General features: G+C 43.5%; 3 protein-coding genes and 1 long non-coding RNA gene across 4 annotated transcripts; 3 read left to right on the top strand and 1 right to left on the bottom strand.

The window, feature by feature from the left end:
- Positions 1 to 3,233: 3,233 nt before the first annotated feature.
- Positions 3,234 to 9,551, top strand: LOC306787324 (apoptosis regulator BAX-like; the record flags this gene model as incomplete). Its single annotated transcript, XM_079282442.1, has 5 exons — positions 3,234 to 3,261; positions 5,256 to 5,286; positions 6,580 to 6,718; positions 7,456 to 7,560; positions 9,408 to 9,551. 5 exons carry the CDS (start codon positions 3,234 to 3,236, stop codon positions 9,549 to 9,551), a joined length of 447 nt encoding a protein of 148 aa, XP_079138568.1.
- Positions 9,552 to 18,910: 9,359 nt separating this feature from the next.
- Positions 18,911 to 21,935, top strand: LOC306787117. Its single transcript, XR_013772527.1, has 4 exons — positions 18,911 to 19,023; positions 19,358 to 19,442; positions 19,733 to 19,792; positions 20,612 to 21,935. It is a non-coding gene; the product is annotated as an uncharacterized lncRNA (long non-coding RNA).
- A 3,160-nt stretch (positions 21,936 to 25,095) lies between these two features.
- Positions 25,096 to 50,693, bottom strand: LOC306787323 (uncharacterized protein; the record flags this gene model as incomplete). The annotated part of the gene is made up of 16 exons (XM_079282441.1): positions 50,561 to 50,693; positions 50,022 to 50,105; positions 47,146 to 47,244; positions 46,478 to 46,576; positions 45,012 to 45,197; positions 37,976 to 38,074; positions 36,779 to 36,877; positions 36,569 to 36,667; positions 36,264 to 36,282; positions 35,777 to 35,973; positions 28,068 to 28,166; positions 27,842 to 27,940; positions 27,626 to 27,724; positions 27,293 to 27,517; positions 25,646 to 25,747; positions 25,096 to 25,110 (listed from the first exon to the last, which is right to left on the bottom strand). Exons 1-16 carry the CDS (start codon positions 50,636 to 50,638, stop codon positions 25,096 to 25,098), a joined length of 1,698 nt encoding a protein of 565 aa, XP_079138567.1. The 5' UTR covers positions 50,639 to 50,693.
- A 2,659-nt stretch (positions 50,694 to 53,352) lies between these two features.
- Positions 53,353 to 115,754, top strand: LOC306787322 (uncharacterized protein; the record flags this gene model as incomplete). Its single annotated transcript, XM_079282440.1, has 6 exons — positions 53,353 to 53,440; positions 54,453 to 54,512; positions 65,976 to 66,108; positions 112,841 to 112,979; positions 113,671 to 113,775; positions 115,611 to 115,754. 6 exons carry the CDS (start codon positions 53,353 to 53,355, stop codon positions 115,752 to 115,754), a joined length of 669 nt encoding a protein of 222 aa, XP_079138566.1.
- Positions 115,755 to 144,179: the final 28,425 nt, after the last annotated feature.

Here is a 144,179-nt window from a genome sequence, read left to right as displayed (position 1 = left end):
GTCCCCGTGTCCACAAACAATTAAACAAACCTATCCAGACAGCATGTCTAAGGGGCTAACATTAACCACACAAAACATCAAATAATCGCACCCCAAATTTGATGCTAATGCTAGCTGTTGTGGCTAGCCCTGTTCTGCGACCGACATATAACGTATGGTCTCTCTCAAGCCATATATTTTCCTTTATTTGGTTGTCGAGGCAGTCGTTACAGTATTTGTTGTTTAATATTTGCTTTTGAGAAATCAAATTGATCAAATATTCCCCCATTTTGTCAGCAGGCTAACTGCGACCCAAGATACTGAACCGTCTGGTCAATCCACCGATATCAAAGTCTGTTCAAATATACTCCCCCCCGCACAAATGCTCTGCAGGGGCATTCAAGCATTCACAAGAGTCCACAAAATCAGGTTTTATAGATTTTGAATGAAAATCCTTGAAAGGAATTTTGATCTGTTTTTACTGTGAATGGTCTACATGGCTTTGATGGAGGATTAAATCCTTTCTCCGTGTATTACAAACTGCTGTGCAGTGTTTATGATCCGACAAGCCTTTAAACTTGTGGATCTGTTACTCAAACCTAACTGAATAGTATTTCATCTTCTGACAGGTACTTTACCTGACACGCAATAAAATAATATAAGTTAAATGCTGAGCAGCAAATCATTTCAACGCAGGTGTGACATATGATCCATTAATGTGGGTGTGACTGGGTATCTGACAGTACTTTGTTTCAAGCAGCAGTGTGTAGCAGGTTTAAATTGCATTTCGATCGGTTATGGAAACTGGGCTTGTATATGGTTGTGTGTGTGTGTGTGTGTGTGTGTGTGAGAAAGATGCCAGTGATCTTTTTCCGTCTTTCTGTCTGTCTCTGTTCATTCATTATTAATCCCTCAACAGTGTCCCGCCCTACTCCCTGCTCATTTATTATGGCTGCGCAGTAGAAACGCACTGGTAGGGGCATCCTGTGCTAGGTGCACGTCTCAGGTGATGTAACATGCACTCTGGCGGCCATCTTGTAGATCCACAGCTCTCGACGACATCGGCTGTGAACAACTTAACAGTCTCAGCATGAAATCCACAAGAAAGGAATGGAAAAGATAAGAAATAACTGATATTGTGTAGCTTTAATTGACAATGTTATGCAATACCTGACAGCGAACACAAGAGGGAGCTCCTCTGCACCGCACACATATGAGCTGGACACAGCAGCATATTACTGCCACCAATATCAAGTTATTTTCATAATAACAAGAACATTTTCTTGTATTAACGTACGCCTTTTCTCATTATGATAAATACGTTAACACTGTGAAACACCATACAGGAATTCACTGACATTAACTTATATCAGACCAAACGCCACAAAACTGCCCCAGGAGGAGAGCCGAGATGGAAGCTAAGCTAACCCAGCTAGGACCAGAGGCCGTTCCACTACCCAGCCTACTGCTGGCTGTCTGATGTTCGGTCGCAGAACAATAAGATGGATGAAAGCAGCGGGAGATCAGTGACTGTTGAGCCCACATCTTCACAGGGACCTGGATCCATCGTCCATCCCGGATCAAGCTGCACTCAGGTGGACATCAGGACAGAGCTCAGGACTCCGGTGGGACGAGAGGAGGTGGGCTCTGTGTTTACACCATCATGCTTGGTGCTCACACAGTCAAAGTTGAGGGACAATGTTTTCCTCAGGTTGGATTTTTAATGTTAAGATGTCGGTCATATTAGACTTGTTTTTGTTGCTGCTGTTCACAGGAATGTACAGCTACGTCCGTTTTGTTTGTCATGTGTTTGTCACATGGCATCAGTCGATTTGAGAACTTAGGAGTTCTTCTGATGTGAATCTTTTGCCTTCGAATGACACGCTGTGTTTTCACTTTACTCATGAAATGATGTTCCAAGAGAAACATCAGCATGTCAGCATATCTCCCCGCAGGGTTCACACACCAAATCCAACGCGGTCGAACCCTGAATGAATGCTCCCCAGTGGCCGCCCTCCATCTGCCGGTTACTGTGATAACTTTCTGTAATTTCATCACTGAAAAGAATCATTACTGCAAGGTCACTGGAGCAGCCTCGTGCTGTCTTTCTACCAGCTTTGGTGCATAGGGGCCTCCAGCTGCAGGTCCAGGTTCACCTCATTTACTTTACATTTTCAAGGCAGAAGGGGAATTTAACAATTTTATGTTTTACCTTCTTAAAATGTTTTATAGTGTGATAACATACTCATTTCTTTTTTTTATATATTTCTCATTATTTCAACACATCACTTAATACAAGTACTACTTATTAATACAATTAAAAGAAGTTCCAGTCAATGCTTTAACATGTAGCCTGCCATGGCCTGATAGATGGACAATGACCTGGATGTGTTGGTTCAACACCTGGATGTGTTGGTTCAACAGCTGGATGTGTTGGTTCCTGTTCCTATATGGAGCCTGTTAGAGCGGCAGTTTATAAAAAATAACTTTTTGTCATCATTGCTCAAACTGTCACTCTATCCTGGCAGTAGAGACAGATAACCTGTGGAACAATCTGCTTCCTCTGCCTCTTTTCAGTGCCACTAATGACATAACAAGATCCCGACGTTGGTTGGTTAGTTTTGGCTGCCGGGTCACAGACGTTCTCACTGCCTGAAGTTTAAATATAATCCAGTATCTCCTCAATCCCTGTTTGACTCTGCAGCATGTGTGAGACTGATGGAGAGCCGAGGATATGCTGCTGGGTTATTTTATGTACTGCCAAAATAAATAAATAAATAAAAGAAGGAAGAAATGTCGTCATTATGCAAATAAGTTGTGTTCTGGGTTGGTGGGCTTGGGTTTGAGTTTGTGGTGAGCAGGCTGACACAAGGGGAAGTGGGCCTGACGCCATTCAGACACACAGCATTGAATTATGGATGATTCTGTCGAAGAGAAATGCGTGTTTACTCTGTTAGTATTATAATTATGTATTGTGCTTACATGTAGCTTAGCAAAGGGCCCCCTTGGTTACTGTTGCTATGCCTATCAAACGTTAGGTTTGGACAGTTGGCTCGCTCCGCGCATATCACTCAGAGGTTCACTTTCTATGTGTGTTTGTTGTAATTAGAAACGCATCATATGAGTCGTGTTTAATCAGTTTTAATACAGTTTTTAAAGGAGCCTTTATCCGACAGTGAAGGAAAGGAGGCGGAGTTTCTGAGGGACGAAGAATTCACTTCAGTTAACTTTAGAAGTGTTTCTAGTTGGTTGCCATGGCGTGTGAAGGGAGCGGCATGTCAGGTAAGCTCAACGCACACTTAAAGACGTCCATTCGAGTTAAAGTGCATATTCCTATTTATCATGGCTGTATTTGTGTACATCGCCTGGCTGTATCCCGCACAGTGACACCATTGTGAACATGTAGGTGGAGGCAGGGCCGGACTGGCGGAAAAAAGTGGCCCGGGAGTTACTGTCAGACCGGCCCACTCAATACACCCACTCAATGCATCGCACGTATCGACCAGTCAGTGGCCTACTTGGAAAAATAACATACACTTAACATTATTTTGGATGATTACAAAGAAATTACATCATACATGTTTTTTTTTATAACATTTGGATCCACCAATTTGCCCGGATTATTATTATATATATATATTATATTATTATTAATTATATATATAATTAATATATATATATAATAATTTATATAATATATATAATAAATAATATATATATATAATAATTTAATATATATATATATATATATATATATTATATTATTATATATATAATATTATATTATTATTAATTATAATATTATATAATATAATATATTATATATAATTATATAATATATATAATATATATATAGTATATATAACATATATATACTATACTACTATACTATACACATTGTACTATACACTGTACTACACATTCTGTACATTCTGTACTAGCTGTACACCAGACAGGTTTGGCTAGCTGGATGACGTCATGTTAATAACGTATTTAGCTTTTTAAAACAACGGGGACGGATCCAGCACGGACAGTTACGGGAGTGAGGGATGAGGAGGTAAGGAAACATGAGAACACCAGGGTAGGGAGTGAGGGATGAGGAGGTAAGGAAACATGAGAACACCAGGACACACATGGAGAACTCTGTCAAGCTACATGTTAGACAAAGTGAACATCTTTTCTTCTACATAGTTGTCCTCAGTCTCATCTGCTTAACTTGGTCATGGAGGCATCAACATGTAATAGAGATGTTAAATTAACAGTGACAACTCATCATAGCTTAATTTAACATCAGTATTCATAATTACACTTCATGTTTACTTCTCCTGATCTTTACCTCCTATAACAAGGTCCATAGGGGCATCTCAATGAATGAACATGTTATATTATATTATATAAGTGTTATTTACTGATTGTTTTCGTACATGTTAAATATTTAACTGCCAAGTAATAATGCGTGTTTGATACTTACATTTTTTTTGCATTAAATCATACTGGGATGTTTGCTGAAATTGATAGGATGGCCCAACCTAGAACATGTTCCAACAGCCGCCACTGCAGGAAACGATACAATCTAACAATATTCAGGTTACCTTTAATTACACAAGTTGGAAAAATGAAATGAAAGAAAACCCCTCGTTGCTGGCAGGATGTCGCCTGAAGCATGGAAGTCCAAACTCTTAGTCCGCTTCACTCAAGAGAGCAATAAGATAAAAGTGTGGTACCTTAGTTAATGCTGCTGAATCGGTATTACATTACTTATCCCCTCCCCCCAAAATAAAGGTGCCACACCAGAATGCCGGCTCCGGCGCTGAATCTATTTGAGGATGCTGATTGGCTAAATTGTATTTCACTCATTTATATCTTTAATCAGCATTAAAGCATCATTGGCTAAACTGCTTCATAGACCCGCCTCTTTGGGGCAGATTGCATGCTGGGTGTGTGTAGGGGTGCTGCCGGCTCACAGATGGAAACCACGAGTGTGAATACAGATCGCGAGGAGTAGTATAAATATCAGTCAGAGATTATGATCTTTAAGTATTAGAGTAAATTTAACGTGTTCTGTGAAGCATAGAATACAGTCGGGGTCGGCGATCTCAGAGCGAGGGCCGGTTGATGATGGAGGTGGTCCGGTATTGGACCGGCCCAAACCCCGTCGGCCTACCGGGGATACCGGGGGATCCCCGATGGCCAGTCCACCCCTGGATGGAGGTTGTAACGCTGCCTTGTGTCATTTAACGCGAGTAACCCACTGATGCTGTTCTGTTCCTCCACAGACGCGAGGATCGGAGAGGCCGTGGTCAAAGGGTGAGTCTCCTTTCTGTCAGTTGGCTGAAGTACGTTCTTCAGCTGCTTTACCTCACGTCAGTCCTTTGTGGAACTAAAGTCGTTATATCGCTCTCTTTAAAGCCACAACAATAGTATTGTTGTCATAGTGGAGCTCTACGCTGCTGTAAAAATCACATAAAGTCAAATAAAAGGAGGCATCACTTTGTCTGGAGCTTAATTTGATTCGTGTCGCATACACTCATCAATGCAGTTAAGAAGTTACCTTCCACAGCTTCAAACGGAGCCTCTGCACAGTATCGGGTTTGTGAAAGTGTTTCATCGTCCTGTTGTCCTGCAGGCTCATAGAGGAGGAGCTGAGGGACATGTCCTCGGAGGACGTCCCAGCACTCACTCTCCACTCGGCTGTGGAGCATACTGAGCAGGAGCAGAAGATAGTGACCCGGCTGATCAACCGTATCCACAGCATCTGCGACACTATCCGAGCCAACGAGGAGTTACAAGAGTGAGTCTCTCGCCCGCTGTGTCTCAGCGCTTGTGATGCAATACGGAAAATAGAACCGGGGTAGATGTGTAATACGCGCTCCGCAGTTTCTTAACATTGTGAAGTTTTAGCCTGCTTCACAAAGAGGAGGCCGGAAGCACGTGTGTCCAGCTGCTTCCTACAGTTCACACGCTGCAATAATAAATCTACCAAAACTGGTTTACAATTAAAAGGATTTGAATCCCACCGATGCAAGTATGATTACAGTTAAACAATGGAGTACATACTCCTATGAAATATTACAATATTACCCCACTTTGGAAAAAACTCGTCCGGGACGGGACGGCTGTGTCTCATGGGACCATGAGACACAGCCGTCCCGTGGCACCACACGCTAAAGAGAACGAGAAAAACGCTTTTCTATTCCCGCCCTCATATCGGTTCGCAACTCCTCCCCTTCCGTTTATCCCAATTCCTATTGGCTAACTTCCAGGAGTGTATTCGCCTGTCTGGCTTTCTGTCCCTGCGTTTACTAACACATTCAATGTCGGTCAGTTATTGCTTAATCCCTTCTATGATAAACATTCCATATAATAGATAAGACTTTGCAACTTTGGCATAAGCTTCATGTCTCAAATTCTACTGTTAGCTACTAATCCTAAAACACTTTATGCTTATCTTAATTATGCATTTCCAAAACACTTATGATGACTAATTATGAATTCTTAAATATGAATTATTAAACACTTTTATTATATCTACTAAACACACAGTTCTACGCTCAAATTTCGTACAACATCTACTTAAACTGCATCCTGTCTCTCTTTCAGAGCAATTGACGGAGTGGCTTGTTCCTCCAGCTCGAAGTGGGACCACATTAAGCACGTGGCGGCCAGAGTGATTGAGGAGGGGATCACCTGGGAGAGGATCGCTCTGTTCTTTTACGTTGCCGCCAAGCTAGCCGTCAAGGTGGGTTAGCTTCTTTTCTTCTCAGAGCTTGCCTGTCCATCAGAAGGTCTGGCAGTGCTGTGACCTGCCTCGATGAGGAGGGTTGTGTTCCAGCTGGAGAGGCGATCAGCGCTGATGCTCACTACCAGAATGATTCTTGTTCCTTGGAATGCATCTGTCTTTGCATGACCTACTGCAGCTGCTAGTGATTTATCAGGCGTCCATCGGATCGCTCAGCCAACTTTTGGCGCGTTTCACTTTGTATTTTACATTCAAAGCTTTACTCATCACCTCAAAAGTGTATTGTTTTAATTTGAAATGTCTTCATTTGGGGGCTTTTCCAAACAAATATTGATAAAAAGTGATTGTTTGCGCTTCTGTGTGTATGTCACATATACATACATATATATATATATATATATATATATATATATATATATATATATATATATATATATATATATATATATATATGAATATATATATATATATGTATATATATATATGAATATATATATATATATATATATATATATATATATATATATATATATATGAATATATATATATATATATATATATGAATATATATATATGAATATATATATATCTATATATGAATATATATGAATATATATATGAACATATATATCTCATATCAGACAACAGTCTGATGTTCACTGATCCAGCCATGTTATTGAATTTGGCAGCATCGTCTCTTTGTGTATGGACCTCTTTGTGTTTCTGCTGTCCATCAGATGGTGGAGGCTCGCCTCCCTCAGTTAGTGATGGACATCCTGAAGTGGACCGTGGAGTTTTTCACGAACAATCTGCTGGGCTGGATTGTGGATCATGGAGGATGGGTATGTTGGGCCTTCATTTCTTCCATGTGCTTACTCTCAGAGCACTTTCCTCTCTACCATGTTGGTTCTGTGGTTCTGCGGAACGCAGCGACTCTGCGACCTTTGTTCAGTTAGCCTCTCTGTATGAGATGATACAGCTGTATAGATGAAGCTCTCTGCGTTTCCTTCTTGGTGGGACTGCAACAAGGCGGGGCCAGCCCTATAAATGCCAACGTCTGGCCCTGATGTACGGAGTATAGTTTTGGAGTTTCCCCGTTGGCCGTTGCTCTTTTAAAATAAATAGGGGGGGACCCTCCTCCATAGAGTGCCGCAGGGATGACGTCATTTTGTAGAGCAAAGTTAGCTTAGCAGTGGTTCTCTTGACCAAAGACAGCCTACATGATTTTCCCATCCACGTTTAGTCTCATTTACCCACATGTTAGCAACCGGCTTAAGACACCTAAAAGCCTCAAAATTCACGAGAAGGGTATCTGCTGATGTATTTTATATTGTAGAACAAAGCGTAAACTATCATAAGCTTGTGTTAACCACAGACCTTATTTCAGGCATCCTACCAAAAACACATCAAAACAACCATTGACTTTGAGACGACTGAACAGGAAGTGCAAAAATGCTGACTCATTTCTGTGTTTTAGTCCCGCCCGTTTGCTCAGTGCTCCAATCAATTTCCCCATTTCCTGTTGTACTTCGATATGCTACGTCTGCTCAAAGGTAGCATTACTATGGAACTGAAGTTTTATTATACGCGCTCACTGTGTATGTAGACACATCTTAAGTTGGCTAATGTTAGCGAAATGCTAGCTAACTAGCTAATGTAGGGCTAAAGCTAAGTTGATCTGTTAATGTGAGATTCAGACATGTTAGCTTCCTCTGATCTCTGTGGTAACGTGAGAGAGATTATTAAGATGAATTATCGTTAGCCAGAAAAGATCACGCTAACGTTCCTTTGCTAATATTATCTACCTGCCGTGCCAACGTAACTTTAGTATTTGTCATTTATTTGGATATACACAAAGTCTGACACCCCAGCAGAAGTTACCTGTGTGTGTGTGTGTGTGTGTGTGTGTGTGTGTGTGTGCGTGTGTCCCTCAATCACATACTGTAGTCCTAACTGTTGTCTTATTGATGCTACATTCTGATACACAGAAATTGAATGCACCCGACTAAACGACATTGACTAGCATCACCAGGCACAATTGAAAATGTAAATTAGTTCCACGTGTAGCTAGTACGTTGTACTGGAAGGTGGATTTACAACACTGCAGACCAGCCAATGAGAGAGAACCTTCACCACCTCGACACGGCACTTCCTGCACAAACCTGCTGTTTTTAAATAGCCAAGCATCAACAGCGACCGCAATATGTTTTGTATTCACTGGACCCAGATCTTGGGGGTGGGTGCGCAGTGGAAAACGAATAGAGAAGAGCTGAGAACAGAGCTGTACCGTGGAGACGCGGCATTAGTCTGATACGGGATTGACAAACGATGGTAGTGTTCACACATGAGACAACACACTGGCTGCGCAGTACGTTAGGGGTTAAGTTCCGGTGGTGGAAAAGTTTTCAAAGGAGTTTGAGGGGCTGAACATCGCTGACCCAGCTGCTGCTTCAGCTTGTGAAGCTTTATTCACAGTTCTGCTCACCGTGAAGTGCACAGCAGCATAGCAAGGCGGATGGATATTTCTCATGTTTGTTGTCACTTCCTGCACCGACAATAAAACATTCCGGAGCCACATGGACGACAGATAGTCAATCACATTTGTAAAAAAGTAATCGGCATTTAGTGGCATGAATGTTTTCCAGATGCATGTTTTCCACACCAGGTGATCGGAGCCGTCTCTCCACAGATCAACAGTTTTTCGGAGCTGGAGGTGGCGTCCGTGCAGAGTGTGTCGTCGCTGAGCTCCCACAGCTACGGCCTCATCGTCATCTTTATCACCGGCCTGGCTCTAGGGAGCTTCATCACCTGGAGACTGACCAGATGGCACTGAGGCTCGCAGGAAGAGACACACACAGACATGAAAGGGCGAGGAGATGAAAAGGGGAGGAAAATACAGCTACGCATGCTGACGGGCGGCCTCATCTTGTTGAGTCACAGTTTCTGAAAGAACTGTTTGTATAACAGTGCATTTTTAAAAGAATTTTGAATAATTGTGCAAGAAAAAAAACTGTATTTTTAGCATGCCATCTTTGATTATAAATATAACTTCAAAACTGCATCATATTTCACGTCCTCATTGAATTATGAGTACAGTGCATAATGCTAATGGTAATTGCGGACCAAGTGTGTGTGTGCGTGTGTGTGTGTGTGTGTGTATGTGTGGCAGAGAATTTTTCTGATGCCATGACTAGACTAAAACTACAGAAAAAAACACGAAGACAATCATAGAGTCAATGATGTGTGTGAATGAAAGGTTATGCATCAAACCCCAACTGTAAAAAGCGATTTGAAGACCCTTATCTGTGTGTGTATTTACAGTGTGTGCGTGTGTGTGTGTGTGTGTGTGTGTGTGTGTGTGTGTGTGTGTGTGTGTGTGTGTGTGTTTGTCTTTGTATCCCGGTGGGGACTTTGACCTGACTGCACACAGACCCATGGGGACTCGTGTCACCGTGGGGACAAAAACTGAGGTCCCCACCGGCAAACCCCTCCTACAAGCTTCAGAACAGTGTCTAGACATGCCCCATGTAGTTTTCTCAGAAGTCCCCTGGAAACCATTTTCAAGAAAAAAATGTGTGTGTGTGTGTATGAATGCTCCCCTAGTGTATACACACTAGTACTGCAGTCCCCATGAGGTAGGCTGTTCTTGAAGTGTGTATCGCTGTTTGTCCACTCTCTATTGCCCCCTATTGGTCAAAGGTAGTATTACAGTTTGGGAATACACTTTAAATGTGTCTTTTTGACCAAAGATAAGCATGAATGAAATGCTACATTTGATAAAAAAGAAATATATGTATAAATACACAAATACTTAATATTAATATTGATATTATTTATATTGCTATAGTTTTTTTAAAAATTTGCATAAAAACAACGATAACCATAATGTATATTGTCTATATATTTCTCATGTAAAATGCCTGTTTTAAGTTTCTTCCATACAATTGTAATGATATTTTACCACAATTCATTATCTCATCATTGATATTATTGACAATAACAACAACAATTATAATAATAGTCTATATTTGATTTATTTTGCCATGTCAGAGGTGTAAGATCAATAAGGTCTTGTTTTGTTGCACTGCTTTTTTAAAGCTAACTTTTAAACAGTGCTCACTGTTCAATGACAATGATATTGATGATAACAGACAAATGCAGGTTTAGAGTTGTATCCATAAACATAAAATAGGAGTAGAAAATACATTTTCCTTTAAATCAATACAGCAGGATGGTTTGAGGGGCGGCCATTTTCATGTGTACACTTACTATTGCAATCGTTATATTAGGCTAATCTCCGTGTAAACTACATATGGCAAGTTGCGGACTCACTGAGGAGAGGTTTTGCAGTAATGACTGAAAAGACAAGGGGAGTAGTAACATCACAAAGCATAGAGAGTCGCAACTTAATGCTTCATCCACACACTCTTGTACAGCGTGGGAAAGCACATTGATATAGCCAGATGCCGTTCTTGAAGTCGGAGAAAAATAAGTCCCATTACTCCCATTATTCATTCACTTGTTGGCGTGTGTGTGGGCTGGTGTCAGCAATGTCTTGCTCCTTATGTATTTATGTTTTATGATTTTGGACTCTACAAAATTAATTGAATTATTTATTTATTATATCTTTAAGCATGTTATAGCATTCTGTGTCAGTTTTTGATTTGATTGTTCTATTATTATACTATTCAAATGCTATGCATCTTCTATAGTAGGTCTATAATACGCCAACTGAAACAGTATAGGGTTACGGTGGTGTGCTTGTATATTTACCCATAGTGTTAATACTTAAAGTGCTTTCCTGTTATTTGTAGCCTATAGTATCACTCTAAAACATATTTTACTGTACGATGCCTTCAGCCTGAAATCAACAGGGTGTGAGCTATTTATTCAGGTTTTAGGAGCAGCATATCAGACAGGATATATTACGCAGCAGGATAAAGAGTCGTGAATTTCTACATTGAATAAAATATACTAGGATAGTTTGGGTTTGGTTGTCCTCCAAGGATATTTGAATATTTTTGACTTAAAGTATGCAATTTGACATCATTTTGGACCACTATTACGACCATAGATAACGCTGCAAAAGCTAAAAAATAAACTTTCTGTATAGGGCGTTAGGGCGAGGGACTGTTAGACCCAGCGATGCTGCTGGCCACCAGCCCGCTGTTGTGACCATCTTCTGTAACTAGTGAAGCATTTAAGCATAGTGGAATTAGCAAGCTAGCTAACTAGCCAGTTGTCTAGTTTGCTAGCCAGCTTGCTAATTTAACAATGCTTGAATGCTTCTCTATTTACAGAAAATTAGCCACCCAAGTTGCTACTCATCTGGCTGGTGCTGAAAGTGGGCCCTTCTACATTTCACTCTTTGGTGTACCATGATTTATTTTTCGCACCAGCAGTTCTCACAAGCAGCTGCGAGCTCATAATGCTTTTCTGACCTCTTCATATCAGTTTCTCTGGATGAATCATGATGGCAATTCATAACAGTGCAGTGCCAGTGTTTTTGCACCGTGCTTAAGTATGCTTAGTATGATTTTACAGGGCAAACATTTCCAGAAGAAACAAAAGGTCAGACAAAGCCTGTGATACATGTAAATAATGGAATAACTCCCTGCCTGCTCAGGAGAAAGATAAGCTACCTAGCTCAGTAGCTAGCCATCTGTCTCTGGAGCTAAGTCTGCTCTCTTCCAAGCTGCAACAACACTTAGCCACACAGACGTGCGTTGTCATTATAACAACTAACTCTTCAATAGACCACGGAAAACCGTAAAATGTATTTCTATGGTGGCACCCCTTGTAGCTAGCAAAGCTCATTGTAAGTTGTTTTGTAACAACTAGCTATATGGTGGCTACAGGCCTCATTTTTTAACTCTTACTTTGAATATTCCCGTGGTGACCTTCTGATCTAATGCATGGAATCTGAGGATAAAACTCTCTTGCGCACAACACTATATATATACTATAGGAAGAACTTGGAGCAACATTGCATTGGGGTAAGGATAAAAACCCTGACTTTTTGTCCCGCCCTTTCGGACTGCCGAGTTACGATTTTCCAAAGTTCTGTACAGTTTCCCGTAGTGATTTATGGCATTTTGCAATCATTTGGCTTAAATAGACGTTCAGTTAATACCTAGAAAGCAATGGGCTAGCATGCTGACAATTTCACAGTAATTAAATCTTTCCACATAGATTGAGTGGTATGAAAATCAATGGGAAATTCCGTACACCTTTCCTGTAGTAATTTATGGCATTTTGACTTTATCTTGACTTTATTTGGCCTAATTTCCCCAGAAAAGAATGGGCTAGGAGGCTGACATTTTCACAGAAATTCAAGCTTTGCCCATTCATTAAATGGTATGAAAATCAAGTGGAAATTCCATACACTTTCTCCATAGTGAACTATGGATTTTTGACTTAAGTCGGCCTAAATTTGCATAGAGAACAACGGGCTAGGACCCTGAAATTTTCACAGCCAGTCGACCTTTGCCCAAAGACCACGTGGTATGAAAATCAAGTGGAAATTCCATACACTTTCTCCATAGTGAACTATGGATTTTTGACCTAAGTCGGCCTAAATTTGCATAGAGAACAACGGGCTAGGACCCTGAAATTTTCACAGCCAGTCGACCTTTGGCCAAAGACCACATGGTATGAAAATCAAGTGGAAATTCCATACACTTTCTCCATAGTGAACTATGGATTTTTGACCTAAGTCGGCCTAAATTTGCATAGAGAACAACGGGCTAGGACCCTGAAATTTTCACAGCCAGTCGACCTTTGGCCAAAGACCACGTGGTATGAAAATCAAGTGGAAATTCCAAACACTTTCTCCACAGTGAACTAAGGATTTTTGACATAAATCGGCCTAAATTCGCATAGAGCACAACGGGCTAGGACCCTGACATTTTCACAGCCAGTCGACCTTTGCCCACAGATTAAATAGTGCGAATATCAATTGGAAATGGACTGTGTTTATTTCACCCAACAGAAAGGATTCGAACCAAATGACAATTATCTTCCCAAGTGGCCGAAAGCCAGTTTACACCAGTCTTTTCTCTAACTTTTTATACTTTAAAACGGGGTAGAGTTTTGAATCCTTTTCTCCTTCAAAGAGGGGCTCGTCACCATTACATACCTATAATCTGGACGTCGTAACTGCAAGTTAAGGTCCCCAAAAACAGCCACAAAGGGCTTAATTGGGGCCTTAATCCCTTATATTAGTGGATTTTTTGACATATGCAAGAATGGCCATAACTTCTCAAATATGGATCCCAGAACCCACATATTGTGGACACACATTGTGGACTAGGCCTACAATAGGATCACCTGAATAAAATCCCTCTAGATTATCTAGAAAAGATTTTTGCCTGTATCAAACTCCGACTTCAGCATGGGGTACACGTCCCTAAACTGTACACCCTGTCGCACTCTTGGTGAGATTAGACCAACTTTTACTTCTGAAGATGTCAGAGCCCTGCTTTTTTAATATGTTGTAGACAAGCCCCAATGAGGCACATTCAAGTTGGATGGGACTCCCTAGCACTTAGCATGCCTGCGCGGGAAGAGGGGCAGTTGGCCTACATTTGAATGGGGCATTTTGAACGATAAAATGAATGGAAAGTGATTACCCAAACGGCCCATCCTTCAACTAGTCATAACTTCTCACAACATGGTTGAATTTGATGGGATATTATGAACTGGGTAAACTGGGTGAGATGGGTGAACTGGGTGAGATGGGTGAACTGGGTGAACTGGGTGAACTGGATGAGATGGGTGAACTATGGATTTGTCACCGAACTCGGCCCAAATTCCCATAGAAAGCAATGGGCTAGGACCCTGAAAATTGAACGGTCAGTCGACCTTTGGCCGATGACCATGTGGTATGAAAATCAAGGGGAAATCCCAAACACTTTTCCCATAGTGAATTATGGATTTCTCACCGAACTCGGCCCAAATTCCCATAGAAAGCAATGGGCTAGGACCCTGAAAATTGAACGGTCAGTTGACCTTTGGCCAATGACCATGTGGTATGAAAATCAAGGGGAAATTCCAAACACTTTTCCCATAGTGAATTATGGATTTCTCACCGAACTCTGCCCAAATTCCCATAGAAAGCAATGGGCTAGGACCCTGAAAGTTTAACAGTCAGTCGACCTTTGGCCAAAGACCATGTGGTATGAAAATCAAGGGGAAATTCCATACACTTTCTGCGATGGTACACTTTCTGCTATGGTAAACTCCGTACACGTAGAAATTACGGCCTTTTGACTCAATTCTGCCTAAAGACACCTAGAAAACAATGGGCTAGGAGGCTGAAATTTTCACATTAAGTCAACCTCTGCCCCAAGATGAAATGGTCTGAATATCAACGGGAAATTCTGTACAGTTTTCCCATAGTGATTCATGGCATTTAGCATTTATTTGGCTTAAATAGACGTTCAGTTAATACCCCTAGAAAGCAATGGGCTAGCACGCTGAAAATTTCACAGTCAGTCGGCCCTTGGCCACAAACCACGTGGTATGAAAATCAATAGGAAATTCGGTACACTTTTCCCGTAGTAATATATGGCATTTTTCTTCATTTTAAAGTTATTTGGCCTAATTACCCCATAAAACAATGGGCTAGGACCGTGAAATTTTCACAGTCATTCCATCTTTGCCCCATCGTTAAATGGTATAAAACTCAATGGGACATTCCAAACACTTTTCCCATAGTGAACTATGGATGTCTCTACCCAGATGACACTTATGTTCCGACATGGCCTTCAACAGTCTTTTCTCTCAAAATGTCCACTTTAATTTAAAGTAGAGATTTGATTCATTTTCTCCTTCAAAGAGGGGCTCGTCACCATTACACACCTATAATCTGGGCCTCGTAGCTGCAAGTTAAGGTCCCCAAAAACAGCCCCAAAAGTCAAAATTGAGGCATATGACCTCATCTTTCGGCCTGTTTTGGCAAGTGAGAAACGGGCCATTAAATCATAGTGAAAGGTTGGAACTGCCTGATTTTTGCATAAATCAGTCGCCTGTGATAAGGTGATGCAGGATCTAAAGCGAGATATCTGTAGAACCTTGGGAAAGCTAACTTCCGGTAGCAGCATGCTAACGACTTGAATCCAATTGAACCTTGAAGAGGGTCCTGTTTTGTCCATCATATGTGAATTTCATCAAAGAAGGCCATTGACAAGTGTTTTAAAATTGATCAATATTAAAAAGTGGTCACAATCCAGATTTTACCAGTCTTTTCTCAAACTTTTTATACTTTAAAAAGGGGTAGGGTTTTAAATCCCTTTCTGCCTCAAAGAGGGGCTCGTCACCATTACACACCTATAATCTGGGCCTCATAGCTGCAAGTTAAGGTCCCCAAAAACAGCCACAAAGGGCTTAATTGGGCTCAATTGGGGCCTTATTCACTTATATTTTGGCATATGCAAGAATGGCCATAATTTCTCAAATATGGGTCCTAGAACCCCCAGATTGTGCACATACATTGTGGACAAGGCCTACAATAGGACCACCTGGAAAAAAATCCCTCTAGATTATCCAGAACTGATTTTTGCCTGTATCAAACTCAGACTTCAGCATGGGGTACATGTCCCTAAGCTGTACACCCTGTCGTACTCTTGATGAGATCAGACCATCTTTTACTTCGGAAGATGTCAGAGCCCTGTTTTTTTAATATGTTGTAGACAGGCCCCAATGAGGCACATTCAAGTTGGATGGTACTCCCTAGCACTTAGCATGCCTGCGCGGGAGGAGGGAATTGGCCTACATTTGAATGGGGGATTTTGCCAGGATAAAATTTATGGAAAGTGATGACCAACTGGCCCATCCTTCAAATAATCATAACTTCTCACAACATGGTTGAATTTGATGGGAAATTGCTTGGCAACATTCCCCTTGATGACTTGAATAGGAAAATATTGCGGAAAAATCTGCAGACCCTCTGGAATGCTATCTCCTGTTAGCAGCATGCTAATGACTTGAATCTAATTGTACCTTGAAGAGGGTCCTCTTGTGTCCATCATATGTGAACTTTAGCATAAAAAGCCATTTACAAGTGTTTTTATTGCACCCAACAGAAACAGCAACATGTACACATCATTAACAGTCTTTTCATAATATGTTAGTTAAATACACATATAAATACTTCTGTTGAATACAATGGCTTGTAAATAGTTGTAGTTTCTATTTTATGAATATCAATGGTTGTATAATTTTTTAACAGTTCAAAAATGCTTCTATTACTTAACTTCATTAGAAATGCTTGTTTCATTTCAATGTCCTTTTTTAATTGAATTTTTTTTTTACATACTTTATACTAAATTCTAGTTGAGCAATAAAGTCTCAACTTAAGCAGGTATTTTATGTAATCCTTCCGTTTTAGTAATTACTATTACCTGTCTAAGTTATTAACAACGGCTGCAGACCAGGCCGAGCCTCAGAGCTCCCTCATGCTGATCGTGACCGAAGGAGTGGGGGATGGGTGAGGTTACGGTGGGGACAGTCAATGTCATGTTCTGTGTAAAGTACCTTAAGTTTCATTGCTGACATTACACAAAACCTGACGTTTACCATCATCATGGGGACCATGGCGTGGCCCCTCCCCCATCAGTGCATGCGCCCGTGGAGAGGTGACTCACTGCCTCAGACTGTCGAGCGGCTCCACACACATGTAACTTGACGGGCTAGCTGTGGAACCTGGATGGAAATGGTAAGTTTTTAATTATTGTCCTTGCTCCTAATGTTGGTACATGTACTGCCATATAAAAAGAGCTGTTGCAATGTGCTGGAAGTTAACCGAGATGGACAGCTAATATTAGCTAACACTAAGCTAACATGTGCAGCTAGCATGTGCAGCTAACAGAGCTGTGAGTGGAGCTGGGTCTGGATAAAGGTGGAGGTGGGTCTGGATAAAGGTGGAGGTCTGAACAGACGTGAGTGCAGCTTCCTGCTGTCACAGTGTTTTAACACATTGATATTCAGGCTAAATGTAGCCTCTGCTCCAAGGAGATGAACTACAGCAACAAGGGCTCACATGTCCTCTCATCACACTGTTCACTGTTTCGGGCTTGTCACCTTTTTCACTCATGAGTTTGCAGGTATGCGATCTGAGACCAGCCTACCGTTAACGGAAGGCTGGACAACTAATTACAGTTAACTACAAATGGATAATTTACACATCGTGGGGCTTTTTTAGTCACAAAATGATATTTAGATATTGTTTAGAATTTATATTTTATCATCATTATCTTTTCCCACAGAACGTGAATATTATGCTCAACAAAGAGACATATTTGACATATTGAGTCAAGGTTAACTTTAAAAAAAGTATTTCTTCACATGTAAGCAGATATTGTAATTCAAATAACCATGGGTATTGAAGTAGAATATTTAGCCTCATACTTTCAGAAATAAGTAGATCACCTTACTATAATGCAGCCTATAAGACCAGAACAAATTACTTTTAATTTCAGTCAAAATGTAATAATAGCAGCTCAGGCAACAATTTTAATTACACAAAATTCTACCACTGCAGCTTGAAATACTGAGAAAGTCTTTTGTAATAGTGTAGAATATTATACTGAATACTTCAGGGAGTCTATTGGTTTCAATCCCAAACTGATCATACTCTCAGGGTTTAAATCATATAACTATTTAAAAATAGTCTAGACGCAAATGAAACACATTTTGACCCATCAAAGATGATGTTGAAGTTATTAGTTCATCGTAAACCATATTAACATTTCTATCCTCTAATATATTTGCAGGCGCTGATGTGACAGATGGCTTTAACCCTGAACAGACCAACGAGGTAGGATATGTCATCTTCTTTGGGTTCTTAATTGACAGTTAACCTGCTCGACTGTGAATGTCGAACAGAAATCAAAACAATGCTAGAGTAATTAATTTCTTACAGACTACAGCTAGTTAATCACACATATTAGACTTCCATTATTACGACAGTGTTTCCCACAAGGATAAATTAAATAGTTTGCACTGCAGCCACTTATTCATAATGTCTGATGAAATATAAGTTGTAGTATTTGTTGTTTGGTTGTGTATTATTTTATTTATGTAAAACAGTGTAGACTGGTAGGTAGGTAGGTAGACTGGTAGGTCGACTGATAGGTAGGCAGACTGGTAGGTTGGGAGCCTGTCTAAACATTACAAAAAAATGATTTGTTTTTCAGGAAGAACACCAGCGGTCCAGTGACAATACCGATATTCTTGACCCCACTCCAGCTGATGTCGATGAGGACACAAGTGTTCCAGAGCTCATGAGAACCGACAGTGGAGTTGTAAGTTTATTTGCAAAACTTCACATTCTAACATGAAAAGGGCCATGACATCTGTCAGTTTACAGGAATCAGGGTAATATTTTCAGAGGCTGTGATGATTATTGAAAGCGGTAATGTGAAGTGCCACTACGAGACAAAGCACAAGTCTTTTGAGCTAACGTCTCGCATCTCAAATAAAGGCACAGGAAAATAAACCTAAGAGCCCAGCACTCAATTTCTTTTCTAAACATGTTGCCTAGTTTTAGTCTATTGTTTTGTCTTGACATTTATTATTGTTAAATGCTTGTGATTTTACAATGAAGAATATCCAAGTCTAATCCTTTCTTTTTTTAAGCTCAACAGACAAATGCTCAGAGACAAAAGAGAACCTCTATCAAGTTCTGAGTACAGTGATGAGGATGATCCACATCCAGCCAAAGGTAATATTTCGAGTAAATGTGAGGATTGTGAAAATTTCTGATAAAATATTTCTCTTGGAAAGAAAGCACACACTGTCCAGGTACATTGCTAGCCTTAATCATTTGCATGCCTTTTACCTTGCCTGTATTATTTATTGATTTATTTCCAATCACTTTCCCTAATACAGTTTCCTTAAAATACCACATGAGTGTTTATTCTGTGGGCACCAACAGATTGTAGACACTATTTGATTGGATGTATGAAATTAATTGAAAGTCTGTTATTCTCAGTTTTGCTTGTGTTTTAATAGGTAGTTTGGATGAAAAGATGCTGGTTGGAGAGGCCTCTGGTCAATCACACACAAAAAAAGGTAATCTTTTCAAAGTTTTTCAGTTTCTCACCTAGGATCAAGTTATTTAGTGAGTCCACTGACATGAGAATACATTTTATAGATTCCCTATCCAAAATAGAAATAAACTAATAAACTATCATGTATCGTTATGTAGTATGTAACTTAGTTAATACGTGTATTAAGTAGTTCAAATGAGCTCCACCTTTACCAGCTGCAACATTAAAGTGATACATTCATTAATGCATCGATAATTATTATCCAATGATTTCAGCCTACTATAAATATATTATTTTGTCCATTCTGCATAGTGAGTATACTTTAACTTTCAATATTACTCTGTGCGTTTCTATCACGCACCTGGTTTTTGTGTGCCCAGGTTTTGAGGCTAATGAAACACCATATTAAAGTAACTGGCATCATTACGTAAGGAAATATAATTTCACATCATCCAGTATATTGAATTCAGAATCATCTATGTAAAGGACTCATTTGTTCAGGTCAGTAGATCTCATCTAGTCCTAAATCACATAATGTCCTCTGGACTAAATGGACAATGACCAGTTGTTTTAAATGAAGTACTCCACTTGTGTCATGTAATACTGAAGCTAGTGTTAGTAAACCGTGTCTTTGTTCATACTTCTGCAACTACCGTCTATATTTCTGCTGCGAGTTCTATTTTTGTATTAGACACTGTTGCTCCAAATACTTATGTTACTGCAACTACAGGTTGTTCTACTCGTATTTTGTGTACTGCTACAGTCAAGATCGATACAACATTATAGCCTCAGTACTTGCTGGTTTTTGAATAACATTAAATTACTGTCTCATTTTATTCAGGGTCATCACAAACAAAAAAACAGAAGTGGACCAACGACGAAATCCAGGCTGTGGAAAAAACACTCATGGACCACATCAGATCTTGGAAGGTTCCTGGAATGCATTCAGACGTCACCACTAGCTCTCAAAGGAAGGAGGTGGGAGGCAGTGAAATTTTACACAAAAAACCGAATTGATGCACTAAAGCGAAAGTCTTTGCAAGAAAGGTAAGCTTTTACATTTGTGCACTATTGTGTTCAGATGGAAGACTACAGGTACAATCTTTGCTGGACATTTATGCACTTCTGTTGCTGGACGTTGTTCAATATTGTCAAATGGAAGGTTTAACAGGTTTTTTGTTTTTTTTGAAGAATTCATAATCGTGCCTGTTCTCTTTGACATTCCTCGTTTTCTTTGTTAAATATTTGAATATTTCTATTTGCGTTACGGCATTAAAGTTGTACGAATCTATTTTGTGATACACAAACATATTTTCGTTGTATTTTTTGTTATTTAAAACCATTTCACTACACTTAAAAAGTGTACATTGCAGTGCAGTTGTAATAGAAGTTGTACACAACAGTTGTGAGGCATTGAAAGGTTTTGAAACAGTAAGTGTTGAAATAATGTTTACAGAATTACAATTTAAGTATTGTAGTAGTCAAGTTCAGTATTTGTTTTGCAAGTGAAATACTACTTTGAAATATTATGCTGAGAGCATTGCAGTTGTGATACTGTGATATTCAGCTCCATCATTTGTAGGTTTTTTTTTCAACTGAAATACAAAGCACTGAATATCACAGTATCAAAACTGTAATGCTTTCAACTGTAATATTCAGTGTACTATATCTGAAAAATGCACAGAACTTTGAAATAAAGCTGTGAAGTTTGAACATTTCTGATTCTGATCTGACATTTACATTGAGTGGAGTTCAATATACACAGATGAGTCATTATACAATTACAACATTTAATGGTGAATCCACAAATGCAATATTAAATGAATTAACAAAATATAATACAGAAACAACTCTTTTTTTTAAATAAAGCTCTAGTTTCTATAAACTTACCCTCCATTGAATACCTTATATAGGCTTGAATACCTTATATAGGCTTGAATTCCGTATATAGGCTTGAAAGACACATTTTTAACAGTGTCCCCTGGTGGTGGTTTGTATTATGACATGATAGGAGCGTCCCCGCTGGGATAGAAACACCAGACAAAAATTCAGTTTTTTAAATTTGAGAAGTTTTGATACTTGAGTTGATATTTTGGTTCCCAGGACCAAAACAAAATTTATGTGATGAAAAGTATGCCGTTATTCCATTCAGAAAATGAGGTCCCCACGCGTAACCTCTACACAGGCGTCCCCACCATGTAGCAAAAACGTGTATGTGTGTGTGTGTGTGTGTGTGTGTGTGTTTGTGGGTATACGAGCTGAGAAACCTTTACCTTTGTTTGTGGGTTGACATCAGCCCCGTGGTTGAGAAGGACTTCTGCCACATTAACCTTGTCCTCCTGGGCTGCCAAGTGTAGTGGTGTAAGTCCGCTCTGGGTATGAGGATAGAAACACGTGTGAATACACAAAATAATGTGTTATGGTGGAAGCACATGAGACACTTGGCAGCGATGTGGAGCGGCGTGTAGCCATTCTGAGGCAGGTCAAAGAGATGCAGGGGTTAGGAGGCTGGACTGAGCTCTTCTCCCACTTTAATGGATTATTGTTGGAATGCTGTTAAGCATTCCAACTATTCTTCGAATCTTTATTCAACTTCTTCTATTTCTTCCGTCGCACCGCTTCTCCTCCTTCATTTTTTAAGCTACAGAAGCCGTTCAACTATTAAAATGTTCAGCTCTTTCACGAGAGGTCTGCTATGACTTTTCATAGTTCTAACCTTTAAACTTTTTGAAGTATTAAGCTTTTTATTTTCAATGGGATCTCTATGGAGAATATTTTCAAATGGCTTCAGGCACACAGGTGTTCACGATTGAGCCAATTAGTGATGTTGATAAACACACAAACTCACAGACACACGCGCACGTACACTCCTCTCCCTCTCTCTCTCTCTGTGTCTCTCTCATACAGTCATTCAGGTCTTAGGGATCTTTAGAGGTCTTTCCCCCCTCCTCCACCCCCCCCCCCCACACACACACACACACCCCATTTTAAAATAAAAGCCGCACACACATGATTTGTTGCAGCTGTTACGTGTTGCATCTCGGCCAATCAGACATGAGTATTCTGATAAGTTTCCTGATTCGAGTGACATTTACACACACCGCCCACACAAGAGGGAGAGGTGAGGAAAGACATGGCAGAGCAGGACAACAGTCATGTAAGCTGTAATCTCCAAATGAGAAAGTTTGCCAGAGATATCAGAGCCTCTCTTGCGCTCTCTCTCTCTGCCTCTCTCTGCCTCTCTCTCTCTCTCTCTCTCTCTCACAAATTCTTTATTGTCTCTCTCTCACAAATACTTTCTTCTCTCTCTCTCACAAATTCTTTCTTCTCTCTCTCTCTCTCACTAATTCTTTCTTCTCTCCCTGTCTATGTCTCTCTCTCATACAGTCATTCAGGTCTTAGAGACTTTTAGAGGACCCCCCCCCCCCCCCCACACACACACACCCCATTTCAAAATAAAAGCCCCAAAGAGTGAATTCTAACTGAACTGCTTGTGATGAAGCCTGTCATTTAATAACCTCTGTTTATGTGTGTCAGACATTATGATTATGTCTCCTCTCCCCCACCCAGCACCACCCTTTCAAAATAAAAGCCCCATGGATTAACTGTATGTAAACATTAAGCTCAAAATTAGGCTTTTTTGTTGAAATAATGAATGCTCTTACAAATACTGCAACAACTACTACTACTGCTAATATTTCTAGTATTACTACTACTACAGCTGCTACTACTTCTACTACAACTTTTGCTGTTGCTACTATTACTAGTGCTATTACTGCTACAATCAATATTATTACGACCACTACTGCTATTACTGCCACTACTACTATTACTTATATTACAACTGCTATTCATGCAACTACCAGTACTAATACTACTACAGCTATTAGTACGACTGCTACTAGTACTACTACTACTGCTACTTCAAATACTGCCATTACTTTTACTACCACTACTACTACTACCACTACTGTTATATTAAATACTACGACCACTACTACAGCTATTACTACTACTACTGATACTAGGCTACTACTTCTTCTAAATACTAATACTTCTTCTAAATACTAATACTTCTACTACTAATGATACTTCTACTACAACTACAACTTCTACTACTACTATTACAAATATCACTACTGCTACTACTACTACTTATTCTAATGCTACAAATACTTCTACGACTAATAATACTTCTACTTCAACTACAACTTCTACTACTATTACTACAAATATCACTACTTCTGAAATTTGTTTAAGCTACAGATATTGTTCAAATATCAAAATGTTCAGCTCTTTCAGGAGAGGGGTGCTTTGACTTTTCATATTTGTAATCTTTAAACTTTTTGAATTTAGCGTTTTGCAATTTTCTTTTGAATGGGATCTCTATGGAGAAAATCTTCAAATCCTGTTATACTTCTTCAACTTTCAAAGCCTTCTTCTTCCTCATACTTTCAGCTACAGACACCATAGTTAGACATTTCAATGAGAAGGTTTTTCTGACTTTACAATTAATTTCAGCTTTCAGCATTCCAACGCATTTTCAGCAGGAAATGCATTTTCTAGTTGTATCTATTATATTGTAATAGAAATTGGCTTGTTATGCTCAGTGTTTTTGTAATTTCACAATGTCAGATCATTCTATCTTTAGTACAGAGATGCGATGCATGCACCATGCTGCTGCTACAAGTCTGTGATCGTGCACTCCTCGCATCTGAGTGTGTGGACACTTCTAGACAATTCCTAAGGATTGATCCCTTTCCAAAAGCCCTCAAATTAGACCAAGCACACCAACTTTTGCACAAAGCCGAATTACACACAATTTATAGAGGGAGAAACTAATGACTAAGAGTGTGGGAGGGACGAAGGAATAAAAAGAGACAGATACAGAGCGAGAGAGAGAGAGCGAGAGAGAGAGAGCGAGAGAGAGCGAGAGAGAGAGAGAGAGAGAGAGAGAGAGAGAGCTAGCAGGAGACAGTGACAAAAAGAGAAGACAGAAAGCAAGGATAAACTAGCTTAACAAGCTTTTGTCTCCTCTTGCAGTTGACAGTCCAGCCAAAAATCAGGCACTTCCTGCCATAATTTGGTTGGCAGTTCTGCCATTCTGCTCATACTTTAGACAGACTGCCAAAGCCGGAGACACGTCACAACCTGACCATATGTCACAGAGCATGTGTGTTTGTTTCCGTCAGACGTTTCAACAAGAGCAGTAACTTTTTTCTTTTTTCCTCTATTTATTGGTAACACCAAATAAATAAGTAAGTTCTGGCTCGTTGAGTGATTTCAAAGACTTTGCAGAGCTCAAATAAAAAGCCGCACATTCACTCACAACGTCAAAGACTAGACCGGACGGAATGGGAGAAGATGGGTGAGCATTAGATCTTCATACATTACATACAGAACATTGTTAATGGTCTGAGATGGAGCTGAGGGCACAAGCCAGATGAATTCATTGCAGTACATGTGTTGATGTGTGTTTGTGTGGCTACCTTGGCGGCAGCGTGTGGGGAAGCTCCCTGATCCATCAGCAGCAGTGCCACTCTCTGATTATCGTAGTGAGCGGCTACATGCAGTGGAGTTAGCCCACTCTAAAACACCCACACCCACGCACACGCACACACACACACACACACACACACACACACATGCAACACATCACCAGGTTAGAAGTTGAACACACGTAAGCACAAACACGCCTATAAGTAAAATGAAAGCATCAAACCAACAGAATGTAAAGACATGAAGGGAGATGGACATCAAACTGATGAAAGATAGTTAGTGCAGCAGACAGTTCAGAGGAAAAACTTCATGCTGTAATCTGGAAGCAGCAGCTAGAGGAAGCACTAAGCCTCTCCTCTCTTTAAAGACATCTCACCTTTCCAGCAGCATCAGGCGGAGCTCTCTTCTGTAGGAGGAGACTGGCCACCTCCATCTTGTCGTACTTTGCTGCCACATGCAGGGGACTGAACCCTTTCTGCTGAACACAGAATGAAATACATCAACAAAATGAAAGACAGTGGAAAGACGGAGAGGAGGAGCAGAGACATATAATATATATATATATATAGATATATAAACAGGAAGTGAATATTTACTTTGTTTTGGGTCAGCCTTTGCTGGCCCGGGTGAAGCTCTTCCTCATAACAACATAGTTTCTCACATAGTTGTAAATAGCTCATCTGGATGGTTAAGTTCAGTGTCCACTTTGTTTTTTCTTTGGATGAAATTAGACCCCTGATATTATCCTTCAAAGGCATTGTTGTCCTGCAATATTCGTTGCTATGATCTATAAATGACTGTTATCTGTGCATTACTGAGTTAGTTTTAACAATAAGGTGTGTGATACCCTGAGAAACTAAGGCAAAGGCCCCTATTTCCTTGTGTATTCCAGATCTATAAATGTCTGTTGAATAATGTGATCATGTTAATCCTGGCTTCCTTCCTGTGTGTGCGTGACAATATTTTAAGACATTAGGTCATATTTTCCTGAGGAATGTGACTCCCACAGATTCCCATTCCACGCTCTGAAACACATGACCTCATTTGTGTGATTGGTTAATATTCTTACAGCTCATACGGTAAAGGGTCATTTTAGAAAAGACTAGTTTTAAATGTTTTCAAATGCGGGCACTTTTGTTTCATAAGCATCACAAATGGATCAATTCATGGTTTCCATCCCACAACACCTCTTTTCCAAGATTCGTGTGACGAACAACTGTCGAACAGCTGATACAAGTGAATTCCCAAAAGATGTGTGTGTGTGTGTGTTCGAGAACGCTGGCACCATGGGGTTTAACGTTCATTAATCTGTTCCACTGACGGAGGTCACCTTCAAAGACAGCCCACAGCAACATACATGCACACACATGCACAAACCAATTCCATGAAGTCTACTCTAAATCTCTTTTTGACCTCGATCCGTGCAATTAGTCACATGTGCAACCAGCACCACCAAAAACTGACATCATCCGTCCATGTTGGGCTGCACCTATATGCACTTAAACACTTAAGTGCTGTCTCACATTAGTAGGTCAACACTAATACTGCCACTGACCTGAATGTGAGCACTAAAAAAATCAAGTGACTCCTCTGTGTGACTTAACTTCAATCAGGAGAGACTTGTTTCATAAGTTTAACAATGATTTATTATACAAGCGTCAAATATGAAAAAGTGCAAAGTCTTTGGCGATTGGACTCCATCCTGAAGTACTATCACCGAGGGTAGGGATACTGAGGTCCAACAGGCCTAATCCCCCCTTGGAGTCCAGACACTGGTGGTGGTGATGACAGGAGTCGCTGCTATCTGATGATGCATCAGGAGCACGACTGTGATGCTGACTGGAGGCGACTGGGGTGGAGGAGGGTTGCATCTGCGTCGCTGAAATGACACCTGACAGCAGCAGAGAGGAGAACACTATTTAAAGATTGACAGCACCGATATGATTGGCTTGAGGACCCGGTGTGCCGAATCTGGCTGGTTACTTAAACGTGCACGCCCCCAATCAGCTGATAGAGTTCTTACAAGGAGAGGAAAGACAGCGATTACTAGTGAGTGTCTTCCTGATTGAACTTGCGCTTGAGCTACATATGTTTGAGCCTTGTATATACGCTGGTTTTTGGCAGCCAGGTGAAGGAGGGTGTAGCCTGAGGTGGTGGCGGCGTTGGCAGAGGCGCCGCACCGTAGCAGCTGCTGGACAATGTCGACCTTCCCCAGCCGACTGGAGATGTGCAACGCTGTCTGGTCGTCCTGCGGAGAAGAAGAAAGTGACATTTGGCCTAGTATTTTATCCTGGTTTTGTTTCATTTTGTTTCTCTCCCCGACACAGTGATTGATAACGAGGCTCAATGTTCTCACCTTGGACTTGGTCTCCACCTTGGCGCCGTTCTTCAGCAGGTATCGGACCACGTCTGCCTGACCTGCCCTGGCTGCCATGTGGAGAGATGTCTCTCCTCGCTGGAAGAAACACGGAAAACGGTTTTCAGTGGGAGCTCTTCACATGCGATGATGTGGGACTTAACAGAAACATGTACTTTTAACATGTAACAGTGCATTATGAATTCATCCACTCACTACATTGGTCGTGTTCGGTGAGGCTCCATGGTGTGTCAGTGCATGGACAATGTTCTCATGGCCCATGAAGGCTGCCACATGGATGGGTGTTAGACCAGACTGTAGACAAAACAAGTCCAAACAAAGACAAGCTCTATTAAAGCAAGTCACAATGTATAAAATAGTGCAGCGCAGTTTGAAGAAACCACTTCACAGGTAGAGTCAAGCAGAAAATAGTGCTCAGTACCTCAGTGACAGCCTGGATAGAGGCTCCATGTTTAAGCAACAGCTCCATCACTTTCACTCGGTTCTTCTTGCAGGCGATGTGAAGCGGAGTGAAAGCGTTCTGCACACAGAAAGACAGAGGAAAGGCTTGGTGTGAAGCTCACACTCACACAAGGGATGATCTCTCCACAGTCACAAGATATCGATGACTGACTGCTTTTATTTGCTAGAAAGTAAATGGGTGGTAAAGAGAATGTTATTTGCAAACCACAAAGGTCACAAAGAAACCGTTTCTCTCTTAATTATTATACTTCTCAAATTATGAATGAATCCCTTCTTGAATTTGAAATCATTTTTTTTTTTTAGAAAACTTTGTACCCCTTAGTTAGTGTCTCATTCTCCTTTCAAACCATCACAGACAGTAAGTGCAGCAGTAAAGCCTGATGGCTGGCTCATTCTGCTATAACACAAAACTGCATAATGCAATTGTAAAATAGCATTCAAATATTTGTTTCAATTGAATTCATTATTCTTCATGAAAGATAATTCCCTTTTTTTTGCCAAGCAAAAACATTTAGTAGGACACACTGAATGTTTAGTAGTTTTAATAGAGTGGTCTCACCGACGTCACGATCTCCTTAGTTACGAGGTCTATCCGCCATGTTGGAGTACATACAGATCCTACATGGCGGCGAGTAAACAAGGAAGTGCGGCGAAAATACCATACTTTGAATCACTGGATAGTGCATCAAAGGTTCGCTACCTGGCCAAATTGAAGGTTATTGGTAACTTGGATCCCTATACGATGAGTGCAGATGGTTTCAGTGCCGATCCTACTTATCTTCCATCGGTAAACTACGCCAACATCTACGCGTATCTCGTGAACACCCCCAGTCCTCACACAAAAGACGAGCTGGAGTGCTACAAAGGGCTCGACGCTTATAATCAGTTTGTCAGTGGATGGGTCCGAGACGTCAAAGCAACGGTCGTCGACAATTCTCATCTCGTCATTGGAAGAGTAAATATATACAGATCTGGTCAGATATTTAGCAATATTCAATGTTTACTCAGTGCAAACAGACACGTGTGTTTGTTTACATTGCACATGCACGTCATTGTGTGCGTGTGTGTAGGAATTAACTTTAAACTAACCCCTAACTTCATCCCCCCCACACACACATATATATATATATATATATGATCTGACGTTAAACTCATATCAAGCAATGCTGAGGCTGCATCTCTGTGTTTCGCCTGTTGTACACGCTCGACACATCTCTGGTACAGACTGCTGTCACGGGCCGATGAAGCTTCGGTAATGTTGAGAATAAATCTCATGTTGAGGAGAAAACTCAGGTGAACAGACTTAGGTCGAGGCATTTAGCTCAATTCAAGCAATAAGGTTTATTTGTGACAGAAGTATTATGTCCAGCAGTTAAACGTGCACGGACCTAAAAAGTTCACTCTGTAGGAGCGAATGAAAAGCTAAAAGGCGCTTAGACAGAGTGCGCATGCGTTCATATATTAGGTCCTCCTTTTGGAGCCTATTGGTCAAAGCAATAGTAGGAGGCGGATTTGTTTCTAGCATTCAAATGGCCCGATGGAGCACTGAGCATCTCCGCCCACACTGGCTCACGTCCGGGATCCGCCTTCTCTGGAACATCAGTGTGAGATGTTGATTCAGCAGCATATTGTTATGTTCGGCCAACTAGATAAGCTAGGCGCTAGATATGGAAGGGCGCCTCTTTCTATCTCTAAGATGGAGCAGGCAGTTGAGACTGGTTCTCTGTAAGACTATGTGACATTTAACTGGGGCAAAAGCTATCCTTCAGAGTTCTAGTAATTTCCACTTTGTTCAGGCGAGTGCGAGAGTGCCCCACCTGGCGTTTTTGACCTTCTTGTACTAGAACTCACATATCCGCGTATAAGCTGTGTTTAACATTGAATGAATGTATATTTTTATTTACAAATCCCCCTTTTCACACCTGCTAGGTGTGAACTTCTATGTTTTGGAACTACTCATTCAATGGCTGTAACTCTATGTTTAGGTCCCTATCATCTGAATCGTCTGGATCGGAAACTGGTGGGGTGCTATGTCTAGTTCGGGTGTGGTGAGGGAGGAGGGGCAGTTGAATGAGATGGGTGCTGGTGTGTCTGATACTTGGTTTCTAATCCCCAGATCAGTAAGGCAACTAGTATGCCCATTCCCACCCCCATTATAGTTTTCTTCCCACATCCCACCCCTTCCCAGGTGAAGTGCTGCCGACCTCGGTCGGCGGGGTTTGCATAAGATTGCATAATCTAAGTTCCTGATGCATTTTCCAAATTAGTGCGAATTTCTCCTAGTGTTCTGGTTGGTACCGGTGCTGGGACACAATGTGTCAGGTGGTGCCAAGGGGCGCCTGATTTGCCCTTGACCTGGACCGAGTGTGAAGTAACCTCCTTCACCTCGTACGGCCCAGTCCACCTGGGGTCAGTCCACTTGCGCTTGTGAACCTTGACCCTGACCCAATCACCTACTTGTATCTGCTTTCCAGCTGCCGCTGCTTCAGGTACTGCTCGAGTCCTCTCGATCTGCTTGGAGAGAGCTTCAGCAAGAGAAGTTAGGGCACTCATATAGTCAGACATTTCAATCTGCTGTACATCCAGAGGTGGCATATGACCTCCATCTCTGGGTGGACCTGGCATCGGCCGGCCAGTCATGATCTCGTGTGGGGAGAGATGTGTTTCTCCCCCTTTTCCGGACCTCATGGCCATAAGGGCCAGGGGCAGGGCCTCAACCCATGTTAATTTGGAGCCCGCGCAAACTTTGGCAATTTTGGCCTTAAGGGTCTGATTCGCTCGTTCCACCAGGCCCTGAGATTGCGGGTGATAGACTGACCCGAATCGGTGTGTGATTCCCAGAAATTGCTCTACCTGTGCGAGCATGGTGTTGCTAAAGTGTGATCCGTTATCAGAGCGGATGCATCTCGGCACTCCGTAACGGGGAATCAGTTCTGTCTGCAGCCACCTTACAACTGTCTGCGCGTCTTCTCTCTTGGTGGGAATTGCTTCCACCCATCTTGAAAATCTGTCTACCATTACCAAGATGTACCTCTTTCCCTGCACTCTGTTCTCTGGTCATATCTGTATAATCTATGCTGATGTCTTGGAAACAGGCAGAGGGCACGGGATAGGATCCCATCGGTGTCTTGAATGGTTTTCTTGGGTTGTGATTTCCACAAATTTGACATTCATCGCAGAAGAGGAAAGATATCGCTTCCATGTGCGGATGCCACCATAGTTGTTTTAAATTGTCCAATGTCCGTTTCTTTCCCTCGTGTGTAGGTCCGTGGGCCCCTGGTAGGAGTGCTGCACACAGTTCTGCTGAGGCAACCACTCTGCCGTCGTGGGCTCTCCACAGACCTTCTTTGTCTTTTGAGGCTCCTTTTCGTGTCCATTCGGACCATTCCTAAGGTCCTGCTTTCTTTTGATGTTCTTTGATGTGCTCGATTGTGAGCTCAGGTGGGCCGGAAATGGTTTTGAAGAATGATACATCAGTACCTGTCTCTCACCCCCCTTTTTCTGGAAGAGTACAGCATTGAGTAGGCTGTCTCTTTCGGAAACATCAAGGTGGAACGGTAGGGAGTAGTCTGGGGACATGAGTGCAGTGGACGTGGTCCAGGGGAGTTCTGTATGGGAAAAGCTGAGTGATTTTTTGGTTTGAGAATGTTGAACCAATATTGGATGGCAGGGGTCTGGGGGCCAGTTTGAAGACAGCGTAGCCAGAAAAGTTCTTCGTCTGTGGGGGACACTGTCTCTGTAATGGGAGCAAGGGAGAGAATGCGTACTGGCATGGACAACGTACTAGTTGGTGGGTTGGACGAGACATGGACACCGTCTTGGTTCATCCAGATGATCAGATTGAGGCGAGTCATCAGATCGCGTCCTGTGTGGCATGGGCCCCGCCTTGGAGACCATGTCCCTTGTCCCAAGGAGCCTGATGGGCCCCTTGCTGTGGTCTTTGTCCGTCATAGCCATGTCCGCCTCCTCCTCTGGAGTATTGTCCTCTTCCTCTCTGTGTTTGCTGCCGTGCTGACCTGCAGTCTCTTGCGAAGTGTCCCGGTTCCCCACAGTTGTAGCAGAAATAGGATGATCCCCTTTTTCCAGGTGCTCCTCTTTTTCTGGCTTTGGGGGGCGGGCCATGGGACCGAAGGTGATACTGGGGGGGAGGAACCAGAGGAAGTGCTGGAGACAGGCCAGTTGAGGGCGGGGGAGGGGCCGAGGCCAGAGATGCCTGGCCCGGTTCCTGTGCAGTCTTTTCCAGACCTACCGGGGCTTGAGTGGTAGGGGTGATGTCGAGGGGGGTAATGTCAAGGGGGGTGATGTCGAGTGACTGATGGGGCCTGGTTTGTTCTTTTCCGGTCGGCATGTCCACCTGTATCCGATCCGTCATGGCCGTTCCTAGTGCCATCATTGCCACTCGCTGTTCCTCTTCTCTGTCTTTGCGGGCTTGCTTCAGTGGGTTAGCGAACCCCCATCGCTTGGTTTGATTTGTCGTTTGATTTCTCTCTGCAGTCTGTGCTTGAGCCACTCGTTTTGTCAAATCGTTGGTAACGAGCAGGAGGTTGTTGGCTGATGGAGGTAGTGGACTGGCCGCCCACCACCAGCCCTCCTTTGTCCATCGTTTCATGCAGTTATCCCAATGAATCTTGTCTCTCTTCCATGCAGTCTTGCCTCTTGTGTCTGTTACAGCTTCTTTCAGTTTTGCACGCAGTGCTCCTGAGTAGCCACCAGATGGAGCCACAGCTCCAGCCATGTCTTCTTGTGTTGTTCTTTTCTTTTTCAGTTCAAGTTTTTTTTTTTCTTTTCTTTCAATCAATCTTTTTCAATTCCAATCCTCTTTTCCAGTTCCAATCCTCTTTTTCTTTTCAAAATGTTTTTTTTTTTTTCCCAATTCCAATCCTTTTTTCAATTCAAAATGTTTTAGGTGCTGTACTCCCGAATGTCCAACAGAGGGAGCCAAAGCTCCTGTGAAATGTTCTTGTGCCCTCTGTACGTTGTTATCTCTCCCTGCTTTGGCTGCAGCTGTCTTTCTTATCTAAGATGTTCACTCCCTTGCCTCTGTGCCTTTGCCTGCTGTGTCTTCGCTCCTAACTCTGTTCACGGTTCCTATGGAACACAATTTCCAATAAATCTTTGTAATCTTTGTAACTCTACCAGTAAAACTAACACGTATATTAACCCTCAGCTTTCCTCTTCTATTCTAGTGTTTTGTGGTTCTGTGTTTGAGTGCAAAGTTTGTGTCTTATGCGTGTGCTCTGCTCCACTGACCGTCAATCTCTGAGAAGCACACCAACCTGGTGAAAAACACTACAACTTTACAACTACACATGTACTCTCTAACACCTGTACGCTTCACACAGTCACTCACATCCATACCAGATTGACACCATACACTGCCGTCACTGAAATACGCACAAATCACATATAGATCTGCTCTTATAGCGTTTTCACGAGCACGGTCCCGAAGGAGATGGATACCTAATAGGCATTACTCAACACTCAATCGACCATACACTGCCGTGATTCCACAAATAATCGCACACAGACCTCGTCAGGAAAGGTCTATTGACCTTATTGTTTACAGTGTACGCCTTGTGCGAACCCGGTCCCTAAGGAAATGGCGAATTCTTGTGCATTCTCTGAATTCCGACCTGTGTCTCCCTGAGACATTACCCAGCACTCAATCGACCACACACAGCCGTGATTCCACAAATAATCGCACACAGACCTCGTCAGGAAAGGTCTATTGACCTTTTTGTTTACAGTGTACGCCTTGTGCGAGCACGGTTCCTAAGAAAGTGGCGATATCTTGTGCTACAATTGAATCGATGTCTCCCTGAGATCATCTATGCTGCATGCAAACCCATACACTGCCACTTCTGCAATACTGGTACACAAACCTCATCAATTACCTCAATTTGACCTCATCAATTTATTTTTCTCAATTAAAATTCTCTGGATGGATCTTCGTTTTACAGTGTACAACATTGCATGAACCTGGTCCCTTTAGGAAATGGCGTTTTGCAGTCTCCAGACACACTACAGTCACATCAGCGTATTCCAACAACATTTCTATATACTTGATCCAAATCTCAGCTTGCAACTTCGCATAAATCAACAGTGTGGCCCGGAATTCAGTCTTTCAGACCGTCATTGGTCAGTGAACCGAAGCTTTCGCCACGGCTGTGTAACCTCCGAACAGTTATCAAAACTTACACGGTGAACACGATGCCAGTTTATAGAACTTACAATCCTTAATTTCTGTTAGATCCACTCACACACATGTACATTCTATGCTAAAAAACCCCCCACTGCTGTCATAACAATCCTGTCACAATGCTTCGTCAATTTATCTTTAAAAATTTAGTCAAAGCAATTCATACTCACACCCGGTACTTCTGATCAATTCAATTTGGTTTTTCCTACATACAATTCTGCAGATTTCATTTAAATAGGCTCTGCTCACCTTTTGATTCAGCGCTGTTTGATCAGTTCCCCGAGGTGATAAGAATCGTTCCGGCAGGCCTCCGGAATCCCCAGCCTCTCGGGAAAACACCTGTTGTTTTGTCTGTGGACAGAAGAAAAAGTCCGTCACGAGATGTCTCTCCTACTGATCGTTAAGAACCATCGCTGCTACCATGTTGAGAATAAATCTCATGTTGAGGAGAAAACTCAGGTGAACAGACTTAGGTCGAGGCATTTAGCTCAATTCAAGCAATAAGGTTTATTTGTGACAGAAGTATTATGTCCAGCAGTTAAACGTGCACGGACCTAAAAAGTTCACTCTGTAGGAGCGAATGAAAAGCTAAAAGGCGCTTAGACAGAGTGCGCATGCGTTCATATATTAGGTCCTCCTTTTGGAGCCTATTGGTCAAAGCAATAGTAGGAGGCGGATTTGTTTCTAGCATTCAAATGGCCCGATGGAGCACTGAGCATCTCCGCCCACACTGGCTCACGTCCGGGATCCGCCTTCTCTGGAACATCAGTGTGAGATGTTGATTCAGCAGCATATTGTTATGTTCGGCCAACTAGATAAGCTAGGCGCTAGATATGGAAGGGCGCCTCTTTCTATCTCTAAGATGGAGCAGGCAGTTGAGACTGGTTCTCTGTAAGACTATGTGACATTTAACTGGGGCAAAAGCTATCCTTCAGAGTTCTAGTAATTTCCACTTTGTTCAGGCGAGTGCGAGAGTGCCCCACCTGGCGTTTTTGACCTTCTTGTACTAGAACTCACATATCCGCGTATAAGCTGTGTTTAACATTGAATGAATGTATATTTTTATTTACAGTAACCTTCTCATGTCCAAGTTTAATTCATATTTCCTTTATTAAATACTGTTCACAAACGAATTAGTAAATGACCACTTATAAAGTGATCCGCACATACTCTAGTGTACGCCAAATTCCATTCCTTTATATCTCGAGAGATGCGTGACAGCCATTTCTGGCGACGTCGCTTGGATAGTTCCTTCGTGTCATTTCCTTGATGTGTAATGACCGCTGGCAAACGAAAGAATGATTTCTTGTCTCTATCAGCTCTGCTGCCACAACCAAAGACAGCACAAAAGTTCACCATGATCGATAGGTGATGCGACTCAGCCGTGCATGCCAGTGGCTTTGTGTGTACTCCAACATGGCCGACAGCTAAACTGTGACGTCACACGAGACCACTCTATAGACCCCTACCAGAGCCTTGGCGTTCGGGTTGGCCTTCTTGTCCACGATGAGCTTGGCCACCTTGTAGTGACCACAGTGGGCGGCAACGTGCAGCGCCGTCAGGTAGTCGTTGGTGACGTCATCCACCGGCACGTCGTGCTGGAGCAGTAGCTGGACGCAGTTGAGGTGGTCCCCTGAGTGGCCATGTGGAGCGGTGATAGCCCGTTCTATAGTGGGGGGGGGAGAGGTAAAGACAGAGAGGAGGGGGGAGAGAAAGAGAGAGGCAGACAGAGAAAGAGACAAACAGAGAGACAGCGACAAACACACACGCAGACGGACACGTGGACAAATGGACAGACAGACACAGTAAGTTAGGACGTGGCCGGCCAAGCGCTGCACAGACAGACTGTGAAGGAAGTTGTTGAGAAGGTTACAGAAGCATTGTTATAACGAGGCCATTACAACAATGTCTATTTTGTTACACTGGTCGTCCCGCGCGGTCAAACTGTGGGGCTACGCAGCGGAGACAGGCTGCTCTGGAGAGGTCGCACAGACCTTATGGAGACAATGCGACAACACTACAGCAACAACAGACCTGCTATCTGATTGGTTAGATGTCAAATAGCTCTGTGTGCTGAGGAAAGCTAGTCTATACAAACATCTGTATTACATAGTTATTAGCGATGTGTACCCTGTTTCAAGTGAAGTGTGATCTATTCTGTTTGATAACAGTCAGAGAAAAACAAACATGTGACATGAATTTCTTCCCTTTCCTATTCTGAGGTAAGCAGCGCCTCCTAAATTGATCGTCCCAGTAGCTACCTTGGTCTTGGAGAGGAAAGGAGCTCCTCGGTCGAGTAGGATCTCTACCACTTGCTCGTGCCCGCTCCTCGCCCCACAGTGAAGAGGTGTCAGACCATCCTGGAAGAGGAGAAAGACAGCTCAGGTGTAAATAAATCACAGAAGAGTAAAAAAAATCAGCCTCATGGGCTTCTGAATGTCTTTGAGCTTTCTGAGGAGAATTGGTCTCACCTTGGTCTTTGCATCAATTTTGGACCCTCTGTCCAGCAACAACTTGACCATGTTGCTGTTGCCCCTTTTTGAAGCCACATGAAGCGGTGTGATGTCATTCTAAACAACAAAGAGACCGATGTTATGATTCAGCCGTCAACTTAAATGTAATGGTTTATTGTCTGCACAAAATCATGCACTGGCATTTAAAAGTCTACAATTAAATTGAATGTATCCATTAGATATATAACATGTAATCTTTCATTTTAAGTTGTAATACAAACCCTACGCTCTGCTTATTAAGGGTACATAGGCTTTTATTATAAAGCCAACAGCTGTAAAACAGCGTGATTGTTTAATTTATCTCCACTGCTGTAGAATGACTCTTTAGACCTGAACCTGTAATCAGTGTCAAAAAGCAGCACAAACACAAACACTCCTTCACACACTAGCTCATATAATTACGGGCCACTGTTGACTCTGCTTAGCTAATGTCTAATAATGTGGAAACAAACACATTTTGAACGGCACCCTTTCTTGCATTACAATGTAAATAGCACAGTAAATAAAAAGTAATCCTACTCTGCCTATGATAAAAAGCTTAATTATTTAAGCAAGCGTGAAGCACATATTATGACCACAGTGTGTAACTTTGAGAATGCACACACAGCAAGGTGCCGACGTGAGTGAGCACCTCAAAGTCCATCAAAATCAAAACACTTTGCACACCCTGTCATTTTTTATCCACAAAAAAAATCAGTCTGATCGTGTGACTCGTAGAGCACCATAGACAGTAAGTATACAAAACAGCTTTACCATCATCTCCATTTTTTTATACAAAGCGGCAAATTCTGAACCTAATCTTTCAACAACACATCACACTCAAATCCCTTCCATGTCTTTATATTCATGAATATCTTGAACTCATTTTAAAGTCAATCTCAGGTGGATTTGCCATCCTTTAACAACATTTCCAAAATCCAAATTTTATCCAGAATAATCAACCTCATCATTGAACCCTCTCGGGCAACATAAGATACCAAACAGCTGCCCTCTGAAGGAGCATTGAGGGACTGCTCAATAACAAACTAAACCACTGTTCCACATCTGTACAGGATCACTGTGTTCCGCATATGCAGCCTATCTCCACCTTCACACCTGTTTACCTTGTATGCTGGTTGTACCCCTCCCAAACAGCAGAGGGCAGAACAAACTCACCCGAGCCATGAAGTCCACAGCAGCTCCTCTGTTCAGCAGAAGCGTGGCCACGGTAATGCTGCCAAAATGAGCCACGCTGTGGAGGGGGGTGAAACCACTCTGGAGGATCGGAGAAAGGCGAACAACACACACGTGCAAACAGACAGGCACACACATTACGTTACAAACGATGAAACCACCACACATGTGCTGTACAGACCTGGAGCTTTACAGCAGCCTACACAGGCCAGACACACACAGCTATACACTGTTACACTAACACCTGACTTTCCCCACAGTGGCAGAGAAAGTCGTTTAATCGAAGCATCGAACATGGAGCCAATGGTCTACTGACCACGAGATGGGTTTACATTCAGTATACCATATGGGCTTCTATGCGCTTTCATGCTCACACTGGGCAAAGTCAAGTAAAACTACATAGGCGCATGTGTTAAATACGACTCCAGTTATTTACCGGGAATCTAGATCATCTCCTTTACAACATCCTGATACTTTTAGAGTGTAAAAATCTGTCCTGCAGATGAACCTAATGTCCATTCGTTACCATCTTATATGAAGGCAATGTCCCCAGGCAAAACCCCTGGCTTAGTGGGCAACAGCTGTGAAAGCAACAGAAGGACACTGCAAACAATCTGTCCAATAAGTAAATGAATCTCACATTAAGTTATCCAATCATTGGCATACCAATTTTAACTAACCAACAATCCCGAGGAGAGCAGGTGTCTCAGACATGTGTATCCACTCTGCTGATATCTGGTGTCTTAGCAACCCTAACCAAAAACACTATGACTTTAAATAATCTCAAAATATATTCTTACACTCAAAAAAATCCTATTAAAAAAGTAAGTCAACCAAAAATTAAAAGGACCCACAAAAATCCATCTTTTTATCGTCAGTCAGTGACTTTTTTCCATCTCCCATCAGAGTGCTATGTAAATATTTTCACCACGATGCAGGAGCCTCAGATCACGAAGCCATTTCTGGATGAATCACATCAGATAACTTTCCAGTCTGCCGAAGCCAGACACAATGCCAACCAAAACAGGCACACACAGAGGGTGGCCACCTGGCTTTGGTGTGACGGAGGGGGCCTTGTTACCATACAAGCAGTGTCGAGGTAGCTTGTTGCTTTGGTCCCATGCAAAATGCTTTAGATGCAAGAGGTTGAGGATTAGATTCGACGATCTAAAATCAATCGAGCGTAGTGAACTAATTCGACTAACTGTCTGTTGCTAGAAGGCTGGGTTCCTTTACGGCTTAATGGGGGTTTGGGTTGCCATGCAGGTTATGTACAAACCGCTGCTTTTCAATGAATGATAACCACTTTTCATGCTAACACTGGGTATCATGTTAATCGGTTTCATGGAAGGACTGTGTCAGGACACATTAGGACAACATTTTGTCAACAGTCACAATGAATTTTGGAAAAATAACAGCCGAAGCTTTGGACACCATGAAACCATTAGAATCAGCTTGATACCCAAGCCTCCAGCCTCAGGACTTACTGAATCAGTATTCGTAAAACATGCGCTTTTACTCTGACTTTCTCAATGACTAGAGGTATCCACTACATGAATGAATGAATGAATGAATGAATGAATGAATGAATGAATGAATGAATGAATGCATTTTATTTATATAGCGCTTTTCACAGACAGTACTATCACAAAGTGCTTAACAGAGCAGACATTTAAAAGCATAAAAAACACAATGTGACCCTAGGGTCAATAAATTATCTACACAGAGTGAATAAAAAATGTTAAAGAATAAAATTAAAATAAAATTAAAATAAAATAAAAATGTAAAACATATTTTAAGAGCAGGTCTAGGACATGGGTTTACTTTTACACAAACGCCAGCCTAAACAGGTGGGTTTTTAGCTGGCTTTTAAAAGTATCCACAGTATCTGCGAGGCGTAGAGTTGCAGGCAGAGCATTCCAGAGCCTCGGGGCCACTGCCTCAAAGGCTTGGTCACCACGGGTCTTAAATCGTGTGCGTGGGACTGACAGAAGACCTAGAGCGTTTGACCTGAGAGTGCGGGCGGGTGAATAGGGGCGAAGTAGATCAGCTACATAAGCCGGAGCCTGACCGTGAAGTGCTCTGTAAGTGATGGTGAGAATTTTGAAGTGTATCCGAGATGCTACAGGAAGCCAGTGGAGAGATCGGAGTACGGGGGTGATGTGAGACCGTCTGTTTGTCCTGGTGAGTAATCTGGCGGCAGCATTTTGGATGACCTGCAGACGGTTAAGAGCAGATACACTGAGTGATGTGAAAAGTGAGTTGCAGTAGTCAATGCGAGAGGAGATAAATGTGTGTATGATCATTTCTAATTCAGGCGTTGATAATACAGATCTCAGTTTACTGATATTTCTTAGATGGAAGAAACATGACCTGGACAGCTGCTTAACATGAGGGTCAAATGACATGGAGCGATCAAAGAAAATCCCAAGATTGCGCAGGTTGCAATGGGAAGCAGAGGAGAGTGGACTAATAATCTGCCTGATCATGGGGACAAACTCCTCTGGAGCAATAACTAGGACCTCCGTCTTAGAGTCGTTGAGTTGCAGGCAGTTTTCTGCCGTCCAGTCTCTGATGGCATTGACACAGTCCAGGAGCCGAGTTAATGTGAATGCCTCGCTGGGTTTGAATGACAGATGAAGTTGGATGTCGTCTGCATATAAGTGATAGGACACATTATAGCTTTTTATGATCGGTCCCAAAGGTAACAGATAAAGGGAAAATAACAGAGGCCCCAGAACCGAGCCCTGCGGTACACCACAAGACAGTGGAGAGGTAACAGACACAAAATCACCCACAGAGACATTGAAACTTCTGTCACTGAGGTAAGATGTAAACCAGTCTAACGCTATGCCAGTTATGCCCACCCAATCACGTAGACTCTTAATCAGGATGTCATGGTCTACAGTGTCAAATGCAGAACTGAGATCCAGAAGAACTAACACAGAGCAGTCACCTGCATCAGCACACATGAGAATGTCATTTGAAACCCTCAGGAGAGCGGTTTCAGTAGAGTGTTGCTTACGAAACCCAGACTGGAACTTGTCGTACATGTTGTGCCTCTCCAGTGCAGCAGTAAGTTGTTTGGCCACCACTTTCTCTAACATTTTGGACAAGAAAGGCAGTTTTGATATGGGCCTGTAGTTCATGGGCAAAGCTGGATCTAAGTTAGGTTTCTTTAATGTGGGCTGGATAGTGGCATGTTTGAAATAGGAAGGGACAATTCCTGTAGACAATGAGGAATTGACAATACATGTTACTGCAGGACCAATAGTGAGCAGAACTTTCTTAAATAGAGAGGATGGAATTATATCCAGAGGGCAAGTTGATGGCTTTGTTTTGTTAATTAAGTCCATCAGGTCTTGAAGGCTGATAGGCTGGAAAGAGCCCATAACAGCAGGAGATTGCGAGGAGCTACAAGTAGATGAACAGATCCCAGGCTGAATGCCAGACCTAATACCTGTTACCTTATCATTAAAATAGATCAGGAATTTGTTGCAATCGTCAACAGAATAGCATGGTACAGTGGAGACAGGTGGTGAAACAATTCCTCTAATTGTGTCAAACAGAATCTTGGGATTTTTCTTTGAAGAAGAGATTAGGTTGGCAAAATAAGCAGTTCTAGCTTCCTTTACTGTGGTATTAAAAGAAACTCTGAGGTCTTTGAGATATAAACGATGCACTTCTAGCCCAGTAGCTTTCCAGAGCCGCTCTGTCCTGCGACACTTCTGTCTCACGCTGCACACAGCTTCTGTCATCCACGGAGTAGTGTTATAGGCAGCCCTGGTCCTTTCCTTAAGAGGTGCCACTTTATCCAGCAAAGTGGTGCAATGTTCATTAAATGACTGTATCAAGTGTTCAACATCATTGAGATTTGTGTAAAAGTCACAGCAGAAGTGCATAGAGAACTGATCAGCTGTACTCTGAGTAATAATGCGTGAGTGGAATGTTTGTTTCAGACACAAGGGGTCAGCATTGACAGAAAGATCAAAGAAAATACATTCATGGTCACTGATCAATAGGTCCTCACAACGGGTATTATCAATATCAAGACCCAGAGAAAACACAAGGTCCAAGGTGTGACCACCCCTGTGAGTGGCGCCAGAAACATGTTGCGTGAAATTAAAAGATTCAGTAATATTGAGAAACTCAGTAGCTATACAGTCTGTGGTATCATTGACATGCAGATTAAAATCACCAACCAGAAGCACTTTGTCTAGCTTGATAATAGAGGTCAGAAAGTCTGTGAATTCTGATAAAAACTGACCTGCAGGACCTGGAGGTCGGTAAATTAAAAAACAGTAAAACGGCTTTTGCCGGCCCACTTTAGTCAGCTGTAGTTCAAAAGTAGCATAGGATTCTGTGCTCCCCAAGTGGCAGGAAAACTGATTCTTCCAGACCACGGCGAGGCCTCCACCGCGGCCTGTCAGACGCGGTGTCCCAACATAAGAACAGTCCACAGGGCAGAGTTCATTGAAATGGATGCATTCCATATTCCGTTGCCAGGTCTCGGTCAGAAATAAAAAAGCCAAATTATGACTTGTGAACAAGTCATTTAAAATGTGAGCCTTGTTTGTTATAGAGCGTGCATTAATCAGACACATTTTGATGGGGGAAGACACTGTGTCGTCATCAGCACAGGAAGCTTTGGGGGTATGTGCAACATGACGGATCACTCGTGCAGCACCTCGAAACCGACCATAACTAGGGCGTGAGCGCGAGTCTGTGATTCTCACGGGAATGCTCATGGGTTGTGGAGTGGAAGTTACGTTAGAGGCTGGAGATCCTCCATGCCGCCAGGGGGAGCTGGTGTTGCTTGTAGGGGATGAATGCGGCTGATGAATGATCATAGAGGAAGAGTGACAGCGGACAGGGGATCCAGGTGTAAACAGTCAATCATGTGAATGGGAGTGAACAGCATGCTGTAAATTAGCCGCGAGCAGGCGGCTACCCAGCTTGTTAAAATGAATACCATCCTTCTTAAAAGCGGAAGAGCGGCCCCAAAACAGATTAAAATTGTCAATGAAGCTCACGTTGTTGGTCCTGCAGGCAGCCTGGAGCCAGGTGTGGAGGCTGAGGACTCTGCTGAACCGCTGTGATCCACGGCCGAGTGTTGGACTTGGACCACTGATAAAAACAGACAGTCCACAGCTGTTTAAAAAGCTTAAAAGATTTGTAAAATCCATCTTGGTCAACTCGGACTGGTGGAGGGCTGTATCGTTGATTCCCACATGAACGATAATTCGCCGAATGGAAGACGGGAGGGCGCGCATCAGGCCAGGCAGTGTCAGCAGGATGTCTGGAGCCGTTGCTCCGGGGAAACAGTGTGTCTCCGCGTTGAAGAAACGGGTGTTCCTGATTATTGAGTCCCTGACTATCAGCGTCGTCGGGGCGAAGAGGGGACGAGGCGGCAACACTGCGCGTGCAATACGCGTGGATGGAGGCGAGGATTCAACCAGTGGTGGCGGAGCAGACAAGCAAGGACTGAGAGAACGGGCGACCGAAGCTCGCCGCGGTGCTGGTGTAAAGCACGGTATGGAGCGGCGTGTCCTGGGGCGAGAGGAGGGCTCAGGAATGACTGGCGTAGGGATGTCGGTGGGCCCGGGGCTGTGGGTCCCCCGAGGCGGCAGCTGGGATGATGTAGGAAGCTGGGAGTCCGTAGTCAGAGGAGGGAACTCGTGCAGGGCAAGGGCGTCAAATCCATTCTTCCGCTGGACATCGAAGCCATGGGGTGTAGGGGATGTGCGTCTCCCTCTCCGGCTGCCGCGAGCACAGACCAGGGACCAGGGCTCGTGATGTGATGGAGTAGAGCTGACCAGGGCTTTGGGCTTAGCTCCGAGCCGTAGCCAGGAGGCCTCAGGAGCTGCGACCGGAGGAGGGGCCGCGGCAGCAGGACTGGAAGCGATGGACTCATGCACGCGGTCGCTGGCTGTGTCAGTCTGTGATGGACCGAAAATGATGGTGTCCATGAGGCTCTCGGCATACTGGATCCTGTAGAGCGTGGATATTCTTCCCTCCAACTCTGTGATTTTATCCACCAGGCGGGCGCAGCTGACACAGTCGGATGGAGGGGTGAGTGAAGCCATAGCAGATCAATGCAAAAACAGTTCTAGTTATAAAAAAGTTCTAAAAAACTTCTAGTACGTGTTGGCTGACATCGTACTATTAGTAGATCAATTAAAACTAGAAAAAAAGAGGGTGAAACAGACACTACGCACAAGTGAACTGGATCAGGTGACAGGCAAATTGGAGGGAAAACAGCAGCACAGCGTCAGCAACTCGTCACTTCCTGTTTGTGGGTGCAATCTTGTGTGAATGAACAGATGGAGAGGAAGATGAGACTGAGGGGACGACGACAAAGGGCTGCAGAAACACTACTGCATCAAGTCAGGGGCGCTGAAGTGTTTGTTTGGTTTTTCAGAGTTTTTCATGAGCTGCAATGGAGAGACTAGGTAATGTACAGAGTAGAGGTGTACCTCTGTTGTTCTATTCACCATCATCTACAGAGTCAGCCAAGGAGAGGAGAGAATGGGCAGTTAGTGAGCAAAAGAACAGAAAAGGTCCTCCACTGACATGAAGTGGAGGAGCACAGAGAGGGGAGGAGATCAGTACAAAACAATTTATGGCAAAAAAGTATTGATGTTATCTATGATTTTAAATTTGAGAAAGACATTCTCAAACCAGAGTCCTTTTCCAGCACGATCATGAAGTACATTCACAAATCCCTGTTTCTGTCATCTGACACTTTTTATATACATTGACTGTTATTCTGATCAACAATGTGATTTAATAAATACAAACAAAGAAATGTACTTCTGCATCTCTCCCCTTTCTGCCAAAAAGATATTCAAAAGCAAATTTAACCAAGAACGAAGAAGAGAAAAAGGCAGCAAGGAAATAAAAACTGGCTTTGTAAACCAAAGATTTAAACAACAATTAAATAATCAGAGGTGAAAAAAAAGAAAAGAAACAATCAACTTAAGATCCACCACCTGGCTGCACCAGCGCCGTCACTCACCTTGGACTCAACATCTGCGTTGTGGTCGTTCTGCAGGAGCAGGGCCGCGGCCTTGGTGTCATCCTTGCGGGCAGCGATGTGCAGGGCAGGTAGGCGTACCTTGCCCTTTGTATCGTTCTCCAGCAGCAAGGAGACCACCTGGTCATGGCCCTGCTGGAGGGCCACCGCTAGAGGAGTGAAGCCATCCTGCGTGTGAGGAGAGAGAGAGAGAGGAGTCACTGGGGCTGGAGGGGCGCCGCAATGCATTACCGGTGACGGGGCGGATACGAGATGGTTAGTGTGACTGCATGGACGGACTGAATTATCATTTTGCTGCAGGCAGAGGGGACAGCAAAGCAAGACCCCTGAGTCCTATAGACATTTAAAAGGTTATTAATGGTCCAATCAACTCCAGCACGTTATCTTTTGTTTTAGAACATCTTCTTTGTAGTGTACAAATGGTACTTTAGTCTGAGAACTATGTAGAACTTCATTTTTGTTACGCAAAAATGTCAAGAAAAAGCGATGGGAAACATGAGCGCAACGGTAAAATGTTTCCTAATTCTCCATCAAATCAAACTGCAAACATTTTGTATTTGTGTGATCATTTTATTCAGAAACGATCCAGAGATTACTTTACGATTGTACCTGGAGGTTACATTTTCTATATTTATGTTGCCAGAATCAAATATCTTCTCTCTGAGGAAAAAGAATCATCTGGATAGAAAGTTTAACCTTTAGACAGTCTGATCTTCCTGGAACATGTAGGATAGTAAATCATAACATAATAGCCCATTTGTCAAACAGATGTAGAGATTACTGTACACTTTCTGTGTATTCTCAAGCCTTCTCACCATGTAGGACACTGATGTAAGTTACATAATGAGATGCTGGGGTGGAAAAGGCTCACATCTATCTCCTACACACATTACTCTCATGATGCATAATTCAGCTGGAGGCTCCCTGCCACAGCAGTGTGTTTCTACACACTTCAATGTGTGTGTGTGTGTGTGTGTGAGTGTGTGTGCAGTAAGTATTTGTGTAGTGTGCCTGAATATATATCATGTTCATATCAAGGTATGACGCTCTGCCTAGTCCCTCATGAGGAGATGAGGAGGGAGGGAGGGAGGGAGGGAGGGAGGAGGGGAAGAGGAGAAGGAGCAGGCAGAGGAGGATGGTGGAAAGACAGTGAGGTAGACAGAGTGGGAATGTGAGACAGAAAGGACACCGAGACGAAGGAAGAGTGTAAACAGACGGAGACAAAGGCAGATGCAGAGTGAGTGGGGTCGGGATAATAAAAGGAGGAAGGGGAGGAAAGAGAGGAGATGAAGGTGGTTCGTACAACAGATATAAAGACCACACATGACCGAGGCAGAGAAAACGCATGGAGACTTACTGTAACGGTATAGAGAGGTGGACACAGGACTGGCACACGTGCACACACGGTAACAAACGCACACACATACACACAAGCCCGCGTACAGTACCTCAGTGGCCATACTCTGGCTAGCGCTGTGCTCCAGAAGGAACCGTACCACCTCCAGGTGATTCTCCTGGGCGGCCATGTACAGAGGAGTGAAGCCATTCTGGACCCAACATAGACCAGAACACACATGCACGTTTACATACAGGCTTAGAACATACTCTGCTGCCACTCAAAGAGATGAATGTGTCCTTTCTGGTTGATCTTTTCTTTGTGACATTACACTGAAAGCAATGCAAAATGTCTCAATATGCCTTAGATGAGGACACTTGTAATATCAAATTAAATGTAATTAAAAATGATACAAACCCAGACACAAAACAAAATGTTCAGGTAAAGTCTGAAAGATGTTTGCGTTGCTGTTACATCTCTATTGGGTTTGATCAGAGCAGAGAGAAAGAAGGTGCTTGTAATCTTTCTTCTCACCTTGATCTGATAGTTTAATTTAAAAAGCAAGGACATCAGTTTCCTGGAGAGGCAGAGGCCCAGTTGGCGTGATGCCAGATTGTGTCAGCGAGGATCTTTCCACTGAGTGATTCCCCACAGTGTCATTGACTTCACGATGCCATATCACACAAGTTAAGTTGTTTCAGGTCCTAAATGTAGACCAACGGGACCTCACTGTCATTTTGACATTGTTGCGTGTGTACGTGTGTGTTGAGTGTGTCCCACCTGTGATTGTGAGTTGACATTGCCTCCATTTGTGACTAGCTCTCTGACGACTTCCGTTTGGCCAGCCAGCGAAGCTATGTGCAGAGCAGTGTTTCCTTTCTGGATAGCATGGAACAGCCAAAGGAATGTGTGTTAAGCTCTGCACCACCTGTCCAATGTGTGTGTGTGTGTGTGTGTGTGTGTGTGTGTGTGTGTGTGTATGTGTGTCTGTATATATCCATGTCAGTCTCCATGTGCACCCCCCCCCCAACCCATGCCAACCACACTTTTGTACTGCTGTCATTCCAGCTCTGGCATCCCCATACCTGCTCTGCCAACAATGTGTCACTTCCGATGCTCCACGTCCCACACATAAACGAGCTCCCCTTGATAACACTTAAATAACATAAATAACACTACAGGAGGCGTTCTATGAACCGGTACGGGTCCTTGTGAAGGCAGATTCGACCCCCAGCCTTTCTCCTGGCCGCGTGATACTGGGCTCTGTTATTCGACAAGTGCTGTTACGCAATAGTGACCATCTGTCACATGTACTGTATACTGTAGCAAGGAAATCAGATAGTTGGGAAAATGAATAAAGAGACTGAGAGGCTGGTTGGTATATAATGTAGCTGAAGACAAGAGTGTGTGTGCTATACTGAGTCTAAAGGCGTTTCTGGAATACAAAACAGTAAAAGCAATTGTTCGATTAGCTTATGATCTGAACTATACATTTAAATTGTGTTACTATGTTATGTTTGAGCTCACTGATTATGTTTTATTATAGATGCTTGATCTAGATTTGTAAAATGTAAATGCCTCTTCTACACGTTGGACACAATGTCATCATCCTAAGTGTAAAAAATGCAATATAATGCAATAACTTGCAACTTGATCGCAGACAGTTTGCTCAGAGATTCAGGTTTGCTATGCTAGTAGCAGCTAACGTAGCCGTGAGCCGTTAGCCTTAAGCAGAGATGAGGAGCGGGCTACAGAGATCACTTCTTTCTCACTCACACAGCCCCATTTTTTCTCATTTTTTCTCATTTTCAAACTTGTAGTATTCAGCAAAAACTGATGCTGCCTCAAGTGACAGACATTTATAACATTTTCAGTCCAGTAAATGTCCAGCCCCAGAAATGGTAAATACAGTTAAGTCAGCATCTCTCTTACAGTCTCAACATTGTAAGCTTCTCAAGAAAAGCATTTGTTATCGAGCTGCTAAGGGGCTAATGAACCGAGGACACGGCCTATTGTTTTACTCTCCCGCAACAAGAGCAGCACAACATAAGCGGGGCGGATACACAATTAACTTTAGCATTAAACACCCACAGAGCCTAAATGCTAAAACACTTTGTGTTCCTAAATCTAGGTATCCTAGATAGCACTGCCTTCCAAATTAATGTGAATGCCTCGCTGGGTTTGAATGACAAATGGAGTTGGATGAATACATGGAGCTCCTCCGGACTATGTTATGAACCAAGACATGACGGCGTTTAGTTTCCCGTGATATCTGGGACTTCCACAATACGTACTAAGCAGAAACATTTTTTCCATGGTTGATGGCGGCTTTCAGGGCGATAAGCCACGCCCCCTCTCAGGCTCGTCCAGCGCGAATCATGCGAATGAACACAAATAGTCCCCGGCGAGACCGGCGGCGCGAATGACGCGATTAGGTGTGAACACGGCATAAGAAACAATGTGGTGCTAGCAGCGAGCGAATGAAAGGGCAACGACGTGTTCTGTGGACCTGAGAGTTCCTCCAGGGGCAGCGAGGTGCAAGTCCTCCGAATATTTCCTGATTAAGTTTGCCTCTTTAATATGCATTTAAAGGTTCCTTGACAGTCTACATCAGGGGTGCCCAATACGTCGATCGTGGAGGTAGTGCGGGTAGATCGCATGCCATTCAAAAAAAATTAGATGTCCGCATGGCATTTGCCACTTGATTTTCTAACACACGGGTCACCACGTATGCGCGGTCAACCGCGCGAGATACTGCAAAACTCCGGCGAGCTAATTAGTTAGCCTTCTAATTTATTTGTACTAAAGAAGCTAAAGCTGTAGCGCCACGATTTGGGAAACCTTCCAAAACCTCGTATCAGAACTGGAGACTCAACGGAAGGTGTGTGCGTAACTTGACAGAGCAGATTGACAATTGTCTGTCAGAGTTTGACAAACGCTTTCGAGACTTTGCTTTACTCGAGCCAGTTGCTACACTTATGTGCTCCACATTTCGGGAAGATATTGAAGTTGATTCACTCGCATCAAAAATGTCAACGCTGTTTCACCTGAACTCGTCTGGAGTGGAGGATGAGATTCTGACACTGCAAGCTGACATTCAGCTGAAGTCCAGGGCTCATGGACAGTTTTCTCACAGAGGAAAAGTCCCCAAACATGAGGACATGTGATGCCTTTCTGACTGCATTATTCGGCTCTACTCATTTATGTGAGTCAGCCTTTTCCCACATGAAGAACATTACGTCCAAACACCGTTCCACCATGACTGATGATAATTTGAAGTCTGCTTGAGGCGGCTACCAGCAGCTACTGTCCGGACTATGCAACTCTGGCCAATTCCATTCAGTGCAAGTCATCAGAGTAAGGTAATGACCAAAAATGTACAGAATTGTATTGTGCCATAAGGGTTCATGCAGTTATGCAAGGGATGCCAACATATATTGTAAATATAAAGTATACTCAGTATATATATATGGCCGAAAAAGTGTGGGCACCCCTGGTCTACATAGCCCTTAAGGTAAAACAGGAAAAAGGTTGTGTAATCCGTGTCATTCTATTTTGTTGTTTGTGCTCCTTTTGCTTTGTTTTACCAGGACAATGGAGATGCAGAACATCCATTAATGAGCACTCGTATTGTATATGTTTTTGAAAAATGTTACCTCTTCAAATTTCTGTTGAAAACTCTCAATCGCAGAGAATCCTCCACCGATATCCAAGAGTCTCATCTGGAATCCCAGCAAATTCTGAAAAAGTTTCTAATCAATCAGTCATATAATTCAAAATGTTATACTGTACTTACTGTAGTGCTATTGCTTGTAACACATAATAATAATAATAAATAATAACGAATTAATATCCAAGTATAATGGTTATCAATAACTTAATTATGGATCATAAACCCATGAATTAGTATAAAAAGTCATGGCACATTTATGGCTTCAGCCATAAAACACAATGAGTTAAAGTAAAATAATTTAAAGAAAATAACTTGCATATAATTTAGGACAATACTCAATTTTGGAAACAGGAAAAGCTTCAAGTCTCAATCTCTGGGCTGCTATGGAGTTATTATCACAGTGTACAGTGACTTATTATTTCATATACACACAAATCAAATGATCAAGCTTTCATGAATGAAATATTTATTGGACTAACGACATAACTAAATTTGTGTTCTATTGCTGTGACGATGACTTACCCCCATGTCAAAGACACGTCGGGCATCTGCGATGGCCTGCTGGAACGGAAAAACTTCCAGTGCACCCGCTGCCCACATGAAAGCTGACCCCAATGACCTCCAAGCCAAGCTCTCCAGCACATGCCAGCAGCTTACCAACTGACTCCAGTCTGGCGCCAAACTTTGAACTGAGTCTTATCTTGGATGCAGAGTCATCCACTGCGAGGCGGAGTACCAATCTGGAAAAAGTGATTCAAAAGTATTAATCGGTAATTTAACAATCAACTAAACAAAGGAGCAGAAAATATCAGTAGTTGTTCACTCACTTGGCTTTGGCGTGACTAAGAGATATTTTTAGGAGTTCTTCCTCACTATCAAAAGTCATCATATCGACTCCATGAGTACAGGCATACTTGATGTGCGACAGTGGTTTGGTTGTGTGTGCGTAAATGATTTTGTCAGGTGTCACCCCGAGGGACAGCATCTGCTGGATCTCGACCTGTGATCGATCAAAGCGCGTTTCAAATGAGCAAACTGCTTCTCCACAACAAAGAAAACACAGAGCTGGATTCTCTTTCAAATGCTTCATCGGTACCTTGCTAGCACAGTCGAAACCTGTGTCCAGAGCACTCATCATCCTCAAAACTGATACATCGTTGTTGCACTTCACTGCATAGAAAGGCGTGACTCGAGGTAAGTTAGTACGCCACCTGAGGTGCCTTTCAAATATACTATCCAGACTTGCCACATAGAATGGCTCTTCATTGTCCTGAACAAATAGAGCAAAGTCAACATTTAGTTCACATCTCAAGAAAGCTCAACTATCACACGATACATGGAGGCAATTACACAGAGATTCATTGTTAGGAACGCTTAGGTGACATGATGTCTCTGATACTCACTGCTGAACCACGCTCTTTTATTTTACTGTCTAGGAAGTCTCTGATGGTCCTTCCATTGTCTAGAATGTCAATGCCACAGTTCTCAGGGGACAAACCATGCACAAATGATCCCTTCGTAGTTACTGGTGCTGGGATAACTAGCAGGAAAAATAATTAATAAATATTGTTAAGATACGGCTGGATCACAATAGAAAGCAGCTTTGTCTACATTGTGCCACACGAATACAGTAGTCAAAAGCCCAAACTGTAAGCACATATGAATATTAACATCACAGATTACATTAAACATCTTACCATGGCCGATATGCTCCTCCATTTCTTGCAAGTCGGAAAATCTCAAGTTTCAGATGAGAGTTAGTGTGATCGCAGTATTTCTATGAAACATACCTGGAATTAAGTCTGACAGTAAGTACTGACACACATCTGATTTATACTCACAAGAACCTGCTTGGACGGATGCTTGTTCCGTCCCTCCTCACTTTACCCCTCCCACGGTTTCTATGCCAATAAGAAAACATTTCTCTACAATAGTTAATCTCCACTCATTATACTACGACACACAGTTCAGATGTTCAGCAATATGCCAGAGTGGAACAAAAGCTGTTTATTCTGGTTGTTAATCATTTGAGGTGTTATGGGGAGAGCAGTCAGGGAGTGTGTGGAAGTTCAACGATTTTCGTCACATATTCTGACATTCTTTATATCACATGGTGGTGAGTTGGATCAGATGGCAGGGAGAGAGGCTGCTGGACAGACCTGGTAAAACCAAAAGTGTATTCAGGGTGAACTGGGAATGTCCAGCTGAGGCCCCTGTCCATGAGGTCCTCAACTCCCAGGCCTCTTGGTCATATTGTCTTCAGAAGTTTTCTTGGCATTCCTGACTGGTGAGAGGCCTCAGGGTAGACCCAGAACACGCTGGTGAGATTATATATCTCGTCTGGCCTGGGAATGCTTCTAACCCTAACCCTTCTGATTCTGATTATTTTGGCCTTTTTTGATTGAAAACTCTTATAGGTCTAGTGAGAGGGATTTGTCGACATCTAATAATAATAATAAAAATACATTTTATTTGTATAGTGCTTTAAAAGGTACTCAAAGACGCTTTACATGGTAAAAACAGAAACAATAGAAGCAATTACAATATAAACTAAATATATCACATAACAGTAAGGAACAGCACAAAGACATACATAACTAACTTTACAGCTTAAAAGCAGATTTAAATAGGTGACTTTTAATGAAGTGACTGAGGATGTCTGAGGGGCTGGGGGAGGGAGTTCCAGAGGGAAGGGGCAGCGATGGAGAAGGCTCTGTTCCCCCAGGTCTGATGCTTGGACAGAGTAGGGGGGGATAAGGAGGTTGGCATCGGCGGATCTGAGGTTTCGGTTGGGAACGTGTCATTGCAGGAGATCTAAAGGTATGAAGGGCGAGGTTATGAAAGGCTTTGTATGTAAATAAGTAAGTAAGTAAGAACAATTTATTTGTCGGGCGACAAAAGTCACAAAACTGCTTTAAGCAAAGTTGGAGGCGGATCTGTTTCTAGCTTTCAGACAGCCTGTTGGAGCTCTGGGCATCTTCACCCACACTGGCTCACTTCCGGATCCCGCTTTCTCTGGAACGTCAGTGTGTGTGATATGTTGTTAACATTTAAGGTGCCGGAAAGGGTGCAGTTCTAAACTATTTCGAAGTCTCTGTGTGAATAGATAAAGAGAACTCTACTCCTACTCTAAGATGGCAGTTTCCACCCTAATCTGGTGGTTTAAGCAAGTGTTTCTTTCAGGGCCACTGTATCTGTTTCTATCGTGCGAACAGGCGACGGAATGCCCTGCTCGGAGTTTTTGACCTACTTACAGTGACCTCACAACTCCGCAATATAAGCTTACAAGTATAGCTCATATTATTTAACATTGAATGAATATATTTTTTATTTACACCCGCTACAACCGGAGGAACAACCCGGACTTGGAGAAACGGCGGATCCACCACTGTGATTACCCAGGTGAGAACAACTGTTTATGCACGCTGATTCTTGTCGCTGTTGGGTGTTTTATTTTTACGCTGCGGTCAGGTGAATTATCTGGTCACTCACAAAACCGGCTTTATTTTAAGATGCCCGTGCATTTAAAAAAACCCAAAAATGACATGTGTATAGAATGACTTTCCCAGGCACGTGAGTCACACAATGTACCACAGCCATGGCCGAGCTCCTGCTGCACTGGAATTAAATCACTTAACTTAAATCACCGCCTGTCAACTAACCACCTACCGTAGTTTATAAACTACTTTGCATTTATTGGCTCACCTCAAACGTCCCGTGCCGCTCTCCGCCGTGCGCTCTCACTCATTGTTGTGGCTTCAAAGCAATCACTGGTATATGTTTGTGGAATGAACCTGTGTGTGTGTTCATTAAATGGATGTTCCCCCCCCAACACATCATTTGCATACAGTCACGCTTTAAATCTTGTGCTCAGATTGCAGTTGTACAATGTGCAGCTACTTGTAGGGCATGTAATGTCAACTAGCCTGTGGCACCGTGTATAATAGGCTTAAGCGGAGCCTCCTGCAGCATGTTTCCACATGTCTAACTTCTATTCCATCATATCCACACAAGGACGCATCCACACTTTACCCAAGAGTGTATTAGTCACACTGCTGCTGCTGCTGCTCACGGTTTAAATCTTTGCAATACATGAACTTCTATCATTTCCTTATATAAAGTCTGAATAAACCTGAAGAATTACAGTGCATAACATCAAGTGCAAAAGGTTTTGTAATCCTGAACTTAACATGTCTTGAATGAATAGTTGAATGAATTTGATTGGAAACTGTTTAAATACCAAATAAGACTGAAAGTCAGCTGCAAAAACACAAGTTTACTGTATCTCATTTCAAACAACTTCTGTTCCTCATTAGTTCACACAGCTCAGTTTATTAAATACATATGTGACACGTGAATGATTTGCATTTGGATTAAGCCTTCTGTTTGTGTTTATCACCCCGTCTGTCGTCAGGCTGCAAGAAAGTCTACACCAAGTCGTCCCATCTGAAAGCCCACCTCAGGACTCACACGGGTAAGACATTCCTCTAGTTCAGGGATTCCCAAAGTGGGGTGCGCGCACATCGGCCCATCGCGGAGTCAAGGTGAAAAAGAGGAAACGAGAGTGAGCATCAGACTGGGAAAAAAAGAGGAAATATGATGAAAAGTATCTGTGTCTGGGCTTCACTTGGATTGGCAACGCAGATTCCCCAAAGCCACAGTGCATGGTGTGCAGTGAGGTTCTGGCTAACAGTCTGAAGCTCTTATTTACGTCGCCACCTGAACACCAAGTATGCCAGTGCAAGTCAAAAGCCCCTTACATTCTTTATATCCAAATTGGAGGAATTACAAAACAGCCAAAAACAACTGGAGTCTCATTCATGTGTTGGGTCTATAAATGACGCACTACGGGCTTCATATCTGGTTACAGAAGAGCGAGAAAGGGGCTACCGCACACAATCGCCGAAGACGTGAGCTTGCCAGCTGCCAGAGAGATGGTGGAATGTATGATTGGGGAGAAAGAAGCAAAAAAGTTGTGCATGATCCCGGTGTCCAACAACACTGTGTCGCGCCGCATCGATGCTTTGTCCGAAGACATCCTGGCTGCATTAGTCGCTCATTAATTGTAAATTAAATGTGATAATCTCCCTCTGAGCCTGTGCGTGTGTGCTCGCATCCGTATTGCTCTTTAAAAGTGACGCCTTGTGTCACTGAAAGATATTGAAACTTTGTTGCAGTGTTTCAGGGCGTTTTCACACCTTCAGTTTGTTTGCTTTGTTCTGATTCAGGGATTAATATGATACAATGTTGCAGTTTGTGTTCACACTGCAACATTTAACAGCGGACTAAATATTGTAAACTAACGCCACGCGCAAGCAAACTGTTCTCTCATTGGTCCGATTCTTATGCGCTATGAAGGCTTAAAAGGCTCTGTTGCTTCTTTTTTTTTATTTTTTTTTATTAACGGGGGGGGGGGGGGGGTGCGCGAACCCGGTCGGGATGTAGAAGGGGGTGCGCGGCCTAAAAAGTTTGGGAACCGCTGCTCTAGTTAATGCAGCTTTTTAAAACAGGGACTCGTCAAAAAATAAATAAAAAATACTGCCCACATGACTCGTATTTCGGTATCTGCGCTGGCACCATGTTGCTAGGCAGAGTGTTGTGTTCCTGGCATGTGTGTGTAAATGTATCCTACCCCATTCCCATCCTCTGCCCAATATACTATTCCATCAAAACAGGTGGAAGTGACACACTTCTGCCAGGGGATGACTCTCCGCCTATGTGGTCAGCGCGAGACAAATGGAGCCATCTCTCTCTCTTAAGATACCGTTGCTTGTTCGGACATTGATGTTTAAAAGCTTTAATATGCTTCTGTGTCTTGTTCGCCACTATAAATATATACAAGATCCGTCTGTGCAGATACAAAAATATCTTAGATCGTCTTGATCCTAATCTCTCCACTTCAGTATTCACTGTGTGCACTCTGGTGTCCATTTTCCTTTTTTCTTTCGTCCCCTTGTTTCTAGTCTTTCTTTCAATCTGTCTCTTTCTTTCACATTTTAGATTTGAACTATTAGTTTAAAATGAGCAAAGTCAACAAACAAGCGCTTAGGTGTTGGGGCCCCACCTCACTCCAGCTAACACAATCAAGCTTCTGTTGATATCTACGCATTCCTCACTCATCTTGACACACACACACACACAAAACTCACTCGTACCACTTTACGATCCAGAGTTGTGTTCCCCTTATGAATCTGAACAGAACATCGTTGGTGGTGTGCGTGCCTTGCATTTCAGTTTTGGGAACATGACACGACAATTAGCTCTGGCGTCATTCATGCTGCAGGCTGATTGTGGTTATAGCAGTTATTATCGACAACAAGATGAGGACACGACACGTAAAGGGGGATGTAGCAGCAACTTCCTTATCCTCCTCTGCTTTTGTCAGTCCCGCTTCGTTATTTTTTCTCCCCCTTTTTTCTATTGCTTTCATTCATCTAATCATCCTCTTCTCTACTTTGTGATTTTCCTCCCACCTTCAACCCCTCCCCAGTTCTATCTTTGTCTGTTACTCATTCTACTTCTCTTATTCAGCTGCTTGAATGCACACTTACACACACACACACCTGTCAGTAATCTATATGAGATGATTCCTAATGCGTTTGGGTCCCTGTGGGAGTTCCCACTCTAATCTCCATCAACATCCATTATCCTGATTGTTTGTGTGTGTATGTCTGTGTGTGTGTAAGTGTGTGTGTGTACATGTTTTTGCCAGTGTAAGAACTGAACCCTTCGCTCGGTTCACTTCTCTCTATTTTTCTGTCTTTTCATTGTGTCTCCTCGTTATGTTCAGCTTCGTGTGTGTGTGTGTGTGTGTGTGTAACCACAATGTGGTTCATTTCGTAACAGGATTACAGTTGTTGTTTTAGCGAGGTTGCATTGCTTGCTGTGCTTGTTTAAAGGGTTGGTTCACACAAATGACAAAAAAACACGTGTTTTTCCTTCCCTGTAATGGTATCCAGCATGCAGATAGTTTTAATTTGTGATCTACATCACTTAGATTATTGCTTCTACCTCATTTTAATGGAGGTGAATGGAATTATGTTTATGGTGCATAGAGCTTTCAAGAACTTTTTTGACAGTTTTGTTTTGTCACACACACATTTGTCTACGATTTTTAGAAGTAGTTCCAATGGACACTGTTCATAGTGAGGTCTGTGGACCATCTAGTTATGGGGCATGTTTCTGGAAAGACACACAGTTGTTGAATTCTTATTTGCGATTTGCAGCAGATTTACTATTGGTCTATCTATCTATATATATATATATCTATATATATATATATAGATATATATATATATATATATATCTATATATATATATATCTATATATATATATATAGATAGATAGATATATATCTATATATATATATATAGATATATATATATATATCTATATATATATATATCTATATATATATATATAGATAGATATATATATATATCTATATATATATATATCTATATAGATATATATATATATATATAGATCTATATATATATATATATATATATATAGATCTATATATATATATCTATATATATAGATATATATATATAGATATATATATATATATATATATATCTATCTATATATATATATATATCTATATATATATATATATATAGATATATATATATATATATATATATATATATATATATATATATATATATATATATATATAGATATATATATATAGATCTATATATATAGATCTATATATATATAGATCTATATATATATATATAGATCTATATATATATATATATATATATATATATATATATATATATATATATATATATATATATATATATATATATATATAGATATATATATATAGATCTATATATATAGATCTATATATATATAGATCTATATATATATATAGATATCCCACACTGTTTTTGATCATTAGAAATAAATGAATAGATAAAAGGAGGAGAAGAAGAAATAATTTAAAAGCAGACAGCACAGTTTCTATTAGAATCCATTATAATTTGCTTTTAAAGCGCTGTGGCTCTCTGTGGCAAAGGCACTCTTTAATCTTTAAAGTTCATATTTTTCAAACATCTTTAATCAATTACATGGAGAAGCAAAGAAATGTGTTAACTTGAATAGGAGTGTTGGAGCTATTTATTTGATATTGTATTTTGTTATTTCATTTATAAGTAGTATTGTTTAATTATTGTAGATGTTTCATATGTTAAGATTATTTTTCTCTTTAATAGTAATTTGTTTGGTTCTATTATTTTTTGGGTAATTACTGTGCGCAGAAAGATAGGACCAGCATGCACCGGGGTGGGCGTATAGTTTTTACCAGCTGCACAGCAGTATTGCACAGGACAGGAGAGACAGCACGACAGGAGTTTTGTTAATTAGTTTGTTTGCTTGTTTTATTTGCTTTATTTAATAAATACACAAAAATGGAATCCTGTTTGGACATTTTACTCTCTTCTGGCTGCGTAAGGATACCGACCACGGTGCATCAGTGGCGTTTGATTATTATTTGTTTAAGTTTGATTTAGCCGACAAATGGCCACTACAAGGAGGTTATCTCACCTAGTCTTTAAAATGCACATACAAAAGGGACCAGAATAAGCAAAGACAGAAGGATAAAAGGGGGCGATTTAGCTCAGCAAGAATCAAGTTCCTTACCAACCGGCCATATTTAATTAACATCCATTGTTACCAGACCGCTAAATACATAGAGCTAATAGAGATATGCTTCCTGTTACAGTTTTTCTCGATTGCTAAGACACATGTCTTGAAACGGTCACCCATTCTCTCAAAACTGTAAACACAAAACCTCATCTTTAAGCACTATTTACAAAACCTCTGAATCCTCTTGCAAAATGAAACTTTCGCCTAAAAACAGTTTTACCTGTGCTCAAAATCAAACACTGCTCTCAAATCATAAACAAAGTGATCAAAATAATATACACCATCAAGCAGTCAGTAAACAATACACCAATAAATAGAAAGCACATTGTTCAAAACATATAGTTCTCAGGGAAAAGTAGATTTTTAATCTCAAAACAAATTTCATATGAACGAAAACATGTTCTATTGCAGTAGCTCAAAATTGATCAGAAATGACTACTGTGCTTTGCACTTTGCAATTTATTTTGTTCTTCCTCCTCCTTGTACCCCTATTTTAACAGTACTGTACCCTGCATCTCACAAACGTGTCCTTTGTCTCTGTGATACTGTAATTCTTGTTCTTTGTTGATATGAACCTGCAACCAGTCAAAATATGTTGAGCAGTCAGTACTGTTACTGTAACAAATAGAAAGCACCATGTTCAAGGCCATACAATTTGTTTATTGTACATTATACATCCTACAATGCACTGTAGGCCTACTACAGCATACAATACTACAGTAAAAGGGACAAAAATCAAAGGAGTCAACATATCATCAATGTGCTTCCTCTTGTCTTTGGGCTGGGTCAGAGCAGAGCACTTCATCGACATCACCTTCAACCACCTGTTTGCTCTCTAAACTGGCTTATATTGGTTGTGTCACATCATTTGATACAAGTGAAATCCATTTTGAGTGATTGTGTTTCATCAATGACATGTGTTCTCTATTTGTATTTGATTGTTGCCACTTGTGTTTGCCAGTATGGATGACATGTGCATTACAGTGCAGAATGTGTTTTGAGACTGAGAATGTGTTTAGAGTTTTGCTGAAAAGTCTAAGTGAGATCTGCAAATTGTGTTTTACCATGTGACATAGTTTAAGGCAGGGATTCCCAAAGTGGGGTGAGCTGCCTCTAGGGGGTGCGCGAGAGGAAAAATGTAATGGCGGTGCAGTCTTGTCTCCTAAAAATTACGTTCCCCCAAAACTAAAATGCATTCTCAATTACGTTTTACCACGAACGTATTTTCTCCCTGATTACGTTTGTGTTTGACATACAAATACGCTTCTCATCAACATATCTTTGCTGTACTCTAGTCTTTATTATTTTTCTGTGATCTGCCTCGCCTCTACCCCGCCACCCACGAGTTGTTGACCCGCGGCCTGTTCCGAGGGCTGACAGACCTGACGATCGGGTGCCTCACGGCGGGGACGGCTGGAGACCTCGCGTCCCGGCGCCAACGGGTGAGCGCCGCCACTCGAACCATAAAACCAAGTCCCGGATTTCACCCGGCGGACATTCTGAAGGTATTGTGACCGGGTGATGTGCCTCGTTGCTGGGGAGGTATGAGCCGAGAGTGGCGGGGTGTTATGGAGGTATATATTACAACTCGGTGTTGTTCCCGTGCGTGTATAAGCGCATTTCTGCCGGAGACAGGCGGCGTGTTGTGGTCGTATTCTGACCGCGTAATAGGGAGAAGGAGAGGCGGTGGTGGAGAGGGAAAAATGTTAAAGAGATGGTGGAATGTATGATTGGAGAGAGAGAAGCGAAAAAGTTGGACGTGATCCCGGTGTCCAACAACACTGTCGCGCGCATCGATGCTTTGTCCGAAGAAATGGTGTTTTGTGAGAAATGTCTTTCCCAAGTTTATAACCTCTGTCTCCACAATGTCTGGAGTCTCCACCCATCCTATGTGTGCAAGGTTAGGACATACGCAGCCCACACACTTTCAATCAAGCTCTTAACCCTGCACACACACACACGCGCACACATACACACACACACACACACACATACACACTTCTACGGCTATCATTATGTTGTAATCAGTGGTCTTAGTGACACAGGGATAATGATTATATTTATGGTTTTCTTTTGATATCTTGCCTCAGGAGGTCAATGCCGTGTCATCATCACAATCCTCTGTTTTTGGGAAGAGTGAAATGACATAAAAGCCTTTTTTATCAACATGACGTTTTTGTTTTTGTTTTTTTTGGTGTTCATGTATTTATTTGTCAAAGAAATGAGCTGATTCTAGATGATGTACAATGATTAACCACAGTCTGTACGTTTCTATTTACACTATGGCTGTGGCCCTGTTGCAACACTGTCACACGTGCCTCGAGAGGAATTGTTTGGAAAATGACAGCCACTCATTTGGACATGAAATATGACTTCACGAACACAGCCCTTTAGAAAACCTGTTCAGATAAGGCTGTGTGTGGACTTTTGTCACAGGCAGGGTTAACACTATTTAGTTCTCTGTAATAATGAGTGCTTCTTAACACAGATGTCGAGATACTCTGCAGACTGCGTGTAGTCGTTTTCCAGTCAGGTGCCATGTGTGTGTGTGTGTGTGTGTGTGTGTGTGTGTGTGTGTGTGTGTCTGTGGATATGTTATGGCTGGACTTTTCACCTGATTACACACCAGCATTATGAGAACTTAGTTGGTATATGCGGACCATGCTGAGGTCCTCATAAAACAAAGAGTGTAAACGCCGTTATAAGTGTCTAAATAACATACAATCTCTTTTTCGTGGAAAGTCCTTTTTTACCAGCAGCCCTGATTTCTGATCCTCATAAAACAAAGAGTGTAAACGCCTTATAAGTGTCTAAATAACATACATTCTCTTAAGTCCACCTTTATCAGTTGACCTGATTTCTGTGTATCCCTGTGTATAGAACAGCGCCTGCTATCGGCTTGACCATGCTGGTGCAGTTTCATATACATTTTGATACACAAGTTAAATTTTCGCGGGCTGGTTTTACGTCGAGGTACGTCGGAGTGACGTAGGGACGTCACGTCCTGGTTTTCCCGCGAGGGAGGGACGTCGGAGCGATGTAACGTTACGGACATCAAGTCCAAGGAGCCCTTTAATCACAGACAGGCATGGAAGAGACGCATGGACTCATGGAGGATTAGACACCACCACCAGGTAAGCATTTGTATTTGTATGTATAAAACGGAGCTCGCAACAGGTGATTCGGTTAAGACTGGAGGAGATGAGACAGTGTGAGGTGAGATATGATGGCATGCTTTGTGATTTTTAAGGGCAGTTGAGCCATGTGGTGTGCTAGCTAGCATTAGCGAACAAGCTAACATTAGCTGACAGACGATGTAGCGAACAAGCTAACATTAGCTGACACACGATGTGGCTCAACACTGGCCTTAACAATGACAACTCACGAGCTAGCGAACGAGCGCAAACTAGCGTGTTAGCGAGCTAGCGAGCGAGTGTTTTATTATAAAGTCTAATGGCAGTGGGCAGGAATGTTTTTCTGAATCTGTCCTTGTGACAGCGGAGCTGGATCAGTCTGTTGGAGAAAGTGCTCCGCTGTCTCTGCAGGAGCTGATGGAGAGGGTGGTCCGGGTTATCCACTATGGATAATAGTGCGATAGTGCGTTTACTCTGTGCCTGCAGAGAGGACAGTTAATCTTAGATGGTCTAATGATATTCTTAAAAAGTGAAGCAGTGTCAATTCAAAATATGAATGGAGCAGTTATGCGTTTTCTTCATATTTTATAAGATAAGATAGATAAGATAATCCTTTATTCGTCCCTCAGTGGGGAAATTACAGGATTACAGCAGCATTGCTCACAAGTAAATAAAATAAAAGATAAAAATCAAGTAATATAATAATCTAAACAGTAAAACAGTAATAAAATAAGACAGTAAAGAAGAGTATTAAATATACCAGTATATACAGAATATACAGCCGGATCAGGTAAATACTTAAACGTATTGGATATTGCACGGATTAGATAAGATATTGCACCAGGTGAATGAATTCAAGTGTTCAGAGTGTTCAGAGTGTTCAAAGTGTTTGTGTACAGTGTGTTAGTGGTCCACCGAGAGCAGTTTGTTGTGCAGCCTGACAGCAGCAGGGAGAAAGGACTTGCGGTACCTCTCCCTCAGACACCGGGGGTGAATCAGCCGGTGACTGAAGGAGCTGTGCAGAGTGTCCTGCATGGGGTGGGAGGCGTGGCTCATCAGGGATGAGAGCTTCTCCCACCACCTCCACAGTATCCAGTGGACACCCCACCATGCTGCTGGCCTTCCTCGCCTTTATCCCAGTATATTACTGGTTTAAATGGCTATACAATGTTTTCTGAACATGCATGTTCTACAAATAAAGATGATAATCCTGACAACCATCTTCTTTGATAATTTCAGCAAAAAATATGCAACGGCGAAGACTCATAAATCCAAAGGATGATGCAAAATTCTACACTGACACTGGAGCGGACAAAGTGGGACTTGATGTCAAATACATCAATGCCTTCAAAGGTAAGTTGAATGTTTTGATTTTGTAATCATGATTTAAGTATGAATAAACTTAACGGATATTTTTCTGTGTATGAAATAGGTCGCGGCATCTTCACCTGTACTCTATTTGAAAAGGGAGAATTTCTCTTAGAATATAGAGGTGAACTGATAAGCAAGCAAGAATGTGAGCGGAGACAGAGAATCTACCACGACAGCCTTAAGGTTTTCATGTTTGAGTTCCATTTTAATGTAAAACTACAAGGTTTTCATGTTTGAGTATATATATATATATATCTCTATCTATCTCTATCTCTCTCTATCTATATCTATCTATCTCTATCTATCTATCTCTATCTATCTATCTATCTATCTATCTATCTATCTATCTATCTATCTATCTATCTATCTATCTATCCATCCCTTAATTCATTGAAGATAGGATTGAAGATTGTGCTCAATATAACAAATACCAGATCTGTTAAAAAATGTAGCATTATTTATAAACTAAAACATAACATGACCGTAGTGAATTTCATTCTACCCGTTTCAGGCACACATGAATGAGTCTACTACACTCATTGGACCCATTTAAATGTTTCACCCTGATTTTCACTGTGACCAGAGACTCCTGGTCTGGTAAGAAAATTGCAGGCTTGACTAATCCTATTTAAAATATGTTGTAGTCCATACATATTTATACAGTAACCGACTGACTCACTTTTTATTGTTTTGTCTCGACTCTTGGAAATAGCTTTCAGCGGGTTTTAGTAATAGTTTTAAGGTTTATCAGAAGCCATAACATTCACAATGGCTAATAATACTTTATGGAAGGATTTTGAGAAGGAAGTTATCACGACAACAAACCATTATCATTCATGTACAAAACACATTAATCTCATGCAAGGAGGCCGATGCATTTTACCAAATTTCGCTGCTTTCGATCTGCAGTCTCAGGACAGACACAAACCGTTAAGTACAAAACGTTGTAGTAAATAGCTATTAGTACCAGAAATGCTGGCACTTATTTTGCTGGATGAAGTGGCATTGCTTTTCCCCTCTGTGCTAGCACCGACACTAAATCAACACAGCTGTTCAAATGAATGATAATGTCTCTCTGAATTATGCGCAATGGAAGTTCCCATTTTAAAGTGTTTGAGCATGAAAAGAGATGAGGGACCGAAGACTATATAGTATAATTAAAGAGTATAGTGTACAAAACATAGAATATGGTGACTTTTATTGACCTGACCTGGCTTTTTAAAGTCCTTAAAAAAAGTCCAACTTAAATTCCGCTTCCCTTTTTCCAGAGCAGACCATAGTCTGTTTGAAGATTATGACTATTATTTTCAAGGTCAATATTGAACTTTCAGGCCCAATTCCCACTGTTAATCCAATGTGGATGTTAATTCAATAATTTTTTTTTAACTGTGAATTGGATCTTAATTAAAGTTCCAGTGTTGATTGTTCATTTATTTCTTGTTATATGCCAAATATATGTAAAACAATATCAATATCCAGGTAACTTTCATCAAAATCCCCATAAAGTCCCTTTCTTTTCTCAGCAAAACAGTTCCAAATGTTTGAAGTCTTCAAAATGTATCCGATCAAACAAAACTTTGAGCCACGAAGTAGCCACACCAGTGATATCACCTTTTTGTTGATCTTGGTAACAATGTGGAGACAGACAACAAGAGATGTGCATTTGAATATCAGTGGGAAGAAAATGTACTTCCGCTGGTCTGCGTTGTGTTGTGGAATATTTCCTTAACAAGTTCAGGAGTGAAGTTGGTTTTATCCAAAGTGTTTAACATAAAAACAGAGTCTTGATGAATGATCAAAGTTTCAAAAAGTCAATTTAATGTTTGCAAACAGAGAACACAAAACACCACCACGTATTGCAGTGAGCTGTGAATATGCTCTAAAGACACAAAATCAAAACAAGATATTTATACCGGCCGGCAGAGAGGAACAGATAACACACAGGAGACTAAGGCAGAAATGTTTAGTCTAACCGGAAACAGTTGATATAGAGAAAGAACACGTCGGCTGTTTGTCCCGACTAAGATAGAAAAGTGACCTTTGTCCTAGACCAAATAGGTCAATGTGTTCAGACATCCAGACGCCCATACAAATGAACTTTCTAAACAGCAATATGTCTCACAGAAAATATGACAGGAGGTTAAAACATTTTTTATCATTACAGTTGTCAGTGGCTCAGCAGAGAGCTCTAGCTCTAGCTCTAGAGAGTACCGGTCATCTGCATGTACTGGCTACGGTGCAGTGATACTGTGCTGTTTCAAAATCTGCAAGGTTTCCCTTCCATCTCTCTGCCAACTGGTGAGGTGTGTAAAGCCAACAGTCCTCTGTAGCTCCATATCATGCTAAACTCTAAGCCTGCCCACTCTTTAGCTGTCCAATCAAATGTGAAGAATTTGATCCCACTTGTTACTGTACACAGCGCAAATATTCTGTTTCATTGGAGATTGTGTCACAGTATAGAAGGTAAATACGCTTCACTGAGACTTTTAAATCAACATTGTTGTTTTTTTTAAATTTCCAATTGAGTGTGTTAGAGTACAGAACCAAAACAACTGAAATGGTTTCCCTCATGCACTGTAATGAGTTATTCTATTGAAATATAAAAAGGTTCAGCCACTTTAAAATGTTAAAGATGTTATCACAGTAATTTGTTGTAAGTTTTACTGCTTAACATATTCCTAAGTGTCCGTACTTGATTGCTTCATTTTGTCAATACATTTTGTTTTCTGTTTGTGTGATCGTTTTGTCTACTTTGTATATCTTCCAGGAAAAGATGCTGGGTCCAGAAGAGGGACAAAGAAAGCGTGGTCCAAGGCTGAGGTTGCAGCAGTAATGCGGCACTTCAAAAATCACATTCGTAAAGGTCACCTGGCCTCCAAGAACGAATGCAGTCACTGCAAGTTGGTGGAAGGACCAGTCTTGGAACAAAGAACTGTGCAAAATGTCAGAGACTTCGTTCGGAATCGGGGAACAGCTGAAAAAAGACAGTCACAGAAGCTGTAAACAAATATCCTTTTTTGTTATTTTGTTTTTTTTGGCAGGAAAGTTAATGTTCATGTGTTCTCTTTCGTTCTCGTTCTCTCTCTTTCTTTCTCGCTCGCTCTCGCTCTCTTTCTTTCTCGCTCTCTCTTGCTCTGTCGCTCTCTCTGTCGCTCTCTCTTTCTTTCTCTCTCGCTCTGTCTCTCTCGCTCTGTCTCTCGCTCGCTCTCTCTTTCTTTCTCTCTCGCTCTGTCTCTCTCGCTCTGTCTCTCGCTCGCTCTCTCTTTCTTTCTCTCTCGCTCTGTCTCGCTCGCTCGCTCTCTGTCTCTCTCTCTCGCTCTGTCTCTCTGTCGCTCTCTCTGTCTCTCTGTCGCTCTCTCTGTCGCTCTCTCTTTCTTTCTCTCTCGCTCTGTCTCGCTCGCTCGCTCTCTCTGTCTCTCTCTCTCGCTCTGTCTCTCTGTCTCTCTGTCGCTCTCTCTTTCTTTCTCTCTCGCTCTGTCTCTCGCTCTGTCTCTCGCTCGCTCTCTCTGTCTCTCTGTTGCTCTCTCTGTCGCTCTCTCTGTCTCTCGCTCGCTCTCTCTTTCTTTCTCCCTCGCTCTGTCTCTCTCGCTCTGTCTCGCTCTGTCTCTCGCTCTGTCTCTCGCTCGCTCTCTCTGTCTCTCTGTTGCTCTCTCTGTCGCTCTCTCTGTCTCTCGCTCGCTCTCACTCTCTCGCTCTGTCTCGCTCGCTCTCTCTGTCTCTCACTCTGTCTCTCTGTCTGTGTCTCTCTCTGTCTGTGTCTCTCTCTCTGTCTGTGTCTCTCTCTTTTTCTCTCTCTGTCTCGCTCTCTCTGTCTCTGTCGCTCTCTCTTGTTCTCTTCGGTTTGTCAAGAGTTGTTTACAAAAAAAATGAAGTCTGTGGCCTGAGTTTGAACTTAATAAACTTGACTGAATGATAAAGCGCCCCACCTCTTGTTTTTTTTCATGTTAAATGAAAGTCAGATATTGAAGCCAGGTTCAGGCACTCGCTGATTCTCTCTAGATTCTAGATTCATCTATCTATACACATACTGTCTCACTCTGGAGGTGGCCAACTTGCATGCCTCCAATTTGGTCATCCATTAAGATTAGTTTTGATATTAAATGAACTGTTCCAGTAATGCTGTGTCCTGTCAGGTTAGTGTGTATTTATGTTAATGAGGAGGGCGGGCTTATTGTCCCTTTAAAGACCCAACAGTGTTTTTTTGGTCTTCATAAGTCACACTTTTGTCAAAAATAGAAATGTCTGCCTATACCACAATAGAATTAGGTCGCTGTGTATTGAAGTTGTGTAGGTTGTATCTGAAATCTAAAGTGAGCTGAATTTTTTTCAGATTTTTTGAAGTGTTTTAACCGAACTGCCAAAGCTGTGGGACCTCAGGAAAGGGTAGTTCATCCAAACCACAACCGGGCCTGTATGGCGAAAAATCCACCAGTTTGTGTGTGTGTGTGTGTGTGTGTGTGTGAATGAGGGGCTCTAACGTCTCTCTGCCATGTTTCCTGGTGGCTGCTCACCATGACTCACCATTTTTTCAGAGAGAGAGAGAGAGAGAGAGAGAGCGAGAGAGAGAGAGAGCATGGATGTCTTAAAAGATGCCAGACTGACCATTGCTTTCTCATGGAGACAATGGCTCCCAGCTGTAGTGTGTGTGTGCTGAGGGAGCCTCTTGTCTCCCACTCAGGTCACATCTAAACAACAGGACAGGGTCAAGACCGTACAGATTAAACTATTACCGTTATGATGTTAGTAGGACTCGAGGGTGGAATCATGACCAGCAGTTATGAATACCAGGTTTCATAGAGAACAGTTAAAATGACCCGCAGCTGGCGAAGAAGAAAGGGGAGAGAAAGGGGGTGGGAGGAGGGGGCTGAGAGGTAGGGGATGTGTGATTCTCAGCCATGTGTTCACTGACTGTGTGTAGGGGATATTTTGGCTGCAGCAGGGGGATTCAGGCATGAGAGAGGCCTTCGTCATATAATAGGATAATGTTTTATCTCATCGGAAGAAAGGAGGATGGGTGAGGTGGGTGTAATGAGAAGGGGAAGAGAAGGCTGATTCTTTTTATGGAGCAGATCTGGCATGGTTGTCCACCCACAAAGCCTTACAACCGGTTTGACACGTGCAGTAGTCACGCACACATGCACACATTAATATTGTGTACACATGGTCTGGTCAGACAGGTTAGGACAAGCAGTAAGAACTTCTTTTAATTATGTAACATCTATTCAGATAGAGAATTATGTGCTCGTCCTTTCGCAACAAGAGACTGCATGTCTCTCAGCGTGTGTGTGTGTGCAGCCAATTAGATAGGTATGAAGTCAGTATACATTGAGCTTGTTTAACTGCCTTTATGAAGCATTCAATTCAACATTGAGTAGAACATTATATGAAGCTGTGATATGGATGTAAGGAGCTATTAATCCCAATTGAGATAGTGGATGAGTTGCTAAGTGATTCCTTTCCTCAATTATGTGTCACAAGCCGGCTCGTGGAATGCGACAAGTGGGAAGTCCACGCAAGGTTGTACACTCATTAAACTATACTGAACACAAAACAAACAATGGAGTGTGCAGATCAGATCAGATCAGCAAAGTCAGTGATGGAAATGGTGCATGTATGTTTGGGATGTGTGCTGTGGAGGTGTTAAACCAAAGGAAGGCCATGCAGGGAGAGCGACAACGAGCACGTGGACACGCTTTTATATCCCAGAAGTTCCAGGTGAGGTAAATCAAGCTGACAACCCTCCCTTGTCAGCAAACATGCCTGCTGAGGTCGGTCACCTCACATACTGTATGTAAGAGGTGAAATTATTACACGTCATTCCAACCGCTGAGAAGAGTCTCTTTCACTGAATTAATGTCACATTGTCCTCGGTGAGTTTCTTCTCGTTGTTGGCTGCGAACCAAATTTCCTTCAGGGTGGTAAAACAGTTCTGAATGATTGATGAACGAAGCACAAACCCGAGTGACCAATTAGAATCAGCAATGAACAAAAAGCAGAACTCATACGTGTAAATATGATACATTTCAACTCATCTTTTGCTTTTAGATTCATTTCTATCTCCCTGATATAAAACAATGGATCATTTCTGGTGAGAATTGAAAACTCCCAGCATTAAACCATCACATGTTTTCCTCAAAGTCCTGACCCTCCACCTCTCCTGGAATATAACTACCTCTGTTTCCACTGCATAATTGTGAATAACGTCTGATTTATGTTCTGCCTAAGGACAATGTTTCAATAGAAACACATCAATTATGAAGGATAGCCTCAACGGTACTGTCTCATTGGGACTTTGACTTTATGGAGTTTGTCTTCCAAAGACTGAGCGATCAGTATTAAAAAAAGAAAAAAGTTAACAATGACACTATTGTATTTTATTAGTGTCTGTACTATGGGTTCTCTTAGGAAAATAAGTAAAGGTTTTCCCATGAAGATTAACATTGAAACTGAACAAATTGATTCCTAGAATAACAGAAAACCCAGGTGTAAGTCATCATACTGAAGGACAAGTTGTTGACCCTCTACTGCATGTAATTAACATAAAGTATTTTTGACCGTCACACTCATTTATGAACATTCAATGCTTTACAAGTTGCAAAATCTGATGACATGTTTCTGAATAATCCAATGAGGAGCTGAAGTGGGTGGAATGTGGAATTCTGTGGTGGGAACACTTTCAGAGCCACACTGTTCCTGAAAAGGTCGAGATCAATTGGACTATGAAACACTTATAGATCAAGACGAGCATGTGCATAAATCGGCAAAAAAAGATGTTCCATTTGTTGCCTCGTTGCAATGTTGTACAGTACCTGATGGGACAGTTTCCAGTCAAAGCTGGAGATGTATTATTATGTGAAATTATTATTTTTCTAACTATGAATACCCGCTGGTGTAATTTAGGCTGGAATAGGGCCAAAATAAAGAATAGGAGAGAACATGTAATATCATCTCTGTTTCATGACCAAAAGCACCTGCGTACTGAAGTTCAACATGGAACTATAAACCAGAAAGACTGTAGTTCACGAAATACATTTTTAAAAACTACTGAATTATTACAGAAAGAAACAAGGCACCGTGTACATGTCCAAATGTCCAATGTTGCTTGTTTTCGTTATCAGAATTCTCCCGCAAAACATCTTTTTCCCGTTTTGTCTGGATTTGTAATTGATGATTTGAGTGAAGGCCTCATGCAGTTCACTGTCATGTTGGACTGAACCTGCGTGCTCAGTATGACGAACCGAACGGCGACCACACGTGCTTCATCGCCTCTTACGAAGCCATAACCCACTGGCTCCCGGTCAAGTCCCGCATCTCATACAAGATCCTCCTCCTCACCTACAAGTCCCTCCATGCCCATGCCCCCCAGTACCTATCGGACCTCCTCCGCCCACATGCCCCTCCCCGGAACCTGCGGTCTTCAGACTCTGGCCTGCTTACCACCGCCCGCACCAAACTGCGAACCTTCGGGGACAGAGCTTTCAGTGTGGCAGCCCCCACCCTCTGGAACTCTCTCCCTGCGGTGATCCGCAACATCTCCACTCTGGACGCCTTCAAAAGGGCCCTCAAGTCCCATCTGTTCGCCAAGGCTTTCGGCCCCTAGTTTACTTGTTCTGTTTTTCTGACTGTTTGTCTAAACTGTTTTTGTCTAACTGTTACTCTTGTAAAGCGGCCTTGGGTCCCCTGAAAGGCGCTATATAAATTAAAGTTATTATTATTATTATTATAAAACATGTGAGACGACAAGAGGAAACTTCCAGATGTTCAGGCCGATACTCAAGGAGTTAACGGTGAGCAGACAGCTTTGATTAAGTGTGAGTATGTGGGCAATGTACCCAATATATTGCCTGCAGACTCTTTTCACAAATCACGATAAGAACTCACAAAAAAAAGGCCTCCACTTCCACACTTCAAGTGTGAAAGCAAAAGGGTTCTGTCGTATCCTCGGAAGGCCCACGCTGGGTGTCACCCTGAGTGCAAAGACATTTTCCTGATATGGAGGAAAGCCTAATGGGTTTGTCCTTTGAACTCATCTTACATGCAGAAGGAACTGACTCAAGGAATAACTAACTTAGGGTGGCTCGAGACAATCAAAGTAGATTTCTGCAAGAGTTGGACTAAAGAGTTATTACCATAACGTCTGCTTTATCAGGAACTGCGGCTATCATGTTGGCTTGTGGTTTGAAGGGTTTGTCATTTTTTTCATATTAGTCGCTGCAGAGTGATGCTAAAACTCCCTGACGACTAATATACACTGTTGTGTTTCACATGGTGAAGCAGTGACCAGGAATTCAAACTTGACAAAGTAAATTAATAAAACGTCTTATGATTGTGAATAACACAAGACGTCGCCCCTTTCAAGCAGCAGCTGAAACCACTTAGGAATGTTTGGCTCTTCTGGTCTTCATTTCAAGTGTTCAGTTTCAAAATGAGAGATTGTGAAATCACCATTTGTCTGAGAGTGTGTTTCAGGTGTAGCTACACGCCGGCTGACCCCTTTTGATATGCGGTGCGATCGGTGAAGCAGACAGTCCTGATTCTGTATTGATTATGAGCTTCACGGGATGATGTTGATGTCAGGGAGGAATCAACATGGGGGGGGGGGGGGGGGGGGATTTCCATGTTTATTAAGAGGGGTTGTTATTTTGCCCAAACTAATCAGAAGTGATACCAGACATATCCTTCCACATATAAGACATAGATAAGACATATCTTTAAAAAATATGTCTTATGTTTAAGAATTTGTATCTGTGTAAGTCGTTGTATAGCTGTATCAATGCTGTCTGCAAAGCTTTCATTGACTTGAAACAGTCGTCACTGAGCACAATTCACTGGACCAGAAATCCACTGAAAGAATCTGATCTCTCACTCTCTGTGCATTGTGTATATGTATCCTGTTGCATGTAAGTATCCATCAGGTATAGAGCACATGGCAGACTACACAAGCCAGCTTCATTTTAGATTGCCTTGAGCCTCTCAAACCAAGCAGTACTCCTGGAATGAACCAGACCCAGTGAGGATCGCTGCATGCCGGTTAGTTTGTGGTCATTACGTCACATATATAGTAGGAAATATGAACCATGCAAGCTATTATCTTCAGTTGAAGCTAATGTTGAGCTGAGTGAAATGCTGCGTTTATGTTGTGCTTTTACCTATCGAGGGCTTTACTCACAAACACACAGAGAAGCAGCAAGGCGCCATGCACGGCGCTGGTCTTACCCATCATGGGGTTCAGTGTTTTGCTGAAGGACACTTCGATGTGTGGGCAGGAGGAGCCAAAGATCGAACTACCGACCTTGCGATTAATGGACAAACCTGCTGGGCCTCCTCCGGCCCCCCCAAATGTCCCTGGTCCAGATGGAGCTCAGGGTGAATCTCCAGTGTTTGTCCTCACAGCAACTCCCTCATAGCAGCTCTCTATGGAGGACTTAAAAGGTACAGTCCCCTATTGAGAACCGCTATACTTCAAATCAGCAGCCACGATGAGGCTCTGATCTGATATTTGATTTCAAACGTCTAACGTTTTCTAACCGTAGCGTCTTGGAATTAAACCCTCCTCGATTTCTGGTATCTTTTTTTACTTTTTGATAGTATGTCAGCTGTTCTGGTATCACTTCAATCTCTGATAACAACATGTTCTATTCTGAGAATATTCGGAATGGTTGACTTTGGAGGGAGCTGTGTGTGTGTGTGTTTGTGTGTGTGTGTGTGTGTGTGTGTGTGTGTTTGTGTGTGTGTGTGTGTGTGTGTTTGTGTGTGTGTGTGTGTGTGTGTGTGTGTGTGTGTGTGTGTGTGTGTGTGTGTGTCTATCCGGGCTCCCCGTAGTCCTTCTATTGGTCTTCTGAGTGGGTGGTCTGTTCCAAGAGAGGAGCACTGGAAACATTATACCTACATACACACACACACACACACTCCCTGGAACACATCTCAAGACATCCATCCAACAGTTGTTTGTTATTTCAGTCTGAATCAAACTGCCATCCCTCGAGCCATACTGCTGGCTAATAAAAGCCAGTGCCCACATCTACAGAACAGAAGTCTCAGTGACATGGACTGAACCTGCAGGCCTCTGGATGAGAGGCCAGAGACTGATCAGGTTGTACTTTACAGTCTTCCTTACAAAGTCCACTATATCAGTGTTGTTGTTAAATGCTCTTTGAACTGAAATAACCTGGAGTCCTCCTCTTCCTTCCTGTCACTTCCCCTACATTCCCTGTGCTAAGAATAAGCTCTATCAAGTTCATGTGTGACTTGGCTTAACATAATTATACCATGACACCGCTACCTCTCTCTCTCTCTCCCTCCCTCTCTGTCTTGCTCCCCGGTGTCTCTTGTGGTCCTATAACCGGTAGACAATTAGCAGGGAAGGGTGGTTTTATGAATTAGCCGGTAACAAGGGATGAGCAAAAGAGGGATTGATTGATGGATGGAGGTGTTGAGCTTACAGAAAGTCAGATTTTCCGTGTTCAATGCTGTTAAGGGATAGTATTGTATTACAGAGCACATCAGAATGGACATGAGTGCAACAGACAATAGTCAGATAGAGAAAAACATCCTACTTCACATCAAATCTTCTCCTGGAGACTCCTAGAGAATGTATTTCCTCAATAGTAACAGGTGAGACCATCCTTTCATACATTTACACCAAAGATATCACTCAGGCGTTTCAATGAGAATGTATTGATGCAGTAGCTCTTCTGACATCAAAGGTCCCCAACAAGGAAGTTAAGGCCATTTTTCACCAGTGCAATCCCAAAATGCAGTGCGGGAATTTAGTCAAATCTGCACAGTTCACGCATGACAACTATGCGCATCGGCTCCAGTGCGACTAATCTGCATTGCTTTATTCCATTTACTGGTAGAAAGTAGAACGGTTAATCACCTTCATACAGAGCCAGGCTGGCTGTTTCTTTGGGCTAAGCTAACTAACTGTTAGCTGTAAACCTTTGCAGGTTTCATGACTACATCCTATGAGTTTCCTCCTTCATAGTCCCCGTGTCCACAAACAATTAAACAAACCTATCCAGACAGCATGTCTAAGGGGCTAACATTAACCACACAAAACATCAAATAATCGCACCGAAAATTTGATGCTAATGCTAGCTGTTGTGGCTAGCCCTGTTCTGCGACCGACATATAACGTATGGTCTCTCTCAAGCCATATATTTTCCTTTATTTGGTTGTCGAGGCAGTCGTTACAGTATTTGTTGTTTAATATTTGCTTTTGAGAAATCAAATTGATCAAATATTCCCCCATTTTGTCAGCACGCTAACTGCGACCCAAGATACTGAACCGTCTGGTCAATCCACCGATATCAAAGTCTGTTCAAATATACTCCCCCCCCCCCCCCCCCGCACAAATGCTCTGCAGGGGCATTCAAGCATTCACAAGAGTCCACAAAATCAGGTTTTATACATTTTGAATGAAAATCCTTGAAAGGAATTTTGATCTGTTTTTACTGTGAATGGTCTACATGGCTTTGATGGAGGATTAAATCCTTTCTCTGTGTATTACAAACTGCTGTGCAGTGTTTATGATCCGACAAGCCTTTAAACTTGTGGATCTGTTACTCAAACCTAACTGAATAGTATTTCATCTTCTGACAGGTACTTTACCTGACACGCAATAAAATAATATAAGTTAAATGCTGAGCAGCAAATCATTTCAACGCAGGTGTGACATATGATCCATTAATGTGGGTGTGACTGGGTATCTGACAGTACTTTGTTTCAAGCAGCAGTGTGTAGCAGGTTTAAATTGCATTTCGATCGGTTATGGATCATATTAATTATTCATTATTAATCCCTCAACAGTGTCCCGCCCTACTCCCTGCTCATTTATTATGGCTGCGCAGTAGAAACGCACTGGTAGGGGCATCCTGTGCTAGGTGCACGTCTCAGGTGATGTAACATGCACTCTGGCGGCCATCTTGTAGATCCACAGCTCTCGACGACATCGGCTGTGAACAACTTAACAGTCTCAGCATGAAATCCACAAGAAAGGAATGGAAAAGATAAGAAATAACTGATATTGTGTAGCTTTAATTGACAATGTTATCGCAATACCTGACAGCGAACACAAGAGGGAGCTCCTCTGCACCGCACACATATGAGCTGGACACAGCAGCATATTACTGCCACCAATATCAAGTTATTTTCATAATAACAAGAACATTTTCTTGTATTAACGTACGCCTTTTCTCATTATGATAAATACGTTAACACTGTGAAACACCATACAGGAATTCACTGACATTAACTTATATCAGACCAAACGCCACAAAACTGCCCCAGGAGGAGAGCCGAGATGGAAGCTAAGCTAACCCAGCTAGGACCAGAGGCCGTTCCACTACCCAGCCTACTGCTGGCTGTCTGATGTTCGGTCGCAGAACAATAAGATGGATGAAAGCAGCGGGAGATCAGTGACTGTTGAGCCCACATCTTCACAGGGACCTGGATCCATCGTCCATCCCGGATCAAGCTGCACTCAGGTGGACATCAGGACAGAGCTCAGGACTCCGGTGGGACGAGAGGAGGTGGGCTCTGTGTTTACACCATCATGCTTGGTGCTCACACAGTCAAAGTTGAGGGACAATGTTTTCCTCAGGTTGGATTTTTAATGTTAAGATGTCGGTCATATTAGACTTGTTTTTGTTGCTGCTGTTCACAGGAATGTACAGCTACGTCCGTTTTGTTTGTCATGTGTTTGTCACATGGCATCAGTCGATTTGAGAACTTAGGAGTTCTTCTGATGTGAATCTTTTGCCTTCGAATGACACGCTGTGTTTTCACTTTACTCATGAAATGATGTTCCAAGAGAAACATCAGCATGTCAGCATATCTCCCCGCAGGGTTCACACACCAAATCCAACGCGGTCGAACCCTGAATGAATGCTCACCAGTGGCCGCTCTCCATCTGCCGGTTACTGTGATAACTTTCTGTAATTTCATCACTGAAAAGAATCATTACTGCAAGGTCACTGGAGCAGCCTCGTGCTGTCTTTCTACCAGCTTTGGTGCAGAGCGGCCTCCAGCTGCAGGTCCAGGTTCACCTCATTTACTTTACATTTTCAAGGCAGAAGGGGAATTTAACAATTTTATGTTTTACCTTCTTAAAATGTTTTATAGTGTGATAACATACTCATTTCTTTTTTTTATATATTTCTCATTATTTCAACACATCACTTAATACAAGCACTACTTATTAATACAATTAAAAGAAGTTCCAGTCAATGCTTTAACATGTAGCCTGCCATGGCCTGATAGATGGACAATGACCTGGATGTGTTGGTTCAACACCTGGATGTGTTGGTTCAACAGCTGGATGCGTTGGTTCCTGTTCCTATATGGAGCCTGTTAGAGCGGCAGTTTATAAAAAATAACTTTTTGTCATCATTGCTCAAACTGTCACTCTATCCTGGCAGTAGAGACAGATAACCTGTGGAACAATCTGCTTCCTCTGCCTCTTTTCAGTGCCACTAATGACATAACAAGATCCCGACGTTGGTTGGTTAGTTTTGGCTCCACTGTTTCCAGCAGGGCGGCCGGGTCACAGACGTTCTCACTGCCTGAAGTTTAAATATAATCCAGTATCTCCTCAATCCCTGTTTGACTCTGCAGCATGTGTGAGACTGATGGAGAGCCGAGGATATGCTGCTGGGTTATTTTATGTATTGCCAAAATAAACAAATAAATAAAAGAAGGAAGAAATGTCGTCATTATGCAAATAAGTTGTGTTCTGGGTTGGTGGGCTTGGGTTTGAGTTTGTGGTGAGCAGGCTGACACAAGGGGAAGTGGGCCTGACGCCATTCAGACACACAGCATTGAATTATGGATGATTCTGTCGAAGAGAAATGCGTGTTTACTCTGTTAGTATTATAATTATGTATTGTGCTTACATGTAGCTTAGCAAAGGGCCCCCCTTGGTTACTGTTGCTATGCCTATCAAACGTTAGGTTTGGACAGTTGGCTCGCTCCGCGCATATCGCTCAGAGGTTCACTTTCTATGTGTGTTTGTTGTAATTAGAAACGCATCATATGAGTCGTGTTTAATCAGTTTTAATACAGTTTTTAAAGGAGCCTTTATCCGACAGTGAAGGAAAGGAGGCGGAGTTTCTGAGGGACGAAGAATTCACTTCAGTTAACTTTAGAAGTGTTTCTAGTTGGTTGCCATGGCGTGTGAAGGGAGCGGAATGTCAGGTAAGCTCAACGCACACTTAAAGACGTCCATTCGAGTTAAAGTGCATATTCCTATTTATCATGGCTGTATTTGTGTACATCGCCTGGCTGTATCCCGCACAGTGACACCATTGTGAACATGTAGGTGGAGGCAGGGCCGGACTGGCGGAAAAAAGTGGCCCGGAAGTTTTAGCCTGCTTCACAAAGAGGAGGCCGGAAGCACGTGTGTCCAGCTGCTTCCTACAGTTCACACGCTGCAATAATAAATCTACCAAAACTGGTTTACAATTAAAAGGATTTTAATCCCACCGATGCAAGTATGATTACAGTTAAACAATGGAGTACATACTCCTATGAAATATTACAATATTACCCCACTTTGGAAAAAACTCGTCCCTGGTCCCATGAGACACAGCCGTCCCGTGGCACCACACGCTAAAGAGAACGAGAAAAATGCTTTTCTATTCCCGCCCTCATATCCGTTCGCAACTCCTCCCCTTCCGTTTATCCCAATTCCTATTGGCTAACTTCCAGGAGTGTATTCGCCTGTCTGGCTTTCTGTCCCTGCGTTTACTAACACATTCAATGTCGGTCAGTTATTGCTTAATCCCTTCTATGATAAACATTCCATATAATAGATAAGGCTTTGCAACTTTGGCATAAGCTTCATGTCTCAAATTCTACTGTTAGCTACTAATCCTAAAACACTTTATGCTTATCTTAATTATGCATTTCCAAAACACTTATGATGACTAATTATGAATTCTTAAATATGAATTATTAAACACTTTTATTATATCTACTAAACACACAGTTCTACGCTCAAATTTCTTACAACATCTACTTAAACTGCATCCTGTCTCTCTTTCAGAGCGATTGACGGAGTGACTTGTTCCTCCAGCTCGAAGTGGGACCACTTTAAGCAAGTGGGGGCCAGAGTGATTGAGGAGGGGATCACCTGGGAGAGGATCGCTCTGTTCTTTTACGTTGCCGCCAAGCTAGCCGTCAAGGTGGGTTAGCTTCTTTTCTTCTCAGAGCTTGCCTGTCCATCAGAAGGTCTGGCAGTGCTGTGACCTGCCTCGATGAGGAGGGTTGTGTTCCAGCTGGAGAGGCGATCAGCGCTGATGCTCACTACCAGAATGATTCTTGTTCCTTGGAATGCATCTGTCTTTGCATGACCTACTGCAGCTGCTAGTGATTTATCAGGCGTCCATCGGATCGCTCAGCCAACTTTTGGCGCGTTTCACTTTGTATTTTCCATTCAAAGCTTTACTCATCACCTCAAAAGTGTATTGTTTTAATTTGAAATGTCTTCATTTGGGGGCTTTTCCAAACAAATATTGATAAAAAGTGATTGTTTGCGCTTCTGTGTGTATGTCACATATACATACATATATATATATATATATATATACATATATATATATATATATATATATGAATATATATATGAATATATATATATGAATATATATATATATATATATATGAATATATATATATATATATATGAATATATATATATATATATATATGAATATATATATGAATATATATATCTATATATGAATATATATATATCTATATATGAATATATATAGATATATATGAATATATATAGATATATATATATATGAATATATATATGAACATATATATCTCATATCAGACAACAGTCTGATGTTCACTGATCCAGCCATGTTATTGAATTTGGCAGCATCGTCTCTTTGTGTATGGACCTCTTTGTGTTTCTGCTGTCCATCAGATGGTGGAGGCTCGCCTCCCTCAGTTAGTGACGGACATCCTGAAGTGGACCGTGCAGTTTTTCACGAACAATCTGCTGGGCTGGATTGTGGATCATGGAGGATGGGTATGTTGGGTGACTGGTTCTGACCGGCCACGGGGCTGCAGAAGAGCCTCGGCCACAGGTGCTCCGGCGGACGGCCGGGTGGGCGGAAGGGCTCCGGACACGGGTGCTCCGGCGGACGGCCGGGGCGGGCGGAAGGGCTCTGGAGAATAGGATGCTGGTGCAGCAGTGGCAGGTACTGGAGGTCTCTGCTGCCCCGCGACGGCAGCGGGCACGGGAGGTCTCTGCTGCCCCGCGACGGCAGCGGGAACGGGAGGTCGCTGCTGCTCAGAGACAGCAGCGGGCACTGCGGCGGCAGGAACTGGAGCTGGCTGCGGCGCTGAGGCGGCAGGAACTGGAGTGGGCTGCAGCGTAGAGGCGGCAGCGGCAGGAGCTGGCGACTGGAGCTGGCGCCAGAAAACATTAGCTTGCTGTGGCTTTTACACTTTTATTGTTCTTGTTAAGCTGTAAATCCAAGTTAAAATTGTCAATTGGGATATGTCAGTGCTTTTAAATCACCTCTTAAAACATTATTTTTGTAACGGGTGTGGTAAGGACCCAGGAGCAGTATGACAGACACCAGGTATAGTTTGAATCAAAGCTGTATTTTCCAACAGAGGACAGTCTTTAAGAATCAGTTGGAATGACATACCATTTAACGATGGGGCAAAGATGGAATGACTGTGAAAATTTCACGGTCCTAGCCCATTGTTTTATGGGGTAATTAGGCCAAATAACTTTAAAATGAAGAAAAATGCCATATATTACTACGGGAAAAGTGTACAGAATTTCCTATTGGTTTTCATACCACGTGGTTTGTGGCCAAGGGCCGACTGACTGTGAAAATTTCAGCATGCTAGCCCATTGCTTTCTAGGTATATTAACTGAACGTCTATTTAAGCCAAATAAATGCTAAATGCCATGAATCACTATGGGAAAACTGTACAGAATTTCCCGTTGATATTCAGACCATTTCATCTTGGGGCAGAGGTTGACTTAATGTGACAATTTCAGCCTCCTAGCCCATTGTTTTCTAGGTGTCTTTAGGCAGAATTGAGTCAAAAGGCCGTAATTTCTACGTGTACGGAGTTTACCATAGCAGAAAGTGTACCATCGCAGAAAGTGTATGGAATTTCCCCTTGATTTTCATACCACATGGTCTTTGGCCAAAGGTCGACTGACTGTTAAACTTTCAGGGTCCTAGCCCATTGCTCTCTATGGGAATTCTGGCCGAGTTCGGTGAGAAATCCATAATTCACTATGGGAAAAGTGTTTGGAATTTCCCCTTGATTTTCATACCACATGGTCATTGGCCAAAGGTCGACTGACCGTTCAATTTTCAGGGTCCTAGCCCATTGCTTTCTATGGGAATGTGGGCCGAGTTCGGTGAGAAATCCATAATTCACTATGGGAAAAGTCTTTGGAATTTCCCCTTGAGTTTCATACCACATGGTCATCGGTCAAAGGTCGACTGACTGAGCAGGAGCAGAAGATGGTGACCCAGCTGATCAACCGTATCCACAGCATCTGCGACACTATCCGAGCCGACGAGGAGTTACAAGAGTGAGTCTCTCGCCCGCTGTGTCTCAGCGCTTGTGATGTAATACGGAAAATAGAACCGGGGTAGATGTGTAATACGCGCTCCGTAGTTTCTTAACATTGTGAAGTTTTAGCCTGCTTCACAAAGAGGAGGCCGGAAGCACGTGTGTCCAGCTGCTTCCTACAGTTCACACGCTGCAATAATAAATCTACCAAAACTGGTTTACAATTAAAAGGATTTTAATCCCACCGATGCAAGTATGATTACAGTTAAACAATGGAGTACATACTCCTATGAAATATTACAATATTACCCCACTTTGGAAAAAACTCGTCCCTGGTCCCATGAGACACAGCCGTCCCGTGGCACCACACGCTAAAGAGAACGAGAAAAATGCTTTTCTATTCCCGCCCTCATATCCGTTCGCAACTCCTCCCCTTCCGTTTATCCCAATTCCTATTGGCTAACTTCCAGGAGTGTATTCGCCTGTCTGGCTTTCTGTCCCTGCGTTTACTAACACATTCAATGTCGGTCAGTTATTGCTTAATCCCTTCTATGATAAACATTCCATATAATAGATAAGGCTTTGCAACTTTGGCATAAGCTTCATGTCTCAAATTCTACTGTTAGCTACTAATCCTAAAACACTTTATGCTTATCTTAATTATGCATTTCCAAAACACTTATGATGACTAATTATGAATTCTTAAATATGAATTATTAAACACTTTTATTATATCTACTAAACACACAGTTCTACGCTCAAATTTCTTACAACATCTACTTAAACTGCATCCTGTCTCTCTTTCAGAGCGATTGACGGAGTGGCTTGTTCCTCCAGCTCGAAGTGGGACCACTTTAAGCAAGTGGCGGCCAGAGTGATTGAGGAGGGGATCACCTGGGAGAGGATCGCTCTGTTCTTTTACGTTGCCGCCAAGCTAGCCGTCAAGGTGGGTTAGCTTCTTTTCTTCTCAGAGCTTGCCTGTCCATCAGAAGGTCTGGCAGTGCTGTGACCTGCCTCGATGAGGAGGGTTGTGTTCCAGCTGGAGAGGCGATCAGCGCTGATGCTCACTACCAGAATGATTCTTGTTCCTTGGAATGCATCTGTCTTTGCATGACCTACTGCAGCTGCTAGTGATTTATCAGGCGTCCATCGGATCGCTCAGCCAACTTTTGGCGCGTTTCACTTTGTATTTTCCATTCAAAGCTTTACTCATCACCTCAAAAGTGTATTGTTTTAATTTGAAATGTCTTCATTTGGGGGCTTTTCCAAACAAATATTGATAAAAAGTGATTGTTTGCGCTTCTGTGTGTATGTCACATATACATATATATATATGAATATATATATGAATATATATATATATATATGAATATATATATATATATATATGAATATATATATATATATATATGAATATATATATATGAATATATATATCTATATATGAATATATATATCTATATATGAATATATATAGATATATATATATATGAATATATATATGAACATATATATCTCATATCAGACAACAGTCTGATGTTCACTGATCCAGCCATGTTATTTAATTTGGCAGCATCGTCTCTTTGTGTATGGACCTCTTTGTGTTTCTGCTGTCCATCAGATGGTGGAGGCTCGCCTCCCTCAGTTAGTGACGGACATCCTGAAGTGGACCGTGGAGTTTTTCACGAACAATCTGCTGGGCTGGATTGTGGATCATGGAGGATGGGTATGTTGGGCCTTCATTTCTTCCATGTGCTTACTCTCAGAGCACTTTCCTCTCTACCATGTTGGTTCTGTGGTTCTGCGGAACGCAGCGACTCTGCGACCTTTGTTCAGTTAGCCTCTCTGTATGAGATGATACAGCTGTATAGATGAAGCTCTCTGCGTTTCCTTCTTGGTGGGACTGCAACAAGGCGGGGCCAGCCCTATAAATGCCAACGTCTGGCCCTGATGTACGGAGTATAGTTTTGGAGTTTCCCCGTTGGCCGTTGCTCTTTTAAAATAAATAGGGGGGGACCCTCCTCCATAGAGTGCCGCAGGGATGACGTCATTTTGTAGAGCAAAGTTAGCTTAGCAGTGGTTCTCTTGACCAAAGACAGCCTACATGATTTTCCCATCCACGTTTAGTCTCATTTACCCACATGTTAGCAACCGGCTTAAGACACCTAAAAGCCTCAAAATTCACGAGAAGGGTATCTGCTGATGTATTTTATATTGTAGAACAAAGCGTAAACTATCATAAGCTTGTGTTAACCACAGACCTTATTTCAGGCATCCTACCAAAAACACATCAAAACAACCATTGACTTTGAGACGACTGAACAGGAAGTGCAAAAATGCTGAATCATTTCTGTGTTTTAGTCCCGCCCGTTTGCTCAGTGCTCCAATCAATTTCCCCATTTCCTGTTGTACTTCGATATGCTACGGTTGCTCAAAGGTAGCATTACTATGGAACTGAAGTTTTATTATACGCGCTCACTGTGTATGTAGACACATCTTAAGTTGGCTAATGTTAGCGAAATGCTAGCTAACTAGCTAATGTAGGGCTAAAGCTAAGTTGATCTGTTAATGTGAGATTCAGACATGTTAGCTTCCTCTGATCTCTGTGGTAACGTGAGAGATTATTAAGATGAATTATCGTTAGCCAGAAAAGATCACGCTAACGTTCCTTTGCTAATATTATCTCTACCTGCCGTGCCAACGTAACTTTAGTATTTGTCATTTATTTGGATATACACAAAGTCTGACACCCCAGCAGAAGTTACCTGTGTGTGTGTGTGTGTGTGTGTGTGTCCCTCCATCACATACTGTAGTCCTAACTGTTGTCTTATTGATGCTACATTCTGATACACAGAAATTGAATGCACCCGGCTAAACGACATTGACTAGCATCACCAGGCACAATTGAAAATGTAAATTAGTTCCACGTGTAGCTAGTACGTTGTACTGGAAGGTGGATTTACAACACTGCAGACCAGCCAATGAGAGAGAACCTTCACCACCTCGACACGGCACTTCCTGCACAAACCTGCTGTTTTTAAATAGCCAAGCATCAACAGCGACCGCAATATGTTTTGTATTCACTGGACCCAGATCTTGGGGGTGGGTGCACAGTGGAAAACGAATAGAGAAGAGCTGAGAACAGAGCTGTACCGTGGAGACGCGGCATTAGTCTGATACGGGATTGACAAACGATGGTAGTGTTCACACATGAGACAACACACTGGCTGCGCAGTACGTTAGGGGTTAAGTTCCGGTGGTGGAAAAGTTTTCAAAGGAGTTTGAGGGGCTGAACATCGCTGACCCAGCTGCTGCTTCAGCTTGTGAAGCTTTATTCACAGTTCTGCTCACCGTGAAGTGCACAGCAGCATAGCAAGGCGGATGGATATTTCTCATGTTTGTTGTCACTTCCTGCACCGACAATAAAACATTCCGGAGCCACATGGACGACAGATAGTCAATCACATTTGTAAAAAAGTAATCGGCATTTAGTGGCATGAATGTTTTCCAGATGCATGTTTTCCACACCAGGTGATCGGAGCTGTCTCTCCACAGATCAACAGTTTTTCGGAGCTGGAGGTGGCGTCCGTGCAGAGTGTGTCGTCGCTGAGCTCCCACAACTACGTCCTCATCGTCATCTTTATCACCGGCCTGGCTCTAGGGAGCTTCATCACCTGGAGACTGACCAGATGGCACTGAGGCTCGCATTTCATTCACACACAAAAGCAGCCCTGCCCAAACAACGGAGCCTGTGGCTTGTTACAATTGCTTTTTTGTAATAAAATCGTGAAGTCACACAGCAATGGTTTGCACGTATTAATCAATGCAATTTTAGTGCTAAATGTGTGAAACATCGTAGAATGAAGCAGTCATTTGAGCATTCTTCACATACCTTCATCGTCGGACATGTCGAGGAACTCATTCATGGTCTCTGGGACATTGATTTTGTGTTTTTCTGATGCACTCTGTAAATGTGGAAAAAAGATGGACAACTGAAACTTGAATGTGCCTCATTGGGGCCTGTCTACAACATATTAAAAAAACAGGGCTCTGACATCTTCAGAAGTAAAAGATGGTCTGATCTCATCAAGAGTACGACAGGGACATGTACCCCATGCTGAAGTCTGAGTTTGATACAGGCAAAAATCAGTTCTAGATAATCTAGAGGGATTTTTCCAGGTGGTCCTATTGTAGGCCTTGTCCACAATGTGTGTGCACAATCTGGGGGTTCTAGGACCCATATTTGAGAAATTATGGCCATTCTTGCATATGCCAAAATATAAGTGACTAAGGCCCCAATTAAGCCCAATTAAACCCTTTGTGGCTGTTTTTGGGGACCTTACCTTGCAGCTATGAGGCCCAGATTATAGGTGTGTAATGGTGACGAGCCCCTCTTTGAGGCAGAAAAGGATTTAAAACCCTACCCCTTTTTAAAGTATAAACAGTTTGAGAAAAGACTGGTAAAATCTGGATTTTGACCACTTTTTAATATTGATCAATTTTAAAACACTTGTCAATGGCCTTCTTTGATGAAATTCACATATGATGGCCAAAACAGGACCCTCTTCAAGGTTCAATTGGATTCAAGTCATTAGCATGCTGCTACCGGACGTTAGCTTTCCCAAGGTTCTACAGATATCTCGCTTTAGATCCTGCATCACCTTATCACAGGTGACTGATTTATGCAAAAATCAGGCAGTTCCAACCTTTCACTACGATTTAATGGCCCGTTTCTCACTTGCCAAAACAGGCCGAAAGATGAGGTCATATGCCTCAATTTTGACCTTTGGGGCAGTTTTTGGGGACCTTAACTTGCAGCTACGAGGCCCAGATTATAGGTGTGTAATGGTGACGAGCCCCTCTTTGAAGGAGAAAATTAATCAAATCTCTACTTTAAATTAAAGTGGACATTTTGAGAGAAAAGACTGTTGAAGGCCATGTCGGAACATAAGTGTCATCTGGGTAGAGACATCCATAGTTCACTATGGGAAAAGTGTTTGGAATGTCCCATTGAGTTTCATACCATTTAACGATGGGGCAAAGATGGAATGACTGTGAAAATTTCACGGTACTAGCCCATTGTTTTATGGGGTAATTAGGCCAAATAACTTTAAAATGAAGAAAAATGCCATATATTACTACGGGAAAAGTGTACCGAATTTCCTATTGATTTTCATACCACGTGGTTTGTGGCCAAGGGCCGACTGACTGTGAACATTTCAGCATGCTAGCCCATTGCTTTCTAGGGATATTAACTGAACGTCTATTTAAGCCAAATAAATGCTAAATGCCATGAATCACTATGGGAAAACTGTACAGAATTTCCCATTGATATTCAGACCATTTCATCTTGGGGCAGAGGTTGACTTAATGTGACAATTTCAGCCTCCTAGCCCATTGTTTTCTAGGTGTCTTTAGGCAGAATTGAGTCAAAAGGCCGTAATTTCTACGTGTACGGAGTTTACCATAGCAGAAAGTGTACCATCGCAGAAAGTGTATGGAATTTCCCCTTGATTTTCATACCACATGGTCTTTGGCCAAAGGTCGACTGACTGTTAAACTTTCAGGGTCCTAGCCCATTGCTTTCTATGGGAATTCTGGCCGAGTTCGGTGAGAAATCCATAATTCACTATGGGGAAAGTGTTTGGAATTTCCCCTTGATTTTCATACCACATGGTCATTGGCCAAAGGTCGACTGACCGTTCAATTTTCAGGGTCCTAGCCCATTGCTTTCTATGGGAATGTGGGCCGAGTTCGGTGAGAAATCCATAATTCACTATGGGAAAAGTCTTTGGAATTTCCCCTTGAGTTTCATACCACATGGTCATCGGTCAAAGGTCGACTGACTGAGCAGGAGCAGAAGATGGTGACCCAGCTGATCAACCGTATCCACAGCATCTGCGACACTATCCGAGCCGACGAGGAGTTACAAGAGTGAGTCTCTCGCCCGCTGTGTCTCAGCGCTTGTGATGCAATACGGAAAATAGAACCGGGGTAGATGTGTAATACGCGCTCCGTAGTTTCTTAACATTGTGAAGTTTTAGCCTGCTTCACAAAGAGGAGGCCGGAAGCACGTGTGTCCAGCTGCTTCCTACAGTTCACACGCTGCAATAATAAATCTACCAAAACTGGTTTACAATTAAAAGGATTTTAATCCCACCGATGCAAGTATGATTACAGTTAAACAATGGAGTACATACTCCTATGAAATATTACAATATTACCCCACTTTGGAAAAAACTCGTCCCTGGTCCCATGAGACACAGCCGTCCCGTGGCACCACACGCTAAAGAGAACGAGAAAAATGCTTTTCTATTCCCGCCCTCATATCCGTTCGCAACTCCTCCCCTTCCGTTTATCCCAATTCCTATTGGCTAACTTCCAGGAGTGTATTCGCCTGTCTGGCTTTCTGTCCCTGCGTTTACTAACACATTCAATGTCGGTCAGTTATTGCTTAATCCCTTCTATGATAAACATTCCATATAATAGAGAAGGCTTTGCAACTTTGGCATAAGCTTCATGTCTCAAATTCTACTGTTAGCTACTAATCCTAAAACACTTTATGCTTATCTTAATTATGCATTTCCAAAACACTTATGATGACTAATTATGAATTCTTAAATATGAATTATTAAACACTTTTATTATATCTACTAAACACACAGTTCTACGCTCAAATTTCTTACAACATCTACTTAAACTGCATCCTGTCTCTCTTTCAGAGCGATTGACGGAGTGGCTTGTTCCTCCAGCTCGAAGTGGGACCACTTTAAGCAAGTGGCGGCCAGAGTGATTGAGGAGGGGATCACCTGGGAGAGGATCGCTCTGTTCTTTTACGTTGCCGCCAAGCTAGCCGTCAAGGTGGGTTTGCTTCTTTTCTTCTCAGAGCTTGCCTGTCCATCAGAAGGTCTGGCAGTGCTGTGACCTGCCTCGATGAGGAGGGTTGTGTTCCAGCTGGAGAGGCGATCAGCGCTGATGCTCACTACCAGAATGATTCTTGTTCCTTGGAATGCATCTGTCTTTGCATGACCTACTGCAGCTGCTAGTGATTTATCAGGCGTCCATCGGATCGCTCAGCCAACTTTTGGCGCGTTTCACTTTGTATTTTCCATTCAAAGCTTTACTCATCACCTCAAAAGTGTATTGTTTTAATTTGAAATGTCTTCATTTGGGGGCTTTTCCAAACAAATATTGATAAAAAGTGATTGTTTGCGCTTCTGTGTGTATGTCACATATACATACATATATATATATATATATATACATACATATATATATATATATATATATATATATATATGAATATATATATATATATATATGAATATATATATATATGAATATATATATATATATGAATATATATATATGAATATATATATCTATATATGAATATATATAGATATATATATATATGAATATATATATGAACATATATATCTCATATCAGACAACAGTCTGATGTTCACTGATCCAGCCATGTTATTTAATTTGGCAGCATCGTCTCTTTGTGTATGGACCTCTTTGTGTTTCTGCTGTCCATCAGATGGTGGAGGCTCGCCTCCCTCAGTTAGTGACGGACATCCTGAAGTGGACCGTGGAGTTTTTCACAAACAATCTGCTGGGCTGGATTGTGGATCATGGAGGATGGGTATGTTGGGCCTTCATTTCTTCCATGTGCTTACTCTCAGAGCACTTTCCTCTCTACCATGTTGGTTCTGTGGTTCTGCGGAACGCAGCGACTCTGCGACCTTTGTTCAGTTAGCCTCTCTGTATGAGATGATACAGCTGTATAGATGAAGCTCTCTGCGTTTCCTTCTTGGTGGGACTGCAACAAGGCGGGGCCAGCCCTATAAATGCCAACGTCTGGCCCTGATGTACGGAGTATAGTTTTGGAGTTTCCCCGTTGGCCGTTGCTCTTTTAAAATAAATAGGGGGGGACCCTCCTCCATAGAGTGCCGCAGGGATGACGTCATTTTGTAGAGCAAAGTTAGCTTAGCAGTGGTTCTCTTGACCAAAGACAGCCTACATGATTTTCCCATCCACGTTTAGTCTCATTTACCCACATGTTAGCAACCGGCTTAAGACACCTAAAAGCCTCAAAATTCACGAGAAGGGTATCTGCTGATGTATTTTATATTGTAGAACAAAGCGTAAACTATCATAAGCTTGTGTTAACCACAGACCTTATTTCAGGCATCCTACCAAAAACACATCAAAACAACCATTGACTTTGAGACGACTGAACAGGAAGTGCAAAAATGCTGAATCATTTCTGTGTTTTAGTCCCGCCCGTTTGCTCAGTGCTCCAATCAATTTCCCCATTCCCTGTTGTACTTCGATATGCTACGTCTGCTCAAAGGTAGCATTACTATGGAACTGAAGTTTTATTATACGCGCTCACTGTGTATGTAGACACATCTTAAGTTGGCTAATGTTAGCGAAATGCTAGCTAACTAGCTAATAACTAGCCCTCTAAAGCTAAGTTGATCTGTTAATGTGAGATTCAGACATGTTAGCTTCCTCTGATCTCTGTGGTAACGTGAGAGATTATTAAGATGAATTATCGTTAGCCAGAAAAGATCACGCTAACGTTCCTTTGCTAATATTATCTCTACCTGCCGTGCCAACGTAACTTTAGTATTTGTCATTTATTTGGATATACACAAAGTCTGACACCCCAGCAGAAGTTACCTGTGTGTGTGTGTGTGTGTGTGTGTGTGTGTGTGTGTGTGTGTGTGTCCCTCCATCACATACTGTAGTCCTAACTGTTGTCTTATTGATGCTACATTCTGATACACAGAAATTGAATGCACCCGGCTAAACGACATTGACTAGCATCACCAGGCACAATTGAAAATGTAAATTAGTTCCACGTGTAGCTAGTACGTTGTACTGGAAGGTGGATTTACAACACTGCAGACCAGCCAATGAGAGAGAACCTTCACCACCTCGACACGGCACTTCCTGCACAAACCTGCTGTTTTTAAATAGCCAAGCATCAACAGCGACCGCAATATGTTTTGTATTCACTGGACCCAGATCTTGGGGGTGGGTGCACAGTGGAAAACGAATAGAGAAGAGCTGAGAACAGAGCTGTACCGTGGAGACGCGGCATTAGTCTGATACGGGATTGACAAACGATGGTAGTGTTCACACATGAGACAACACACTGGCTGCGCAGTACGTTAGGGGTTAAGTTCCGGTGGTGGAAAAGTTTTCAAAGGAGTTTGAGGGGCTGAACATCGCTGACCCAGCTGCTGCTTCAGCTTGTGAAGCTTTATTCACAGTTCTGCTCACCGTGAAGTGCACAGCAGCATAGCAAGGCGGATGGATATTTCTCATGTTTGTTGTCACTTCCTGCACCGACAATAAAACATTCCGGAGCCACATGGACGACAGATAGTCAATCACATTTGTAAAAAAGTAATCGGCATTTAGTGGCATGAATGTTTTCCAGATGCATGTTTTCCACACCAGGTGATCGGAGCTGTCTCTCCACAGATCAACAGTTTTTCGGAGCTGGAGGTGGCGTCCGTGCAGAGTGGGTCATCGCTGAGCTCCCACAGCTACGGCCTCATCGTCATCTTTATCACCGGCCTGGCTCTAGGGAGCTTCATCACCTGGAGACTGACCAGATGGCACTGAGGCTCGCATTTCATTCACACACAAAAGCAGCCCTGCCCAAACAACGGAGCCTGTGGCTTGTTACAATTGCTTTTTTGTAATAAAATCGTGAAGTCACAGTAATGGTTTGCACGTATTAATCAATGCAATTTTAGTGCTAAATGTGTGAAACATCGTAGAATGAAGCAGTCATTTGAGCATTCTTCACATACCTTCATCGTCGGACATGTCGAGGAACTCATTCATGGTCTCTGGGACATTGATTTTGTGTTTTTCTGATGCACTCTGTAAATGTGGAAAAAAGATGGACAACTGAAACTTGAATGTGCCTCATTGGGGCCTGTCTACAACATATTAAAAAAACAGGGCTCTGACATCTTCAGAAGTAAAAGATGGTCTGATCTCATCAAGAGTACGACAGGGACATGTACCCCATGCTGAAGTCTGAGTTTGATACAGGCAAAAATCAGTTCTAGATAATCTAGAGGGATTTTTCCAGGTGGTCCTATTGTAGGCCTTGTCCACAATGTGTGTGCACAATCTGGGGGTTCTAGGACCCATATTTGAGAAATTATGGCCATTCTTGCATATGCCAAAATATAAGTGACTAAGGCCCCAATTAAGCCCAATTAAACCCTTTGTGGCTGTTTTTGGGGACCTTACCTTGCAGCTATGAGGCCCAGATTATAGGTGTGTAATGGTGACGAGCCCCTCTTTGAGGCAGAAAAGGATTTAAAACCCTACCCCTTTTTAAAGTATAAACAGTTTGAGAAAAGACTGGTAAAATCTGGATTTTGACCACTTTTTAATATTGATCAATTTTAAAACACTTGTCAATGGCCTTCTTTGATGAAATTCACATATGATGGCCAAAACAGGACCCTCTTCAAGGTTCAATTGGATTCAAGTCATTAGCATGTTGCTACCGGAAGTTAGCTTTCCCAAGGTTCTACAGATATCTCGCTTTAGATCCTGCATCACCTTATCACAGGTGACTGATTTATGCAAAAAATCAGGCAGTTCCAACCTTTCACTACGATTTAATGGCCCGTTTCTCACTTGCCAAAACAGGCCGAAAGATGAGGTCATATGCCTCAATTTTGACCTTTGGGGCTGTTTTTGGGGACCTTAACTTGCAGCTACGAGGCCCAGATTATAGGTGTGTAATGGTGACGAGCCCCTCTTTGAAGGAGAAAATTAATCAAATCTCTACTTTAAATTAAAGTGGACATTTTGAGAGAAAAGACTGTTGAAGGCCATGTCGGAACATAAGTGTCATCTGGGTAGAGACATCCATAGTTCACTATGGGAAAAGGGTTTGGAATGTCCCATTGAGTTTCATACCATTTAACGATGGGGCAAAGATGGAATGACTGTGAAAATTTCACGGTCCTAGCCCATTGTTTTATGGGGTAATTAGGCCAAATAACTTTAAAATGAAGAAAAATGCCATATATTACTACGGGAAAAGTGTACCGAATTTCCTATTGATTTTCATACCACGTGGTTTGTGGCCAAGGGCCGACTGACTGTGAACATTTCAGCATGCTAGCCCATTGCTTTCTAGGGATATTAACTGAACGTCTATTTAAGCCAAATAAATGCTAAATGCCATGAATCACTATGGGAAAACTGTACAGAATTTCCCATTGATATTCAGACCATTTCATCTTGGGGCAGAGGTTGACTTAATGTGACAATTTCAGCCTCCTAGCCCATTGTTTTCTAGGTGTCTTTAGGCAGAATTGAGTCAAAAGGCCGTAATTTCTACGTGTACGGAGTTTACCATAGCAGAAAGTGTACCATCGCAGAAAGTGTATGGAATTTCCCCTTGATTTTCATACCACATGGTCTTTGGCCAAAGGTCGACTGACTGTTAAACTTTCAGGGTCCTAGCCCATTGCTTTCTATGGGAATTCTGGCCGAGTTCGGTGAGAAATCCATAATTCACTATGGGAAAAGTGTTTGGAATTTCCCCTTGATTTTCATACCACATGGTCATTGGCCAAAGGTCGACTGACCGTTCAATTTTCAGGGTCCTAGCCCATTGCTTTCTATGGGAATGTGGGCCGAGTTCGGTGAGAAATCCATAATTCACTATGGGAAAAGTCTTTGGAATTTCCCCTTGAGTTTCATACCACATGGTCATCGGTCAAAGGTCGACTGACTGAGCAGGAGCAGAAGATGGTGACCCAGCTGATCAACCGTATCCACAGCATCTGCGACACTTTCCGAGCCGACGAGGAGTTACAAGAGTGAGTCTCTCGCCCGCTGTGTCTCAGCGCTTGTGATGCAATACGGAAAATAGAACCGGGGTAGATGTGTAATACGCGCTCCGTAGTTTCTTAACATTGTGAAGTTTTAGCCTGCTTCACAAAGAGGAGGCCGGAAGCACGTGTGTCCAGCTGCTTCCTACAGTTCACACGCTGCAATAATAAATCTACCAAAACTGGTTTACAATTAAAAGGATTTTAATCCCACCGATGCAAGTATGATTACAGTTAAACAATGGAGTACATACTCCTATGAAATATTACAATATTACCCCACTTTGGAAAAAACTGGTCCCTGGTCCCATGAGACACAGCCGTCCCGTGGCACCACACGCTAAAGAGAACGAGAAAAATGCTTTTCTATTCCCGCCCTCATATCCGTTCGCAACTCCTCCCCTTCCGTTTATCCCAATTCCTATTGGCTAACTTCCAGGAGTGTATTCGCCTGTCTGGCTTTCTGTCCCTGCGTTTACTAACACATTCAATGTCGGTCAGTTATTGCTTAATCCCTTCTATGATAAACATTCCATATAATAGATAAGGCTTTGCAACTTTGGCATAAGCTTCATGTCTCAAATTCTACTGTTAGCTACTAATCCTAAAACACTTTATGCTTATCTTAATTATGCATTTCCAAAACACTTATGATGACTAATTATGAATTCTTAAATATGAATTATTAAACACTTTTATTATATCTACTAAACACACAGTTCTACGCTCAAATTTCTTACAACATCTACTTAAACTGCATCCTGTCTCTCTTTCAGAGCGATTGACGGAGTGGCTTGTTCCTCCAGCTCGAAGTGGGACCACTTTAAGCAAGTGGCGGCCAGAGTGATTGAGGAGGGGATCACCTGGGAGAGGATCGCTCTGTTCTTTTACGTTGCCGCCAAGCTAGCCGTCAAGGTGGGTTAGCTTCTTTTCTTCTCAGAGCTTGCCTGTCCATCAGAAGGTCTGGCAGTGCTGTGACCTGCCTCGATGAGGAGGGTTGTGTTCCAGCTGGAGAGGCGATCAGCGCTGATGCTCACTACCAGAATGATTCTTGTTCCTTGGAATGCATCTGTCTTTGCATGACCTACTGCAGCTGCTAGTGATTTATCAGGCGTCCATCGGATCGCTCAGCCAACTTTTGGCGCGTTTCACTTTGTATTTTCCATTCAAAGCTTTACTCATCACCTCAAAAGTGTATTGTTTTAATTTGAAATGTCTTCATTTGGGGGCTTTTCCAAACAAATATTGATAAAAAGTGATTGTTTGCGCTTCTGTGTGTATGTCACATATACATACATATATATATATATATATATATATATATATATATATATATATATATGAATATATATATATATATATATGAATATATATATATATATGAATATATATATATATATATGAATATATATATATGAATATATATATCTATATGATATATATATATATGAATATATATATGAACATATATATCTCATATCAGACAACAGTCTGATGTTCACTGATCCAGCCATGTTATTTAATTTGGCAGCATCGTCTCTTTGTGTATGGACCTCTTTGTGTTTCTGCTGTCCATCAGATGGTGGAGGCTCGCCTCCCTCAGTTAGTGACGGACATCCTGAAGTGGACCGTGGAGTTTTTCACGAACAATCTGCTGGGCTGGATTGTGGATCATGGAGGATGGGTATGTTGGGCCTTCATTTCTTCCATGTGCTTACTCTCAGAGCACTTTCCTCTCTACCATGTTGGTTCTGTGGTTCTGCGGAACGCAGCGACTCTGCGACCTTTGTTCAGTTAGCCTCTCTGTATGAGATGATACAGCTGTATAGATGAAGCTCTCTGCGTTTCCTTCTTGGTGGGACTGCAACAAGGCGGGGCCAGCCCTATAAATGCCAACGTCTGGCCCTGATGTACGGAGTATAGTTTTGGAGTTTCCCCGTTGGCCGTTGCTCTTTTAAAATAAATAGGGGGGGACCCTCCTCCATAGAGTGCCGCAGGGATGACGTCATTTTGTAGAGCAAAGTTAGCTTAGCAGTGGTTCTCTTGACCAAAGACAGCCTACATGATTTTCCCATCCACGTTTAGTCTCATTTACCCACATGTTAGCAACCGGCTTAAGACACCTAAAAGCCTCAAAATTCACGAGAAGGGTATCTGCTGATGTATTTTATATTGTAGAACAAAGCGTAAACTATCATAAGCTTGTGTTAACCACAGACCTTATTTCAGGCATCCTACCAAAAACACATCAAAACAACCATTGACTTTGAGACGACTGAACAGGAAGTGCAAAAATGCTGAATCATTTCTGTGTTTTAGTCCCGCCCGTTTGCTCAGTGCTCCAATCAATTTCCCCATTCCCTGTTGTACTTCGATATGCTACGTCTGCTCAAAGGTAGCATTACTATGGAACTGAAGTTTTATTATACGCGCTCACTGTGTATGTAGACACATCTTAAGTTGGCTAATGTTAGCGAAATGCTAGCTAACTAGCTAATAACTAGCCCTCTAAAGCTAAGTTGATCTGTTAATGTGAGATTCAGACATGTTAGCTTCCTCTGATCTCTGTGGTAACGTGAGAGATTATTAAGATGAATTATCGTTAGCCAGAAAAGATCACGCTAACGTTCCTTTGCTAATATTATCTCTACCTGCCGTGCCAACGTAACTTTAGTATTTGTCATTTATTTGGATATACACAAAGTCTGACACCCCAGCAGAAGTTACCTGTGTGTGTGTGTGTGTGTGTGTGTGTGTGTGTGTGTCCCTCCATCACATACTGTAGTCCTAACTGTTGTCTTATTGATGCTACATTCTGATACACAGAAATTGAATGCACCCGGCTAAACGACATTGACTAGCATCACCAGGCACAATTGAAAATGTAAATTAGTTCCACGTGTAGCTAGTACGTTGTACTGGAAGGTGGATTTACAACACTGCAGACCAGCCAATGAGAGAGAACCTTCACCACCTCGACACGGCACTTCCTGCACAAACCTGCTGTTTTTAAATAGCCAAGCATCAACAGCGACCGCAATATGTTTTGTATTCACTGGACCCAGATCTTGGGGGTGGGTGCACAGTGGAAAACGAATAGAGAAGAGCTGAGAACAGAGCTGTACCGTGGAGACGCGGCATTAGTCTGATACGGGATTGACAAACGATGGTAGTGTTCACACATGAGACAACATACTGGCTGCGCAGTACGTTAGGGGTTAAGTTCCGGTGGTGGAAAAGTTTTCAAAGGAGTTTGAGGGGCTGAACATCGCTGACCCAGCTGCTGCTTCAGCTTGTGAAGCTTTATTCACAGTTCTGCTCACCGTGAAGTGCACAGCAGCATAGCAAGGCGGATGGATATTTCTCATGTTTGTTGTCACTTCCTGCACCGACAATAAAACATTCCGGAGCCACATGGACGACAGATAGTCAATCACATTTGTAAAAAAGTAATCGGCATTTAGTGGCATGAATGTTTTCCAGATGCATGTTTTCCACACCAGGTGATCGGAGCTGTCTCTCCACAGATCAACAGTTTTTCGATGCTGGAGGTGGCGTCCGTGCAGAGTGTGTCGTCGCTGAGCTCCCACAGCTACGGCCTCATCGTCATCTTTATCACCGGCCTGGCTCTAGGGAGCTTCATCACCTGGAGACTGACCAGATGGCACTGAGGCTCGCATTTCATTCACACACAAAAGCAGCCCTGCCCAAACAACGGAGCCTGTGGCTTGTTACAATTGCTTTTTTGTAATAAAATCGTGAAGTCACAGCAATGGTTTGCACGTATTAATCAATGCAATTTTAGTGCTAAATGTGTGAAACATCGTAGAATGAAGCAGTCATTTGAGCATTCTTCACATACCTTCATCGTCGGACATGTCGAGGAACTCATTCATGGTCTCTGGGACATTGATTTTGTGTTTTTCTGATGCACTCTGTAAATGTGGAAAAAAGATGGACAACTGAAACTTGAATGTGCCTCATTGGGGCCTGTCTACAACATATTAAAAAAACAGGGCTCTGACATCTTCAGAAGTAAAAGATGGTCTGATCTCATCAAGAGTACGACAGGGACATGTACCCCATGCTGAAGTCTGAGTTTGATACAGGCAAAAATCAGTTCTAGATAATCTAGAGGGATTTTTCCAGGTGGTCCTATTGTAGGCCTTGTCCACAATGTGTGTGCACAATCTGGGGGTTCTAGGACCCATATTTGAGAAATTATGGCCATTCTTGCATATGCCAAAATATAAGTGACTAAGGCCCCAATTAAGCCCAATTAAACCCTTTGTGGCTGTTTTTGGGGACCTTACCTTGCAGCTATGAGGCCCAGATTATAGGTGTGTAATGGTGACGAGCCCCTCTTTGAGGCAGAAAAGGATTTAAAACCCTACCCCTTTTTAAAGTATAAACAGTTTGAGAAAAGACTGGTAAAATCTGGATTTTGACCACTTTTTAATATTGATCAATTTTAAAACACTTGTCAATGGCCTTCTTTGATGAAATTCACATATGATGGCCAAAACAGGACCCTCTTCAAGGTTCAATTGGATTCAAGTCATTAGCATGCTGCTACCGGAAGTTAGCTTTCCCAAGGTTCTACAGATATCTCGCTTTAGATCCTGCATCACCTTATCACAGGTGACTGATTTATGCAAAAATCAGGCAGTTCCAACCTTTCACTACGATTTAATGGCCCGTTTCTCACTTGCCAAAACAGGCCGAAAGATGAGGTCATATGCCTCAATTTTGACCTTTGGGGCTGTTTTTGGGGACCTTAACTTGCAGCTACGAGGCCCAGATTATAGGTGTGTAATGGTGACGAGCCCCTCTTTGAAGGAGAAAATTAATCAAATCTCTACTTTAAATTAAAGTGGACATTTTGAGAGAAAAGACTGTTGAAGGCCATGTCGGAACATAAGTGTCATCTGGGTAGAGACATCCATAGTTCACTATGGGAAAAGTGTTTGGAATGTCCCATTGAGTTTCATACCATTTAACGATGGGGCAAAGATGGAATGACTGTGAAAATTTCACGGTCCTAGCCCATTGTTTTATGGGGTAATTAGGCCAAATAACTTTAAAATGAAGAAAAATGCCATATATTACTACGGGAAAAGTGTACCGAATTTCCTATTGATTTTCATACCACGTGGTTTGTGGCCAAGGGCCGACTGACTGTGAAAATTTCAGCATGCTAGCCCATTGCTTTCTAGGGATATTAACTGAACGTCTATTTAAGCCAAATAAATGCTAAATGCCATGAATCACTATGGGAAAACTGTACAGAATTTCCCGTTGATATTCAGACCATTTCATCTTGGGGCAGAGGTTGACTTAATGTGACAATTTCAGCCTCCTAGCCCATTGTTTTCTAGGTGTCTTTAGGCAGAATTGAGTCAAAAGGCCGTAATTTCTACGTGTACGGAGTTTACCATAGCAGAAAGTGTACCATCGCAGAAAGTGTATGGAATTTCCCCTTGATTTTCATACCACATGGTCTTTGGCCAAAGGTCGACTGACTGTTAAACTTTCAGGGTCCTAGCCCATTGCTTTCTATGGGAATTCTGGCCGAGTTCGGTGAGAAATCCATAATTCACTATGGGAAACGTGTTTGGAATTTCCCCTTGATTTTCATACCACATGGTCATTGGCCAAAGGTCGACTGACCGTTCAATTTTCAGGGTCCTAGCCCATTGCTTTCTATGGGAATGTGGGCCGAGTTCGGTGAGAAATCCATAATTCACTATGGGAAAAGTCTTTGGAATTTCCCCTAGAGTTTCATACCACATGGTCATCGGTCAAAGGTCGACTGACTGAGCAGGAGCAGAAGATGGTGACCCAGCTGATCAACCGTATCCACAGCATCTGCGACACTATCCGAGCCGACGAGGAGTTACAAGAGTGAGTCTCTCGCCCGCTGTGTCTCAGCGCTTGTGATGCAATACGGAAAATAGAACCAGGGTAGATGTGTAATACGCGCTCCGTAGTTTCTTAACATTGTGAAGTTTTAGCCTGCTTCACAAAGAGGAGGCTGGAAGCACGTGTGTCCAGCTGCTTCCTACAGTTCACACGCTGCAATAATAAATCTACCAAAACTGGTTTACAATTAAAAGGATTTTAATCCCACCGATGCAAGTATGATTACAGTTAAACAATGGAGTACATACTCCTATGAAATATTACAATATTACCCCACTTTGGAAAAAACTCGTCCCTGGTCCCATGAGACACAGCCGTCCCGTGGCACCACACGCTAAAGAGAACGAGAAAAATGCTTTTCTATTCCCGCCCTCATATCCGTTCGCAACTCCTCCCCTTCCGTTTATCCCAATTCCTATTGGCTAACTTCCAGGAGTGTATTCGCCTGTCTGGCTTTCTGTCCCTGCGTTTACTAACACATTCAATGTCGGTCAGTTATTGCTTAATCCCTTCTATGATAAACATTCCATATAATAGATAAGGCTTTGCAACTTTGGCATAAGCTTCATGTCTCAAATTCTACTGTTAGCTACTAATCCTAAAACACTTTATGCTTATCTTAATTATGCATTTCCAAAACACTTATGATGACTAATTATGAATTCTTAAATATGAATTATTAAACACTTTTATTATATCTACTAAACACACAGTTCTACGCTCAAATTTCTTACAACATCTACTTAAACTGCATCCTGTCTCTCTTTCAGAGCGATTGACGGAGTGGCTTGTTCCTCCAGCTCGAAGTGGGACCACTTTAAGCAAGTGGCGGCCAGAGTGATTGAGGAGGGGATCACCTGGGAGAGGATCGCTCTGTTCTTTTACGTTGCCGCCAAGCTAGCCGTCAAGGTGGGTTAGCTTCTTTTCTTCTCAGAGCTCGCCTGTCCATCAGAAGGTCTGGCAGTGCTGTGACCTGCCTCGATGAGGAGGGTTGTGTTCCAGCTGGAGAGGCGATCAGCGCTGATGCTCACTACCAGAATGATTCTTGTTCCTTGGAATGCATCTGTCTTTGCATGACCTACTGCAGCTGCTAGTGATTTATCAGGCGTCCATCGGATCGCTCAGCCAACTTTTGGCGCGTTTCACTTTGTATTTTCCATTCAAAGCTTTACTCATCACCTCAAAAGTGTATTGTTTTAATTTGAAATGTCTTCATTTGGGGGCTTTTCCAAACAAATATTGATAAAAAGTGATTGTTTGCGCTTCTGTGTGTATGTCACATATACATACATATATATATATATATATATATATACATACATATATATATATATATATATATATATATATATATATATGAATATATATATGAATATATATATATGAATATATATATATATATATGAATATATATATATATATATGAATATATATATATATATGAATATATATATATGAATATATATATCTATATATGAATATATAGATCTATATATGAATATATATAGATATATATATATATGAATATATATATGAACATATATATCTCATATCAGACAACAGTCTGATGTTCACTGATCCAGCCATGTTATTTAATTTGGCAGCATCGTCTCTTTGTGTATGGACCTCTTTGTGTTTCTGCTGTCCATCAGATGGTGGAGGCTCGCCTCCCTCAGTTAGTGACGGACATCCTGAAGTGGACCGTGCAGTTTTTCACGAACAATCTGCTGGGCTGGATTGTGGATCATGGAGGATGGGTATGTTGGGCCTTCATTTCTTCCATGTGCTTACTCTCAGAGCACTTTCCTCTCTACCATGTTGGTTCTGTGGTTCTGCGGAACGCAGCGACTCTGCGACCTTTGTTCAGTTAGCCTCTCTGTATGAGATGATACAGCTGTATAGATGAAGCTCTCTGCCTTTCCTTCTTGGTGGGACTGCAACAAGGCGGGGCCAGCCCTATAAATGCCAACGTCTGGCCCTGATGTACGGAGTATAGTTTTGGAGTTTCCCCGTTGGCCGTTGCTCTTTTAAAATAAATAGGGGGGGACCCTCCTCCATAGAGTGCCGCAGGGATGACGTCATTTTGTAGAGCAAAGTTAGCTTAGCAGTGGTTCTCTTGACCAAAGACAGCCTACATGATTTTCCCATCCACGTTTAGTCTCATTTACCCACATGTTAGCAACCGGCTTAAGACACCTAAAAGCCTCAAAATTCACGAGAAGGGTATCTGCTGATGTATTTTATATTGTAGAACAAAGCGTAAACTATCATAAGCTTGTGTTAACCACAGACCTTATTTCAGGCATCCTACCAAAAACACATCAAAACAACCATTGACTTTGAGACGACTGAACAGGAAGTGCAAAAATGCTGAATCATTTCTGTGTTTTAGTCCCGCCCGTTTGCTCAGTGCTCCAATCAATTTCCCCATTTCCTGTTGTACTTCGATATGCTACGTCTGCTCAAAGGTAGCATTACTATGGAACTGAAGTTTTATTATACGCGCTCACTGTGTATGTAGACACATCTTAAGTTGGCTAATGTTAGCGAAATGCTAGCTAACTAGCTAATGTAGGGCTAAAGCTAAGTTGATCTGTTAATGTGAGATTCAGACATGTTAGCTTCCTCTGATCTCTGTGGTAACGTGAGAGATTATTAAGATGAATTATCGTTAGCCAGAAAAGATCACGCTAACGTTCCTTTGCTAATATTATCTCTACCTGCCGTGCCAACGTAACTTTAGTATTTGTCATTTATTTGGATATACACAAAGTCTGACACCCCAGCAGAAGTTACCTGTGTGTGTGTGTGTGTGTGTGTGTGTGTGTGTGTGTGTGTGTGTGTGTGTGTGTGTGTCCCTCCATCACATACTGTAGTCCTAACTGTTGTCTTATTGATGCTACATTCTGATACACAGAAATTGAATGCACCCGGCTAAACGACATTGACTAGCATCACCAGGCACAATTGAAAATGTAAATTAGTTCCACGTGTAGCTAGTACGTTGTACTGGAAGGTGGATTTACAACACTGCAGACCAGCCAATGAGAGAGAACCTTCACCACCTCGACACGGCACTTCCTGCACAAACCTGCTGTTTTTAAATAGCCAAGCATCAACAGCGACCGCAATATGTTTTGTATTCACTGGACCCAGATCTTGGGGGTGGGTGCACAGTGGAAAACGAATAGAGAAGAGCTGAGAACAGAGCTGTACCGTGGAGACGCGGCATTAGTCTGATACGGGATTGACAAACGATGGTAGTGTTCACACATGAGACAACACACTGGCTGCGCAGTACGTTAGGGGTTAAGTTCCGGTGGTGGAAAAGTTTTCAAAGGAGTTTGAGGGGCTGAACATCGCTGACCCAGCTGCTGCTTCAGCTTGTGAAGCTTTATTCACAGTTCTGCTCACCGTGAAGTGCACAGCAGCATAGCAAGGCGGATGGATATTTCTCATGTTTGTTGTCACTTCCTGCACCGACAATAAAACATTCCGGAGCCACATGGACGACAGATAGTCAATCACATTTGTAAAAAAGTAATCGGCATTTAGTGGCATGAATGTTTTCCAGATGCATGTTTTCCACACCAGGTGATCGGAGCTGTCTCTCCACAGATCAACAGTTTTTCGGAGCTGGAGGTGGCGTCCGTGCAGAGTGTGTCGTCGCTGAGCTCCCACAGCTACGGCCTCATCGTCATCTTTATCACCGGCCTGGCTCTAGGGAGCTTCATCACCTGGAGACTGACCAGATGGCACTGAGGCTCGCATTTCATTCACACACAAAAGCAGCCCTGCCCAAACAACGGAGCCTGTGGCTTGTTACAATTGCTTTTTTGTAATAAAATCGTGAAGTCACAGCAATGGTTTGCACGTATTAATCAATGCAATTTTAGTGCTAAATGTGTGAAACATCGTAGAATGAAGCAGTCATTTGAGCATTCTTCACATACCTTCATCGTCGGACATGTCGAGGAACTCATTCATGGTCTCTGGGACATTGATTTTGTGTTTTTCTGATGCACTCTGTAAATGTGGAAAAAAGATGGACAACTGAAACTTGAATGTGCCTCATTGGGGCCTGTCTACAACATATTAAAAAAACAGGGCTCTGACATCTTCAGAAGTAAAAGATGGTCTGATCTCATCAAGAGTACGACAGGGACATGTACCCCATGCTGAAGTCTGAGTTTGATACAGGCAAAAATCAGTTCTAGATAATCTAGAGGGATTTTTCCAGGTGGTCCTATTGTAGGCCTTGTCCACAATGTGTGTGCACAATCTGGGGGTTCTAGGACCCATATTTGAGAAATTATGGCCATTCTTGCATATGCCAAAATATAAGTGACTAAGGCCCCAATTAAGCCCAATTAAACCCTTTGTGGCTGTTTTTGGGGACCTTACCTTGCAGCTATGAGGCCCAGATTATAGGTGTGTAATGGTGACGAGCCCCTCTTTGAGGCAGAAAAGGATTTAAAACCCTACCCCTTTTTAAAGTATAAACAGTTTGAGAAAAGACTGGTAAAATCTGGATTTTGACCACTTTTTAATATTGATCAATTTTAAAACACTTGTCAATGGCCTTCTTTGATGAAATTCACATATGATGGCCAAAACAGGACCCTCTTCAAGGTTCAATTGGATTCAAGTCATTAGCATGCTGCTACCGGAAGTTAGCTTTCCCAAGGTTCTACAGATATCTCGCTTTAGATCCTGCATCACCTTATCACAGGTGACTGATTTATGCAAAAATCAGGCAGTTCCAACCTTTCACTACGATTTAATGGCCCGTTTCTCACTTGCCAAAACAGGCCGAAAGATGAGGTCATATGCCTCAATTTTGACCTTTGGGGCTGTTTTTGGGGACCTTAACTTGCAGCTACGAGGCCCAGATTATAGGTGTGTAATGGTGACGAGCCCCTCTTTGAAGGAGAAAATTAATCAAATCTCTACTTTAAATTAAAGTGGACATTTTGAGAGAAAAGACTGTTGAAGGCCATGTCGGAACATAAGTGTCATCTGGGTAGAGACATCCATAGTTCACTATGGGAAAAGTGTTTGGAATGTCCCATTGAGTTTCATACCATTTAACGATGGGGCAAAGATGGAATGACTGTGAAAATTTCACGGTCCTAGCCCATTGTTTTATGGGGTAATTAGGCCAAATAACTTTAAAATTAAGAAAAATGCCATATATTACTACGGGAAAAGTGTACCGAATTTCCTATTGATTTTCATACCACGTGGTTTGTGGCCACGGGCCGACTGACTGTGAAAATTTCAGCATGCTAGCCCATTGCTTTCTAGGGATATTAACTGAACGTCTATTTAAGCCAAATAAATGCTAAATGCCATGAATCACTATGGGAAAACTGTACAGAATTTCCCGTTGATATTCAGACCATTTCATCTTGGGGCAGAGGTTGACTTAATGTGACAATTTCAGCCTCCTAGCCCATTGTTTTCTAGGTGTCTTTAGGCAGAATTGAGTCAAAAGGCCGTAATTTCTACGTGTACGGAGTTTACCATAGCAGAAAGTGTACCATCGCAGAAAGTGTATGGAATTTCCCCTTGATTTTCATACCACATGGTCTTTGGCCAAAGGTCGACTGACTGTTAAACTTTCAGGGTCCTAGCCCATTGCTTTCTATGGGAATTCTGGCCGAGTTCGGTGAGAAATCCATAATTCACTATGGGAAAAGTGTTTGGAATTTCCCCTTGATTTTCATACCACATGGTCATTGGCCAAAGGTCGACTGAACGTTCAATTTTCAGGGTCTGTTGTGAAAAAATGTTGTAGCTGTTTTTCACACTTAGAGCAGGTTTAAGAATGAAACAGAAGCTCTCAGAGGCGTATAGTTAAATCAAAGCAATAGATTTATTTATCAACAGAGTTACTCAGCCCAGCTATCAAAAACAAGCTTGGGTGCTAATGGATGAACCTCGCAGAGATTCACCATGAGACACGCTTAAACACATCAGCGTGAAACTTAATATAGGGGGTCCACCCCTTGATACACATTGGCCAAAGTCAAAGATGCAGGCGTGGCACGTTTGTACGTTATGGCGCCTGGATGGAGGCCGTGAATGTCCATTCACCTTGGCCCCTCCCAGTAGGCGTTGGTTTCCATCAGTGTGAGTGAGGTGATGCATGCGAGAGGTCCTAAGAAAGAGTGTGTGAAGAAGCCGGGCTCAGCTGGGGCGTTGGCCCTCGCTTGAATCTCACTGTCTTATCTATCTGAAAGATGGCTGCCTGTTCCTTGTGACGCAGTTAAATAAGTAACCTTTCACCTGCTTCTCTCTGGCCTTGCTGTGTTGTGAGCACTGTATAAGTGGTTAATAGAGCTGCATAAGCTAATGGTTATTAAAACTACAAATATGCTAGTGATTAATTAAACTGTATATAAGTCAATTGCTACTTAAAGCTGTATATAAGCTAGCTGTTAATTAAACTGTATATAAGCTAGTTGCTACTTAAAGCTGTATATAAACTAGCTGCTGATTAAGCTGTATATAAGCTAATTGCTGATTAAAGCTGTATATAAGCTAATTTTATCAACAAATCCCTCTCTTGACGTCTGAAGGACGTCACTTTCTTTACTTTCCTGCCCTGTTCTCACGCTGTTGTCTTCCTCTGCCTCTCCTGACCCTACCAGGCTGTTCTGCTCTTCCCATACTGGGTAAGCTCCATAAGGAGGGGGTGGTGATGGTTCCTTGGAGAGGGCAGTGGTGATAGGACGGCCAACCAAAGAACGAATACAGGGTATTATACAACATCCACATGAGACCAGTATTGCAATGAACACACCCATTGACACTGCTATTGACAAGATCAGGTGCTTCCATTTTCCAAACATGTTTTCCATCCAATCTCCAAATGGATTATTCACACCTGATGCTTCCTGCATTTCTTTTGACAGTGCCTTCAGACTATTCAGTGCTTTTGTGACTGAACCGTCCGGCGCAGTGTTGTTGGGGACGATAGTGCAACACAGGTCTCCAAACATTGAGCAAAAGCTCCAAAGCCATTTTGTTTTGCATAGAAATCAAAGAAGTTGGGGCCAGCTGCTCAGCCAGACCCTCTATTGCATCCCTAGTATGATTAGCCAAACGAAGAACATTGTAATGCACATAATTCATACGATCAACATTTTTATTCACAGTTATCCATGGAATAATACTTGCGATACTCTCAAAACCTACTGCAATTTAGTCTATCAATTTGTATTGATTAGGCACTCCTCTGGTTCACTCTGATTGTATCTATGTAGGTTGGACCTTTGTCCAGACTGAACTCAGTTCCAGCTGCTCTTTTTGCTAAGATATGTCTGCGTCTGCGTTGGGTCAGGTTTTGTACTTTAAATATGGATGCCAGAGTTGTGCAATTTAGTGGAGTAGCCATTTTAGTCATATTTGTCATGCATGCGTATCCTGTTGGGTCAGATTCAGGATATAGTGGTGCTGGTTCGGTGAACATAGCTGGTCTAGCTGCAGCACAAGCTATACAGCCACCCATTTTTTTTTTTTTATAGCATTATCAACAATTCAATTTAACCAAACATTGTCGTTTCCATGTCCTGTAGCTAATTGGATCACCTGTTGGTGGTTGCTGAAAAGTCAAATTACAAATTACAAAACAAATTATGCATTTTGCGTCAGATTACCTCGGACCTCTGCTAGAGGTCTGGACGGCTCAGGTGCTGGGGCACAGTGTGACAGGTGGTGCCAAGGTGCTCCTGCTTTACCTATGACTTGGACCGAGTGTGAAGTAACCTCCTTCACTTCGTACGGCCCTGTCCACCTGGGGTCAGTCCACTTTTCTTATGAACTTTGACCCTGACCCAGTCACCCTCTCGGATGAGATTTTTACCTTTTCCTGGTCAGCTGCACTGGTTCGCTGGACCTGTTTGGAGAGAGCCTCCGTGAGAATGATTAATGCAGTCACATATGCCTTCATTTCAACTTGCTGCACATCTATGTATATGTACATCTATGTATAACTATGTATATGACTACCGTCTCTTGGAGGACCAGGCATTTGCCTCCCTGTCATTAACTCATGTGGTGAAAGATGCGTCTTATTTCCTTGTGCGCTCCTCATTGCCATTAGAGCTAATGGTAAAATTTTAACCCATGTCAGCTTTGATGCTACACATGTCTTCGCTATTTTTCGATTTTAGCGTCTGATTTTCCCTCTCTACCAGTCCTTGTGACTGTGGATGATACACTGATCCATATCTACTTCCTGCAAATGCTTATTACTGAAATGTGAACCATTATCGGAGTATCAGCTCTGTCTGCAGCCACCTCACTACTGTCTGTGCGTCTTCTCTTTTAGTTGGGATTGCCTCCACCCACTTTGAGAATCTGTCCACCATTACCAAGATGAGTAAAGTCCATGCTGATGTCTTGGAAGCAGGCTGATGGTACAGGATAAGAGCCCATAGGTGTTTTGTACGGTTTCTTCACATTGTGATCCCCACAGGTGGTGCATTCGTCGCAGAAGAGGCACAGTGCTTGCATTCTTTTTGAATTTTCGATTTTCTTGCAGCTCCGAACGTGAATTTTTCGCTTAGGAGGATTCTTTGATGCAGCTCCTTCTCCCCCTTTTTTCTGATACAAAACTGCAGTAACATCCCTCTTTTTGTTCAGAAACATCTAGGTGGAAAAGGGAATGAATAGTCAATTCTTGAAGTGCCGATGCATGTGACAGAGTCTACGTGAGAATGGTGAACACATCTTCTGTTTCTTGTGTTCAAACTAAAGGGGCTGAGGTGTTTCATGATGGAGGATGCTTTGTCTGTGGGCTGTGGGCTGTTAAGGGAATATGTGGATCTGGAACTGGATATGACGCAGGTATTGTGGCTAATAGTTGCAGCAGTGTCTCTGTTGTTGCCAGATATGTGAAAGATATTGCTGTTCAGCTTGATTCTGGCTTCTTGGATGCTGACTGCCTGTCTCTCTCTGATAATTTCCTCTTCTTCCATGTGGTGAGCCTTGTTGTTGTTGATGACCACGCGTGCGGCAGTCACGTGAATAGTGTCCTGGTTTTCCACAGTTGTAGCAGTAGAAAGTTCGTCCGTGCTGTTTCTTTTTCTTTTTAGCAGGCTTTGGAGCCACGTCAAGCTTTGCCAGCTGTATTGACACTTTTAGTGCTTCGAGCTCCATATCTGTTCTTTCCACAGCAGCTCTGTATTCATCATAAGTGTGTTCTTCGCTTATTTGTTGCAGCTTCTCTTCAGTGAGAGGACAGTTCAGCAGTTCTCCATCCCAAATGTCTTTAGCCTTCCATCTCTTTATCATTCTTTTGTACGCTTGTTGTTCCACCGGCCAATGTTTGATTCTTCCATTCATCCTGCTCTGATCCTGGACATCATTCTCCAAGTTGCACAGACAAGAGGAGTATTTCGCAGCCATGATGTCCCCCTCTGCAATAATCAATAGAAAGTCTGAAATCAGTATTCCCAAATGTCCACATGATGGAGCCAAAGCTCCTATCCACTGTTCCTGTTGCAGTTCTTGGAGTGGCCACAGAAAAGCCAAAATGCATGTCAAATGTTTTTTTTCTTTTTTTTCTTTTTTTTCTTCCCAGGTTGTGAAGTGCCAGCAGAGGGAGCCAAACCTCCTCTCATGCCTTCAATTGACATGTTTGCTCTCTGAATTCACACTGGCCCTCGTTCACAACCTTGCTTTCTCTGGAATGTGTGTGTGTGAAATGCTGATCTATTTTATTATTAACACTTATGGTGAAGAGGACGAAATCAGTAATGTTCTAAACATATTTCGAAGTCTCTGTGTGGATAGATAAGCAGAACACTCTGTTCCTGCGTTAAGATGGCAGTTTTCTGCCCTAATCTGATGGGTTTTTTAGCGAGCAGATACTTTCAGGGTCACTGTTATCTTTTCCTGTTGTACGAAAGGATGACGGAATGCTCCTTCCGGCGTTTTTGACCTACATACAGTGACCTCACAACTCCGCAATATAAGCTTTACAAGTATAACGTGTATTATTTAACAGTGTATGAATATATATTATTTACAAATCTCCCTATATACCCCTGCTAGGTGTGAACGTCTATGTTTTAATTACACATGCAATGGATGTAACTAAATGTTTTATAAGGCCTCTAGTGTGCACCAAGCCCCCACCTTTTTAATTGTCTTCTCTCTGTCCTTGCAGTGGACACAATCTAAGGCCGCACTGTTCTTTCTTATCAGGAAAGCTTTTTCCTCCCTTATTTTCTCAGCGTCTGTTTGACTGAATGAATAGAAGCTTTGTTTCAGCTTTAAACCTTGGACATTCCTAATTTTTAGCGTCTGTCTGGCTGAATATAGTGGCTGCTGTGTTTCCGCATTAGACTTTGCTAACAGTCCCTGGGGAACCCAATTTTCCAATAAATCAGTAGTTTTTTAACTACGCCAGTAAAACTGACACTTATATTAACCCTCAGCTGTCTCTCAGCATATTCTAGTGATTTATGTGTGTGTGTGAGTGCAACGTCTGTGTCTAATGCGTGTTTTTTCTGCTCAACTGACCATCAACTTTGAAATCACACACGAACATCTGCAGCACCACAACTCAAAACCTCAGCATATGATGTGATAAGCACACGAACATCTGAAACAACTTGACTGTAGCTTTCAGCTCTCTCTCTCTCATATGTACGCTTCAAACATTCACTTTCATTCAAACAAAATTGCAACACACTGCCATTTTTTAAATGCGCACAGATCACAAATACGGTAAAGGAATATCTTTAGAAATACAGTCAAACAAATAAACAAAAGTTAAAACGTACAGCTCAGCAAATAGTCACCCGCATTCATACTAGATAATCAAAACACACGCTTCCGTCTCTTTAAGCATAAATCAGTCACAAGCGCGGAACTGTAGAGGAGATGTACAGCTCTTTTTCTCAAACTAAGCAAACTGCTTCTCAGCAAACAAACACAGTCAAATGATAAACACAAATTAAAACCAAATCTGAAATGCGCACAATTCACAAATACGGTCTAGAAGGAAATTAATATCTTTACAAATGCAGTGAAACAATGAACACAAATTAGAACATACACGGCTGTCTCTTTAAACATAAATCAGTCACAAGCGCAGCCCTTGGATGAGCTGAACAGCTTTTTTTTTTTTTTTACACACTCATCGCATTCCAACAGCAAGTTTCTTTTTCTCAACCTCATCAAACAGACTGTGTACCGCTGACCTCTTGACCACGATACAAATGAAAAACTGCTCTTTTAGCAAACAATCAGTCAAATTATAAAGGATTCTTTCCCTATCGTACACATATCAAAGAAAACAGCGCTATTTTAATGCATCACAGCGACCGCTGCGTATCATAAAACACAAATACAATATCTGCTTTGGCTGGGCCGCGATCACGGCCCTTCCGCGTGGAAGTCCGCGGTGCTACCAACCACACCACCAACGCAATACATCAAACAACACAATTTAATACACTTTTAAGTAACCTAGGACTCTGCGGGTCCTTTTCGCTTTAGGTTACTTTATTACACAACGTCCGTTATCAACGACACATCAATTAACGTAAATTTTGTGCTCTCGCCCAGAAACTCCGTCGAGGATACTCTAAGCAGAGATATCATGGTTTTCCACTAAACGCCACACACAAATTTAGATCCGGAGATTTGATGATCTCAATAAGGTAATTTTTCTCTTCGTCCGCTATCAATGATACATCGGCTAACTTAAAACTTGTGCTCCCGTGCAGAAACTTTCTAAGAGTTACTCTAAGCAGAGTTAACTTGGTTTTTACACCACACGTAACACACTCGATGACTTGATACGAATATTTCACGGTCAATTCTCTCAATACAATTTACCAATGACATCAATAACATATACATATATCCCCGTCATGTTATATAATTTCTTCGTAGCCCAAGACGTCCTATAATTACGTTAAAGATTACGCTTTATTTGTGGCAGGAATTTGAGCGCTTCATGCGAGGCGCGTGACCGCGACAGAAGAGGCGCGCGACCGCGTCTCACACTACTTCACTCTACGCTGCCACAAAAACGTCATTTTTCGCCTTTTATCTAACGTCTTCTGCTGGACTCATTCACACATATGTACAAAAAACGCATATGTACAAAAAACCCCAAATGCTGGGCTGAACAACCCTGCTGCTGTGTGATTACTTCTTTACAGTACTTTTATGACTACGCAATACTTTTATGACTACGCAATACTTACAGTTCGGACAGTCGGATTTAATTTAGTTTTATGACTATAATACAATACGCAGAATTCAGTTAAATAGGCTTCTGCTCACCTTGAGATGTGCCGGCACTTATCAGACTGTCTCCCGAACTGCAAGCTCGCTCCGATGGCAATTATCGGTTCCCAGCCTCAGGGGGAGAGATGCGCCGTTATCTGGAATCAAAAGGAGAGGTCTGTTAACATTCCAACCTGAAGCTCTGTATCATATAAATCACGTCGGGGTCACCACTTTGTTGTGAAAAAATGTTGTTGTAGCTGTTTTTCACACTTAGAGCAGGTTTAAGAATGAAACAGAAGCTCTCAGAGGCGTATAGTTAAATCAAAGCAATAGATTTATTTATCAACAGAGTTACTCAGCCCAGCTATCAAAAACAAGCTTGGGTGCTAATGGATGAACCTCGCAGAGATTCACCATGAGACACGCTTAAACACATCAGCGTGAAACTTAATATAGGGGGTCCACCCCTTGATACACATTGGCCAAAGTCAAAGATGCAGGCGTGGCACGTTTGTACGTTATGGCGCCTGGATGGAGGCCGTGAATGTCCATTCACCTTGGCCCCTCCCAGTAGGCGTTGGTTTCCATCAGTGTGAGTGAGGTGATGCATGCGAGAGGTCCTAAGAAAGAGTGTGTGAAGAAGCCGGGCTCAGCTGGGGCGTTGGCCCTCGCTTGAATCTCACTGTCTTATCTATCTGAAAGATGGCTGCCTGTTCCTTGTGACGCAGTTAAATAAGTAACCTTTCACCTGCTTCTCTCTGGCCTTGCTGTGTTGTGAGCACTGTATAAGTGGTTAATAGAGCTGCATAAGCTAATGGTTATTAAAACTAAGTCAATTGCTACTTAAAGCTGTATATAAGCTAGCTGTTAATTAAACTGTATATAAGCTAGTTGCTACTTAAAGCTGTATATAAACTAGCTGCTGATTAAGCTGTATATAAGCTAATTGCTGATTAAAGCTGTATATAAGCTAATTTTATCAACAGGTCCTAGCCCATTGCTTTCTATGGGAATGTGGGCCGAGTTCGGTGAGAAATCCATAATTCACTATGGGAAAAGTCTTTGGAATTTCCCCTTGAGTTTCATACCACATGGTCATCGGTCAAAGGTCGACTGACTGAGCAGGAGCAGAAGATGGTGACCCAGCTGATCAACCGTATCCACAGCATCTGCGACACTATCCGAGCCGACGAGGAGTTACAAGAGTGAGTCTCTCGCCCGCTGTGTCTCAGCGCTTGTGATGCAATACGGAAAATAGAACCGGGGTAGATGTGTAATACGCGCTCCGTAGTTTCTTAACATTGTGAAGTTTTAGCCTGCTTCACAAAGAGGAGGCTGGAAGCACGTGTGTCCAGCTGCTTCCTACAGTTCACACGCTGCAATAATAAATCTACCAAAACTGGTTTACAATTAAAAGGATTTTAATCCCACCGATGCAAGTATGATTACAGTTAAACAATGGAGTACATACTCCTATGAAATATTACAATATTACCCCACTTTGGAAAAAACTCGTCCCTGGTCCCATGAGACACAGCCGTCCCGTGGCACCACACGCTAAAGAGAACGAGAAAAATGCTTTTCTATTCCCGCCCTCATATCCGTTCGCAACTCCTCCCCTTCCGTTTATCCCAATTCCTATTGGCTAACTTCCAGGAGTGTATTCGCCTGTCTGGCGTTCTGTCCCTGCGTTTACTAACACATTCAATGTCGGTCAGTTATTGCTTAATCCCTTCTATGATAAACATTCCATATAATAGATAAGGCTTTGCAACTTTGGCATAAGCTTCATGTCTCAAATTCTACTGTTAGCTACTAATCCTAAAACACTTTATGCTTATCTTAATTATGCATTTCCAAAACACTTATGATGACTAATTATGAATTCTTAAATATGAATTATTAAACACTTTTATTATATCTACTAAACACACAGTTCTACGCTCAAATTTCTTACAACATCTACTTAAACTGCATCCTGTCTCTCTTTCAGAGCGATTGACGGAGTGGCTTGTTCCTCCAGCTCGAAGTGGGACCACTTTAAGCAAGTGGCGGCCAGAGTGATTGAGGAGGGGATCACCTGGGAGAGGATCGCTCTGTTCTTTTACGTTGCCGCCAAGCTAGCCGTCAAGGTGGGTTAGCTTCTTTTCTTCTCAGAGCTTGCCTGTCCATCAGAAGGTCTGGCAGTGCTGTGACCTGCCTCGATGAGGAGGGTTGTGTTCCAGCTGGAGAGGCGATCAGCGCTGATGCTCACTACCAGAATGATTCTTGTTCCTTGGAATGCATCTGTCTTTGCATGACCTACTGCAGCTGCTAGTGATTTATCAGGCGTCCATCGGATCGCTCAGCCAACTTTTGGCGCGTTTCACTTTGTATTTTCCATTCAAAGCTTTACTCATCACCTCAAAAGTGTATTGTTTTAATTTGAAATGTCTTCATTTGGGGGCTTTTCCAAACAAATATTGATAAAAAGTGATTGTTTGCGCTTCTGTGTGTATGTCACATATACATACATATATATATATATATATATATACATACATATATATATATATATATATATATATGAATATATATATGAATATATATATATGAATATATATATATATATATGAATATATATATATGAATATATATATCTATATATGAATATATATATCTATATATGAATATATATAGATATATATATATATGAATATATATATGAACATATATATCTCATATCAGACAACAGTCTGATGTTCACTGATCCAGCCATGTTATTTAATTTGGCAGCATCGTCTCTTTGTGTATGGACCTCTTTGTGTTTCTGCTGTCCATCAGATGGTGGAGGCTCGCCTCCCTCAGTTAGTGACGGACATCCTGAAGTGGACCGTGGAGTTTTTCACGAACAATCTGCTGGGCTGGATTGTGGATCATGGAGGATGGGTATGTTGGGCCTTCATTTCTTCCATGTGCTTACTCTCAGAGCACTTTCCTCTCTACCATGTTGGTTCTGTGGTTCTGCGGAACGCAGCGACTCTGCGACCTTTGTTCAGTTAGCCTCTCTGTATGAGATGATACAGCTGTATAGATGAAGCTCTCTGCGTTTCCTTCTTGGTGGGACTGCAACAAGGCGGGGCCAGCCCTATAAATGCCAACGTCTGGCCCTGATGTACGGAGTATAGTTTTGGAGTTTCCCCGTTGGCCGTTGCTCTTTTAAAATAAATAGGGGGGGACCCTCCTCCATAGAGTGCCGCAGGGATGACGTCATTTTGTAGAGCAAAGTTAGCTTAGCAGTGGTTCTCTTGACCAAAGACAGCCTACATGATTTTCCCATCCACGTTTAGTCTCATTTACCCACATGTTAGCAACCGGCTTAAGACACCTAAAAGCCTCAAAATTCACGAGAAGGGTATCTGCTGATGTATTTTATATTGTAGAACAAAGCGTAAACTATCATAAGCTTGTGTTAACCACAGACCTTATTTCAGGCATCCTACCAAAAACACATCAAAACAACCATTGACTTTGAGACGACTGAACAGGAAGTGCAAAAATGCTGAATCATTTCTGTGTTTTAGTCCCGCCCGTTTGCTCAGTGCTCCAATCAATTTCCCCATTTCCTGTTGTACTTCGATATGCTACGTCTGCTCAAAGGTAGCATTACTATGGAACTGAAGTTTTATTATACGCGCTCACTGTGTATGTAGACACATCTTAAGTTGGCTAATGTTAGCGAAATGCTAGCTAACTAGCTAATGTAGGGCTAAAGCTAAGTTGATCTGTTAATGTGAGATTCAGACATGTTAGCTTCCTCTGATCTCTGTGGTAACGTGAGAGATTATTAAGATGAATTATCGTTAGCCAGAAAAGATCACGCTAACGTTCCTTTGCTAATATTATCTCTACCTGCCGTGCCAACGTAACTTTAGTATTTGTCATTTATTTGGATATACACAAAGTCTGACACCCCAGCAGAAGTTACCTGTGTGTGTGTGTGTGTGTGTGTGTGTGTGTGTCCCTCCATCACATACTGTAGTCCTAACTGTTGTCTTATTGATGCTACATTCTGATACACAGAAATTGAATGCACCCGGCTAAACGACATTGACTAGCATCACCAGGCACAATTGAAAATGTAAATTAGTTCCACGTGTAGCTAGTACGTTGTACTGGAAGGTGGATTTACAACACTGCAGACCAGCCAATGAGAGAGAACCTTCACCACCTCGACACGGCACTTCCTGCACAAACCTGCTGTTTTTAAATAGCCAAGCATCAACAGCGACCGCAATATGTTTTGTATTCACTGGACCCAGATCTTGGGGGTGGGTGCGCAGTGGAAAACGAATAGAGAAGAGCTGAGAACAGAGCTGTACCGTGGAGACGCGGCATTAGTCTGATACGGGATTGACAAACGATGGTAGTGTTCACACATGAGACAACACACTGGCTGCGCAGTACGTTAGGGGTTAAGTTCCGGTGGTGGAAAAGTTTTCAAAGGAGTTTGAGGGGCTGAACATCGCTGACCCAGCTGCTGCTTCAGCTTGTGAAGCTTTATTCACAGTTCTGCTCACCGTGAAGTGCACAGCAGCATAGCAAGGCGGATGGATATTTCTCATGTTTGTTGTCACTTCCTGCACCGACAATAAAACATTCCGGAGCCACATGGACGACAGATAGTCAATCACATTTGTAAAAAAGTAATCGGCATTTAGTGGCATGAATGTTTTCCAGATGCATGTTTTCCACACCAGGTGATCGGAGCTGTCTCTCCACAGATCAACAGTTTTTCGGAGCTGGAGGTGGCATCCGTGCAGAGTGTGTCGTCGCTGAGCTCCCACAGCTACGGCCTCATCGTCATCTTTATCACCGGCCTGGCTCTAGGGAGCTTCATCACCTGGAGACTGACCAGATGGCACTGAGGCTCGCATTTCATTCACACACAAAAGCAGCCCTGCCCAAACAACGGAGCCTGTGGCTTGTTACAATTGCTTTTTTGTAATAAAATCGTGAAGTCACAGCAATGGTTTGCACGTATTAATCAATGCAATTTTAGTGCTAAATGTGTGAAACATCGTAGAATGAAGCAGTCATTTGAGCATTCTTCACATACCTTCATCGTCGGACATGTCGAGGAACTCATTCATGGTCTCTGGGACATTGATTTTGTGTTTTTCTGATGCACTCTGTAAATGTGGAAAAAAGATGGACAACTGAAACTTGAATGTGCCTCATTGGGGCCTGTCTACAACATATTAAAAAAACAGGGCTCTGACATCTTCAGAAGTAAAAGATGGTCTGATCTCATCAAGAGTACGACAGGGACATGTACCCCATGCTGAAGTCTGAATTTGATACAGGCAAAAATCAGTTCTAGATAATCTAGAGGGATTTTTCCAGGTGGTCCTATTGTAGGCCTTGTCCACAATGTGTGTGCACAATCTGGGGGTTCTAGGACCCATATTTGAGAAATTATGGCCATTCTTGCATATGCCAAAATATAAGTGACTAAGGCCCCAATTAAGCCCAATTAAACCCTTTGTGGCTGTTTTTGGGGACCTTACCTTGCAGCTATGAGGCCCAGATTATAGGTGTGTAATGGTGACGAGCCCCTCTTTGAGGCAGAAAAGGATTTAAAACCCTACCCCTTTTTAAAGTATAAACAGTTTGAGAAAAGACTGGTAAAATCTGGATTTTGACCACTTTTTAATATTGATCAATTTTAAAACACTTGTCAATGGCCTTCTTTGATGAAATTCACATATGATGGCCAAAACAGGACCCTCTTCAAGGTTCAATTGGATTCAAGTCATTAGCATGCTGCTACCGGAAGTTAGCTTTCCCAAGGTTCTACAGATATCTCGCTTTAGATCCTGCATCACCTTATCACAGGTGACTGATTTATGCAAAAATCAGGCAGTTCCAACCTTTCACTACGATTTAATGGCCCGTTTCTCACTTGCCAAAACAGGCCGAAAGATGAGGTCATATGCCTCAATTTTGACCTTTGGGGCTGTTTTTGGGGACCTTAACTTGCAGCTACGAGGCCCAGATTATAGGTGTGTAATGGTGACGAGCCCCTCTTTGAAGGAGAAAATTAATCAAATCTCTACTTTAAATTAAAGTGGACATTTTGAGAGAAAAGACTGTTGAAGGCCATGTCGGAACATAAGTGTCATCTGGGTAGAGACATCCATAGTTCACTATGGGAAAAGTGTTTGGAATGTCCCATTGAGTTTCATACCATTTAACGATGGGGCAAAGATGGAATGACTGTGAAAATTTCACGGTCCTAGCCCATTGTTTTATGGGGTAATTAGGCCAAATAACTTTAAAATGAAGAAAAATGCCATATATTACTACGGGAAAAGTGTACCGAATTTCCTATTGATTTTCATACCACGTGGTTTGTGGCCAAGGGCCGACTGACTGTGAACATTTCAGCATGCTAGCCCATTGCTTTCTAGGGATATTAACTGAACGTCTATTTAAGCCAAATAAATGCTAAATGCCATGAATCACTATGGGAAAACTGTAGAGAATTTCCCATTGATATTCAGACCATTTCATCTTGGGGCAGAGGTTGACTTAATGTGACAATTTCAGCCTCCTAGCCCATTGTTTTCTAGGTGTCTTTAGGCAGAATTGAGTCAAAAGGCCGTAATTTCTACGTGTACGGAGTTTACCATAGCAGAAGGTGTACCATCGCAGAAAGTGTATGGAATTTCCCCTTGATTTTCATACCACATGGTCTTTGGCCAAAGGTCGACTGACTGTTAAACTTTCAGGGTCCTAGCCCATTGCTTTCTATGGGAATTCTGGCCGAGTTCGGTGAGAAATCCATAATTCACTATGGGAAAAGTGTTTGGAATTTCCCCTTGATTTTCATACCACATGGTCATTGGCCAAAGGTCGACTGACCGTTCAATTTTCAGGGTCCTAGCCCATTGCTTTCTATGGGAATGTGGGCCGAGTTCGGTGAGAAATCCATAATTCACTATGGGAAAAGTCTTTGGAATTTCCCCTTGAGTTTCATACCACATGGTCATCGGTCAAAGGTCGACTGACTGAGCAGGAGCAGAAGATGGTGACCCAGCTGATCAACCGTATCCACAGCATCTGCGACACTATCCGAGCCGACGAGGAGTTACAAGAGTGAGTCTCTCGCCCGCTGTGTCTCAGCGCTTGTGATGCAATACGGAAAATAGAACCGGGGTAGATGTGTAATACGCGCTCCGTAGTTTCTTAACATTGTGAAGTTTTAGCCTGCTTCACAAAGAGGAGGCCGGAAGCACGTGTGTCCAGCTGCTTCCTACAGTTCACACGCTGCAATAATAAATCTACCAAAACTGGTTTACAATTAAAAGGATTTTAATCCCACCGATGCAAGTATGATTACAGTTAAACAATGGAGTACATACTCCTATGAAATATTACAATATTACCCCACTTTGGAAAAAACTCGTCCCTGGTCCCATGAGACACAGCCGTCCCGTGGCACCACACGCTAAAGAGAACGAGAAAAATGCTTTTCTATTCCCGCCCTCATATCCGTTCGCAACTCCTCCCCTTCCGTTTATCCCAATTCCTATTGGCTAACTTCCAGGAGTGTATTCGCCTGTCTGGCTTTCTGTCCCTGCGTTTACTAACACATTCAATGTCGGTCAGTTATTGCTTAATCCCTTCTATGATAAACATTCCATATAATAGATAAGGCTTTGCAACTTTGGCATAAGCTTCATGTCTCAAATTCTACTGTTAGCTACTAATCCTAAAACACTTTATGCTTATCTTAATTATGCATTTCCAAAACACTTATGATGACTAATTATGAATTCTTAAATATGAATTATTAAACACTTTTATTATATCTACTAAACACACAGTTCTACGCTCAAATTTCTTACAACATCTACTTAAACTGCATCCTGTCTCTCTTTCAGAGCGATTGACGGAGTGGCTTGTTCCTCCAGCTCGAAGTGGGACCACTTTAAGCAAGTGGCGGCCAGAGTGATTGAGGAGGGGATCACCTGGGAGAGGATCGCTCTGTTCTTTTACGTTGCCGCCAAGCTAGCCGTCAAGGTGGGTTAGCTTCTTTTCTTCTCAGAGCTTGCCTGTCCATCAGAAGGTCTGGCAGTGCTGTGACCTGCCTCGATGAGGAGGGTTGTGTTCCAGCTGGAGAGGCGATCAGCGCTGATGCTCACTACCAGAATGATTCTTGTTCCTTGGAATGCATCTGTCTTTGCATGACCTACTGCAGCTGCTAGTGATTTATCAGGCGTCCATCGGATCGCTCAGCCAACTTTTGGCGCGTTTCACTTTGTATTTTACATTCAAAGCTTTACTCATCACCTCAAAAGTGTATTGTTTTAATTTGAAATGTCTTCATTTGGGGGCTTTTCCAAACAAATATTGATAAAAAGTGATTGTTTGCGCTTCTGTGTGTATGTCACATATACATACATATATATATATATATATATATATATACATACATATATATATATATATATATATATATATATATGAATATATATATGAATATATATATATGAATATATATATATATATATGAATATATATATATATATATGAATATATATATATATATATATGAATATATATATATATATATATATTCATATATATATATTAGGGCTGGGCGATAAATCGATTTAATCGATTAATTCGAATGTGTGCTTTAAGGCGATGTGTTTTATTGAAAATCGAGAAAATCGCCCCCACCCCTCCCCCCGTTGGGTTCCCGTAGTAGAGTGCGCGCGCATTGTTTACAAACGAAAACAATGGCGGCTAGCAGTGAAGCTCTCGTTCTTAAGAGAGGCAAGAATGTGTCTTCGGTGGTCTGGAAATGGTTCGGGTTCGTGTCATCTGACACAGAACAAACAGCACCACGATGTAAGGTCTGTCTAAAAGCTATTGCTACAAAATCAAGCAGCACAACAAATTTAATGCAGCACGGAGAAGTTTAATGCAGGGAGAAGTGTTGTTGCCCTGAGGAGGGAGCAGGACCGCGGGAGCACAAGCGCCGCCGCCGCCGCCGCCGCCGCCGCCGCCGCCACCTCACAACAACAACCCAGCATTTTGGAGACATTCACCAACTGTACTCCGCATGAGAAGAACAGTGCCCGGTGGAAAGCCATCACGGATGCAGTCACGATGTATATCGCAAAAGATATGGTGCCCATATACACCGTGGAAAAGCCGGGGTTTATTCACCTTCTCAAAGCTTTGGACCCCAGGTACGTGCTACCAAGCCGTAAACATTTTTCTGACGTTGCCTTGCCTCGGCTGTACACACCAAAGGATCTCTGCGGAGCTGGAGGGGATGTCATTCTACTCCGCAACAACTGACCTGTGGTCCAGCAGGTTGACCCAGACACCGATCCACTTGACTGGTGGAAGCGTCACCAACGTAACTTTCCAAGGCTAAGTACTTTAGCAAAGAAATACCTCTCTGTGCCAGCTAGAAGTGCCCCCTCTGAGAGTCTTTTCAGTGTGTGGGGGGGCATTGTTACATGCCACCGTGCATGCCTGAAGCCAGAGGTAGTAGACAGGCTTGTCTTCCTGGCAAAAAATATTTAGAAAAAACATGCACTACTGTTTAATACTGTTGGTTATGTTGTGAATGCACTTGATTTTGTTTACATGCACTTATTTACTGTGCAAAATATGTTATGTTGATGTTAGAACAGATGTTGCACTTTTGAAAATGTGAATGTTAAAGGGTCACATACATTTTATTTCATGCTGTGTTTGTATCAGTGTATTCAGTTAGAAAAGCTTACTGTAAAAAGTTACATTTGCACAGTTGTTTACAATGGAAGGCTACTATTTAATGCCATTTAATGTTATGTTTAATTAAATTGTATATTTAAATGATTCAGGGAAACAAAAGAGTGACCAAATACTTTTTGTATACTACAGGCACCTTTCTACAATGTTCAGGTTTTGTTTGCACTTTATTTTTATCAACCTACGAGGGAAAATCATCACAAAATAAAATAAAAAATTGTTTTCAACAGCTTCTGTCATCTGCAAATTTTTTTGGGGGAAAAAAATCGTTCTATTTCATCCTTACTGACCGCCAGAGGCAGTGCTTAACACTGGATGTATTCCGTCTCGCGCATGCGCAGGTCGAATATTTATATCAACAAAGTCACTCGTGACCTCAGGTGACTCCCGTCGTCTATAAGTTCCGGTGTCATCCTGAGTTCAGTCCTTTTTTTCTTCTCGCTACGCAGGTTGACTACCATGGTAGTCGAAAAAATATATATTTTGTCTAAGAGCAAGATATGTTAAAGTTTGTCGCGGTAGCCTTGTGACCACCGGTCGGGGTTGCGGATCTTCGCCCTCCAAAGGCTGCGACAAGCGGTCCCTCTTGGGAGGGAACGGCGTCGGCGCCGTACGGACCATCGAGCCCCAGTCTGGGTCGTGCGGACCCGAATGGGCAGCAATCGGTGAGATCGACTGACATTGTTAACCATTGTTCGTTGTTGTTCCTCGGTTTGCAGAGCGTTCCGCTCTAGCTAATCGAGGGGCGGGCCGTCACAGTAAACATAAGCGGCCGGATCAGGAGCGTTCGCCGGCTTATTCGACTGAGCTGATACTCGTGTCTAAGCTAAATACTCTGATTGTGTAGCCATTAATTGTTGTGAGAACATTACGGCCATATCAGTTAGCGGATATCACAGTTAGCGGAGTGCCCTCGCTCAGGCTAACTGGTAGCACACCAGGAGTTCCAGCAGCTATCTATCGTATCTACTATTATCTGCAGCAACTATCCTAGTGGAGAGAGTGTCCCCGCTCCCCTCTCACTAGAAGGACGGTGTTATTTACCTATTTTCACAGGCAGGGTGCTCTCGCTCAGGCTAACTGGTGGGACACCAATATCTACAGCAGTTATCCAAGTGAGGAGTGTCCTCGCTCCCCTCTTGCTAGAAGGACTGTTCTCCTGACCTGTTCACAGTGGCAGAGTGCTCTCGCTCGGGCTAACTGGTGGGACACCAATATCTACAGCAGTTATCCAAGTGAGGAGTGGCCTCGCTCCCCTCTTGCTAGAAGGACTGTTCTCCTGACCTGTTCACAGTGGCAGAGTGCTCTCGCTCAGCCTAACTGGTGGGACACCAATAGCTACAGCAGTTATCCAAGTGAGGAGTGTCCTCGCTCCCCTCTTGCTAGAAGGACTGGTCTCCTGACCTGTTCACAGTGGCAGAGTGCTCTCGCTCAGGCTAACTGGTGGGACACCAATAGCTACAGCAGTTATCCAATTGAGGAGTGTCCTCGCTCCCCTCTTGCTAGAAGGACTGTTCTCCTGACCTGTTCACAGTGGCAGAGTGCTCTCGCTCATGCTAACTGGTGGGACACCAATAGCTACAGCAGTTATCCAAGTGAAGAGTGTCCTCGCTCCCCTCTCGCTAGAAGGACTGTTCTCCTGACCTGTTTTCGCAGTGGCAGAGTGCTCTCGCTCAGGCTAACTGGTGGGACGCCAATATCGGCCGCAACTATCTGAGTTAAGAGAGTGTCCTCACTCCCCTCACTGACTGTCCCCGGCCGCTCTCAAACATTCAGCAGAGCATCCGCTCAGACTGGCCTAGAGAGTCGGCCATGTTTGACTTTCCCGGCTGTAGGACCTGTATGGCTCCTCTGCAGCCTGATGATGGCCATGACCTCTGCCCCGCTTGCCTTGGCATCGAGCATCTGAGGGAGGGCCTCTCTGAGAACCCATGCATGAACTGTGGCATCATGCCTCAAGCAGTAAGGACTGCTAGGCTCGCCGAGGCGGAACGCCTGACTGGTATGGTCGACCTCCCCCTGTCGGGTCAGCTGAATCCAGCCCGACCTACCCGTTCCAAGCGCAGGGCCGCAGAAACTGCAGGGGCTCCCTCCAAGAGGGCTAAACCCAGCGGGCTGTCTTCTAGAGTGGATCTGCTGACCTCCGAGCTAGCTCAGATGAAGTCGCTTCTACTGGCCCTCCAACCCAGTGTAGGGGGGGCGGAAGCGCCAGATCCACCCGCGGCTGAGCTTTGCTCAGAGGAGGACGTGATGTCACTGGCGGCGTCAGCCACGCTCTTTACTGAGTACAGTGAAGAGCAGCCCTCCCAGGCTTCTGGACCTGCCTCCCGTTCCTCAGCTCAGGGCTCTTCGGAAGGTGCAGTCGATAGCTCCATGGGGTCTGTCATTCGCATGGCACTGGCACGCCTGCACTTAGATACGCAGCAGCCGGAACCCCAGCCTGCGAGTGCCTTCTTCAGGCGTGTTCTCGCCCCTACCACCTTTGCTGTTCCGCCCTCCGAGGAATATCTGAGGGAGCTACATGCATGCTGGAGGGACACCAGGGCTCTGTCCCATCTTACATCAGAGGGCCGAACCCTGGCGGCCATGCAGGACGCGGCAAAGTTTGGCCTCACCCGTATGCCAGCTGTTGAGCCGACTATTGCGTCCCTCATAGTTTCCCCTGAGGAGACCCTGAGGCCCGATGCCAGGTGCCCTCGACCCCAATGTCGGGTCACGGATGACATGTTATCCAGGGCTTATGACACAGCAGCACGCATGGGTCGTATTGGCAACTCCCTCTCCCACCTCATGCTTGGCCTCTCAGCTTCTCTGCAGCAGTCTACTTCCGATGCCTCCGCAACCAGCCTCAGTGATGCCTCACTGCAGGCGTTTGCGCTCATGTCGAGGGAACTTGGACGGCTGATGTCCACCCTGGTCCAGACTCGCCGCCAGGTTTGGCTGGCGCAGTCACCCCTGTCTGAGGCATGTAGGAGGACCCTCCGTACTCTCCCAGTGGAACCGGGTGAGCTGTTTGGGTCAGCTGCTATACAGGCGCTTCAGCGGACTGTTGAAGCTAGCCAGACCAGGCGGCAGTTCTCTGGTCTTCGCAGGGACATGCCCGCACCCCGCAGACGTAGGGGTCCTACTCTAGCCACCCGGGGCCATTTTCAGCCCCCGGCTCACCCCAGTAGTCGCCACAGGCCTCAGCGTACCGCTGGGAGGCCGGACCGCTACCCACAAAACCCTACCTACGTTCCCCCTAGACAACCTCCGGCCTTGGGGACTACCAGGCCCCCCCCCCGAGCCTCGAGAGGCAGGGGGTACAGGAGATGATGTCTCCCGGCCGGCTGTCGGTTATTTCTCCCAGCAGCACATCAGCTACTGGGCAGCTCATGCTTTAGACCCCTGGGTGGTGTCCACCCTAACCCGGGGGTACAAGCTTCAGTTCCGACGCCGGCCACCAACCTCCAGCCGGGTCACAATGACCAGTATCTCCGATCCGGTAAAATCCCTAGCCCTGAACCAGGAGTTAGCCACGCTCCTGGTCAAGGGTGCAATCGAGAGGGTGGACCCCCTGTCACAGCCCGGGGGGTTCTACTCAACTTACTTTCTTGTGAAAAAGAGAGGCGGCGGACTGCGCCCAATCCTGGACCTGAGGGGACTAAACAAGTTCCTGAGGGTCTTGCCATTTCACATGCTGACCACAGCAGACGTCCTTCGGGCGGTTTCCAGGGGAGACTGGTTCACGTCTGTCGACCTGGCGGATGCCTATTTCCATGTTCCCATCGTACCTCACCACAGGCGGTTTCTCCGCTTCGCCTTTCAAGGCGGTCACTTCCAGTTCAGGGTGCTCCCATTCGGGCTCTCCCTCTCCCCACGGGTGTTCACAAGGTGTGTCACTGCTGCCCTTTCCCCCCTGCAATCACAGGGCATGAGAATACTGCCGTACTTGGACGATTGGCTGATCTGTGCGCCATCCCAGCTTCAGGCGGCGCAGGACACTGCTCGCCTTCTTTCTCACGCGGCCCGGTTGGGCCTCAGGGTAAACATGGAGAAGAGCTCCCTGAGCCCTTCTCAGAGCATCACCTTCATTGGTGTGGCTCTGGATACAGTCACTATGAGTGCCTGTCCGTCACCCCGAAGGGTGGACGACATCCTCCACAGCCTCTCTCCCTTCCAAGGGGGCAGGCGGGTGCCCTACATTCTTTTTCTCCGCCTATTGGGCAGACTGACAGCCGCCTCGGCGGTCGTTCCATTAGGGTTGCTGTCACTGCGACCCCTGCAGAGATGGCTGAACAGCTTTCACTTGAATGCCGAGTGGCACAGATACAGGGCAATAGTAGTATCGGAGCAGTGCCTACTCGCCCTATCCCCATGGAGGGAGCGGGCATACCTGACGAAGGGTGTCCCCATGGGTTCGGTCCCATTCCGCAGAGAGGTGGTCACAACAGATGCCTGCCTCTCAGGATGGGGTGCAGTGTGGCAGAACAGGACTGCTCAGGGGCAGTGGTCTGCTCAAGACCACATAGAGCATGTCAATGTTCTAGAGCTACGGGCTGTGCACCTAGCGCTCAAGCATTTTCTGCCATACTTGAGGGGCAAGCATGTGCTTGTCCGGTCGGACAACACCTCGGCGGTGTTTCACATCAACCATCAAGGGGGCACCAGATCTGCAGAATTGCTACGGGTAGCCCGTGCCCTTCTCACCTGGGCTGCCCCTCGTCTTACCAGCCTTCGGGCAATGTACCTACCAGGGGAACGGAACCAGGTCGCAGATTTTCTGTCCCGTCACAAGCCTCCACCGGGGGAGTGGCGGCTCCATCCAGAGGTGGTGCAGAGCATTTGGGGTCTCTTCGGCAGAGCAGAGGTGGATCTCTTTGCCTCGGAGAGGTCGACCCACTGTCCCCATTGGTTCTCCCTGACGGAGAGGACCAGTCCTCTGGGTCAGGATGCCCTGGCTCACACGTGGCCACAGGGGCTTCTTTATGCCTTTCCACCGGTCCCTCTGATCTTGCCAACACTTCTCAGAGTCCTTCAAGAGGGCCACAGACTCTTGTTAGTGGCCCCCTTATGGCCAGCCAGGATCTGGTTCTCCCTACTGCACAGACTCTGCTGCGGGACACCCTGGCACCTCCCCGACAGGAGGGATCTCCTGTCGCAGCTAGGGGGTCAGATTTGGCATCCCAATCCCAGCCGCCTCCAACTATGGGTCTGGCCGCTGGAGGGCCCGACCAGCTGCTGACTGGCTGCATAGAGCCAGTCAGAAGAACGATCCTGAATGCCAGGGCACCGTCTACCCGGCTGCAGTACGAAAACAGGTGGGGGCTGTTTTCTGCCTGGTGTGTGGTTCGGAACGAGGACCCGGTGCAGTGCCCCGTACCTGTGGTACTTGAGTTTCTGCAGTCCCTGTTAGATAAGGGCCGGGCTCCCGCTACCCTGAGGGTGTACGTGGCCGCTCTTTCATGGCACCATGCTAGGGTCGACAATGGCACAGTAGGGAGCCACAGACTGGTGTCCCTCTTCCTAAAGGGTGCTCGGCGGTTGCGTCCCCCAAACGCCCCGAAGGCCCCGGCATGGGACCTACATTTGGTATTGGACACCCTGTGCTTGCCTCCTTTTGAACCCCTGGCACGGGCAGAGCCGAGATGGCTGGCAACCAAAACGGTGTTTCTCCTCGCCATCACGTCGGCTAAACGTGTAGGCGAGCTGCATGCCCTGTCGGTGAGTGAATCGTGTCTGAGGTGGAACTCAGATGGATCGGGGGTTACTTTGTGGCCTAATGCAGCGTTTCTCCCAAAGGTGCTGACACGCTCTCATATCAACCAGCCTATCCAGCTTGCGGAGTTTGACCCCCCATCGGGTGAGGAGAGGTCAAGGCTGCTATGCCCAGTGCGGGCCCTCCGAGCTTATGTGGAGGCCACCGCTTGCATACGGCGGTCGGAGCAGCTCTTTGTCAGTTATGGTGGGCCTAAGAAGGGCTGTGCTCTTTCGAAACAGCGCCTGTCCCACTGGATAGTGGAAGCCATTGCCCAGGCATACAAGGCGAGCGACCGTCCGCTACCATCCGGAGTGAGGGGCCACTCTACCAGGAGTGTCTCCACGTCATGGGCAGCCCTGAGAGGTGTGCCAGTGGAGGATATATGTGCTGCGGCCTCATGGGCCTCACCGAGCACCTTCACCAGACACTACAGAGTGAACGTTGCCACCCCTCACCCACTGGGGAGGGTTCTTTGGCCAGCTTCCTCTGCCTGAACTATACAAGGTGGGTACTTGTGATTCCTCGTGACTTTTTTGGTATAAGTCATCCAGTGTTAAGCACTGCCTCTGGCGGTCAGTAAGGATGAAATAGAACGAAAGTTACGAACGTAACTACGGTTCTATGAATCCTGGATGACCGCCAGAGTTCTTGGTCACTCGGAATCCCGTGAACTCGCGAGAAGATTCCATAGGACTGAACTCAGGATGACACCGGAACTTATAGACGACGGGAGTCACCTGAGGTCACGAGTGACTTTGTTGATATAAATATTCGACCTGCGCATGCGCGAGACGGAATACATCCAGTGTTAAGCACTGCCTCTGGCGGTCATCCAGGATTCATAGAACCGTAGTTACGTTCGTAACTTTCGATTTAAATCGTGAATCGGATTTTTTGTAAAAAAATCAGAGATTTTTTTTTTAGGCCATATCGCCCAGCCCTACTAGTACGTTGTACTGGAAGGTGGATTTACAACACTGCAGACCAGCCAATGAGAGAGAACCTTCACCACCTCGACACGGCACTTCCTGCACAAACCTGCTGTTTTTAAATTGCCAAGCATCAACAGCGACCGCAATATGTTTTGTATTCACTGGACCCAGATCTTGGGGGTGGGTGCACAGTGGAAAACGAATAGAGAAGAGCTGAGAACAGAGCTGTACCGTGGAGACGCGGCATTAGTCTGATACGGGATTGACAAACGATGGTAGTGTTCACACATCAGACAACACAGTGGCTGCGCAGTACGTTAGGGGTTAAGTTCCGGTGGTGGAAAAGTTTTCAAAGGAGTTTGAGGGGCTGAACATCGCTGACCCAGCTGCTGCTTCAGCTTGTGAAGCTTTATTCACAGTTCTGCTCACCGTCAAGTGCACAGCAGCATAGCAAGGCGGATGGATATTTCTCATGTTTGTTGTCACTTCCTGCACCGACAATAAAACATTCCGGAGCCACATGGACGACAGATAGTCAATCACATTTGTAAAAAAGTAATCGGCATTTAGTGGCATGAATGTTTTCCAGATGCATGTTTTCCACACCAGGTGATCGGAGCTGTCTCTCCACAGATCAACAGTTTTTTGGAGCTGGAGGTGGCGTCCGTGCAGAGTGTGTCGTCGCTGAGCTCCCACAGCTACGGCCTCATCGTCATCTTCATCACCGGCCTGGCTCTAGGGAGCTTAATCACCTGGAGACTGACCAGATGGCACTGAGGCTCGCATTCTCTCACACACACACTCTCACACTCCTCTTTTGATCTTTCATATAAAGGCCGACAAGAATGCAAATGGTATTTCATCTTCTGACAGGTACTTTACCTGACACGCAATAAAATAATATAAGTTAAATGCTGAGCAGCAAATCATTTCAACGCAGGTGTGACATATGATCCATTAATGTGGGTGTGACTGGGTATCTGACAGTACTTTGTTTCAAGCAGCAGTGTGTAGCAGGTTTAAATTGCATTTCGATCGGTTATGGAAACTGGGCTTGTATATGGTTGTGTGTGTGTGTATGTGTGTGTGTGTGTGTGTGTGTGAGAAAGATGCCAGTGATCTTTTTCCGTCTTTCTGTCTGTCTCTGTTCATTCATTATTAATCCCTCAACAGTGTCCCGCCCTACTCCCTGCTCATTTATTATGGCTGCGCAGTAGAAACGCACTGGTAGGGGCATCCTGTGCTAGGTGCACGTCTCAGGTGATGTAACATGCACTCTGGCGGCCATCTTGTAGATCCACAGCTCTCGACGACATCGGCTGTGAACAACTTAACAGTCTCAGCATGAAATCCACAAGAAAGGAATGGAAAAGATAAGAAATAACTGATATTGTGTAGCTTTAATTGACAATGTTACCGCAATACCTGACAGCGAACACAAGAGGGAGCTCCTCTGCACCGCACACATATGAGCTGGACACAGCAGCATATTACTGCCACCAATATCAAGTTATTTTCATAATAACAAGAATATTTTCTTGTATTAACGTACGCCTTTTCTCATTATGATAAATACGTTAACACTGTGAAACACCATACAGGAATTCACTGACATTAACTTATATCAGACCAAACGCCACAAAACTGCCCCAGGAGGAGAGCCGAGATGGAAGCTAAGCTAACCCAGCTAGGACCAGAGGCCGCTCCACTACCCAGCCTACTGCTGGCTGTCTGATGTTCGGTCGCAGAACAATAAGATGGATGAAAGCAGCGGGAGATCAGTGACTGTTGAGCCCACATCTTCACAGGGACCTGGATCCATCGTCCATCCCGGATCAAGCTGCACTCAGGTGGACATCAGGACAGAGCTCAGGACTCCGGTGGGACGAGAGGAGGTGGGCTCTGTGTTTACACCATCATGCTTGGTGCTCACACAGTCAAAGTTGAGGGACAATGTTTTCCTCAGGTTGGATTTTTAATGTTAAGATGTCGGTCATATTAGACTTGTTTTTGTTGCTGCTGTTCACAGGAATGTACAGCTACGTCCGTTTTGTTTGTCATGTGTTTGTCACATGGCATCAGTCGATTTGAGAACTTAGGAGTTCTTCTGATGTGAATCTTTTGCCTTCGAATGACATGCTGAGTTTTCACTTTACTCATGAAATGATGTTCCAAGAGAAACATCAGCATGTCAGCATATCTCCCCGCAGGGTTCACACACCAAATCCAACGCGGTCGAACCCTGAATGAATGCTCACCAGTGGCCGCCCTCCATCTGCCGGTTACTGTGATAACTTACTGTAATTTCATCACTGAAAAGAATCATTACTGCAAGGTCACTGGAGCAGCCTCGTGCTGTCTTTCTACCAGCGTTGGTGCATAGGGGCCTCCAGCTGCAGGTCCAGGTTCACCTCATTTACTTTACATTTTCAAGGCAGAAGGGGAATTTAACAATTTTATGTTTTACCTTCTTAAAATGTTTTATAGTGTGATAACATACTCATTTCTTTTTTTTTTTCTATATTTCTCATTATTTCAACACATCACTTAATACAAGCACTACTTATTAATACAATTAAAAGAAGTTCCAGTCAATGCTTTAACATGTAGCCTGCCATGGCCTGAATGTGTTGGTTCAACACCTGGATGTGTTGGTTCAACAGCTGGATGTGTTGGTTCCTGTTCCTATATGGAGCCTGTTAGAGCGGCAGTTTATAAAAAATAACTTTTTGTCATCATTGCTCAAACTGTCACTCTATCCTGGCAGTAGAGACAGATAACCTGTGGAACAATCTGCTTCCTCTGCCTCTTTTCAGTGCCACTAATGACATAACAAGATCCCGACGTTGGTTGGTTAGTTTTGGCTCCACTGTTTCCAGCAGGGCGGCCGGGTCACAGACGTTCTCACTGCCTGAAGTTTAAATATAATCCAGTATCTCCTCAATCCCTGTTTGACTCTGCAGCATGTGTGAGACTGATGGAGAGCCGAGGATATGCTGCTGGGTTATTTTATGTACTGCCAAAATAAATAAATAAATAAAAGAAGGAAGAAATGTCATTATGCAAATAAGTTGTGTTCTGGGTTGGTGGGCTTGGGTTTGAGTTTGTGGTGAGCAGGCTGACACAAGGGGAAGTGGGCCTGAGGCCATTCAGACACACAGCATTGAATTATGGATGATTCTGTCGAAGAGAAATGCGTGTTTACTCTGTTAGTATTATAATTATGTATTGTGCTTACATGTAGCTTAGCAAAGGGCCCCCCTTGGTTACTGTTGCTATGCCTATCAAATGTTAGGTTTGGACAGTTGGCTCGCTCCGCGCATAGCGCTCAGAGGTTTACTTCGACAGAACATCACTTTCTATGTGTGTTTGTTGTAATTACACACGCATCATATGAGTCGTGTTTAATCACCGGATACAGTTTTTAAAGGAGCGTTTATCCGACAGTGAAGGAAAGGAGGCGGAGTTTCTGAGGGAAGAAGAGTTCACTTAACGTTAACTTTAGTATACTACTCTCGTTTGATCGGTGCCCAGCAAAGCAACCCTCGATCACTGTTCTCCACCATCAACCGCCTACTCCGCCCCATTGACACCCCCATCCCTCTGGTGCTCCTGATCTCTGCTCCAAATTCCTCGACTTCTTCCAGGCGAAAGTCGACTCCATCCACCAGCAGCTCCTGACACCAGCCCCTCCCCCTCCACCCGCACTTCAGCCACCTGGCAACGCCCCCTCAGCGCCGCACCTCTCCCTTTGTGACCTCTCCTCCTTCTCCCCTGTGGATGCTCCCCAAGTGGCCAAGTTGGTCAGCTCGGCCAAGATGTCCACCTGCTCCCTGGACCCCATGCCTACAGCCCTGGTCAAGGACTGCCTACCCACCCTCTGCCCCTACATGGTGGACATCATCAATGCTTCTTTGGCATCTGGTATTGTCCCTACCAGCTTCAAAACTGCCTCAGTCACCCCCATCCTCAAAAAGCCTGGCCTGGACATTGATGACCTCCACAACCACCGGCCGATCTCCAACCTTCCCTTCCTCAGTAAGACTCTGGAAAGAGTAGTCGCCGGCCAACTCCATCTCCACATGTCCAAACATGAGCTCTATGAGCCCCTCCAATCCGGCTTCAGACTCCAACACAGCACGGAGACCGCCCTCATTAAGATCATCAACGATCTCCTCATTGCTGCTGACTCTGGCCGCCTCAGCATCCTCATCCTCCTGGACCTCTCTGCAGCATTTGACACTGTCTCCCATACCATCCTCCTCAACCGCCTATCTGACCTTCTAGGGGTCACTGGCACCGCCCTCTCCTGGTTTACATCCTACCTCCATAACAGGGAACAGTTTGTTTCCATCAACGGCTCTATTTCCCCCCTAGCCCCAGTCAATCATGGCGTGCCCCAAGGCTCTGTGCTTGGCCCCCTCCTCTTCACCATCTACATGCTCCCCCTCGGCAAGATCATCCGCCATCACGGACTGAACTTCCACTGCTATGCTGATGATACTCAAATCTATCTCAGTACTACTCCATCCTCCCAGCTCCCCCCTCAGTCCCTTGTCAACTGCCTGTATGAAATAAAAACCTGGATGTCATCAAATCTCCTCAAACTCAACACCAAGAAGACAGAGCTCATGGTTGTGGCACCCAAGGCGCTGCTCCGGAAGGTTGGTGACTTCATCCTCGAGGTTGACGGCTGCTCCATCTCCCCATCTCCTGAAGTCCGCAACCTGGGTGTCATCCTGGACTCCACCCTTTCCTTCAAGTCCCACATCAAGTCCGTCACCAAAACTGCCTTTTTCCATCTCAGGAACATTGCCAGACTCCGACCGTCACTCTCGGAGTCTGTTGCTGAAACCCTGGTCCATGCGTTTGTCACCTCCCGCTTGGACTACTGCAATGGTGTCCTGTTCGGGGTACCCAACAAAACCCTGGACAGGCTCCAGTATGTACAAAACTCTGCTGCCAGGGTTCTCACGCACACAAAGCGCTGGCAGCACATCACCCCCACCCTCATCAACCTCCACTGGCTCCCGGTCAAGTCCCGCATCTCATACAAGATCCTCCTCCTCACCTACAAGTCCCTCCATGCCCATGCCCCCCAGTACCTATCGGACCTCCTCCACCCACATGCCCCTCCCCGGAACCTGCGGTCTTCAGACTCTGGCCTGCTTACCACCGCCCGCACCAAACTGCGAACCTTCGGGGACAGAGCTTTCAGTGTGGCAGCCCCCACCCTCTGGAACTCTCTCCCTGCGGTGATTCGCAACATCTCCACTCTGGACGCCTTCAAAAGGGCCCTCAAGTCCCATCTGTTCGCCAAGGCTTTCGGCCCCTAGTTTACTTGTTTTGTTTTTCTGACTGTTTGTCTAAACTGTTTTGTTACTCTTGTAAAGCGGCCTTGGGTCCCCTGAAAGGCGCTATATAAATTAAAGTTATTATTATTATTATTATTTAGAAGTGTTTCTAGTTGGTTGCCATGGCGTGTGAAGGTAGCGGCATGTCAGGTAAGCTCAACGCACACTTAAAGACTTCCATTCGAGTTAAAGTGCATATTCCTATTTATCATGGCTGTATTTGTGTACATCGCCTGGCTGTATCCCGCACAGTGACACCATTGTGAACATGTAGGTGGAGGCAGGGCCGGACTGGCGGAAAAAAGTGGCCCGGGAGTTACTGTCAGACCGGCCTGGTTCCTCTGGCACTTCAGGGGAATCCTAACCATCTCCGGGATCAATCCCGGCTCCTTCCCCGGCCACTCCACCACAGCGCGCAGAGGAGTCCCAGACCACCATCAAAGCCTGGGCCGCTGGCCCTCCCCCGCCTACCAACTCTACACTCGCCACAGTGCCACCGACATGCGCAACGGGCAGGCGGCACTGCTCCCGTAGGCAGGCTTTTGGGGGTGTGCAAGGCCCGGGAGCCGCAGTGGACCCTCAAACTAGCCTTTCCCCAAACCGCTTCGCTCAGGCTACCCTCCACCAACCATCCCTAACACTCTCCAGCCGGCCAAATCGCCGAGGTGGGGCCCTAAGCTAGTGAATTGGAGATAAACCTTAGCTGAATTTCAGGAGCAGGGCCACACCTCCACGGGGCCACTCCCGGCCACACCCTACAAATACCCACGGCCACCATAGCTCAGCCTGCTACGCCTTTCGCACCCCACCCTCCCGCCCCTCTTTAAAACTACTCGCGGAAGGCCACCTGCCTCCACAGCCACTACTGTCCCACATGGACTGGGGGGGTGTGCAAGGCCCGGGAGCCGCAGTGGACCCTCAAACTAGCCTTTCCCCAAACCGCTTCGCTCAGGCTACCCTCCACCAACCATCCCTAAAACTCTCCAGCCGGCCAAATCGCCGAGGTGGGGCCCTAAGCTAGTGAATGTGTGTTTGTTGTAATTACACACGCATCATATGAGTCGTGTTTAATCACCGGATACAGTTTTTAAAGGAGCGTTTATCCGACAGTGAAGGAAAGGAGGCGGAGTTTCTGAGGGAAGAAGAGTTCACTTAACGTTAACTTTAGAAGTGTTTCTAGTTGGTTGCCATGGCGTGTGAAGGGAGCGGCATGTCAGGTAAGCTCAACGCACACTTAAAGACGTCCATTCGAGTTAAACTGCATATTCCTATTTATCATGGCTGTATTTGTGTACATCGCCTGGCTGTATCCCGCACAGTGACACCATTGTGAACATTTAGATGGGGGCAGGGCCGGACTGGCGGAAAAAAGTGGCCCGGGAGTTACTGTCAGACCGGCCCACTCAATACACGGCGCGTTGCCCACTCAATGCATCGCACGTATCGACCAGTCAGTGGCCTACTTGGAAAAATAACATACACTTAACATTATTTTGGATGATTACAAAGAAATTACATCATACATGTTTTTTTTTATAACATTTGGATCCACCAATTTGCCCAGATGGACACATTGAATAAAATGACACTGGCTATTGTAACAATCCAAGGTAGGTATCGTTTGCTAGATGAATATGGTTATACGCAGTGGCAGCTGGTGCACATGTTCTAGGTAGGGCTGTTTTCTATTTCCCTTTAATAACTTGAGGGTTACCGTAATAATTCCCTTTAACAGGAAACCAGTGGCGGCTGGTCAATACAGGGGCATGGCCCCACCATGAGCCACGCAAAAAAAAAAAAAAAATTATAATAATCATAAATTATATAAATTGTCAATATTTGTGTTTTTGAACTATGGAATGTACCCAGTAATGTGTGTAAAGTATGATATCTGCGCAAAATATATGCCTTTCCTGCTCGTGCTCTCTGCCTGTGTGCTCTCTGCTCGTGCTCTCTGTCTGTGTGCACGACACTCTGAGAACGCGCAGCTTGAGGGGCCTAATCGTTTTGGCCCAAAAGTTTTGTGTTTCTGCTGTCCATCAGATGGTGGAGGCTCACCTCCCTCAGTCAGTGAGGGACATCCTGAAGTGGACCGTGGAGTTTTTCAGGAACACTCTGCTGGGCTGGATTGTGGATCATGGAGGATGGGTATGTTGGGCCTTCATTTCTTCCATGTGCTTACTCTCAGAGCACTTTCCTCTCTACCATGTTGGTTCTGTGGTTCTGCGGAACGCAGCGACACTGCGACCTTTGTTCAGTTAGCCTCTCTGTATGAGATGATACAGCTGTATAGATGAAGCTCTCTGCGTTTCCTTCTTGGTGGGACTGCAACAAGGCGGGGCCAGCCCTATAAATGCCAACGTCTGGCCCTGATGTACGGAGTATAGTTTTTGGAGTTTCCCCGTTGGCCGTTGCTCTTTTAAAATAAATAGGGGGGGACCCTCCTCCATAGAGTGCCGCAGGGATGACGTCATTTTGTAGAGCAATCCCACAAGTTAGCTTAGCAGTGGTTCTCTTGACCAAAGACAGCGTACATGATTTTCCCATCCACGTTTAGTCTCATTTACCCACATGTTAGCAACCGGCTTAAGACACCTAAAAGCCTCAAAATTCACGAGAAGGGTATCTGCTGATGTATTTTATATTGTAGAACAACGCGTAAACTATCATAAGCTTGTGTTAACCACAGACCTTATTTCAGGCATCCTACCAAAAACACATCAAAACAACCATTGACTTTGAGACGACTGAACAGGAAGTGCAAAAATGCTGAATCATTTCTGTGTTTTAGTCCCGCCCGTTTGCTCAGTGCTCCAATCAATTTCCCCATTTCCTGTTGTACTTCGATATGCTACGTCTGCTCAAAGGTAGCATTACTATGGAACTGAAGTTTTATTATACGCGCTCACTGTGTATGTAGACACATCTTAAGTTGGCTAATGTTAGCGAAATGCTAGCTAACTAGCTAATGTAGGGCTAAAGCTAAGTTGATCTGTTAATGTGAGATTCAGACATGTTAGCTTCCTCTGATCTCTGTGGTAACGTGAGAGAGATTATTAAGATGAATTATCGTTAGCCAGAAAAGATCACGCTAACGTTCCTTTGCTAATATTATCTCTACCTGCCGTGCCAACGTAACTTTAGTATTTGTCATTTATTTGGATATACACAAAGTCTGACACCCCAGCAGAAGTTACCTGTGTGTGTGTGTGTGTGTGTGTGTGTGTGTGTGTGTGTGTGTCCCTCCATCACATACTGTAGTCCTAACTGTTGTCTTATTGATGCTACATTCTGATACACAGAAATTGAATGCACCCGGCTAAACGACATTGACTAGCATCACCAGGCACAATTGAAAATGTAAATTAGTTCCACGTGTAGCTAGTACGTTGTACTGGAAGGTGGATTTACAACACTGCAGACCAGCCAATGAGAGAGAACCTTCACCACCTCGACACGGCACTTCCTGCACAAACCTGCTGTTTTTAAATTGCCAAACATCAACAGCGACCGCAATATGTTTTGTATTCACTGGACCCAGATCTTGGGGGTGGGTGCGCAGTGGAAAACGAATAGAGAAGAGCTGAGAACAGAGCTGTACCGTGGAGACGCGGCATTAGTCTGATACGGGATTGACAAACGATGGTAGTGTTCACACATGAGACAACACACTGGCTGCGCAGTACGTTAGGGGTTAAGTTCCGGTGGTGGAAAAGTTTTCAAAGGAGTTTGAGGGGCTGAACATCACTGACCCAGCTGCTGCTTCAACTTGTGAAGCTTTATTCACAGTTCTTTATTCACCGTGAAGTGCACAGCAGCATAGCAAGGCGGATGGATATTTCTCATGTTTGTTGTCACTTCCTGCACCGACAATAAAACATTCCGGAGCCACATGGACGACAGATAGTCAATCACATTTGTAAAAAAGTAATCGGCATTTAGTGGCATGAATGTTTTCCAGATGCATGTTTTCCACACCAGGTGATCGGAGCTGTCTCTCCACAGATCAACAGTTTTTCGGAGCTGGAGGTGGCGTCCGTGCAGAGTGGGTCGTCGCTGAGCTCCCACAGCTACGGCCTCATCGTCATCTTTATCACCGGCCTGGCTCTAGGGAGCTTCATCACCTGGAGACTGACCAGATGGCACTGAGGCTCGCGTTCTCTCACTCACACACACACACACACATACACACACACACACACTCCTCTTTTGATCTTTCATATAAAGGCCGACAAGAATGCAAATGGTATTTCATCTTCTGACAGGTACTTTACCTGACACGCAATAAAATAATATAAGTTAAATGCTGAGCAGCAAATCATTTCAACGCAGGTGTGACATATGATCCATTAATGTGGGTGTGACTGGGTATCTGACAGTACTTTGTTTCAAGCAGCAGTGTGTAGCAGGTTTAAATTGCATTTCGATCGGTTATGGAAACTGGGCTTGTATATGGTTGTGTGTGTGTGTGTGTGCGAAAGATTCCAGTGATCTTTTTCCGTCTTTCTGTCTGTCTCTGTTCATTCATTATTAATCCCTCAACAGTGTCCCGCCCTACTCCCTGCTCATTTATTATGGCTGCGCAGTAGAAACGCACTGGTAGGGGCATCCTGTGCTAGGTGCACGTCTCAGGTGATGTAACATGCACTCTGGCGGCCATCTTGTAGATCCACAGCTCTCGACGACATCGGCTGTGAACAACTTAACAGTCTCAGCATGAAATCCACAAAAAAGGAATGGAAAAGATAAGAAATAACTGATATTGTGTAGCTTTAATTGACAATGTTATCGCAATACCTGACAGCGAACACAAGAGGGAGCTCCTCTGCACCGCACACATATGAGCTGGACACAGCAGCATATTACTGCCATTACTGCCACATAAAAACACAGTCTGGACAAAGTTAATTTTTATCTGCACATGACGAATGTTATTTTTCATTTTCTCTCCCTTTCTCACCTTCATTTTTACAACCCTGGAGCTCATGCACATAAGGGCTGCAATAGCATGTTAGCTTTGTATACAGTATGAACTTCATATTCATCTAATAAATCAATGTTTTGTTGTAGTTCCACAGTTTGCCAGTTATTCAGTAGTTTCAACAAGCATTACTTCACAAGATCCCATTGATGAATTTAGGATTGCATTACAGAGGAAGCCTTTTATTTATGTAGAAACTGCATGTTTTGCTCCATTAACATTCACATATTCTTTACCACACGGAAGCCAGAGGCAGTGAGAGGAGTTCAGGCCCACTACCACATAGGTGAAAGTCTAGAGAGGAGACTGGGCCTGCAGAGGCCGAGTCTCAGAGACCTGAGTGTCAGTGGCCTGGGGGGACTCAAACCCATCAATCAATGAGCAAACACACCTAAGACAAACATGCAGAGGCAGGCTGGGCAGTAGATAACTGTGTCTTCCTGTCACTTGACAGAAGCTTCTTTATCATCATACGTAATGCATCCATGGCAAAACACTCATTCAGCAATACACATGCTCCTATTTCTACAGCATGACTGAAGGACGTAGTGTCACAAAAGCTTGATAATGATTTTTTTAAGGCGGCATAGTAATGCAAACCTACAAGCATTTGTAATTTTAAGCATTTCATGTGTTTGTAAATAAATTACAAGTACAGAACAGACCATGTAAAGTAAAATATTGTTCAAATAAACGTGACAGCCTGGCTTGATTTGTTTCTTATGTACACAGCGGTGACTCTGTGCTTTAGGGCTGATGAGTCTCCACAACATCACCTTTTGATGGACTTTATTTTACGGCAAGTATGGAATAAAAAGAGTGATAGGCTCGTGATATATACTGTATGCCCCTGGTGTGATTTGAAAAATAATTATTATGAAGTGTGTTGGGCTCTGGCCATATGGCTTAAACATGTGCTGTGGACAAAGACAATCAGGCCTTAACTTTTTCAAGCAAAGGTCTCATCCTGACTTGTAGTTTGAGGAGAGCAAAGGGATTTCACACTCAGGTGTGAATTCCCCCCCCCCAAATAACCATGGTAACCGCGGCAATCTCATTGGCCGAGAGCCAAGAGACCCCAGGACCCCTGTGGTTCGACCTCTGTTCTATAAAACTATCTGCTGCCCCCACTTCTATGCTTTTTCCAACTCTCCCTCCGGGGTTAACAGGAGGCACACACCGCTCTCTTCGCCCGGACCCCCCCCCCTGTCCAGGCCACAGAGAATCCAGCTTTTTCCCGTCGACCTCCGTCGAACAGGGAGCACACCACGCTCTCTTTGCTCGGACACCCCCGTCCAGGCCACAGAAGAACCAACTTTCCCCGCCAGCGCAACGCTGGCCACGAGGAAGCAACGGCCCTTCAACCCTACTCAAACCCTGACAAGCCGTTTCGCTGGATGAAACAGCCCGCGATAACGAATCTGCTTCAGCGATCAGTTCAGCGCTTTTTGCTCCTTTTTCTTTTGGTGCACACATTCCGGCGAAGGAAAGACGACAACGCCTCCCTCCTTCACCGACGATTCCCGGTAAGACGCACGGACCACGCCGTCAGCCGAAGTTAGATCACCCTCCCTGCCGCGAGGACAGATCACGTCTGCGTTTGCTCCAGAGCGAGCTGCGCCACGACAGACCGAAACAGCGCCAGCTCAACGCCGCGCTGAGAAGCACCCCCCCCCCCTTCCTCTCGAAGAAAAAGGACAACTTTGCTCACGAACCCTTCAACGTTGCAACGAAGCATCTACAAGTAAGATTCTTGGCATTTGGGCATAGCTTAGCTTAAATTAACTTAAGTTTAATTCAGGCCATTCATTTATATGTTGATATTCCCGTGTTTTTGTGTGTTTAAGACTGTCGCGTGATATTGAGGTATTACGCAATCATTACGGAGCAGAGAAGCTCCGCTGTATGCGTGTATCAACTATGACTGTTTCTTTTGGGATTATTTTCATTCATTGTCTTCCCCTCCGTGTGGAAGTTCTCTTTTCATTAACTCGACTCGGTGAGTGAGCTGAGGTGCGTGGTTTATCACGGCATAAGTTACCGGCAGTTCAAAGACGACAGCGGTATATGTATGCATGATAGAACCAGCAACCAGGCTCCCTACCACATCGCACGCCGAAGCGTGATTCACTTCGAGTTCTCGCTCCTTTTTTCTCTTTCCTCCTTTCACGAAACACACACACACAGCTCCTAGTTCTACCCCTGGGGAACCTCGTTCAAACGAGCCTCACATCACGTGCTGCCCAGGCACACGTGAATTACATACAGCAGCCGAACTGCCATTTTGGTCCGCGTCACTCGACTCCGCCATCTTTGTAGTTTTTAGCTGTAGTTCTTAAGGCCCCTCCCCTTTGGCCAGCGTCACTCGACGCCGCCATCTTTGTAGTCTTTAGCGTAGCTGTAAGACTCCTTCCTGTTCACCCACAGACCCACACACACACATACACATACACACACAGACATACACCCTCATCCATTTTATTCATTCTTTAGTTTAGGCATATAAAATTGTATGATAACGTTTGTTGGTTGCAATATTAATTGATTTGATCATTTATTATTTTGATTCAATAAACTCTGTTATACTTTCAGGAGCAGTCGTCTGTGATTACTTGTGCATATGTATTTGATAAGACTGTATGTAGTAGCCTGTGCTCGAACTCAAAAACCTTCACTGTCACTGAATGAATAGTCATACGCAGACTATTGACATTATGAGTGACTACTAATTATGAGACTTAGTTTTATCGTTTGGTTATTGGTCCCTGTTCGCAGGGTGGTGCCCCGTTTATATTAATAATCATTAATAATTGTTACATACATCAATAATTCTATTGATGTCAAGAATTCAGTTTCTTAAATGCTGATAACCCAAACACGCTCCTTTAGATCCCAACATAATGGTGCCCCGTGTGAGGGTACGTTAGTCCAGTTTTGTTACAGTATATATGCACATTAATCCATAATTATTTTTGAATAATTAATTTTCCAAAAAAATATTTTTTTCGAAAAATTATTTTTTTTCTTCTTTTGAATGATCCAAATTCCTGAAACTTATTTCCCAAAATAGGTAGGCTTTGATCTTCAAAATCTTGTCTTATTGTAATTAAATTTTTGATTTTAAATCCAGATTTTTAATCTTAATCTTTAATTCCCTTCTCGAAATTTTATTTCGTTTCCAGGTTTAATTATTCGTTTCATTTCTTAAACTAACAGCCAGCTGTGTAGTAGATTTGATCGTTTATTTGTAATACCTTGCTTGTTTTCTTAAATCCCTCCAAAGAAGTTACACACAGCTGTCACAGGCCCAAAGTGCTAAACCACATTAGCATTTTCGCACCTCTGGCTGCAAAGCAGTAGTGATACCTCAGAGCAGCAACAGTAGAAACGTAAGTCACAGAGCTAGACATTTCACTGTGCGCCTGCATGAACCGTAACACTAACAGTAATTAACATCTAACAGTAGAAATCCTAAGTTACAGAACTAGACATTTCACTGAGAACCGTAAACACTAACAGTTTCCGTTCTAACACTAGGGAATTAACAACCACTGGGAGTAGCACTCATTAGAGAGAATGAGTGACGAGAAATCCCCCATTCCTGGAGCTGTAGCTCCAGAAGACACCGCATTACGAGATGCGGTGGCTGATGTCCTCGGACTCACAGCAAAGGAAAGAGAGTACTTTGCAAAATACACTGCTGTCCTATGCGACGAGCAATTAGAGCAGCTGGTGGCTTATGTAAATAACCCAGCAGGTAACAGAGAGCGCCTGATTCAGGACGTAATCGGCGAAATACTGCTCATCTACCATCAGAAAATGCAGCTGCAAGCTGCCCGAACCCGGGCACAGAGCGACGAGCAGCAACGCGAGATCTGGACACTCCGAACAGAGGTTCAGGAGTTGTCACGTGACTGTAGAGCCCTACAGTCAGAAAATAGTAGCCTGCGCAGTGACCTCAGAGAGGTCAACCTAGAACTCTCTAAAGCATCAGAGAGTGATGACAAACTGAAAGCGCTTCAAGGTGTTCCAGCAACCCCGGTAGGTACTGCTACCCCCTACCGAGCCTTTCAGCCCAGTCATTTCTTGGTCTCGGCTCCCTCATTCCCCGAGACCCGAACCACCTTGCATTTCTTGAAGGCGACATCCCCAACCAGGAGGAGAGAGGACCAACACCAGGTCCTAGACAGCCCAGGTGGCTTCAAAACCACCTCAGGCGAACGCAATCCTCCACGCAGTTCACGCGCACAACAAGAACTGACCCCATCCCCCTCAGGGAGGGAGGATGATAGTCGTTACCACCATCGCGAGTATGGAGACTCAGACGACTCGGACGGCCCAGGCCCCATCAACCTTGGAGGCCTGCGTACTCGACAGATTGAGTCTCTGGCAAAAGACGTAGAGCGCTTCAATCCCGATAATCACGACTCGAGCATCGATGACTACCTAAGGGAGATTGATCGCTGCCTCCTCGACCTATCGCGCCCCTCATCGCGCGAAAAGCTAAAGCTAGTGTGGAAAACCACTGCGCGAAGCGTCCACGCTTTCATTGAAACGCTCCAGCCGAGCATCCGCGACTGCTACTCATCCCTTTGTCACGCCCTTAGGGAGGAGTACTCCCTGTACACCGACCCAGCTTCTGCCACCCTCGGCGCCTTTGCCATTTCCCAGGAAAGGCTAGAGTCTCCGAGAGACTACTTCAGGCGCTTGAGATCTGCGTACTTCCAAGGACGTAACGCCCCAGGTCTAGAAGAAGACCATGCCTTCAAGTCGCTATTCCTGCACAATCTCCACGACAACGTGAGATACGCTGTTACTATGCACTGCAGAACGAGTAACCTCACCATGCCAGAGATTAGGAAGTACGCGCAACTTGCATGGGAGACACGCGGACGGCCGACAAATCGGTACGAAGACACCGCCATAGTCTTAGGCATCCAACAGTCGAGCGACTCCGACCTAGCGTCGGAAGACGACGAGAGGACTTGGCCTAGCGAGCCCTGGTCACCCCCGAGGAACAAACGACCCTGGCGGTCGAAAGACCAACGGAACCAGGGGGGTGAAAGACGCCCTCAAGGGCAATATCAGGTAACGCTGACTCGCAGCCCACCTGACTAAGCCAAGTGACCTTTCCCCCTGCTGCCAAGTCGACGTGGTAGGGGGGGGGAAGAGAACTCAGCACACTTCTGGAAACGACCACTCCCATTCTCGCACCTCGTTCTTCAACCTTCTTGGGCGACCTTGTTCGCAAAGGCAATGCCCGTTATGTATATATCTATACATATTCGTCAGTCTTACTGGGGGGTCATAACACTCTTGCTCTACCCAACTCCGGGTCAGAAACGAGCCTCATGTGTTCCCCCACCTTTTCGCATACACCTCTAGGGTGCCACAACCTTAGAGGCCCTTCGAGCACCCTAGCTCGTAAAATCTTACGTCAACTAAGCCTTGTTCTCCTGCTCTGTCATCATGAGCCACCTCCAGCTTGTTCAACAAAGCCATCGCCTTCTTTCAGCCGAGTCATCGCCCGGGCCTGTCAAGTCGCCAGTGCCGTAGGTAACTGAACTTGACCTGTGCGCCGGACGTGTCTCCATCTCTAATTAGGAGAGTGGGGGGAGGGAGATATCACCAGCCCGCCATGACACACTCCAGAGTGAAACTGTTCGCGACGTTTCCCTGAGTGCTGACGGTAACGTGGGATATCCGCCCTCGCCACTTGAACAGCGCGAGGGGGGGTGGATCTCTGACAACAGAAACTTAGAGAGATGTACTTCACAGGAAGTACACTCTAATCTCGCCAGTGCCGAACCCAACCGGCAGAATGGCCGCTTACTATTGACTACTAACGTTTAACTGCATGCTCCAACTCACCCTGTAGACATGCACTAACCGCTAACACATCCAACTTCAACCAGAACAGTTGCATGACCTGACAAACCATTGCGACTGTAAACTGATGCTCCACTCTCATAGAGAACCCTTTGCATGCTTTATAGACTCTACCAGAAGTAACCAGAGAAGACATAACCTCTGCCGTAGCAGTCAGATTTAACCCAGGACCTCATCCGAGAAGGCTCAGCTGTCAACAGCTGGAGCAGCGAGAGACCAGCCTAGCTAGTCACACTAGCCGTGCTAATGAAATCTGTAAATCTGCTACCACTACTGTTATGCAACCCTCACAGGTACCTCTGGCCTATAGTCTTGGCAACGCAACTCCAATATCGATAGATTCCAAAACTTAGACACAGGACTCGCTCTAAATCTACCGATTAGAGAGAGAGATAGACGCACATATCATGTACTAATAGATCCAGAAGCGACAGACTAACTGGATTCCCTCCTATTCATAACACCACGTAGCCAACCTACGACTGCTCCACCGACGGACTCCAGTCCTGTCTAGGAGTTGAACCAGTAACCACTGTTTGCCCCTCACCTGCTTCTTGTCTTTCTATTCTTTCCTTCTCTCTCTTTTGTGTTTTGTTTTGTTTATTTGGGTTGTTACTTTCTTTGACACTATGCCGCAA

The sequence above is a fragment of the Melanostigma gelatinosum genome (assembly GCF_949748355.1).
Source record: "Melanostigma gelatinosum genome assembly, chromosome: 13".
NCBI lineage: Eukaryota > Metazoa > Chordata > Actinopteri > Perciformes > Zoarcidae > Melanostigma > Melanostigma gelatinosum.
This window is presented reverse-complemented; position numbering and strand designations above follow the sequence as displayed.